The sequence below is a fragment of the Ornithorhynchus anatinus genome, chromosome 8, assembly GCF_004115215.2.
Source record: "Ornithorhynchus anatinus isolate Pmale09 chromosome 8, mOrnAna1.pri.v4, whole genome shotgun sequence".
Lineage (NCBI taxonomy): Eukaryota > Metazoa > Chordata > Mammalia > Monotremata > Ornithorhynchidae > Ornithorhynchus > Ornithorhynchus anatinus.
In genome coordinates, this window is record NC_041735.1 from 39,929,679 (window position 1) to 40,043,458 (window position 113,780).

A 113,780-nucleotide genomic window follows, 5' to 3' on the forward strand; every position below is an offset into this window, starting at 1 on the left:
CAGAGCCTACAGGGCAAGGAATGTGTCCTACCCACCACTCTGTCATATTACCTCTCTCAAGCACTTCGCACAGTGCTCTGCACGCAGTGAGCGCTTAATAAATACAAGTGCAGTTAAAACATTAAGACATGATTTGAAACCTGTAAAGCACCCGAGCTTGGTCCTAAGGAGGTGAGGTTTAAGAGATGTTAAGATCTAATAATCTGATTCGGCAAGAAGGCAAAAAGAACATGCATACATTCTTAATACAACTCATTGGAAATGTTGGCCCAACAGTTAAAACCGCCTTTCGGAAGGAACTCGACAGCAGTGCTGTTAAAGATGTGAGATTTGACATCTTCCAGGCACGCTTCGAACGTCAGTGGTCCTGGGCTCCAAATCCTGCGCGGTCTCAGCCCGACCCCGTATCAGATAGTCAGCGTGTACTAAGAAAAGAAGGCCATTTACACTTACTAAGAAAAGCAAACATTTACTTCAAATTGCAGCAATAGGCTTTTCAATCACAAAAAGAAAGAAAAGAAAACATTGATCCGACAGTGGTCACATCCTGTGCAGAGAACTTAGGATACAAAAAATGGCAGCACAAGGTACTTGAGCTGTTTTACATTGCAGGACAAAGCAGAAGTCTGGCACTCTTGTGATCATTTCTAAACCAAATGGAATGCCTTTGAAATGATTATTTTTTGTATTAGTAACAAAGCCCCACCACCATAAAGTAATAGAATACTGAAAAATAAAAACCAACTAAAATATTTATATCAGTATAAGATAGATACTGTATTTATACAGTCAGACCTCTTAAGTGCAGAAAACAGACTGGGCTTTGACAAGTTTCTTCATTTTTTGTTGTTGCTGTTGTTTTTCAGTTAAGCTTTTACCCACCATAAAGGTCCACTGAATTGCAGAAGCCAATTCTTCCCAGGAAAATGCTATCAAAGTTGCATAATTTCATTTGTGACTCCCAGAAGGATAAAGTTTCCATTCTTCCACTGCCTTTATGCGGAGGTTCACATTTAGCTACTGAAATATGGAGACAACCAAAAGCCCTCAGAGCTTCCTTTATCCTCTGAATTTTGCCCTTCCATCCCAACCTCAGACTGCAATTCCTAGTTTGCAAAATAAAGAATGCAATATGCATCATACATCAAGAAAAGATGATGAGCTGCCGTGCTTCTGGATCTTTTCCCTGCTCCTCTCAACCTTCTTTATAACTTCGGCCACTATGCAGACTGAGGACGTGAGGCCCAGGAGAAACAGCAAATCTGAAAGGAGAATTAATTTGGTTTTAAATTCTCTTCCCAAGCAAGTATTTTAGGACACCGTGTGGGAGGAGTGGTGTCCTCAGTTGGCAGCTGGTATTTTGAAAAGCTCTAGGGACAGGAGTTTTCAGGTTCTATGCTTAGCTAACACCATTCCTCCTGCAACTCTGGGACATTTGACTGAAGAGGATTAATCAGCAGTGTTTGGAATGTTTCCATGTTCCAATCCATTTCAAAGCCAAACTATTCATTCCTCTTCTAATACCTCTCTTTGAAAAGCAACCAGGCTGCTCTTTATTCCTACCGACTATCTCGGAGAGCTGCCGTCAGGGTCTTGAGGAAAAAAAAACACCCAAAAACAAAAACAAGCTTTAAAAGAAAAAGACATTGCAAGCGAAAGTACAAAATGAAATTAAAAGTAGTTCATGTCTAGGGAGAACTTCAAAGCCGAATCGTTGCAGGGAAAATTTAATCTTTGAAACGGCCTCGATCTCTCGTCTTGACTTGTACCAAAATATTAAAACACCTCCCTCAATCATATTAAAGAGACACTAGGGTGTTCTAGTCCATTGCAGGTCCCCTTGACGCTGTTTATTGCCATTGTTCTTGTCTGTCCGTCTCCCCCGATTAGACTGTAAGTCCGTCAAACGGCAGGGACTGTCTCTATCTGTTGCCAACTTGTTCATCCCAAGCGCTTAGTACAGTGCTCTGCACATAGTAAGCGCTCAATAAATACTATTGAATGAATGAAAGGTCACCGAGGAGAGAGAGAACCCAGCTTGGTTTAACAAATTACACAGCATTATCACCACCACAATACAGGATTTTCAGGGCATAAGCTTCCTTCTTCCCCTACCCTTCAGGATAACCATGAAATAAGAGTGAGGGGAGGTCTGGGTCCCATTTTCTGATCCTGCGGAGGCAGTCAAGGGTTCTAAAGCATCCCCTTCCCCACTGCAGTTCTGGTCTCAACTGGAGGCAAAGCAAAAACAGCTGCCACCTCGCTGAGGGACAAGCATCAAAAACCAGGATCCACCTCCCATGCCACTCCACACGCATGAGTGGAAGCAGGTTAACTCGAGGCCCTGGCGTCCATTCTTCCTCTGCAGCCCCGACCTGGGCGTGAAGAGAATGAGAAGTAATCCTTGCCAGCTCTGAAAATGGGACCTAAGGGGATGAAGGGGTAGTCTGGATCCCTTTGTGGTCCTGCACCCCACTCCGGGAAATGAAAATAGATGCCAGCGTATAATATTTATCATCTTGGTATTTACTGTTTTCTGTGTGCCATACACTTGGGTAGATAAAAATATGAACACGTTGAACACGTTCCCTGTCCCACACAAGTCTCCCAATCTAGGAGGTAGGGAAAGCGGCTGTTTCATCCCCATTTTGCATATGAAGGAAATGGAGGCCCCAAGAGGCTGCGATGTGCCAGCAGTTCCATCGCAGGCCAGTGGCAGAGCCTGGATCTCTCTACTTCCAGTCTCATGCTCTCTCACGTAAGTTCTCTGGTGGAATTAGTGCTATTCGGGGTCAGATGATCGATGGCCACCCAGCCTGGCATTCCATCACTAAGGAAGCAATGGGATGTTCGCCCTCCTTGACATCTATTCTCAGTGCTAGGGAACTAGGATCTCTAACTTTGCTCTAGGATTTATGGATTACACAGTCCATTAATCCTTCTTAATCCACGCCTGAATTTAACTGAAATGTTTCCCCTCTAAAAACATATTACGGGCCTATCTTCTAGGATTTTAAACAAACCTTTGTGAATTTAACAACATGTTCTACTTCCACAGCTTTCAATGGTCACAGATATCACTTGCTTGTGTAGGAAGTGTTTCTTTTTGTCAGATTTTAACATTTCACCTTCAAGCTTCAATGGGTGCTCTCTGGTCCTGTGGGATGCGGTAAAACATAGCTCCAAGTTTACCCCCATCTGCCCCTTAAAGGCTTTGGAAGCTGTTTCCATCCTTCTGGGTGGAAGTGCCCGTATTTTTTTCAGTCTAGCCTCACATGGAAACGGCTCCATCTCCCTTATCCGTTTAGCTTAATACGGTTTACATGTGTTTACTTTAAGCCTTAACTTAAGCACCAAATACTGTGGAAATGAGTTCAAGTCATGGAAGATGACTGACTGATCCATGAACTGCGATTAGCATTCTTTGATTTTAATAGAGTGAGATTAGTAGATTTTATGAAAATTGATAGAGCAAACATGAGAAAATGAGCATCAGTGAGGTACAAACATGTAAGGGCATCCTAAAATGGAATTTCCAACAAACACAGCTGCACCAAATTCAGTCTAAAATATGCACAATTCCATTTTGGGATTAAACTATTTTTCCTCCAAGGGCACACAGGGCCATATAACAAGTTATGAACTCATTTATTTCAGGAAGATTTGATTTGTAGCACTTAAGAATTCGCAACATGAACTATTAAGTCTGTCTTAAAAGCTTTGAAGACATCAATGAGTTAGAAGCCTGCTTCTATTGTACTTTTCTCAGAAGAAGAATTTAATGGCACATTTTAAAACCCAGGTAGGCCACTCATATTTCATTCCTATTAAACAAAAAAAACCCTGCCTTTTGGATCCTGCAAAGCACTTAATTTGAGCACACCAGCACAGTTTATAAAAACTAGCCACAAGAACAAGCTTTTCTTACCTAGAATGCTCAGGCTCTCAGTCTGAAAAACCTTCTGAAGTGGAGGGAAGTAAATCACTAGTAACTGTCCCATGATGGATCCCAGAACCGCATAACAAAACATTTTGTTACTGCAGAGTCCAATCTCAAACACTGACTTAGTCTAAAAACAGGGCAGACAACACAGTAATTACCTTAGGGATCGATGATAACTAATTCTGCTGATGATTTCAAAGAACTGTTTACCAGAAATCCAGTACAGAGTTATTTCTTTTGCCTTTCTACTTGTTTTCACAAGCCAAGTGGCCTCTATAACATACAATAATACCATGCCAGAGCCTGTTTTTCCTATTAATTTACCACAGACTACTTTATGTAGAGATTGTTGATATTTACTGCATAAATACGAAAATATCAAATACAATGATACGTAGGAGTTTTCGAGAGCTTGCTACTAACACCACTTTGGTATGAGGAGAAATTTGTTTAATGTCTAAATGGCCGAGGGTTAATGCTTCGTGCACGTTTAAATGTCCAACGGTGATATGGTTTGTGGTTAGCCGAAATCCAGTCCAGCCCCAAATAATTTATAGGAACTACTCCCTCCCTCTTCCAGGTGAGGCTACTTGGTTCTAAGTCCTGTTGTAGCTGTACTGGAGCCTCTTTAAAAGCTACAATCCTTTCGTGTCCATCTCAACTAGACTCCAAAAAGGAGCCGAAGAAATGCAGATTTCCTTGTTTGGGCTCACAGCACGTTTCTTATTTGTAGGTTTGCACACGTTCACTCTATACTTCATGACCCTGTCCTAAAATCGAACCACCAATGGTACTTGAGTTCTTACCGTGTGCACAGCACTGTCCTAAGCACTTGGGAGAGTACGATAAAACAGAGTTGAGAGGAACATATGAGGAAACAAACCCTATTCCTCACGGCCTTCCCGTCTCCCCTCTGCTCTCACATTCAACAAGAGGAGGCCTCAAGAGTTCTGAACTAGATCCAATTAGTAAGTTCAGGCCAGGCTGCCATAGGGATGTGTCTTCATTCACTGTCCAACAAGCCCAGCTACCATCAAAACGAACCGCTTAGTACGGTGCTCTGCACACAGTAAGCGCTCAAATACGACTGAATGAATGAAAACCATCCTCTCTCCTCCCCCAGATAGTTTAAAGACTACAAAGCAGTTTGGACTATCCTGGGGGACATGAAGTCACCTTGCCCCCTCCTACCTCACCTCCCTTCTCTTCTCCTCCAGCCCAGCCCACACACTCCGCTCCTCTGCCACCGCTCACCTCCTCACCGGGCCTCGTACTCGCCTGTCCCGTCGTCGACCCCTGGCCCACGTCCTCCCTCTGGTCTGGAACGCCCTCCCTCCTCACATCCGCCCAACTACCTCTCTTCCCCCCTTCAAAGCCCTGAGAGCTCACCTCCTCCAGGAGGCCTTCCCAGACTGAGCCCCCCTTTCCCTCTGCTCCTCCTCCCCATCGCCCCAGCTCCCTCCCTCTGCTCTACCCCCTTCCCCACAGCACTTGGGTATATTTGTACATATTCTATTTATTGATGTGTATATATCTATAATTCTGTTCATTTTAAAGCTATGGATGCCTACTTATTTTTGTCTTTTTATTGTCTGTCTCCCCGTTCTAGACTGTGAGCCCGTTGTTGGGTAAGGATTCTCTCTGTTGCCGAATTTTATTTTCCAAGCCCTTAGTACAGGGCTCTGCACACAGTAAGCGCTCAATAAATATGACTGAATGAATGAATAACCAGGTGGGACCAAGCAGGCTCCCATCTTCAAGCTGCCTATGCAGTACCAGAAAGGAGGTGGAGGTGGCGGGGGGAGATTGCATCCAGGAAAACAACTGCATCAATTAAGAGAAAAAGGCAGCAGTGCAGGGTGGAGGAGGAGGGCACAGCTGCTGGCTACGAAGGGGGCTTCAAGAAGCTTGGCTACGTTGCCAAAAGCACTGAGGTGGATACGAGATCATCAGGTTGGACACAGTCCATGTCCCACGAGGGGCTCACAGCTTCCATCCCCATTTTACAGATGAGGTACCTGAGGCAGAGAGAAGTTAACTGAATTGCCCAAGGTCACTCAGCGGACACGTGGCAGAGCCGGGATCAGAATCCAGGGCCTCTGATTCCCAGGCCCAGGCTCTTTCCACGAGGCCACGCTGCTTGGTCATGCAACAGCTGATGCAGGGGTTTAACTGCACCTTCTTAAGATAGGTCAGAGTTATTTACGTATCAAATGCGCAGAGAATATTTTTCCCTATTAACTGATTTGAGGATCTGGGAATTACCTCCTACTTTTCTGCATGGAATTTTAGGCATATATTAATCTAAGGTTTTAAAGCAATTAGTGATGTCATACGGGTGCTAAAGATAATGGATTTGTTTATGCAAGAAGAATTCACTAGCCTCAGCACCAAAACTAAAAGCAAATGAGGCCAAGTCTCTATTCAAAAACTTCCTTGCCTATAGAATAGATACACAGCATACTTATCTCCACTCCTCTTGCCCTTTCTACTTTTTCTTAAACTCTATTGTACTTTATTTTACATATCATGTGCCAAGCACTGTTCTAAGCACTGGGTTAGAAACAAGATAATCAGGTCTCAAATGGGGCTTACAGTCTAAGTAGGAGGGAGAACAGGTATTGAACCCCCTTTTACGTAGATGAGGGAACAGAATCACAGATAAATTGACTTGTCACAAAGCAGACACATGTCAGAGCTGAGACTAGAACCCAGGTCCTCTGACACCCAGGCCCATGTTCTTTCCACTGCTTTTCTACAGACAATTCCTGCCATCTTTAAGTACTGGTTTCCCATCTTAACAGTTATTGTTCATTTATAACTTTTAAGATCCAAGCTGTTGCTTTGGTAAGAGTCACTGGGCTAATCCAGATCTACTGCATTTCAAGTATATAAAGCACTTCAGCTGGTAAAGAAAAAAAAATTCTCAACATGTGTGTAAATTCGAGAAAATAGCAAGAATTAAATATAGCCACCTAGCCTACCTGTGATCTGGAACTCAGAGCATTAAACATGTCAAAAAATACAAAGCAGGTGAAGGTCATCGTTGTATCTCGAGGTGTTATCACATTGTCCCGTAACTGCCCAAGAGAAAAATTAAACGACTTTAGGGTCTGCATCTCATGAACCACACAACTCTTAAAAGTTAACATTTTCTTTTAAGACCATAGAGTTTCACTACCCAGGAAGTTTTTTGGTTACAGCAAGCTGCTTAATGAGACTCTGTACAATCACACAGTGAGCAAATCAGGAAGTACTGTCATGTACTATACTGGATTTTAAATGAACTGTTTTTTAATGAAAATGAAGCAGCTGTATTACAGAATCTTTCAGGAACATTAAATTGTTAGGGCTCCTAACTTTGAGTGAATTGTAATTCCCTATTCTACTTCCCCATCTCTTACTATAGTGCAATATATTCAGTAGGTGTCTAATAAATATCATAGAATAATAATTATGGTATTTGTTAAAGCACTTACTATGTGTCGAGCACTGTTTTAAGTGCTTGGATAGATTCAAGGATAGAAGGTAAGTCAAATTTCTCTCCTCATTTAGTCCATTCATTTGTTGTCTGTCTCCCCCTTTTAGACTGTAAACCAGACTGTAAGCCCGTCAAATGGCACGGACTGTCTCTATCTGTTGCCGACTTGTTCATTCCAAGTGCCTAGTACAGTGCTCTGCACATAGTAAGCGCTCAATACTATTGAATGAATGAATGAATGTTGCCAAACTGTACATTCCAAGCGCTTAATACACTGATCTGCACACTGTAAGCGCTCAATAAATACAATTGAATGAGTACACAGTCCCTGTCCCACATAGGGTTCACAGTCTCAGTCCCCATTATACAGATGAGGTAACTGAGGCACAGAGAAGTGACTTGCTCAAGGTCACAAAGCCAACAAGTGTATCATAAGTCAATAGTATTTACTGAGTGCTTACTGTACAGAGTCCTGTACTAAGTGCTTGGGAGAGTACACCCGAACAATCTAGCAGACATAATCCCTGCCCACAGTGATCTTACAGTCATTACTATTACCACTTTGATTCTTCCAAAGAGGATATTTATATCTTGAAGAGAAAGAAAGAAGGGATGGACTTCAGAGAGGAATAGAAATGTTAGCTTTAGCTTGTTTTGAAAAACTGAATTTGAAGTACAAGGGTCCCTTTCAGCCTCGCTCCCACCAAGGCCAGGGCACTACCAACAGCAGCATCCAATGGCCTAGTTCATCATTTCAAGCCAGGCTCAGAACGCTACCACTCAGAGACACCAATTTCTCATACCTCTCGCCAGAAGACAAACAGAGTTCCACACACAATGATTACTGATGAAACCAATATTTTAATAATTAAGTTTTTGGTCAAAATGCTGTCTTTCCAATTCCGTGGAGGTTTCCGAATGACATCTTTATCCACAGGTTCTACTCCAAGGCTTGAAATCAAAAGAGAGAAACATGAATTTTATGAATTTTAGGAGTCCGATTTACAACATACAAGCACAATTTTTTCAGAGTAGCGTTCCAGAAAGAAACCTTCCTACTATTTACAGGTTGCACCGAGAAAACTCTATTATCACTGCTGACCTTACAGGAGTAAGATCACAAATTTCTAATGACAGACTCTCCATTTAAGAGAGAAGCAGCGTGGCTTAGTGGAAGGAGCACGGGCTTGGGAGACAGAGGTCGTGGGGTCTGATCCCAGCTCTGGTCAGCTGTGTGCCTTTGGGCAAGTCACCTAACTTCTCTGTGCCTCAGGTATCTCATCCGTAAAATGGGGATTAAGACTGTGAGCCCCACGGGGGACAATCTAATGACCCTGTATCTACCCCAGTGCTTACAACAGTGCTTGGCACATAGTAAGTGCTTAACAAATACTATCATCATTAGTATTATTTAAAAGGGTATGCCCAGAGCAGGCTTTAACCCTCAAGGGCTTCACGTCACTGCGGGGGGCAATCTTGGCCTGGGAGAATTTATACTAGTTCCCCCCTCAGCCTCAAGTCCAGGCCCTACTGTTTCCAACCTCTCCTGTCCCTGGCTCCTTGCTTTCCATCATCAGATCAGAAAGCTCCACATCTAGCTTCAACACCCTACAGCTCAGTGGCCTGCTCCCCTCTGGCCTTTGCCCTGAAGGAGGAAGGAGCCCTGAAAAGCTAGCCATGGCAGTCCATCTTCAACTTTTCTGTGAAGTAGGCATGGAGAAAAAATTTTAGACTTATTTTACAGATGGAGAAACAGGAACATCCTCCCCCGCCCCCAGTTTACCACTCTGCAGGTGTCTCTCCCGAGTGTTTAAACCCAGGGTCTGTTCAGACCGACAGCCATGGCAAGAAGCAGGCTGTTCTCTGTCTCTTTTGTCAGTTTAAGACATGGTCCCGAAGTAGGATAGTGGTATGCGGCTACAAAAATATTAGCTTTGCCTGCCCAGCATGCTCTCCACCAACGTTAGGTCAGTCCTGACCAGATATGGATCCAGGAGGCCATTTAAAATCCTTGAATGAACTATGTATTACCTCTGAGCTGGAGGTCCATCCATGATAATATTTATCCATAAAATCTGCATGGCATTCAGAGGATTAGGAAAATTCATTAATGTTGCCAGTGAGATTAAAGTCAGTGCAGCTATACTCCTGTTGAAAGAAAAGGTTTTAAAAAAGTCAGCATGATTATTTTTTGCAGGTTACGAAGATTATTTCTTAAAATAAGATTACCATAATACTAATTTTAAGGCAAGACCGTACAAGTGTGAGAGCCTTTGAAGCCGTCACCTAAAACTGACACACAATATAGATCTGATAAAATGATAGGAAACAATTCAGGTTGTGGCAAAAACAGTGGTCCAAAGTTTCCATTTTATTCTAGAATACCAGGGGCCAAATTTCCACCTTCTTCAAGAAAAGCAATACTGATCTATATCCACAGAATTAAGATTCTTTAAACATGATTATGAAAACATTACATTCTTTTTGGTGAAGTGAGCATTTTTAATTAAAAGAGAGAACTGCTTACTATGCCAATTTATTTTTAATGAATAGGCATTCTATTAGGTTAGAAAGAAGAGTAAAATTAACAGAATCATCAAGAAACAACTTCTAAATTGTCTCCTGAAAAATCAAAGAGGCTACTTATTAAGACCCAAATGGACATAACCCTGAGAAAATACATCAAAACCATCATGAACTCTGCAGTGTAATGACATCAACAAAGGCAGTGACTACACAAACTTACGTGCTCAGTTGGAATCTAACGAAGTTTTTGATGTTGTTATAAATCCCTTTACCCTCTTCAATTGCTGACCTACAATATGAAGAATAAATGCAAAGTGAAAAATAGAATTTCACTAAGGGAAAGGCATGCTGAGAATTAATGGATTTGCATCCAGATCTGAAGGCTTACAGGTACCACTGAAAAAGAACTTCTAACAGCTCTCTTCTTCACTTGGGCAATTTGTGCAGGTTCAGCCAGGCTTGCTTGCTCAGCTCCACCGATTACACATTATTAATTACACAATATTTCAAATCTCTCTCACTATCAAGACTAATCAGACTTACAAAATGAAAATACACTTTACCTGAAAGTCAGATACTCTGCTCTCCCAAAAAAGACTTAATTTACAACCTTTAAGTGACAATCTCCTTTGATCCCTTAGAATGAGGGGCTAGTTGTTGTTTTTTTCTGGCTACTGAAGACCTAAATCAAATCCCTCCCTTTAGGACTAAGTCCAGAATAAGGGGGGCTATCGATGTGTTTGCATTCAGGGGGTTTAAAATTAAAGAATGAGCTATGTCTTATTAAATGGTGATTGGTTTTGCAGATTTATTCTTCACAATTCATGAATTTGCATGCCATATTCCTCCACTCCTAATCTTTCTTTTTTTCAGTAAGTTAATAGACAGTCATAAAACGGGAACAGGAACGGCATCAGCTGGCCTACAAATCATTTTCTCCAAGTATTTGGAGAGGAAAAGAAATTACATCATAGTATAGGAGTGAGCTTACAACTGCTTATATTTCACACAGATTTAGGGAAATATTAAGTTTCAAAGTGACTTAGTCTTAAGTCTCTCAAAAGCAGTCTAAGTACGCTTATATGGGTACAGTGCAAAGCAACCAAGGCCATATAACATAACCATTTATTGGTAATCACGGTGAACTGATTATGCATCTGTCCGCTGAAAAGTGCATGGCCTAGTGAAAAGATCAAGGGCTTAAGAGTCAGAGGACCTGGGTTCTAAACCCAACTCAGCCACTTCTCAGCTGTGTTATCTTGGACAAGTCACAACTTCTCTGTGCCTCAGTTACCTCCATCGGTAAATGGGGATTAAATCCTCCTCCCTCTGATTTAGACTGTGAGCCTCATGTGGGACAAGAACCGTGTCCAATGTCCAACCTGATTATCCTGTATCTACCTATTTTGATTAATGATATTATATATATATAAATCAAAGCTATTTTGATTACTGATAAAGACTCCAGCTATTATATAACAAGTTCTTCCTGATCTAGTAGAGTGAAAATCACTTTAAAACCTGGATTTCTTTAGGTAGAACATAAAATAGCAACTCACACTTTTACGCATTAGAATTCACTTGCTATATATATATATATATATATATATATATATATATATATATATATATTTACACCTACATTGTTCAAACAGCTTACATTATTGTTTGAAAGTCATCATCCACGAGGATCATATCGGCTGCCTCCTTACAAACATCTGTCCCGGTCTGTCCCATTGCTACTCCGATATCTGCAGCCTTCAGTGCAACAGCATCATTTACTCCATCTCCTGTCATAGCTACAACTGAACCATTATTTTGTAGAGACTAAAACAGAACAAACACAAAATCAAGAAACAAGGGAACAAAAAAACTGGCAAAAGCATTCTTACAAAGGTAACATTTTCCAAGGTTTTTCTCGCTACACTGAAGATTGCAAAATTCAGGTGATGTCTGTCACGCCATGAAAACAATTACTTTAAAGTAGAACACACTATTTTAAGTACTCAAGGATCTTTCGATTTTGTAGCTTTCCCCTACGTTAGTTCATTTTAGGGCAAGGATATGGTCCATGAACTCTTGTACTTTCCCAAAACACTTAGTGCACTGTATAGCACAGAATAAATGCTCAATGAATATGATCAATTGATGCAGTATAATTTATACAGTTTCCTACAGGCTGAAAAGTAATATAAAGAATACCCGATTCCAGGAGGATTGCTGGGGATTCCTTCATTATCTTTTCATTTCTGCCTTCCCGACTGCACCTCATCCTTCTTCAGAGCTTGGTGGCACATGGCATTTCATTTGCCGCTTTGAGGCACAGGAAGTTGTGTCAAACTTCTAGTTCTCAAATCTGATTTCATCTGTCCACTTTCTACACTTTTAATTTGAACTTAGCTTTGAAAATGTGGCAATGGAAAGGAATTTAAACGAATACTTGAGTTTCCATTCTGGAACATAAGGCAAGAGGATGACAAAGTGCTACAAGTTTCAGGCAGAGTAAGAGGTTGGCGAGAAGCAGCAGCTCCAAATGGGGAATGGGATTTCCCTCAATTGGTATCCCTTTCCCCCGCTCCAACCTTCATCTACTACTATCCGGCTACTTCCCAATCACAGAGACAGCTAGAGTGTCATCACCCCAAATCAGTGATTGCATGTGAAACAACAGGATTAGCAATTTCTGACCAATTCTTCTCCCCTTGAAATGCCCACCTTGATAATCTTCAATTTATGCCTCGGGCTGGCTCTATAAAAAACCGCGACCTAAGGAGAAAGGTAGAAAATGCTAAAAATGCATATGTGAAAAGAAAGCAGTAAAACATCACATAAAATGAAGCTTTAAACATTCAAGTCCACCCACCCAACAGAGTTAGTCTTTTATGAGCTACAGAAATAAACACATCAGTCTTTAGTTAATTCTGAATTGGAGCAGTTAATCAAGAATAGATACTTTTCTAAGACATCCACTGTCGCATGGACCTCTTTGTCCGGGAATCATATGGTTAGAAAGTCATCTAGACCAGGGTCATTTATCATTTAGGTTGGGAGGTAAAGGGTGTGCACTGGGAACAGAGGTGATGGGCCAGAGCCAGGACAGAGAAGAGGGGACATCTGCATTGACTTTCACTTCCAGAAGCTTGTAAGATATATTTTTTAAGTGTGGAAGCTGACATCATCAAACCTGTTCAAAAACTAAATAAAATGGGGGCGGAAACTCTTTGGAAAACAGTCATCTGCGGAACCAGGGGCCCGCAAACATAGAGAAGTGGTGGGGAGGGTTCATAAACTGTCCCTAATTCATGTTCACAGAAAGGAATTGTGGGCCAAGGAAAGTGACCTAAACAGCTGCAGTATCTAGCCCATTCTCTGGTTTCTAAGTAGGGCAGCACTTAAAACCGCTGCAGACAGATAGTTACCTATCTTGTACTGGTAGTTCTCCAGGAACGGGGAAGCCACAACCACCCTCGGTAACATAATTCAATAAAACTAACCCTTATGTCTGCTGAAATTTAAAGCCATTTCTTCTTGTTCTGCCTTCAGGCTAGATGGAGAGTAGCTGCCCGTTGTTCTCTGAATAATATTCTTTCCTGTACTTGAAGACAATTATTAATTCCCTACTCATTTTACTCTTCTCAGGTTGTCCAATTCCCCTTTGCTCACTTCTGACTTCCCCAACCCTCTAATTCAACTTTTCTCTCTTCAGCCCTTATCAGAACTCTGTATTCAATTTACTGGAGAACTCTGTGAAGAGACAACTATGACAACAGATTATCTAACATTAATCGGAGATGCCAAAAAAATGCAACACTAATTATTCCTCCACTGTACTACAAAAACATCTGAATGAAGTGTTTTACCTTTGAAAAGCTCAGTATAATCAGCTCAGACTCACAAACCCCGTCTCCAGGGATTCTAGCTCACCAGACCGTAATACATTGGGAGGATGAGTCAATAACCCCACTGTAATTCCATCCTTAAAATACCAAAACATAATTTTACTTGGGAATTCAGTTTTTGAAGGGGGGGAAGTTGCTTTTATTTCAATTCAGGAGGTTTTGAACCACTGCAAAAATTCATTCACAGAAACTGGTTATTACCAGCCATGACAGTGGTGTGAATGCTCAGCTACCCTTCTGTCATTTGAATGCACCTTCCCTTCACGAAATACCAAATTAACTGGCATATCTCCATTTCGTCTTTCATTTGAGGTAAGATTTTTCGCATTTCAAAGCTTTTGATGGTAGTTCAGAAAAAGCTTTGGCTTTCAGGACTGAACATCTTTCCAACAAGATGCAGAAGCAGCGTGGCTCAGTGGAAAGAGCACGGGCTTTGGAGTCAGAGGTCATGAGTTCAAATCCCAGCTCTGCCACTTGTCAGCTGTGTGACTGTGGGCAAGTCACAACTTCTCTGTGCCTCAGTTCCCTCATCTGTAAAATGGGGATGAAGACTGTGAGCCCCACGTGGGACGACCTGATTTCCCTGTGTCTACCCCAGCGCTTAGAACAGTGCTCTGCACATAGTAAGCGCTTAACAAATACCAACATTATTATTATTATTATTATTATTATCAACAAAAGATTTCCTGTCTGCCATCCTTAAAAACAATTCAAAAATGTTTAAATGTTTGACATGACTAGCAGTCTGATGAAACATACAAAATACGGCACGGATTAAAGTTTCCAAAGCCTAACACCAGAGGTTGATTAAAAAATAACAACTTACGGGTCATTATCCAAACTAGAAATTCAAGGGCCCAAAAACCACAGGCTTGAAAAATTTACCCAGAAAATGTTCATTCAGAAGCCACAACAGATTAATAAACACTGACAAAGCCTGCCTACAGCATTGATAGTGTACTATTTACGAATTGATTCCACTGAGTTAGAGAGTGGCCTTGGCAAGTCGCTTTTTATCTTTGAACTTCAACTCCTCATTTGAAAAATAGGGGTAAGGAGGAGATGTGGACTCATGAACAAAAGCCCAAATGGCTCCTGCCTATCAGGAACAGAATCTGACTGCAGCACCTGTGGAAAATATTGCAGGGAAAAGGAGGAAACTGGAATATGAAGTGGGTACCAAACCACAGCTGAATTTCAGCTTGGAGAAACAGCAGTTACAGCATTTAAAAAAGCAGGTAATGGAAACCTGGTGACATCCAGTCACAGAAATGGAGGAGAGGAAAAAGAGGAATGGAAGGATTTGGGAGTTGGAGGAGTAACAGAGAAAAGAGGAAGGAAGAAAGTACTACTACAGAAGTGACCAACAGAAGAGGTACCCAGAATGAAAGGATTCCCATCGGGTATCGGGAGAAGAGGAGGAAAAGATAATAATAATAATAATGTTGGTATTTGTTAAGCGCTTACTATTTGCCGAGCACTGTTCTAAGCACTGGGGTAGACACAGGGGAATCAGGTTGTCCCACGTGGGACTCACAGTCTTAATCCCCATTTTACAGATGAGGTAACTGAGGCACTGAGAAGTTAAGTGACTTGCCCAAAGTCACACAGCTGACAAGTGGCCGAGCCGGGATTCGAACCCATGACCTCTGACTCCAAAGCCCGTGCTCTTTCCACTGAGCCACGTTGCTTCTCTGATAACCTTCTGCTTCTAAGATAACCTAGAGAGAGACTGAGGAGAGGACTACCCAACCATTTTAAAAGGACAACTCAAATCAGCAGACATTTCAAAGAAGTCAGCAAGTGCCCTATAGGAATTTTATTATGGGAAATCAGACTAGAGCAAGATATTTTTTGCAGCCATTTGGATGCCAGGTATTGTAGCTCTAGAATTATTATTCTAGGAATGGACAAATTCATTTTTTTGGAAGAATTATCTGCATAAAAAAATGAAGTGTTGACTGGAGTGATACAATTAAGTCAGGCAAGGTCAATGGCAGGTCGCATTTTAGAAATGAAACAGCTGCCAGAATATATAGCTATATTTCAGATCTGATGAATGTATTACTGATAAGATTTTATAATAATAATAACGGTATTTGTTAAGCGCTTACTATGTGCCAAGCACTGTTCTAAGTGCTGGGGTAGATACAAGGTCATCAGGTTGTCCCACAGGGGACTCACAGTCTTAATTCCCATTTTACTGATGAGGGAATTGAGGCACAGAAAAGTTAGTGACTTGCCCGATTCCTCTCCAGTTCATACTTCACCCCGCTGCCCAGACCATTTTTCTAAAAAACAAAGTTCAGTCCATATCTTGCCACTCCTCAAACACTTCCAATGCTTGCTCATTCACCTCCGCATCAAACAGAAGCACCTTATCAGGCAGTGAGCTCTCTCCCTATCTTACCTTGCAACTGCAACCTCGCCCTCACACTTCACTCCTCTAACGCCAACTCACTGTACCTCCATTTCATCCATCTTGCCACTGACCCCTAGCCCACATCCTCCCTCTGGCCTGCGACTCCCTCCCCCTATACAACCAACAGATCACCACACTCCTCACCTTCAAAGTCCTCCGAAAAACACATCATCTCCAAAATGCCTTCTCTAAGCCTACATTTCCCCATCTCACTCTCCTTTCTGTATCACCTATGTATTTGGATCTGTATCCCCTCAACACTTGATATTTCCCCCCCAACCCTCTAAGCACATGATACTCCCCCCTAACTGCCTCAGCCCCACAGCACTAACGTATGAAGTCGTCTCCCCTATACGTAATGGATTTTAATATCTGCCTCCCCTTCTGTACTGAAAGTTCCTTGTGGACAGAGATTGTATCCACCAACTCTACAGAGAACTGAGTACTGTGCTCTGTAATCAACAACATTTAAGTGCTTACTGTGTGCAGAGCACTGTACTAAGCACTTGGGAGAATACAGGTGCTTAGAACAGTGCTTGTTACCCAATAAGTGCTTAAATACCATCATTATTATTAGTGCACAGTAAGCTCTTAACACCACTGATTAACCACCATGATCCATTTCTGCAACTACTGAGGGGCACCGATGTAGAGATTACACAGATTAAGTGCCAGTAGGAGAGAGAGGGAATCACAGGAGAAGGAACTGGAATAAACAAAAGGAGGGGCAAGAGGAGCAAAGAAAGAAAACTAGAGAGGTGTGACAAAGGGAACTGGAAGAATTAAGGAGAGGTGTCAAAATGGGTGCAAAAATTGTTAAAAAAAAATTAGATTACTTTAATTTTGCCTCATGGTAATGAGAAAGCTTGGTCAGTTAGACAAGTAGTCTTCTGATAATAAATGGAACTTAAGTGCGTAATCAATCTATTCTTGCTAGTTCACAGAAAACAGCCAAAAGGTAAATAGAATGGAAAAATGATTTTAGGCATATTCACAAACTACACAGTGAGAGGTTTGCAACAAAAGCAATCGAACATCGAGATTCTAGGTAGCTTAACTGGATCATTGGTCTTGAATAGTGTTTAATTATTTCGTTGTGTGCAGTGTGTCAAATACGGATGGGGAAGTCATCATTCTTGGACATCCGCTGTAAGAACTATAGGACCCCTCTCACCTCAGTACATTGACAACTTGGGGACTTGCATAAAGGTACTCTGTGGCCTAATCCCTGTAGCATTTATTTGGAGAAGCAGCATGGCCTAGTAGATGGAGCACGGGCCTGGAAGTCCGTAGGACCTGGGCTCTCATCCCTTTTCTCTGTGCCTCAGCTCCCTCGTTTGCATTATAGAGATTCAATACCTGCTCACCCTCCTAGACTGTGAGCTTCATGTGGGATCTAATTAACTATCTATCCCAGCACATAGTACAGTGCTCGGCATATGGTGTCTTAAATACCACAGTTACTACTACATTTAGGTCCTACTGTAAACAAAACTTAATAAAACAAACACGATGTGCAATCATGGCAATAACATCTTTGGGTGACTGGAGTCGTGAGTCATTAGCCAGGTTAGTTTCGGGAAAGTTACCTAAGTCTCCCTCTCCCTGAGGATTCTGCAGTCTAAAAGAAGACTATGATCTTTGAAGGTAGGGATCACATCAACTAACTCTACTGTACTCTCCCAGGTGGCTCTGCAGTACATGAGCACTCAGATACAACTGAAGACCAAAAGACATGATCATTTATTAATGAAGGAGTTTGCAAGCAGTTAAAAAACAAGGCAGTAGGCGAGTGCTGAGGACTGGGAGAGTAGAGTAATTAATCACAGAATTCCTTACAGAAAAGGTGTTTAATAGAGCGCTGAAGAAGGGAGGGGGAGAGAGAGAGAGACAAAATCTAGTGAAGGCTAGGGGATGGGGTACTCCTCCAGGGTAGGGAAACAGCATTCGCAAGGAGTCAGCAACAACACAAGTGAGGGGGATAGGCAGAAGGCTTGTTTGGGCAGAGGGAAAAAGCCCAACGTGGGAGAAGAAGGCCCAGCTGATAGAGAGCCTTAAAACCTGTTGTTTTTGATTTAAACATGGAGCAACTAAAAGTTAAAGGGTGTGTGAATGGGGGGGAGGGGGAAAGGGCAGCAGTGATGAGGTATGCCATTTGGCATTTTCAAAGAGAATTTGGCAGTTGTACACAAAAAGAGACTGAAGACTGGAGAGGTTGGAAATCGAGAGACAAAGTAAAAAGGCAGTTATTAACCCAGTTGGGAGGTGCCTCAAATTTCTACCAGGAAGTAGCTGTGAAGTACAGCTGCAAGGAATTATTAAGGAACAGGAGAATTTAGAGGCAGAGAAGAGTCGACTCCAGAAATTGTCAACTCACAGGACCTAATGAGGGCAAAGATGAAACAAGGAGGTTTACTAAGGAAGGAGACATTAATTGAATTTGTTTAATCTATTTAAACAGTGACTTTTTTTTAAATAAATGCCACTTGTTACGTTCAAAGATTTTTGTTAACCCTACCTTTGGTGCTATTTGTGAAAGCTGCTGAACATCCATTGAATCTACTTCTTCTCCTGAGACTGACTGGGAATTTTTGGAATACAACCCCAGGCGACTGGCTGCAGAGAAAATAAAATAACCAAAAAGACCACCTTAGATTTCTTAAATGGAACATGGAATATCAGCTTTCTTTAAAAAAAAAAACACACACACCAAAAAAATCACTTCACTCTCACCACTGCTTTTTAAAATTCACTTATACTCTTTAAAAAGGCTTCCTGTCATGAAAAGTAATTTTGAGACTTTGAAAAGAAGAGCAATTAACAAACTACATAAAGAAAATTAGATTTTAGATCATACGACTGCCAAATGGTTCACAATCATTTTGTTTTTAATAATAATAATAATGTTGGTATTTGTTAAGCGCTTACTACGTGCAGAGCACTGTTCTAAGCGCTGGGGTAGATACAGGGTAATCAGGTGGTCCCAAGTGAGGCTCACATATAATCCCCATTTACAGAGGTGGTAACTGAGGCACAGAGAAGTGAAGTGACTTGCCCTCAGTCACACAGCTGACAAGTGGCAGATCCGGAATTCGAACCCATGACCTCTGACTCCCAAGCCCGGGCTCCTGCCACTGAGCCATGCTGTATATAATTCTTTTTTCAATCTACTTTAACTTTAAAAAACTCTATACAAGACTGAGTCCAAAAAACCTCCAGAAACCTTTAACTACACCCAATATTGTAGAAATAGAGTTTAAGCTTTTTTTAAATGCTCGGAAATTATTGGGTACCAATGGCAACTGCAGTCTCTTGTGAATCTCCAGTAATCATTTTTATTGATACTCCCGAGGCAATCAATGTAGTTACAGCTTCTTTCACACCAGTTCTTGGAGGATCAATGATTCCCACCAGGCCCAGAAAGGTCAGCTGTCCAAGTTCAGGTCCAGAAGCCAAAGCAAGAACTTGATGACAAATGACAACACCCGACAAAAACAGGAAAAAAAGAATCAAATATGAGATGCATGTATTAAGCAGTTAGAAACATTCATCAAAATTTAAAAATACAGTTTAATGAAACTGGATGTTACATTACCCCTCTAATCCTCAAAAGACAAAATCACAATACACATTGAATATTATAGTATACGTTGAGTTTTTAGTTGAACAGACCTTGGAAATTGGCTGCTCAATACAAAAAGAAAATAGGAAGACTGTATAAGAATTGTGCAAGAAAAAAAGAGTACATAAAGTCATCTTTATACATCCACATGGTATAAATAAGCAGATCTCTTCATTAATTCTCTATGGAAAGAAGAGAAGCATGCTGCTTACTGGACGAGAGAAGACAACTTAAATTGGTTTTTAACAACAAAGGATGGATACCAAGAAAAGCAACATGGCCTAGTGGAAAGAACAAAGGCTTGGGCAACAGAGCACCTGACTCCACCACTTGCCTGCTGGGTGACTGTGGGCAAGTCCCCTGATTTCTCTGTGCCTCAGTTCCCTCAACCGCAAAATGGGGATTCAATGCCTGTCCTCTCCTACTTCGATTGGGAGCCCCAAGTGGGAACTGATTATCTAGAATCTATCCCAGTGCCTAGTATAGTGTTCACCACAGAGTAGGTGCTTAACAAACACCACTGTTGTTACTATTACAATATCTTGAGATAAATGCTCTTTGAAAACTTTAACCTAGGCCTACTGGAAGTTGGCTTTAGTTCTGCCTCGGGACCGAAGATACAGATCCGGCTACGAGGCACTTCGGGATCTACCGATGGTCTGGTATGGGACCAACCTAGGCAAAGTGAACCTTGGGTTCACTTCTTAGTGGGCTGAGGGGTGTGCAGCTGAGCCCACAGTAGCCATCCAGTGGTGGTTTAGAAACTCTAGCTCCAACAGAAGCTGAGGATGTTTGGGGACCAGGCCAAACCCCTCAAAGTGGATATCTGGGGTTGGGACGAGGCACTTTATTCTTTTCGACAGAGGTGCGTATGAGTCAGAGATGTTTGGATCTGCCGGGCAGGTCTGCTGAAAAGCAGTCCCAAGGACCTCCGACATAGCAGTTCCTGACATTTTCTAGCTCCAAGTTTCCAGGGATTGAAAGATTATCTAGCTTGGAAATCACCTTTGGGGGAAAAAAACCCCACCAAAACACTAATCCTTTACTCCTTTGCAACAAGTTACTTTCTAATAGTGATAATAGTAGTCATAATAGTATTTATTAAACACTCGCTGGGGGCAAAGTGCACTGGGAAACTCACATGAGACAGATGTGGCCTCTGGTCCCCCAAAGGGCTCACATTTTAAAGAGCAGAGGATGAGGGAAGGTAGGAGGAAGTTGGTGATGTATGCAAAAGGAAAGATAAAACAAAAATATAAAAGACAAAGATGATTATTTTGACAAACAGCAGGATTTGAGAGTCCTTGCAGCACAGATCTACAGTGATGTAAGTCAGGCACAACAGTGGCCTTCCCAGAGTTCTAAAAGCATATAAGGTTCTATAGTTATGGAGATAGAATGGCTCCACTTTAATTTGCCAGGGTAAAAGAATTACTCACTGACTTTTAGAGAGACTATTCTAGAACAGCTGAAGACAGCAGATAGCTTTGGCAGAGGAATTTCCAAGGCATCACTCTTAAAACCCTCCCCATGAGATCACATTCCATTCCTTTCCTACTAGATTTAAAGCCCCGATCTGTTTTTTTCTTTTAAAAATGAGAAAACCAATTCTGTCTTGGGAGGGAATAGAAAAAACGTGAGCTTCCACAAAAGATGTGGACCCGAGTGAAAGGAAAGAAAATGGCTCACCAATGAGTATGATGCTGTGATGATTCTACCAAATAGCTGTGACAGGCAATTCTACCAATAATTGACAGCCTCATAAAAGTTCCCTCTGCATTCATCTCCATTAATTAAGGCATCAGAGAATAATCCCCATTATTCTCAATGCATTTACAATCACAGTATTACAAGTTTTAAATCAGCAATTCACACACTGAAAGTTGTACAAAGTATGGAGTCAGAATCCCAGGCAACAGGGCCCCAGACAAAGATTTAAGACTATAACCCTACACCATTAATGGAGACAAAGAACGGGGAGAACTGTGAATGGAAGAAGCCATAAAACTTTAGGTAGTCTGGAAGAATAGTGAGGGGACAACACACAAAGGGAACTGCAGCCAACCAGCTACAACTGCCAGGTGGAGTTCATTTGGCTTTCAGACTCAGTTTCTCCCTAATAAGACCACCAAGGTATAAGCAGCCTCTTAAGAGCAGGGATCACGCTGTATCGTACTCTCTCAATTGCTTAGTACAGTGCTCTGTACACAGAAATCACTCGTGTGCAGAGCACTATACTAAGTGTTTGGGAGAATACAATATAACAGAACAACAGACATATTCTCTGCTCACATCATTAGAGCAATGATTTCTCGAATGGTTCATTGAGCTCACTGATGTATTTATGCTGTGATTGCTGAGATTTTATTTTGGGTCTTGGAGGGAAGCAGGTCATAATTCCAAGCATTTCTAGTTTTTCACTACACTTAATAGATTCATCAGCAACTTCAGACGTGCACCTAAAACCTAAAAGGTATCCTTAATGTGTAGCTGGAAGAATGTCCTTCTCAGCTGGGCCTGACAAGCAGAAAATAACCTCACATTCTAGAAACAGGCAAAGCAAGCTGATGCAAATACACACACTAGCACTGGCTTGAATGATGGATGAGCTCTGACCAGCCACAAAGACTCTGGGGCTGGGAATCTGTGCAAAGGAACCGATTAATAGTGTTAGTGGTTTGTGAAGCACCACTTACATTCTCTCGCCCCCGCCGGGACGCTGGGTGCATCAAAGTAGGTGGGCAGAGGGATGGCAAACCGAGTGCATGCCACAATTTTACAGAACATAAAAGCTGCTCTGATTAAAGGGTACCTACTTGTGCCACCCTGCCATGGGGAGCCGGAGAGATTAACTACTTTCTGATCTGAGAATATATAAGTGGGGAGTGGACCCTACCTCACCCTACATCCATCCTCTCATCCTAAAAGAGGCGCCCTACCGGTCTATAAATTCTCCTACTCAGAGACGTTTTCTGTTGTTATCTCAAAATACACGGAGTCACCAGAAAGAAATAGTGCAGGAAGATGAGTTAAAGGCAACAGATCAACCACATCAGTTCTACCGACCCCTCCCATCGCCCCTCGTCTTAGAATTCCGAGCAAAAACTTCCTTTCAGTAGATGTTTTGGCACCAACTGCATTCCACTTATGGGGACAAACGAGAGGGCACGAAAGAGTTGTGGGCTCTGTGAAGCACTCTGTGATTTATGTTTTATTATAAATCTTTTCACTGCGGTGCCAGTTTCCTAGCTAAGAAAAAATCAAGCTTCCTGTTTAGATTTCTGAGAAGCGTTTCTACTGAACAACTCCGGCAGTGAATTTAGCACTCCCTCTCTATGGGGAAAAGCACGCTCTTCAGCACTCTAAGTAAGGGCACTTCACTGAAGTGGCATTACCTCTGAGTCCTGCAGAGCCCATGCAGGCCTTCTCTTGTTGATACAGATCTCTCTGCTGTTGAGTAAGTGCCACGGTCTGGCCTTTGCTGCTGAAGGTGGTACAGTATCTAATCACTTGTTCGTAAGCCCCCTTCATGAAACAGATTTCGGGTTTGTCCTGAGAATGAAAAAAGCATCACAAATCAAAGTTGCATTGCAGCCAGAATGCCAGAGGGCAACGCAGGTGAGGCACAAGTTTTTGCATCAGAAGGTGGGTGGAGGGCTAATTCTCTGCTATGACCTGGTCATTTGAGTTTGTCTAATCCAAATGGCAAGGTATTCAGGCACTCCATCTGTCTCCACTGAAATGGAGGCACTCGACTACTCCAGTGAAAAGTAATTCCAGTCAAAGGCCTAAAATCATAAATGCTCTAGCGACCTGAAAATCCGAGACCTCATAGAGCTCTTTGGATTGCGTTGGAAAGAGACTAGAAGTACTTACTGCAGGTTCCAACCTTTAATCTCAGCAGCATTTAAAATGGGCTGAAATTACTTGGCTTCTTGTAAATCTACAGTCACACATCCCTTGTAAGAAAGGATATATTAGAAGGCGGGGGTGGGGGGGAGAGATTAACAAAAAAGTTCTGCCTCACAGAGCCAAACATTCTTCCTTTCTATAGCAACAGGAAGAACTGGAGAAAGGCTGAAGAAATAGAATGTAAAAAAAAAAAATCATGTGACATTTTCCCATTATTCTAAATCACTGGGTGGTGCTTTTTAAAATACCACAGTGAAAACAGGCTTTCCATTAAGGTCAGATATGTCTACATCTTGTTCAACAATCGGGTCAAGGGAAGTCAGCTGAAAATTACAAAAGTTTGATGAGATTTCTGAAAGTACACCTGAAAAGCACTAACTTCACAGAGCAGATTTTAAGGTAACAGGCATTTTTCAGTTTTTGTTTTAGCTTCCCAGGAGTTTATAATATTCCTTTGAAACCTGACAATGAAGCCAATTTCTTGCTCAACAAAAAGTTGAGGTTTTTCAAAAATTCTGTTTTCCTGCTGCCTTTTTTTCCCCCCTGTTAAAAATGGAGGGGATGTTTAGAATTTGGAGGGGTTGCAGGATAAAGGAAGGGGGAGCAGGAAATAGTATTAATTTTCCAATGTGTGGATCAGAGAAAGAACTGGAAAAAATGTGATCAAGAGATATGTTCTCCCTACCTCACGGAGATGCTGAAGGACAAAATGAGAACTGATCTGGAAGTATATCGGAAAGACAAAATAATGCTATATAAATTCAAGTTATTTGTTCCTCCCCCCAACCCCCACACACTCTCTCCAGAGTACCTATCAGTTTGCAACATGGGAGAGGGCACGGGAGCAAGAATTACTGGCGATTTTATTGGGATGACAGTAAATCAACCAACGGTATATACTGATTGTGCACAGTACTGTTTTGAGCACTCTGGGGAGTACAACAGAATCAGCAAACCCATTCCCGACCCCTAATGAGCTCACAATCTAGAGGGGGAGGCATAGATTAATGTGAGTAACTGAAAGATATGTAAGTCAGGGCTGTGGAGTTGGGGCAAGTATCAAATGTGTCCAAAGGTCACAGATCCATGTGCATAGAGGGCACAGAAGGAAAAGATAGCCAGAGAAAAGAGGGTTTAATCGGGGAAGGCCTCGTGGAAAAGCAATCGCCGCTCACTTCCCTTTAGACCCTCACAAACACACGACAAAGGTGCAGTACGGGAGCAGGGATGCCAACTTCTCATTTGGGCAAGGAACTGATCTACCAACCCCATTACACTGAACTCTCCCAAGTGCTTAGAACAGTGCTCTGAACATAATGAGCACCCAATTATGACTGATTGACCACGGGGGCAAGAGTGGAGTGGCTCTCCCAGGGGTGCAGAGAAGGGCTCAAGGGATACATATGGTGATCAGGATTTGGCAAAGAGTCTGTTCACTCCTTGAAGTTGGGGCCGGGAGGACCCCTGAACTTCCTTTCCTGCTGAGCCTGGGAATGGAAGACAGCCATAGTTCAGAGACTTAACATGGCTTCACTTTCCAGCTGGGTTCTTCCTAATTAAGAGGGGTGGGACCAGCAGTCCAGAAAGATAACAGTCCCAATCTTGTGGGGAACGGTGACCTCTCACTGATCCTCCCCCGGCCCCGCCTGGCCCCATCCCCACAGTTGTAACTCCTATTTGGGAGATATATTCTCGAAGTGGTCTCAGACCAGCCACCATCCCTGTAATCTAATATAGAATGTTAGCTCTAATTTAGGATGTTAGCAGGTGGTAGCTCTGTGGAGAGAAGAAGCAGGAAGGAAGGGATAGGGAGAAGCATATTGCAGGACTTCCATGGAACTGTGCGTGAGTGTGTGCGGTGTCAGGGGGGAGGTAGAATCTGATTCATTAAAAATTACTCATTAAAAGGTTTAAAAATATGCTGTTTAGCATTAAAGCTGGAAACCAGGAGAAGACACCAGAAGATGACCTGACCGACAAAATGGAAAAATACTCTACTCCAGACACAAGATTCACAAAATAAAATTTACCTGCTGTGTTCTATGTACACACTTTACGGCCATCCATTTTTGCTCTGAGCTAAAGGGATATTCTGCTTTTCTTATATAATCCTGCTGAATTCCATCGAGACCCATCTATAAAATATACAACAGGCATGAGGTTTAAATCTCATTAAGATGTTCCCCCCCCATTAAGAGACTGATCACAAACCTTCAACTAAAATGCCCACTTCATTGCGTTTGTCTTAAAAGTATATATTAATAATAATAATTTAAGGGCATGAAACACATGCTTGATACTTCTCTACAATGCTTGGAATTGGTAAAAATAAATTGGTGACAGTCCTTGAAAAGCAAAATTTCCAACAACATTTAAACTTTGTTCCTTTGGAAGAATCATTCAAATCAGTAACTTACTATTGGTGGCCCATATAAAATACCCCTTAAAACCACTTATTAATAAAGGAAATATTTTTAAACCAATTGTCCACACTCCCTTCCCTCCACACTTCAAATCTATAAAACCACTTATCACCCCAGTTGCAAAGCTATCCAAGAAAGACACCTTGCCCAAGAGGCATTTCTCCACTCCCCACATCCCAAGAACCATCACTGATATGCTGGTTGTTTTGTTAATTTTATTTTTGATAGGTTGTTACTACCCAGTAGCATGTTTTCCTTCATGCTTTCACTGAACGCACACTCTGTACATGTCTCCTCTACTTGACTGCAGGCTCAAGAGCAGTGCTCCCAATGCTTAACGCAGTGGTCTGGCACTCCGTAAGGGGCTCAATAAATACTGATGACGACTGCAGTGCCTTATAAACTTAGTTCAACTTAAAGCCACAAATTACAGGTTGGTCAATCATGCAGACGAATGAACATAAGATTGGGTGAGGGGTAATGGAAAGGGAGAAAGTCTTGCCAGGCGCAGGTGCCCAGGACAAGAGCCAGGCCTAAAGTTTGGAGGCTTTCCTGAAACTTTGCTCTTGGTAACAGTCGCCTGGTCCAAGACGCCCATGACCTTGGCACTTCTCAGTTTTATAAGAGTCATTCATGGCAGTTTAGCTCAGCTTTTTTTTTGATGTTTAAAAACACATCTATCTCCCAATCTGATCTAGAACGCAGGGAAAGGAAAGTAAGAGAACTTACTGGGGGTGGACAACACAGCTCTAAAAGATTTCCCAATGCTGTCCTAGCAGTGCCTATAATATTTCCATAAAGCTACCATCAGAAATTTTTCAGTCTGCATAATCAACTCTTCAATAAACCCAACTGAGTTGTTAAATATTACCCATCACAAGAACAGATGTCACAAAGATGTCTTGAATTTTTCACTTGACTTCACCCTGTTTCTAAATAACAATGATTTTTTGGTAAGTGCTTACTGTGTGTCAAGCACTGTTCTAAGCACTTGTGTAGACATAAGTTAATGAGGTTGGATACACTCCCTGTTCCCTATGAGGCTAAGAGTCTACGTGACAATCTAAAGCAAGAGATTACACTGTGAGTTAAATATATTCACAGTATAGCCTCAGGAAGAATAAAAACCAGTTGCTACAATCTGCTGTTGAAGCAGATCAACTCTGATCAAAAGATGGTGAGATTCCTCCGGTAAATATATAAATGGCACTATAGAAGTCACTCGCCATATATTTTCTCCAAGGGCAGACAAAACAATGAAGAGAAATTAAATACAGTTACATACCTTCATAGCGAGAGCAATTAGGGCTCCTTCTGTTGGCTTCCCCATTAATGTGCTGTTTCTAATTACAGCATCATTGCACACACAGCCCGCCTATGAGAAATACACATAAACAGTGAAACCACGACTTTATCCTAAATTTCATTCAAGTCCCTTTCTTCTCTGAGCACTCACCTCAACAACTCTACTAACGGCTGGGTTGTAGAAACCATGAACAACATCTCCGTCAACAGTCACTTCCCCAAACTGATTGTAGCCTACTCCAGTAACCTAAAAGAACACAAACCGGCATCAAAATTACCGACCTGAAAAATACTCATGAGATGCAAGACAACAAGAACGGGTATGATCATTCTACAAAAGAAAACAAGAATGTTTTGGTGCATTCTTAAAAAAGCTTAAGGGTTGAGGGATCAGAGAGTGAGGGATCTCCCAAAGAAAAAGAATATGTTCCTGGTGTGAATTAAAAAGCTTTTCTTCCCAAACCCTGTCCTTCCCATTGCTATACACAGCACCACCGTCCTTCCTGTCTAACAAGCCCATAACCTGGGTGTTATCCTTGACTCTCCTCTTTCATTCAGCCCATCACTAAATCCTGTCAGTCTGACCTTCACCAGATGGCTAAAATCTGCCCTTTCCTTTCCAAGCAAACTGTTACCATGTCAATCCAAGGATTTACCCTATACCACCTTGATTACTGTATCAGTCTCCTTGTTGCCCTCCTTTCCTCCTGTCTCTCCCCGTTCCAGTCCATACTTTGTTTCGATGCCCAAATCATTTTTCTACAAAAATGTTCAGGCCATGTTTCCCCACTTCTCAAGAACTTCCAGTGGTTGCCCATCTACTTCTGCATTTTACACCTTACCAACTCATTTTACCAACTTTGCTCTTGGTAACAATCGTCTGGTCCAAGACGCTCATGATCTTGGCACTTCTCAGTTTTGTAAGAGTCACTTATGGCAGCTGAGTTCAGCTGTTTTTTTGATGTTTAAAAACAAATCTATCTCCCAATCTGATCTAGAAAGCAGGGAAAGGAAAGTAAGAGAACTTATTGGGGGTGGACAACCCAGCTCTAAAAAATTTCCCAATGCTGTCCTAGCAGTGCCTATAATATTTCCTTAAAGCTACCATCAGAAATCGGCTTTAAAACAGTCCATCACCTTGCCCCCTTTCCTCTCTCACCTCGCTACTCTCCTACTATAAAAGAGCCCACACACTTTGCTCCTCTGATGCTATTCTTCTCACTTCACTTCGATCTCGTCTATCTTGACACCGACCACTAGGCCCCATCCTGCCTCCGGTCTGGAACATCCTCCCTCTTCATATCCAACGGACAATTACTCTCCCCCTCCTTCAAGCCTTACTGAAGGCACAGCTTCTCCAAGAGACCTTCTCTAATTCTTCTTTTCCTTCTCTTCCACTCCCTTCTGTGTCACTCCCTGCCCAGCCCCACAGCACTTATGTACCTGTATTTTTATTTGCTTATATTAATTTCTGTTTCCCCCTCTAAACAATAAGCTCGATGTGGGCAGGGAATATGTCTGCTACCATGTACTCTCCCAAGTGCTTAGTACAGTGATCTGCACACAGTATGTGCTCAATAAATATGATTGACTGAGTGCCCTGATAAATATCATCAGCTACCTCATCCCTAATGCTTATTTGCCAAATGAGGGAAAGATGAAAAATTTTTTTTACTAAATAAGAACTACGTCTATCAATGGTCACCTAAACTATAAACACACACATACCTTCTTAAGATACTTGGGAAAAGCTCAGCCTTCTGGAATGACAGCGTGACTACCCAATATTTCTTCAGATAAAAGTTAACAACAGGCTAAACAGAAACTGAACTAACCCAGTATACTTTTGCATACAAAGTCTCTCACTTTCTTCTAGCCTCTAAATTTCTCCAAGGCTAAATAAACTATCGCAATCACTACATTTAAAAAAAAAAGCCTCTTGAGCTTCTCTTCTGAATAAAATAGACAACTGTCAGAAAAAAATAAAAAGGATAAAAGGATGTGTTGTGTGTCTGTGACAAAAACTGTGAAAAGAAAAAAAAGAATTCTGGGGTTTTACACTTAAGTTAAAACCAGCCATGTAATCTTACGAATACCATCAGCATCAATGAGGCATCAACAATAACAGCAAGGATTAATTCCTTTAAGGCGGGAAAAGTCTTGCTTATTAATTTGCTACACTAAGAATAAACTTCAGCAACAGAGGCAAGTGCTGGAAATGTGTTTAATGCTCAATTCCAAAATGTATTTTGTTGCAACTAGATTTCCAATAGAGTCAATACACAGGGTACTGATTACCATTCTGACAGTCATGCAAAACCAAAAATGGACTTGGGAAGTACTCTACCAGAGGTATGTTCTCCAATTATAAACTACAAACACAAGTATGGAGAAAGCCTGCAGGACTGCTTGACTAGCCTACATCACGATTCACCCATCTCTATTCCCATTTGCTCAAGTTAAAACACAGGAACACACTTTAACTACAACACACGCACACACAAAAAAATTTCCGCAGAGTACCTCAGCACGAAGTCCATCCGAAGTAAAGATGTGAGTAACAGTCATTTCGTTTTTGGTCAAAGTACCAGTTTTATCAGAACAAATTACATTGCAGCAACCTAAAAAAATAAATTAAGAGATCATCAGAAAGAGAAAAGGTGGAATATACTGAAGAAGGCCCACGATAATAACCACCAAAAGAATTTGGCAGCCTGCCTACTCCTCAAAGCTCTAGATCGTATCTCTAAAACACACAAGTACTTTTGACAATTACACAGGGTCTCCACTCAATTTTACTTTCACAATGCTTGCTTCATTTTCTTGATACATTTACGTACTCCAGAGCTCACTGATCACACTAGCTTTTTATCTTCAGTGTGATACAAAATTGTTCTTCATAGCAGCTCTGTGAGGTTTACTGAGACCTTCCTTGGAGGTCACTCGATAAAAACACGGGATTTAAATCCATCCAGAAGTGTTTAAAGCACTGCATGTGAGTGTATGCTATGGATGTATATTCTTCAAGAGCGCTTCCGGTTTTTCCACGACACTTTAAAAAGGGTTCAGAGAACTAGAAAAGGGCTCGGGTTCTGCCTGGAAAAATTCCCTAGAGTTAGCAAGCACGAACAGTGAATATGGAAACCCACTCTCTCATTTTTACTCCGAGTTTGTTGCCACTCATGGTGAGGGTTGTGCAGGTTGCCTTTCACCAAGCACATTTGTCAGGGATCTGAATCACACACCAGGGAATACTACCATGTTTCCATCCCTAAAAATCTTTTTTTTTTTTTTTTTAAAAAAAAAAAAAGGGAAAAAGCGCCCAGCTTTTATTGACCTGTCTGAAAACAGGGGGCTGGACCCAGCTAAGCTTTTGCAATCCCTTCCAGCTCTGACTCTACAGAGAACTGTTTAAAATTAAGTTTGGATTTACCCAGATATTGCTGCATCTTGCTATAATTCAAATGGAACCTATGTGGTAACCATATTTAGGATTATATATAAGAATTTAGAAGCAGAATGCAGAGCAACTCTACTTTGGACCTATTACACAAATCAAATGTCAGTGGACATCACTTTCAACTTAAGGTTCAACCAGGGGGCCAGACCTCTATATGCTTTGGGAACAATACTTAACTGCTTCTCTTGCTCATCCATAGGATCAAAGAGTTGGTCACAACTGAGCCGCTTAACTTAAAGTGCATTTATTATGGTAGAGGACAATACACTATCGACTGCTAAATCCACGGGGGTTTATTCATGACTTTTTTAATCATCCTCACTTCAAGTCAACATTCTCTCTGACACGGGCTTACCTAGAGTTTCAACAATAGGCAGTTTTTTCACAATAGCCCTTTTCTTTACCATTCTCATCACACCAAGTGCCAGAGTCACCGTTACTACGATTGGAAGCCCTTCAGGAATTGCCGCAACAGCCAAACTGTAACAGACATTATAATTAAAAATATTTAAAAGCAATCCAGCAATTTTGTAGACCATCACACAAATACTTCAACTGGAAGGTCATTAAACGCCGGATTGATGCCGTCTCTCTGCCCTCAAGGTATACTACTCTCCGTATTATCTCACTCAGACCTGCCGGACAAAATCAGTCTTAATCCTTGCCTGAAATTCAACCTAATTATATACTTTTACATTATGTTATTTAGGATACACTACATGCCCAAGGACTGAGCTGATCATACCACTCCTGCTCGACACAGGTCTCGCAAGCTAAGAGGTGGCAAGAGTGGGTATAACACCCCCACCCCCATTTTATAAAGGAGAAAACTGAGAGACAGAGCAGTGATGTCAAGGTCACAGCAGGTCAGCAATATGGTTGGGGTTTAACTACGAGATGTCAGACCAGAAGCTCCTTGGGGATGGGATTGTGTCTGCCAGTTTCACTGTAAAACTCCTTAGCCTTAAGGCAGTAGTCTGCAAATAGGCAGCACTCAATATGTACCACTGATTGAATAACAAACTCAGGTCTCCCAACTCCCAGGTCGATGCTGCCTTCTCCTTATCTTTCTCTTCTCTTTATCTGCCTTTATCTTCATCATCTGTTGAGCACTGTGTAGAGCGCTCTCTCCTAAGTGCTTGGGAGAGTGCAATACAAGTTTTGGGGTTTTTAATGGTATTTATTATTTATTGTTATTATTATTATTGTGGTATTTGTTAAGCACTTATGCGCCAGGCACTCTCCTAAGGGCTAGGGCGGATACAAGCGAATCAGGCTGTCCCATCTGGGGCTCACAGTCTCAATCCCCATTTTACAGATGAGGGAAATGAGATCCAGAGAAGTGAATTGACTTGCCCAAGGTCACAAAGCAGACAAGTGGCAGAGCCGGGATTCGAGCGCATGACCTTCTGACTCCCAGGCCCGTGTTCTATCCACTATGTCATGCTGCTTCTCAGCATAGTATTTGTTAAGCACTTACTATGTGCCAGGCACTGTTCTAAGCACTGGGGTAGATACAAGTTAATCGGGTTGGACAAAGTTGCTGACCCTCATGGGGCTCAGGTTCTTAATACCCATTTTACAGATGAGATAACAGAGGTCCAGAGAAGTGAAGTGACTTGCCCAGAGTCGACCAGAAGACAAATGGCGGAGCCGGGATTAGGACCCGGGACCTTCTGCCTCCCAGGCCCATGCACTAGCCACTAAGCCATGCTGCTTCTGGTACTCACGATCCCTGCCTACAGCAAGCTTGCCATCTAAAGGAGGTATTACCATATAAAGGAGATATTAACATAAAAAATGTATAATATATAATTTCAAGGTAAACTGTGGGCTTGAGAGTGGGGAAATCCAAGTGCATAGGAGCAGAAGGGAGAGGGACCCAGGGAAAAAAGGGGGGCTTAATTGGAAAGGACCTTTGGAGGAGATATGATCTTAATAAGGCATATGCATGGAAGGGAGAGAGTTCCAGGCTAGGGGGAGGATGTGGGGAAGGGGCTCGGGGCAAGCTAGACAAGACTGGGGAACAACAACAATAATAATAATGAAGATGAAAATTGTAGAATTTAAGCTGTTACTATGCGCTGGGGTAGATATATGCAAATTGGGTTAGACACGGTCCTTGTCCCATATAGATCTCAGTCTTAATCCCCACTGTACAGATGACGTAACTGAGCCCCAGAGGAGTTAATAGACTTGCCCAAGGTCACAGAGCAGACAAGTGAAGGAGCTGGGATTAGAACCCAGTTCCTTCTCACACTGAGGCCTGTACTCTATCCACTACACCAGGCTGCTTCTCTCAGTGAGTAAGCCGACACTAGAGAAACGAAGGTGTGCGAGCTGGGCCGTAACAGAGAATCAGTAAGGTAAGGTAGGAGGGAGCAAGCTGATTGAATGCTTTAAGTAATAATAATTATGGTATTTGTTAAGCTCTTACTATGTGCTGAGCAATAAAGCCTCGGTCCTCATTTAATCAAGGACCAGAAGCTGCACATTAAGAACTATTCAAAATGCCAAGCTCTAGAAAAATAGTTCTTATAACTACAGTGTGGCGCAGAGTTAAGCCCTTATATAATCAAATTTGTGAGCACCTACTGTGTGTGCAAAGCACTGCATTAAGTACTTGGGAAGTGTCTGTCTACAACAGGGTCAGTAGACACACTTCCTGCCCATAAGGAGCATACAATCTAGAGGGATAAATTCCACAATTATCAGCATGATTAGGAGAACTTAAAACAAGGCTTTTGTGATGTATTATTTCTAAACTGTATTTCCATTCTTAGATTAAATAGGAGTCAGGGCAGAGGTTTGTCTTCCTGAAACCCCACAATGGATCTCAACTTCTCAGTGTCACAAAGAAATGCTCCTTTCTCACAAGACCAAAAATCAGTACTTCAATATTGAGACAAACATTTCTCTATTTTAAAGGCCTCACCTTACACCGATTGTAAACATATCCAAGATATGCTTTCCTTGTAGCCAGCCCACCAGCATAATTATCCCTGAAACAGAATCAAATCAGTAATAATAATAATGGTATTTAAGTGCTTACTCTACTCCAAGCACTGTTCTAAGCACTGGGGTAGATACAACTAATTCAGGTTAGATACAACTAATTCAGGTTGGACACAATTCCTGTCCCACACTGTGCTCACATTTGTCCCAATTTTACATATGAGGTAACAGGCACAGAAGTTAAGTAGCCCAAAGAGCCACACAGCTGACATAAGTCAGAACCGGGATTAGAACCCAGATCCTTCTAACTCCCAGGCTCATGCTCTATCCACTGCAACAAACTATGGAGGGAACGTAAGCAAGACTACAGATAAATCATATTAAAATGCAGATGTGATAGTATTATACAGCACTTAAACTGTGCAACACACTGGCCTATAAAATCTGTAATGCATCCAAATTGCCTTTGTAATGACTACCAAAGCTCAGGACTATTTCAAAAGAGTCAAGGTGTTCCCTTTAGGGGTATTTAAATGCAGGATGTGATGGTTTGCCATTTCACTTATCTGCAGAAGCTGAAACCATCGAGCTACATTTTATGAGTTCAACCCTTATTACTTCAAATTAAAATCAAAAGCTTCATCATCCTCCTGTTTCCCCTTTTCTCTCTCACTTCAAGCCTGACTAGAGGGTGATACTTGCCAATTATATATGAAAACTAATTACAACTGTTAGGGATAGATTTTTAAATGGCTACTTTGATGACATTATAGAAGTCTGTAATACCTAGTGGCAGCAAGAAAAATTGTGTTGAACTGGAGCACTAAACACTAAAAAGTAACTAGTTAAAAACAAAAACCCACAATTTGGAGGGAGGCCACAAACCAACCGACAAAGAGGTTCATACAATTTCTTGATCCAAACCTGACAGTGTCAGCCATAAATACTTTAAATGGGAACAAGCCAGGAAGAAATAGGGTGGAAAAAAAAATTCACATACATTAAGGCCTCAAGTGAAGTTGCCAGTTTCAGGCATGTCAATCAATCAATTCAACAATGCCTGCCACTGTGTCACCAAAACAGGAATGCTTAGGTAGCAGTTAAGACACTCTCCTCTTACCTATTATTCCAAAAGAGTAAAAGGAAAGCTGTTTTCCTAAAAGATCCATGCTCTTCTGCAAAGGTGTCTTTGGAGCCTTTGTGAAATGGAAGAATAGAGGGAGCGCCATGATTAAATTGCTCAAATACTCTAACTCAGGTATTTACTTTTTTAAAAATTCGTAGCATGACTGTGCGGTCCAGTCCATTGTGCTTGGCCCAAATTCAGTCTTCCACACGCTAAGTTATATCACTAATCCATTCTATACCCAAAGTAAACCACTGTGTTCCAAGGTCCAAAAAAAATTCCCATAGTACTCAAGGCACTCAAAAACCATTTACCAGTTGAAAACCTAAAACTAGCTTGATGGTCCAAGAGGTATTGAAAATGTTATTGGTAAAGTAATAACAGCATTAACTAAAAACACATGAACATGTTTACAGAAATCAAACTAGGAAAATATGCACAAAAATCAATGGCATTTATTGAGCGCAGATGAAATCAGTGTAAGTGTGTGAAATTAGTGGCCCTGAAACTACAGTTTTCATACAGTCCAGTCATGGCAGAGACTAAAGAATTCTAAAAATGACAATAATAATAATAATAATAATAATGGAGTGCAGTTTCCTTTATTTTCCATTCCTAAGAAAAATTTTCCTAAATTAAAATTGATAGGGATGGGCCACATGCTAATTTTTAGCCTAGTGTCTGATAGATATACATCACCTTTGATCAACTAGAGTGTACTGTTACAGGTGCCTATAAAGAGAATTATATTTCACTACTGTGATTGTTACTATTACGATAGTTCTTAGGCACCTAACACATGCTAAATGCAAAAGTGGATAGAAGGTTAATCTGACCGATACAGTCCCTTTCCCACATGAGGCTCACATTTTCAGAGTTGGGGGAAGATAGTTATCGTCTCATTTCATAGACAAGGAAACCGGGGCCTAGAGAGGTCAAATAATTTGCCCAGTAACGGCCAGTGGCAGATTTGGGACTGGATTTCTTCCCACTAGGCTGGGCTGCCTCCAAAAATTAAAGGAATATTGATGACGTGATAACAAAGATTGATAGTGCATTGAAAACTAATAAAAGTCCTTTTGTTTCTTTAACACTAGCAGCATGGCCTGCTGGCCAGGACACCGGACTTGCAATTAGAATTTGGTGCCTATCTCAGCATTCTCTTACTGATTATTTCACAAAGTTTGTCTCTTCTGCTTTGTCAATTCAGGCATCATACTTAATGTCCATCTAATGAAGAGGATGGAAATTGTGCTAAGTTCACTTTGAACAAAGCTTTCTGAAGTACTCCAAATACTTTAATTAAAAGTCTCTGCAGGGAAATATTGATAACACATAATCAATAATAATATAATCAGACATATATGTAATCACATATATGCACTATTTTCTGATATATATGTATATATATACTCAGATATATACATATATTTATATTTAAAGGCCAAATACACTGGACAGTTGGTAATTTGCTGAAGTGAGAAATTGAGATTTTCATCTTTTGTAGCCCTTTGTTCCACTGCTGATTAATTTTCCCAAATTAGGAAGCAAATTGATGACATCGTAATCTCCAGAGATTAAGTTCTGGGTTCAATCAATTTTAACATCCTTTACCACTTGAACCACTAGAATACTGATGTTTTCAGATCAATTTTCTTCAGAACCTTTGTAATAGATATGCTCAAAAATAAGCTCTAGACAGTATGGGTGCTGTGAGTTAGCTGTCATGAGAATGAAAATGGCAATTTAATTCCTCAAGAGAAATAAATGCATCTACAGATTATCAGTCCCAAAACTTCAAAAATGAACCTACATAAATATCAGACTCTTATTTGAACGTAAAGAATAGTTTTAATTCTGAATGACTTCTTATATTTACTTTGGCCCTTCCAATTACAGTTTTCCTGATTATAGAGCCAGAGATAAAGGAGGGGAGAAGATACAGATGACCAAGGCCAAAAATAAAATAAAATATTAATTTACTAAAAAAAGAGCATCTCCTACCAAAAGTGCCTTGCTTCCTTAGAGTTAAGAATTTCAGTTATGAAATCATGTCAATTTTAAATATTCTTGTAAATTCTGGTACTCACTTCTTCTGCTTGCATCATTTTAAAAACTTCTCCAAATTCCGAGTTCTCTCCTGTTCCAATAACAATGCCCTGGGGAAAAACACAACATAAAGAATGGATTCCGCTCCCATTTCAATCCACCCCAACTCCTCAACAGGTTTTTCAGTAACAGTCATAAAAGACTTGTCTAAAGTAGAAGTCTGGGCTACACTACTGCAGTTTGCTATATTAAACTATTCTAGAGAGTTTTAAAAATTTTAGAGAATTTTATTTGTGAATCTGAAAACATTTGAAATGGTTTTAATTTTTAGCAGATCATAGATATTTAACCTATTAAAGAGCATGCCCGATGATGAATTAAAATAGATCTAGCAAAACAAATGATCTGACTGCTAGAACAGCAAGAGTGTAGTGTCAGATGCCATATATCTAAAATATACAGTAAGCATTTTGCACAGTGAATCACATATAAATGGGCTTCATTAAAAAGCACAGTTTTAAAAGGTGATGATGATGATGGTAGTCGTTAAGCGCTTACTATGTGTGACGCACTGTTCTAAGCACTAGGGTGGATACAAGGTCATCAGGCTGTCCCACGTGGGGCTCACAGTCTTAATCCCCATTTTACAGCTGAGGTAACCGGCACAGAGAAATAAAGTGATTGGCCCAAAATCACACAGCTGACAAGTGACAGAGGTGGGATAAGAACCCACAACCTCTGATTCCCAAGCCTGGGCTCTTGCTGCTAAGTCACGCTGCTTCTTTTTTGGTGAGAACTTGGTTCGGTATAATAGAACTGTGTCAATTTCCCCATTAATTTGGCCGGGGGACCTCAGGCAAACCAGTTAAGCTTCTTCCAACTCAGTTTCTCAGGATATTTCTTCAGAGTGATGAGCTTTCTTGACTTCTTTGGAAGGAAGGAGCTGATTGAAACTGCTGCAGGAGAAAACTACCTCCTTTACCAGAAAATTTTTTTTACCTTTGCTTTCCCACATCTAACCAATGTTCCCATGAAAGCGATATTGCTTCTTGAAGTGAGATCGCCATTAGTAGCAGCTGGTTGAGGTGTAGTCAGTTTGGAGCAAGGAGTCGTCTCGCCTGTCAGACTGGATTCATCAATAGAAAGATCCACTGCCTTCAGGGGGAGCGGAGGGGAGGGAGAGAGAGAGAAAGAGAAAAGTTACATTGGGTTATAGAGTTGATGTATTACCCTGAGTATTTATGAAATCATCTAAAGCTCTGGAGACTTGATATCATCAAGTCTTCTTCAGTTTGTCCTTCATCTTCAATATTATTAGATTCATAGGATATATATATATATATATATAAAGTCTATGAATCTAATTAAATATATATATATATTTTGAACCAATGTTTAAGGCAAGAACTGAGACCACTAATATAGGCAGGGAATTTTGAAGATGCTTAATTACATCCAGAAGTTTACGTTCTTTTATAACACTGCAGAACAGGTGGGAAAAAACGGCAACTCTAAAGGCACTTTCACAAGCATTTCATGGGGAGCAGGCTGTCAGAGTTTCACTCCCACAATGAGGGAAGAAAGCGTAAAATGGATCAAAGACATTGATTCTCAATAGTCAATTGTAAAAACAAACAACATGTTTTCTAGGCCCTGGTTTAACCTGTAATTGATTGGTCCTAAGAGGAAGCAGATTAATGCTGAAGATTAGGCAGAAAGATAATGGAGGAAATATCTGTGACAAAGATGATGAGGGTCAAAGGTGGAATCCAATCTCTTAGAGAATCTGAAAAACAAATGCCTTGGGAGGTCTGCATAAATCTACTTCCATGTCGGTGGATAGTGCTACAAGAAACCCCAGTCGCAAAGCTCTTGCTTTTCTCCACCAAGAACATTAAAACGATTTCCGTAACTATCTCAACTATATCAAACCTGCATTATCTTTCAAAGATCGGCTCTGATGAAGGAATTATGAAAATTCCTTTTTGCAAACATTCAAAAACTGAAGAAATCCTAGTAGTTACAGCAAGAGATGTGCAAATGATTTGGAAGACAGTGAAGTTAAGATGTGGTTTCTTCCATTTCTTGGGCAAAATACTGACAAACATTGCTGGGTAGTACACAGAAAATGTTGAGACTAGCGTAGAGACTGACTGGAAAAATAAAAAATGTGCCAAGGATTAAATCTGAGGCTCAGGGATCTATACTTCCCTAGTTATGCTGTTTTCAAAATGATTTGATCTTTGATCAAAATTTGATCACATGAGAAAATAAGCAATATTACTACTACTAGTACAACTGAGGAAAATCAACGTTCTATACGAGCCTTTGCTCATTAGATAATAATGTTGGTATTTGTTAAGCGCTTACTATGTGCAGAGCACTGTTCTAAGCGCTGGGGTAGACACAGGGGAATCAGGTTGTCCCACGTGGGGCTGACAGTCTTCATCCCCATTTTACAGATGAGGTAACTGAGGCACCGAGAAGTGAAGTGACTTGCCCACAGTCACACAGCTGGCAAGTGGCCAAGCCGGGATTTGAACCCATGACCTCTGACTCCAAAGCCCGTGCTCTTTCCACTGAGCCACGTGGCTCACTGCGGGTAGAAAACTTAATAGTATTCTCTAAGCACTTACTATGTGCCAGGCGCTGTACTAAGTGTTGGGGTGGATATAAGCAAAATTGGGCTGGACACAGTCCCTGTCCCATGTGGGGTTCTCAACTTCAATCTTCATTTTAGAGAAGAGGTAAGTGAGGCCCAGGGAAGTGAAGTGACTTGCTCAAGGTCATACAGCAGAAAAGTGGTGAAACCGGAATTGGCCTGTGCTCTATCTACTACACTGTGCTGCTTCTGTTGTCCCTGATAAGCATTTAGTACAATTTGATGCATTCTGGAGGGGCTCAATAAATATGATTACTACTTCTGCATCAAGCTACTGGGAGACTGACAGTTGAGTAACTAGAGGATATCGGGTTTCACACCAAATTCAAAATCTAGAAAACTGTGCAGGTCCTAACTTTCTACATGGTTGAGACACCTGGATTTCCAGATTGCTTCACAAGGTCTCCAGCAAGGCCCTGGAAATGGCTCACCAGCATTGAGGCAAAGTTCACCTTTGCTGGATGGAAAAAATGAAAAGATAGCAGGCTTCCCCAGCAGCCACTCAAATAGCCAGTGCAAGCACAGAGGGCGGAAAAAGTGATCTGAAGACACCTAAGGTCCACTCTCCAATGATGTTATAGAGCAGTCCCTTACTTTCTAAGCCCCACGTGGGACAGGAACGGTATCTGGACTGATGATACTGCATCTATCCCAGTGCTTGGCATACAGTTAGTGCTTGAAAAATACAACTATTCCTTTTATTCCTGTTGGGAGATGACCGCAACTGACAACCCAGCCTGTTGCTCTCCTTGAGCAAGGCAGTCCCCAAAACAAGACCGCCCTGTGGAGGAAAGCACATCCATTCAGCAAGGAACTATTTTATGTGCTCACAATGTGGAACAGATTGTTAAACACGACCTTTTCAGCCACATCTGCACATGCACACACGCCTTATACATATGTTCGCTGTCAGTAGCAGCAGCTGCAAAACTAAAGCAAAAGACAGATTTGTGTACCCGACTGCAGGAAACAGTCAGGTCTAGTGAAAAGAGAACGGGACAGAGTCAGGAGACTTGGGGTTGCTGGGGGCAAATCAATATAACTCTCCGTACATCTATTTCCTCAATGGCGAGTGGGAATTGTTCCCTGCCTTAAAATACCATAAGAATAAATAAGATCATAAATGTGCAAAAGTACTCAAAAAAAAAAAGTCCTATACAGTTAAAGTTTGACTATTTTTAGATAGAATCCCACTTGGAATTTCACTTCTTCTTCTTTACCTAGCCACTCTCAGGTAGAGTGTGAGAAGGAAGAATGACACACAGTTTCTTTCTTCTGCTACCTGCAATCTATCTAGTTTGTGAATTATAAAGAATTGTCAAAAGTTAACCGTATTTACAATATCATCATTTCCAGTAGTAGTACTAGATGCAAAGTAAACAAAAACAGGAAAAATGAATATATATCAGAGAACAAAAATAGAGTCTTACTTAGAAATTGAACTTAAAGTTAAATTACGTTACCAAACTTACGAAAAATTTTGGACCGATACCTGTCCTTGTGAAAAGCAAACAACACAAGTCCACTCAAGAAGTTAATTAAAAGGCAAATTTCTGGAAAAATTCATTAACTCAAAATATTTAATTGCCACCTCATTTAATCATACTCGCTTCTGCTTTTTAAAACTGAAGTTCTACATGCTGATCCCTAGGATTTCAGGAACTTTCAATGAAATGACTGGTGTCCACTACATAATAATCAGAACAACAAAAATCGTGGTATTTGTTAAGGGTTTACTATGTACTAAGCGCTACGAGATAATCAGGTCCCACATGGGGCTCACCATCTAAGTAGGAAGAACAGGTATGAGCATTTGATATTCTCCCCACCCTCAACCTCACAGTCTTTATGTACCTGTCTTTAAACTATATATGTCGTTTATTTATATTAATGTCTGTATCCCCCTCTAAACTGTAGGCTCACTGTGGTTACGGAACACACCTGCCACTCTAGCATTGTACTCTCCCAATTGTGTAATACTCTACCCACCCTAAGTGCCCAATAAATCCCACTGATAAGGATACTGTCCTCTCCCAAGCTCTGTGTGCTCCACTGATAAGGATAGTGTCCTCTCCTCTAAGGAGGAGGAAGCGGAGGCCCAGAGAAGTTAAGTGCTAGCACAAGGTGCCACAGCAGGTAAGTACAAGAGTCGGGATTAGGACCAAGTCCTCTGACTCCCAGATCCATGCTCTTTCCCCTAAGCCATGCTGCTTCCCTGAATACGCTGAATATAACCGATTCAACCTGATTAGTCTGACGATAATCAAATTGCAACTGTTCAGTCTGCATGCTTTTCAAGATGAACTGGAGGCCAAGAATTTTCAAATTTGAGCAGTCAACACTTTGGCTTATATCCACACCTCATTGTTATCGTGAAGCCCCCCTCACCCCACTTCTCTTCCCTAACCCCTTGGCTCTCCCTAAAAAGCCTCCGGCTTACCTCAAACAGGCGTAAGTCAGCAGGAACTCTGTCACCCACTGACAGACACACTGTATCTCCCGGAACCAAGTCCCGTGCAAGTGTATGCTCCAACCTCCCCTCGCGCACACTGTAACGAGAGATAAGATTAACCAAAAACACCCCACACATTTCAGTGATCTCTTTCTAGTTATTTTGCCCGTGGAAATACATACTATATTACCAGTGCTTCGATTATTAGAATGAAAGGTAAGGAGTGTTTCTTTAATTCTGGCCATCGAAATAGCTCATACAACAGGAAACATGGGCTGAGCCATCTGTTCAGATAATACAGTGGAAGACTGAGATATTTTAAGTCATCTGCACAGGACAAATTGTACTTAAACTATGGACGCATCCTGAGGCTTCCTAAATCAGGATCAATTTTTAAATTGCGAGATTCCAAGATTCAAATGGACATATTGTCTTGGTACAAACCAGGCATACTTATGAGGCATCACTGGCTTCTATTGGATTTGATAAGCATCGGACTCTCATATTTCTATGTGGCCACTTCGAACATTCATTCTACATCAGACAAAAGCAAAGATCATACCAGTGACATTCTGGTGGTACCAGTTTACTCAGCTCCTCAAGAGATTTTTCTGAGCGATACTCCTATAACAAGAAAGTCAAAAGGAAAGGAAATGCTTGAATGTAACTTTAATTACGAGCATAATGATTAGCGTTTGTTTTCTTTTATGCATAATCAAAATTGTACCCAAAATTCTGCCACATATTCTTGGTGATTGGGCAAATTCAGAGGATGCCAAAATGTCCTGCTCCTCCACTGCCTGGCTAAACATCACAGATCTACGGCTGGATGCAGCGTCTCCACTGGGCCCTGCCTTGTCCAGAGGAGCTCCAAGTGAGAGGTTCTCAGCTCATGGGGGATTCCTGGAGTCTTCAGGGTGTGAGGTTACAGGAGAATACTAGGCCTCTTTACATAGAAGATTCTATGCTTGGATTTCAACAGAGACAAAGATCCGAAGCTTTAGTCACCGTGAAGGCGAGAAGCAGTGTGGCTTAGTGGAAAGAGCCCGGGCGTGGGAGTCAGACGTCGTGGATTCTAATCCCCGCTCCATACTTGTCAGCTGTGTGACTTTGGGCCAGTCACTTCACTTCTCTGTGCCTCAGTTACCTCATCTGGAAAATGGGGATTAAGACAGTGAGCCCCACGTGGGGCAACCTGATTACCTTGTATCTTCCCCAGTGCTTAGAACAGTGTTTGGCACACTGTGAGCACTTAAATACCATTATTATTATTACTTATTCAAGAGGACTCACTTGGAATTTCCTAAATTTATACAAGTAAATATTTCAGACTGCTCTGCTTTAACTGACAATTAAACAACTTTGTCTGAAACCTGTAACAACAACAAAACCTTCCCCTATCCCACAAGACTATTGCTCCAAATTCTGTCTCTTGCATCAACCGGAGCTACCCAAGTGAAAAAAATCAACCTTTTTTGAATGTTATATTACACGAACAAGCTGTGATCCTTGCCTTCTAAGACATGATTACATTTTAGAAGCAAGAAAACCTACCAAACATACTTCCAACTCCACTGTCATAATAATGGTGCTTTACTGTTAGATGCTTTTTGCTGTGTGTTTTCAAAAGGGTAATCCACTACATGTTGTATACCTTTCATTCATTCAATAGTATTTATTGAGCGCTTACTATGTGCAGAGCACTGTACTAAGCGCTTGGGATGAACAAGTCGGCAACAGATAGAGACAGTCCCTGCCGTTTGACGGGCTTACAGTCTAATCGGGGGAGACGGACAGACAAGAACAATGGCACTAAACAGCGTCAAGGGGAAGAACATCTCATAAAAACAATGGCAACTAAATAGAATCAAGGCGATGTACAATTCATTAACAAAATAAATAGGGTAATGAAAGTATATACAGTTGAGCGGACGGGTACAGTGCTGTGGGGATGGGAAGGGAGAGGTGGAGGAGCAGAGGGAAAAGGGGAAAATGAGGCTTTAGCTGCGGAGAGGTAAAGGGGGGATGGCAGAGGGAGTAGAGGGGGAAGAGGAGCTCAGTCTGGGAAGGCCTCTTGGAGGAGGTGATTTTTAAGTAAGGTTTTGAAGAGGGAAAGAGAATCAGTTTGGCGGAGGTGAGGAGGGAGGGCGTTCCAGGACCGCGGGAGGACGTGACCCAGGGGTCGACGGCGGGATAGGCGAGACCGAGGGACGGCGAGGAGGTGGGCGGCGGAGGAGCGGAGCGTGCGGGGTGGGCGGTAGAAAGAGAGAAGGGAGGAGAGGTAGGAAGGGGCAAGGTGATGGAGAGCCTTGAAGCCTAGAGTGAGGAGTTTTTGTTTGGAGCGGAGGTCGATAGGCAACCACTGGAGTTGTTTAAGAAGGGGAGTGACATGCCCAGATCGTTTCTGTGGGAAGATGAGCCGGGCGGCGGAGTGAAGAATAGACCGGAGCGGGGCGAGAGAGGAGGAAGGGAGGTCAGAGAGAAGGCTGACACAGTAGTCTAGCCGGGATATAACGAGAGCCCGTAATAGTAAGGTAGCCGTTTGGGTGGAGAGGAAAGGGCGGATCTTGGCGATATTGTAGAGGTGAAACCGGCAGGTCTTGGTAACGGATAGGATGTGTGGGGTGAACGAGAGGGACGAGTCAAGGATGACACCGAGATTGCGGGCCTGCGGGACGGGAAGGATGGTCGTGCCATCCACGGTGATGGAGAAGTCTGGGAGCGGACCGGGCTTGGGAGGGAAGATGAGGAGCTCAGTCTTGCTCATGTTGAGTTTTAGGTGGCGGGCCGACATCCAGGTGGAGACGTCCCGGAGGCAGGAGGAGATGCGAGCCTGAAGGGAGGGGGAGAGGACAGGGGCGGAGATGTAGATCTGCGTGTCATCTGCGTAGAGATGGTAGTCAAAGCCGTGAGAGCGGATGAGTTCACCGAGGGAGTGAGTGTAAATGGAGAACAGAAGAGGGCCGAGAACTGACCCTTGAGGAACTCCAACAGTTAAAGGATGGGAGGGGGAGGAGGCTCCAGCGTAGGAGACCGAGAATGATCGGCCAGAGAGGTAAGAGGAGAACCAGGAGAGGACAGAGTCCGTGAAGCCAAGGTGAGATAAGGTATGGAGGAGGAGGGGATGGTCGACAGTGTCAAAGGCAGCAGAGAGGTCAAGAAGGATCAGAATGGAGTAGGAGCCATTGGATTTGGTAAGAAGGAGGTCATGGGTGACCTTAGAGAGAGCAGTCTCGGTAGAGTGGAGGGGACGGAAGCCAGATTGGAGGGGGTCTAGGAGAGAATGGGAGTTAAGGAATTTCTGCATCATAGGGGGATATTTTGAGGATTAATGGGCCAAATTTTACATGGGCTTTTGATGAAAGGTATCATATAAGTATACAGAATTAAAAACACATGCTAGTCCATGTTTCCGTTACTGTGGGAACGGTCACTGGATTTCTTGTATTTTAATTATTTTGTATTACTATAGCTCCTTTAATTCTGTGTGGTTTTTGCATTTATTACTTCTACACCCTAGGGTGGCTTTAATGTGTCTGTAACAGGTAAATTCAGTTTCTGGCAAGTTAACAGTGGAAAGCTCAAAATCAGGCAAGGTTCCAATAATCTGATTTTGATTGCTTTTTCCACTGCATTGCTAGGAAAGAGAAAACTGGGTACTAAATACACAATCAGTACATTCAGCTAACAGAACGAAATCCTCTAGAGGAAAAGATTGGTTTTATGACAAATTTTAATCCATGCAAGACCAAAGACCACTGAAATCCATAAAGTGGAGCAAATTTTAGGATCGTCATATATGAGCTATACGATTAATCATACCAGGCTGATAGGCTCCCATCAGTCCAAGTGCTATGCTGCACTTTCTGAAATTACAATAGGTCTTCAAAATGGCTTTTCAGACCTTTTCTTTTACAATCTATTTTAGCTTATTTACAACTACTCAGTATCCTGCAATCATTCATTCTCCCCGCATAACCTGACCATAGAATCGAAATGTAACGAGACTTGCTTCCAAGCAGGTAACTGCATTTCTGGACCGTGTTGTTGGTGACCAAGCCTTCCTATCTCATATGAATTGTATTTATCACAGCTTAACAGCCAGACCAGAAAGGTATTCACATTACTATGGCTTCTACAGAATGCCAAATGCTGGATTAACTGTGTTTGGTGAGACAACCAACCCTCTACAGTGACATCCAGGAGGCTCAGCACTACACTGGAGAATGAAGACACCTGCAGGGAAACACCTGCAGGGAACTTTATTGTAAGAGTCCCACCATACCCATTTACTGTTCACATTGGTAATCATCACCTAAATGACAGGCTCTACCTGGCAGCCTTAATTCAGACAAACGGAATATGCTCGATCTCTAAGTTCCTCAGAGCTCCTTGGAGGTGAGCAATGTATTGTCAAAGAAGTTTGGACAGGGGTGTCTATTTAAGCATGCAAAACAAGTGACAGGCAAGACAAAATAGTGGCTTAACCCACCTGGAGAGACCCGAGCCTAGATCAGACCAATAATGCCACACCAGGGATTTGAGGTCCTGGACCTATAAAACACTTCCAAAGCAGCAATGCCTGGTAGTGAATTTTCTGTAGCAACCAGATAAATGATATTTAAAAAAACATTTTTCACCTTAGAAAATGAGGTAAATAAATGGGAGAATACAGAAGTGGCCAACAAGCGACACCTCTGGCTTCTTTAAGAAGTCAGAATGAAGGCGATTGGAGACAGGAAGAATGGGAAATCTGTGAGACGTGAACACAGAAAGGGAGGTATTTTCTACTTTGACAACTTTACGAGCAAAAAAATCTACATGATTTTGGACTTCACATTCCAGAAGAAAGGTGAGAATTCCTAGAGTCATTTTAATGACACCATCTCTCAGCTCTTGAGCTGGTATGGTCCTAGCTGGAGATTTTCTGATGTGGTTACTCAAGGCTATTTAAAATACGTTCCCAGAGTCACAAAGTGGCTTTCATATATTGGAGCTCAGGGAACATCAAGCCTTCTACATTACAGACCTTACGAAACATTTGATAGTAGTCCAAGTTCTGAAAGCTACAAAAGTATTTTGCGAGTTCTGAGGAAATGTATCAAAATTTCACATCTATGTCATAATCTCAGGTGCTTTATTTAACCAATTACCCTTCAACATAAGGAGTACTCTTAGTCAAACTACTGCCAACAGCCATTTTTGAGAATGGAGTTAGAGTCATGGAAGCTAGTTTTATACTTCCTAGCCTCCAGGAAAGTCAATGGCCTATTGGAATCATCAAAAATAAATATCTGTATCAGACAGGAACTATGCTCAAGACTCTGAACTAGGAGAACACCTGCAAACCTGAGATACTGGGAAGCAGCGTGGCTCAGTGGAAAGAGCACGGGCTTGGGAGTCAGAGGTCATGGGTTCTAATCCCAGCTCTGACGACTGTCAGTTGTGTGACTTTGGGCAAGTCACTTCACTTCTCTGTGCCTCAGTTACCTCATCTGTAAAATGGGGATTAAGACTGTGAGCCCCACGTGGGACAACCTGATTACCTTGTATCCCCCTCTACAGATCAGAATAGTGCTTTGCACATAGTAAGTGCTTAATATATGCCATCATTATTATGAGCTTCTATGCAGACAGAGAAAATTGTCATGAACCAGCCGAAAGCAGATCAATGTTATGAAATAACCTGTAAATGAAAAGGACCTACACATAGCCAAATATATATTTTTTTCCTCCCCCAGTTGGAATGTTGTCACGAAATACAGCTAAAGCATCCCACACTCAGAATGATTCACAGAAAGCTAAGTCCAGGACTGAAAAGAATATCCTTTGACAGACTACGTGGCACCACGATTCAATTTCAGCTGAAGATGTACGGCTATTTCACTGTAATTTCTATACACTTGCAGGACCTGGACCTACCAGATATCATTAAGCACCAACTTGATCAGTTCCAACAAGGGAACCTATTCATCCTATCTATCAAAAAGCAAGATAGGTTGCACATCACAGAATCCTGGAAGGCAGTAAATCCACCAGTATCATAGCACTGTTTGCCTCAGACAGCTGCAAGGGGGAGGATATGTGAGGAGAGGGGGAGAGTGCAAAAGATCCAAGTAGTTGCTCTGTGATGAGCTGAAGGCAGGCACCTAGGGAATAGATAACCAAACGAGATGGCCTCTCTGTGGAAAACCTGGAGACAATTTTGATAAGCATACCAAGCCTGGAATATAACAATCAGAAATGAGGGCAGGGGTTTTACAAAGATTTGGAATCCAAGAGCAGAATAAAATAAAAAAAAGCATTAGGCACTACAAACAACAAGTGCACTAACTTGGAAAAGGACAATCCTTGTATGTCCACAATGAGAAGGAATGGTCAGTAATGCAATCTTTTCAGCCACATCCACCCCTGAGTAAAATTTCACCATTAAAATTATCTTCCAATTTGAACAGATGTGCATACGCATAAATGTTCTAAATTCTGAAAGCACTTATTGAATTCTAAAATATAAACTGAATTCTATTCAGCCCCATGTGGGATACAGACTGTCCTGATTATCCTTTATCTATCCCAGTGTTTAGTAGTGCTTGGCACTGGAGTGATTTTTACACCAGAGTTATTACTGTGAGTCTTTCAAAGTCTTTAAATCTAAGTTTGCATCACTGTGTGTACCCTCAGCTTTTCCATAGAATTGGAAAGTTATGACTATGTTGTTGGATAAAACTAATTTTTAGAGCACCAATTCTGTTATCAAGCCATAAACCACTCAAAGACCAGGGACCACTACTGCTTAATTAACACACTCAGCCTAAATACAGGAGAATTAAATGGAGAGTTCTGGTTATATATTTACCTCTTTTTTTTAATGGTACTAGTTAAGCACTCACTAGGTACTGAGTTCGATACAAGCTAATCACGTTAGACACAGTCCATGACCCACATACGGCTCACAGTTTAAGTTGGAGGGGGGAAGATTTCATCCCCATTTTACAGGTGAGGTTACTCAGGCACAGAGAAGTTAAGCAACTTGCCCAAAGTCACACAGCAGACCAGTCAAGGAGCTGTGATTAGAATCCAGGTCCTGATGCCCAGTCCTGCACTCTTTCCACTAGACCACACCGCTGTACATTAGTCCTTTATTCAACACAGATGTTTGGAGCTTTCTCCAACTGGATGCCTTATAAGTGTTCAGTTAATTGCTTTACCTTAGAACAGACAATTTTACCACAAACTGCAGAGGAACTGGGCCGTTACAGCAAAGGAGCTGACTGGGTAGCTATGGAGAATACCTTTATAACCAAGAGCAACCAAAGACTGCTGGCTTCAGAAAATAAGTTCAAAATTTTAAACAAGCCAGAAAGACTTCACCAGAATACAATGTCTAACATATGACCCATCTCTACGGTTAGCATCACTGTACCACCACCTGTAAAACTCTATTTTAGTTTAAATCCACACCCCCACCACCCTAACCTATTCATGTCGGTATTTTGATGAATCTGGGACTACTTTTAACCTTCCAACAGAAAACTTCAGAAATTCAAGGCTGATTTTTTTTTTTTAACCACAGGGTCATAGGCATAAATAATCTGAGTGGCTTATAGCTTTATTTTAAACCAACCGTAGAAGCAATTTTAAATTGAGATATTTTACGACAAGCCACTAAACATCCTACTATGAAGCCAAAGCCTCATTCTCCCTCTTTGCCCTTCTCAATGGTTAGGATTATATTTGAAGCTGAAATTTGCAAAATGGCAAAATAGACTCCTTACCTGAACAAAGGCAACAGTAACAACAATAAGTATTGCCTACAAACACAAAGACAAACAATTAGTTTTTTCAAAATTAAAGCTGCCTCAAAAAGAGTAACTGAGTTTCATATTTGAGGGCAGACCCCTAGCTCACCGATACAGGGGCAATATTTGTTTAGAGTAGTTTTGCCAACTCAAAATGCTAAGTAAGATACCACATTCAAAAACTACTATTCCTATGGGCACATAGAGGTTTTTAGCCCAGACTTTAAAATGGGCTATTTGACTTTAAAGTTTGGTTATCTGTCTGCCTTTTGTCTGGCATTAACTGACACAAAAGAGAAATTTAATTCTTAAAGCTAGTCTAATCACCTCCTTTATTCTTCGGGTATTTTCTTCACTTATTTTTACAGTGCTTTTGGAGATCTTGAATAAAATTATCTCCACGTTGCTCATCAATAACCCGATATTATTTAAAAACTCTTAAAAGGACACACACTGCCATAGCTGTATTTACTACAAATTGAACTAATGAGACATGTTAAGGAAATGTTATAAACAATATTTTAACTGGAGGAAGTCATTCTAATCACTGAAAATCTGGTGTATATTCACAACCAATAGAAGATAGAGGGGTGAGCAACAATAAAACAAAACCCGAGTCCTCATGAATTTCAAGGAGATATAACTGGCTGAGTCAAACGTCCTATTTTCAATTTAGAGTTTAACATTTCTCAATTCTCACACACATTCTCCCTAGTCAAAATAAAAACATTTTATATGGACCAACAAGCTTTAGGTGTGTGTTTATTTTTAAAATTAATGACCAATATTTTAATCAACTTTTGGCACTTATTTTGAAAATGATCAGGGTATAAAAGGTATATCTCTCTTCCAATTTAAGAGAACATTTTATATAAGATGAAAAGTTGAGCCATAATGAAAAAAAATTATGTAAACTATAGGAATGTAGATTATTCATTCATCAGCATTTTAAATAAGTAAAGCCCATTTTACTCAAGTAAAACTTCAGAAATAAAGTTTCAGATACTTACCACAGTGATACTGACGGCATCATCAAACTGATGCATTAAAACACTGATGACTGCAGAAGCCAGAAGCAGCATAATAAGGGGATTTTTAAACTGCAAGTAGAATATAAAAAATTCAGCATTGTTCTGAAAATGGGACTACTGCCCTCTAACACCGTTTAGCCTTAAAACATGCATTCTAATCAACTGCATTTACTGAGTGCAGAGCACTAAACACTTGGAAGAGTCCAATATAAACAGATTTGGTAGACACATTCCCTGTTCATAAGAGTTTATAGACTAGAGAAGTGAAATGACTTGCCCAAGGTGGCTTAGTGGACAGGACACGGGCCTGGCAGTCAGAAGAACCTGGGTTCTTATCCCAGCTCTGCCACGTGTCTGCTATGACAGCTCAGGTGAGTCACATCTCTGTGCCTCAGTTCCCTCATCTGTAAAATGGGGATTAAGATTGTGAGCCTGTGGGATAGGGACTGTGCCAATCTGACCACCTTGAATCTACTCCAGCCCTCCAAACAGTGCTTGGCACACAGTAAGCACTTAAATACCATTAAAAAAATTGGTTCACACAGCAGACAGGAGGCAGAGATAGGATTGAAACCCAAGACCTTCTGACTTTCAGGCCCCTGCACTATCCACTGGGCCATACTGCTCCAATCCTGGACCAGAACCATTGGGTTCTTTGGTTGTCAGGGACTAATTTTAGTGATGAAAACTAAAGCCATACGGATTATAGCTTTTTAATATAAAAATAAAGAATTGGATAACTTCAGATGTATGCCAAAACTAAATACATGTCAGCTCAATAGTGAGCAGCTCGGTAAAATCCTACTTTTTGGAGAACTGTAAGAATAAGGAGAATGGCTTTGGAGTGCTAAAGTCAAGAAACAGGTCTAATGACTTCCAAGTTTTATTGATTAGAAAATCTCTCATCTGGGCACTGCCATCTCAGAGCTCACCACCCCAAAGCAGGTGCTGCATGTATGCATTCATGAATCAATCAATGAATGCTATTTACTGAGCACCTATTCAGTCCTAAACACTTGCAGGAGTAAAATACAATAAGTAGACACAATCCCTCCTTTTAGTAAGGTTTCCGTCTAGTGGCAGATGTGGGGAAAATAAAGAAAGAGAGGCCCCAAAGTTCTGGACACATAAGAAAACCCTGCAAGTGACAGTGCTGGGCTATATGCTAGATTATCTCTTAAAGACTCTTCAGGCATTCTCAGGTGTTAAAAAAAAAAGTCAGTATTTTACTAATAGAATGTAAAGAGTTTAAAATGTAGAATTTGTGAGCCTTGACTTATTCTATGGCTAAATAAGTAAATGTCTACTGTAAATAGGTCATTGTACGGATGCCTGAAGTGTTCATTATCATCAACAGTATTAAGTGAAAAACTACTGTACTAGGGGCAGAGGGGACTTACAAAAAATATAGTTATTACCCTCAAGGACTTAGAATTCAAGATAAAAGCATCCTTGTTTGCTTTTTAACAAAGGGTCACTGACAGTCAGAGTTCGCATTTTATACTTTTACCACAAATTATTTCCCAAATAAGCAAATACCTTGGCCAGCTGAATTTGCCTCATATTACCTAGCAAGATACCTTATGTTACATTTTAGTAGTAGTAATCGCAAGAAATACTTCTCATTCAAGAACATGAACAGCAATTTAACATCTTATTCATCATATGTGCTGCTTATGACAGTCGTAGAAGAGATGACCCTCAGTACTCTAAGCTTTATATGGATGAGAAATGGAACTGTCAGTTGTACCTCAGGGTGGGTTTGTGCTTACAGAATTATTGACCAATGGGTTAAAAAAAAAAAGTTAACTTGGCTATCTCACTGAGTCACTCACTGAATGACACCTCAAGCACAAAAGATCAAACCACCAACTTGCTTGTCTGAAGTCATTACATTTACCACTCCAACAGCTCTAAATTAAATCGAGGATTTGAAGAGTTCATCTACTTGCTTCATCTAGAAAAAGTTCCCCAAAATAATGAATGGCAAATTATGAATGAAGGAGAGAAGAAGGAAAAGAAGTTTCACCTGGGAAATATATTTTTTCCATAATGGTTCATCTTCACTGATATCAAACTCATTCCATCCATGGAATGCTCGCCTGTGACAAACTTCACATTTTTTTAGGCCATTCTGAAGATCAGCCTGTTGGATTAGGCAGAACAGTCGAGTTATTATGAATTTTAAAACATGGAGAGGTGAAGTTTCACAAGTTAGTCAAAAGAAATCCAAAATTGATGCTAATTTGACCTTATTTACTGTAACTGCTCCCTTTAAACTCACTGGTTCATTAATTCCATATTCAGATTTTCACACCTAAAAGCCCCAATAAAAAACAGAACTAAAGAATATGAGATTTGCCCAACCAAATGCAATTCAGAGGATTCACGGGATTAGAGAAACAAATATCACGGGTAGAAAATGGGCAAAAAATATGATACAAAAGAAAAAGGGATAAATGGCTACTTTTCAAGACGGAGATAAACAGTGCCGCCCCCCCCCCCCCCAAGGATTTCTGCTTGGACCAGTTTTAACAAACTTCATAAATGTCCTAGAAGAGGAAATAAGCATTGAATTCTCAAAGCTTGGAGACAACAACAAGCTCTTCGATGTCATCAAACACCAAGAAGACACCAAGAAGATGGGGATAAACCGCAAGCAGTTCTTATGGAGCCAAGGGGATGGGTTGGAAAATAGCTGATGAATCTCAGGGTGAGCCAGTGCAAAACAATGCACCTGCGGGAAAATTATCTCTATCTGGCCTTCACTTATGAAGAGAACACTACTGCGGCTGTGGACAGGATCATCCAGGTGAATGTGCTTGAAAAGAGCTGGACACAGTATAGAAAAGGGCAAAATCAGGGGAATGAAAGAGATGTCACAAAATAGGGTAGATTGAAAACATTAGAACTCTTCACTCTGGAAAGATGGATGTCAAGAAATGCAACCATCATCCAGGTCTTCCAAGCATTCAGTTGCCATCAAGATAAAACCCTGGGCTGGGAAAAAACCATAGGTATGAAGAAATTATGGCATTCTTTTGTAATCAAAACACTAAATTCTGCTCCTAGATGAAACACATTAGCAGTGCCTAACAATGGATGTCTCCTGGATCAATAAAGTTAATTTCTAGTACTTAGACAGCAATAACCATATGAAATGGAGACCTGAGTAATTAATGGGTTTATTTGCTCCATACAAACCATTTAAAGTGATCATTTATGCCAAAAAGCTCTACTCTGGGTTATGAATCACCTGACTCTGATATTCACTCTTCCATTTCTCTTGGACAATGCAAATTCAGTATCGTAGGCCCCAAAACACAACTCCGTCATTGGCCCTCTTGATTCAATGTCAGATCTTTCAAGAAAGAACTGCAAAACTTATTTTGGAACTTTCCCATACAGAATCACAAAACAGGAAAAATAACACTGCCAGTGTAAGTGATTTAGAATTGGTGGGCAGATAATGACCACTTCCTTAAACCCTTCTCACCATCTCAGCTGGGATGGGCGAAGGGATGCTGCGAAGTGGATATGGGGAGGAAAATCAAATTCTAAATTTCTCTATACTCTTAGAACCACAGACCATGGTACATTTAGAGGACTAAAAGATAGTTCATCTTTTCTTTAAAAGACTGGTGGGGGCGGGGGGCAGTTCACACATTGAAAAAAAGATTCTCCCTGCCTTTTTAAATTGACCAACTATATAAAATCCTGGTTATTTTACATTTTTTTTTTTTTAACAATTCTTCAGCATGGTCTATTTTCTCTCAAAATACTGCAGAACTTTAATCTAAAACACAATAGTTGGCCCTGCAGGAGTGTTTTGATTTTTTTTTGGGGGGGGGGGGGACATTGGCCAGAACTTGAATGAGGTTTGACTTTCTAAATTTATCCTTAAACAACTCTACATTAATATAGGATACTAACACAGGATAGGGGCTAATAAGTGAGGATTTATAAATCCCTTGTTCACTTACTTGAAGAATACTTGCAACCTCATTGACTGGTAGTTCACTTGCTTTTTTTGAAGTCAATACAGGAATCATTTTCTCATTTTCACCATTAGGTATATGCTCAAAACGTGCAACCTAGGAAGCAAAAAGTACAAGTCAGAAAGGGGACCATTAAGCAAAGCAGAAATTGGGTAACAAGTATCTGAATTTCCACATTATTTTCTCCAACTGTTAGGACAGCATTAATATTTTCAGACTGCAAAATCATTCATGTGGAAGAAACACCATTTTTACATTAAGATTTTTACTAACATCCAGAAAATATATTTGCAATACTGAACCTACCACAGCAGTGTCAAGAAGATGGCAATTACTGAAAAGAAAGGGAGAAAATGAAACACACCCACTAGAAGAACTGAATGAGGGCAGGATGGCAAAGTATTTAAATATCTCAATACACAATTGCAAGGAAAGTGTTGGCACCTTTGAAACTACTGCAGTGTTTAACAGTCCTATAAATGAATGTAATGAAAACTTCCTAATTCACAAAGCTCAGGCTCTCTGGAGAGGGGGGAAAAAAAACCAACTCCTAAATTCTCCATTTGAGATGTGCCACACCCTCCATCAAGGCCCCAGGAAATATATTACAGCTAAACAGATGAAAAGGTCTAATAGCCATTTAATCATCAAATGGAACTTCACAACTTACTTGTTCTGGGCTAAAGTTTGTTGGCTACCTAGCCATCTGGGATAAATCTCAAATGAGAAGCGGTGTGGCCTAATGGATGGAAAATGGGCCTGGGAGTCAGAAGGATCGAGGTTCTAACTTGACTCTGCCACCTTTCTGCTGTGTAATCTTGGGCACGTCATTTAACTTGTGTGTCTAAATTACCTCATCTATAAAATGGGGATTAAGACTGTGAGCTCCGTGTGGGACTGTGGCTTATCTTGAATCTACCACATTGCTTGGCACTGTGCCAGACACACAGTAAGTGCATAGTATCGCAATTATTATTACCAAAAGATTAAGAAAGCTTCTTCTTCCATAAGTTTTGTTATAAATGCAGAGACAATGGTAAAGAAAAACACTGCTTTCAGCAAAGCTGTGGGCAGGGACTGTATCTATCAACTCTGTTATATTGTATCCTCCAAAGCGCTTAGTAGAGTGCTCTGCACATGGTAAGCATTCAATAAATAGTTGATTGATTGGTAACTGAACAGTATAATTGAATGTTCATCAGGAATCTTAGGAGTGAGATCTAGAGTAGGTCTATCATCATTCTTTAGGTGCAGACACGCAAAAAATTAACTTTTTCAACTACAAGTTATTTGGCTATTTTTCCTTCTCTTCCTTCCTCCAATTTTACCATTGTTTCCTCTTCCCTCAACACCATCCCCAAAGTCACCAAAAAAGAAAAACGCCTATGAAATACTTTGGTCAGGATGAATCTGACAACCATGAAGCAATTGGAAAAAAAATTCCTTCTATTTTTAAAGGGAGACTGGAAAATTGATTCCAACTTTTCAAAACAACCGCAGGGATGCCAATCTAGACATTTTCAATATAGTGAGTCAATTTTCCCAGTGCCCAAGTTTTACACCTTGGTTGCAACTTAAGCTCCTTCAAAAGCTACATGAATTTTTTTCACAACAATAGGGTACTGACTTCAGAATGAGATATCGCAAACTTATTTATCTTTACTCAGTACAACACTGGCTAAGAAATGTTTAATGCATCTGGATCACTCTTGGCCTCTAGTCTTAGTTAACCCCTCCACGAAACCATGAAGGGAGACAGAGAGAAGAAAGGAAGAGAGGGAAAGGAGGGAGAGAAAAAAAGAGGGAAAGGAGGGGGAAAAAAAGAAAGAGGGAGAGGGAGAGAAAGAGAGGGAAAGCAGGGAGAGAAAAAAGAGGGAAAGGATAGAGAGCAAGAAAGAGGGAAAGGAGGGAGGGAAAAAAAGAAAGAGGGAGAAAGGAGGGAGAGAAACAGAGGGAAAGGAGGGACCGAAAGGGAGAGAGGGAATGGAGGAAGACAGAAAGGGAGGGAAATAGAGAGGGAGGGAAGGATCATTAAGAGAGAACATATAAAACTTGGACCTTGTAAAAGAAAGGATGAGGAGGAATGTGCCTGGAATACAGGGGCTTGAGAGAACATGTGAACCCACAAATAGAAGACAGAGTAGGGAAGGCCAGAGGGTAGGGAGGAAGAGTGAAGAATACCAGATTAGCCGGATGTGATATACTTCAAATCCCTCATTAGGGGCAAACCCATAAACTGCTCTGGGAGGAAAAGGAATGAGTGAGTCATCAAGTACCAAAGCAAAATGAGTAGCTGCTGAGGTCTGTGGTGTACCATGGCAGTATCATTGCAGAAGCAAGGCAAATCTGTCTTTGAGACGCCTTAACTGCCAACCCCATTTTGGGAATCCTATTTTAGTATTTCTCAAATTTAAAGAAACTCCTGGGATCGACAGGAAAAGTATATGCAGGCATGAGAAACACTCTTGTAAAAAGGCACCCTGAAGTCTAAATTTGAAACCATGCAATATTGAGGAAAATACAGAGCAATCAGCTCAAGCAGATAGATCGCACCGGTTGGCTCCAATTAGACAGAACTGCTCAATTTAAATTGTAATAGCCTATTGACAAAAAGGCAAAGAGTGAGCAGCATTAAGTTAACAACTCCTGAGAGCAGCAGCTGCAACTACTCAGTAGAGCCAGCCAGTAGAGGATTACTTAAGTGTCTGTCTTCAGGTAATATCTGTGCCCATTTAGAAATGTCACACTTAACTCCATCGATGGAAATAAAGCTATACAAGCACATTCAGCTTACAAACACCTCATAAACCTTCCAGGTCATGGCACCACAACACAGGCACTTGGGCGGTAAATGGATTTTGCATATTAAAAAACACATACACACAAAAAACCTTCCACCCACGCTCTGCATTGTGCCTAGCTACTCGTTCCACTGCATGCCTCAATGGGAACACAACTAGCAGGAAAGAGAGAGTGAGTAGCATTGCACAGGCCAGGAGCACAATGATCATCAATTCCTTTCTGTCGCATGCAATGCTCCATCATCTTCGTGGTGTAACTTTACAGTATGGGCATTAAAAGCATTTGTATTTTTCCCAGTCCTCACCTGTAATATCAAATGTGTACCCCATGTTATAGTCACATTTACCACTTGACCCTCTTCATGGGAGGTATGCCTTTGGTTGTCAAAATTCCTATTTGGCACCAAAGCTAAGGAGGACTATCCACCCAGCGTTGACCAGTGCAATTCTTGACCCTTTTTTTTAAATTTCAGTACTGGTGGTCTGAAGGCCAGATTCAAAAAAGTGATTTGCTCCTGGGCATCAAAAGTCAGCATAAGTCCCCAAAATAACGTTTTCCTGAAACATCTCGGAAAAGTTTCCCCTACTAAAATAAACAAAACGCAATAATTCAAAATGTAAGGTTGACTAGTTAGCCTACCCAGAAGAGTCCATTCCAATGAGGCTCCACTTTTTCCTACTTTTCCAGCTTTGCCGAGTAAAGCAAAGGATGAAATGACTCATATTTAAGTCAGTGGCTACAGTCACATACAGTAATGTTTTTAAGGCCAAAACACTGAGGTTTAGATAAGCTGTTAATACTTTGACAACTGGTCTAGAGGAAATGAAATTGTGCAATGATCCAGAAGACAGAGCCTTCCTGGGATTGTAAAGTCTTGCCCAAGCGGGAGAAAGGAAGTTATTTGTAAAGGTTTCAAGCCAGTTCTCCAATTTAAACGTAGTGAGATTATTACAGAAACAGGTGAACCAGACAGTTGAAAAGTCCCAGCCACTGGAAGAGGCCATACTTTCTGAGAGGAATATGATAGCTCTGATGTAGCAAGGACAGCAAGTGTCCTGGAATGCTGTATTGTGCTAGGTTACAGAGAAGAACCCCAATTTGAAAGCATTTCAAAATTAGTGCATATGGGAAGAGTCATATGCCAATTTAACAAGGAGGAGTTTTGGAGGGGCAGTCACCGTAGATGGAACAAATAATTTCTCCCATCTATAACCATAAACCCTAAAAAAAACCAAAACACTTTTATCTTTAAAATCTTATACAACTCGCCCAGCAGAGATATGGCTAGTTACGACTCAGATTGAAGCTGAGGTTGATCAAATTGCATCCCACTTTTTGGAGTTCTCAGTCTTGTGAAAATTTTTCTTAATGCCTCATGCCATTTGTTCAGTGGACATGTAGTGAGCTAAACTCAATGTAGACTATTTATAGGTTAAACAAAATTATCTCATAATGACGTAAGTGTGTGTTATAATTGTAGTCAAAAGCTCAGTATCTGGAACCCAGTAATGTGTAGATGTTAACTGTCCTCCTAAACAGTTTAATGTAGTCTCTTTCTCCCAACTAAATAATTATGTTCAACAATTGAGGACTCCTAGTTTTTAAAGATATAGTAACCGATTGATCTGTTCAATTTTTGACATGTGGAGAACACATACCCAAATTATGTGGACACTTTACAATCCAAATATTTTGATATACTATATTTACCAAGGGAAATAACGGTATATGGTGGTCATTCACAAAAAAGGCCTTCGAACAGATACAAAACCAACTGGTTTACTCAGCCCTTGTCTAATGCACGTTTTCCATTCAACTAGAACATTTAGTAGTCACGGAAGATGACTCAAGCAGGGAAAATAAGCCTCAGAAAGCAGGCAGGCAGGTAGAGGATAGTACTTGTAGGAGGAAAGGGAGCATTTTATGGATTTGCTCTCAGTTAAAATGCTCCATTTATCTTTTGGTTTTGACCTTTTCATTCTTAGCTCCCTCTCTGTTCCCTTCATTGAAGCAATCAGGCTTCCTTCATTTCCTAAAAACAGCAAATGGAAGCAATGCCGATTATTTTTCATTAAAAGTGTCTGGGGATCACACTTAAGTACTTCAGAGTTAAGTGTTACTTAATATAACCTGAACAAGCTAGTGCAGTGACCCTCATTTCTAATCTGTCCTTTAAATGTTCTTTTCTAATCAGGTTTACTCTGTGTGCATAACAGTTCACAATGTCTTCCAGCTTTGCTCTTGAATGACCTTGACAGACACAAGGACATGTTCTGAAAGATCAAGTTCCTAATCAGGAAGGGCAGTTTAATGGGCATTTAGAAAAAACAATCCCAGTGATAGAAGACAGTAGGAAACTCAATACCGCTTTCAGACATCACCAACAAAGGGATACCAGGAGCATGATGGAGCTAAAAATTACATTTAGAATCTAAAACTCCTCAACAAACCTGTCTGGAACCTCGCTTCACTAGTCATTTGTCTTGACAGCAAAATTTGTGTCAAAATCAAAGTTGAAACTACAGTAATTTACAAAATGTCTTTGGAAAACTCAATTTTAACTGGAAACTAGACAATCATTTTTTCACTGAATATTCAACAAGTTACTGCTTTCAAAAGGTTTCAGTGAATTTAGCTGGGGTAGATACAAGCTTATTGGGGTGGACACAGTCCCTGTCCCACATGGGGCTCAGAGTCTAAGCAGGAAGGAGTAGGATTTAACCTCCATTTTACAGTTGAGGGAACTGAGGCACAGAGAAGTTGTGACTTGCCCAAGGTCATACAGCAAGAAACAGGCAGAGCTGGATTATAATCCAGGTCCTCTGTCTCCCAGGCCCTCACACTTTCCATTAGGCCATGCTGCTTCTCGTGATCTTTGATTTGGGGCTACAGCAACCATCCACTGCAAAAGTTGTCTTTAAGTGGTGTTCGTTAAACACTTACATGCCAAGCACTGTATTAAGCTCTGGGGAGAGACAAGGTAATAGGTTTGAACAGGCCAAGTTGCAAACGGGGCTCCCAGTCTTAATACCCATTTTGCAGATGAGGTAACTGAGGCACAGAAAAGCCAAGTAACTTGCCCAAGGGCACACAGCAGACACGTGGCAGAGCTGGAATTTTAGCACCCAGGAATTTCTGACTCCCAGACCCATGTTCTATCCACTACACCGCGCTACTTTTTCATTTTGTCTTGCATTGGTGTTCGCCTCAAATACAGTCACACAATTTTCATCCTCTTGCTTGAGTTGCAACATTTCACCATTTCACTAAAATTGCCTAAGCAACTGATTGCAGCTGTTTAGTGAAACCTTTGCATTTCTAGATACTTTCTGAAGTTGGCTACTATGACCAGGCTTTATTGCACTAAAATAATAGCCCTGGCATTACTACATACACCAAGGATGCTGAGTTTAAAAATAAGTGACCAGTCCAGATTGGTTTTCTACCTACTGGTAGTAGTGACATTGCTTTGACATTGTTTTTTAATATCAATGAAATATTTATCTTGGCAACAAATAATTTTAGCAAAAGTCATACTTGCTAATTAATACTTTTTTATCCCTATAGGAAGCAAAAAAAAATAATCAAGGAAATAGTGAGTAACATAAAAGTGAGTTGCTGGCCTTGTTTAAATCCCATCTTTTAAAATTATACAGTCAGTTCTATTATAGTGCAAGGGTTATCTTCTTGGAAAATCCCATGTTAAACTAAAATTGTGTCAGGATACTAACTGGCACCACACCCTGACACAACTGTAGTTATCTGAAATCTGTAATGAAAATATGTTGAGACCTGACAATGTTCCATTCTGATGCCTCTTTTCTTGCAATCAATTTAGTCAATCTGATACAGCAATCATGGCATAATTGAATTAAGTTCCTCATCAAATGCTGAAACCAGTTGTCTGTTGCTGCTTGCCCTCAAACCATTTCCATATTGAGTCTGCCTTTCTTCAAGCCAAAGGTAGATACCATATTTTTTTTTAATAAATATACTTTTCCTCATTAAGGTTTATCACTAGTTCCCAGAATTCTGACTTCAACAATGAAGACTTGAAGACTATTACTGTCATATTTCCACTAGATATATGTCAAAGTCCCAGTTTGCAGAAAATAACAGCATTTATCATTATCTCAACAATAGGCTAGCCGCTACAGAAGTAAGATACTTTACCCAACCACAAATATACTCGTGAATGGACTTTCACCAAACATTTTACATCACCTAGCACACCTAAGGTTTGGTGTGTAATAAAACACTGAATGGGAAAGTTATATACAACTCATAAGCACCGTGGCATGAATCTGTAGGATCACTGTAGTTTAGAATTTATTATGCTTTATTCTGATCCAAGCAGTACTCTGCAGGTTCAACCTGGGAGAGTTTAGTCAGCCAACGATATTTTCTAAGATTGAATACTTACTGAGTTATTTTTAGTTTAGCATGTCATTTTAAATTAAATGGTATTAAGAGTTATTGAAAACCCACATATGCAATAGCAAAGTTTCTATAATTACATTCATTAGCACTGGCCAGTTTACATATTTTTTATTTTGAATTTAAGTGAAAAAATCTAGGTTTTTATCCTACTAAAACTTTGTTTAGATGACATAAAAAGAATGTTAAGTTATTAATATCTGGATGTTAATATCCATGTTTAGATCCCTGTTCAATGAGTTGGCAAGTTCTACATGGTGTGCCAAGCAGTTGTTTCAGAAAAATGCCAACAATTCCTAAAAGACTCAAAGTGAGTTGTTTTGGAACATTATATTTATTTCCACAGAAGCTGGAAATATCACTGTATAAGACAGGTCCCAGAAAGATAATATTCAGACACTTCTCTCCATAGCACAGCTAACAAGTGTCAGAAACTAAATGTTAATTAGTAAAATATTAATTCCCTCTAATCAGCTAGATCATTTTAAATAAAAAATGTGAGGGTTGTCAAGATTTAAAATTGGGCTGTCACTGAATTATATGCTCTCTTTGGCAATCCATGGGATTTTTACTTTATAAATTTAACTATGTAGTTTTATCAGTAATTGAGAAATTCACTTGAAGAGACTCTTTCAACTAATATGGAAAAAAAGTAGGAAAAAAACCACCACACTGTCAAAAGACCATTGTCTACGTCCACTTTCCTCAACAGAAATGAATATCATCTCTGGACTTTGAAGATTACTATATTTATATCAGGGGGAGCATGCTTCTCCTAGACAGATTAAGCTGCACGCTCCCGGGTTTGGTAGACAAAATTCTCAAGTTTTACTCCACCCAAACTCCTCACCCCACTTCGCCCTAGCCCAAGGTTGATCTATACAAGGTTCAATCGTAGCATAGAAGTCACAACCATTTAAGAAGGCACAGAGTACTAGGCCTGCCGCCTAGCCTACTCCAGGATGTTTGCGGGCTAGATTTTCCAACCTCAACTCGCTCCACCCTGCGTGCAGAGCTTCAGGCCACCTGCTTCCCATTTCATCCCAGGCTGGGTCAACAACAAGGCGGGGAGACCAAGAAGGTAAAGGATACTGCTACGTGTATTCTGTGACATCGTGTATGTTCAGTATTCAGTATTTTCAGAGAAGCAGCGTGGCTCAGTGGAAAGAGCCCAGGCTTGGGAGTCAGAGGTCATGGGTTCGAATCCTGGACCTGCCACTTGTCAGCTGTGTGACAGTGGGCAAGCCACTTAACTTCTCTGTGCCTCAGTTCCCTCATCTGTAAAATGGGGTTTAACTGTGAGCTTCACGTGGGACAACCTGATTACCCTGTATCTCCGCCAGCGCTTAGAACAGTGCTCTGCACAGAGTAAGCGCTTAACAAATACCAACATTATTATTATTATTCTACTAGGCAGAATTCTGGGGAAAGCTAATCACAGCAGTCATATCCAACAGCCTTTCCCCACCTTCAAAACCCTCCTAAAAAAAATCACACCTCCAAGAGGCCTTCTCAGACCAAGCCCTTTATTTCCCTTACCCACCCCCCCTCCGTCTTGCCTTCGAACTTGGCCATGTACCCCTTAAACACTTTGATACTCACCCCAACCCTACTTATTCTTATTCCTTACTATTTACCTTATTCCTGATCTATTTTAATGTCTTTCCCTGTAGACTGTAAGCCCCTTTGGGGCAAGGATTTCAAATCTACCAACTCTGTGCTGCTGTATTTTCCCCAGTGCTTAGTAGAGTGTTCTACACACAGTAAGTGCTCAGATACCATTGATTGGTCAATGTCTGAAGCCTTTCACATGTGTCAATTCACCGAATGCATCCAAGAAAGCCCAATTTGGAGACTGGGCCTTCCACCAAAACAGGAGAGCACAAGAGGGTTGGGGAAAATAAAAGTGTACATCCCTAAGGCAGATAAACCCACCTGAGCTAATCGCAGTTGGGGAAAAGAATGATCAGTCACACCAAGGGCCCACTTATCTGCCTAGTCTGGCCTCCCCCCAGGAACATCGCTATCAACATTTAGAACTGGAACAGCTCTGTAAAACTGACGGGATAAATCCAATGGAGAAAATGTCGACCTTTGTTTCCTACTGGTATTTCAAGGTGAAGCCCATACAGTTCTATGGAATAAAAGTGCTGAAGACATTTCCAGAAAAGGAATACAAGTCTTGATTGCCCTAGGAAACTGTCTTAAGGTTAGACTGCCTACAAAATCCTTCCCATAAATTTCACCAGGCCTTGCTTGCACACTCAGTTTATAATTCAAGGAGAACATAATGATACATAGATTTTTTTAATAAGGGATCAGCAAAAACAGTCAAACAAATCCTGCAGTACCCCCACACTCCTACCAGAGAGTAAATCCTAATTTGTTGCCTGCACTGGCTTCTACAGAGCAAGACTGATCAGAGTTGAGGTTTCCTCAGGCCACTCAGCTAGTGGACGTTGCTGATCCCTTTTTGTCCATTCAGCCTCCTCAAACCTCAGGAAACAGAAGAAAAGAATGTCTCTGTAAAATAATTTCTTAAGCGCTGACAAGGACAAACAAGCAGGCCAATTGAGCACTGTTCAGCTACAGGGAATTTTCCGCCCTTTGAGGCCTGGGATCAATCACTTTATATCCTTGCCTGCTTTAGCTGATTCTTTTACTTTTAAAATAACACTTTCCCCACAACTCTGTATTTTCAAACCATAGACACTCAAAGATAACTAGATGACTCTGGGGGAGGGAGAACGGGAGCCAGACACACACATAATTTGAGGGTATAAATTCAAAAATTACCTGGTCATGGCATCCTATTAGCCCCCATTAGCACTACATTATATACTGGCTATTTATTTCATTTGTTGCATTCTCCCATTTCTGCCAGTTGTTTCTACGCTTTGACTCCTGTTCTTACTGAATTAATACAATCTGTGCCTGACCGTCCCCGCCCCCACCCCAAGAGTGGCCTTCTCAAGGGCCGAGACCATATATTTTACTTTTGTTATTTGCTTCCAAGCACCCAGAATAGATGAATACGATTACTATATGTTCTTGTCTGTCTGTCTCCCCCGATTAGACTGTAAGTCCGTCAAACGGCAGGGACTGTCCCTATCTGTTGCCGACTTGTTCATTCCAAGCGCTTAGTACAGTGCTCTGCACATAGTAAGCGCTCAATAAATACTATTGAATGAATGAATGAATACTATAGGGCTTCAAAATCGAGACACTCCTGGATTTAAGAGTACCCCTTAAAACTTCAAGCTTCAAAATGGAAAAATTCATACTTCAATTCATTTTTACCCCCTCACAATTGTGCAGGCCTGTCTTGTCCCTTCTGCTGCTGTCACCCCTTGTTTTGGCTTGTTTGCCAGTCAAGAATGGAGGCAAAAGTTTCAGGTAAGGTGCAGATAAAGGACAGGAGATTGGAGGTTTCAAAGACATCATGGAGTTTTGAGACATCATAGTTTTGGAGAGGGGTGGGGGGGGGAAGGTCCCGGGAAAAATAGAACATAAAGGATGAGAAGGGAAAATTAATATTAGAAACAAAGAAACACAAAAGAATAACAGCGTGACTGTGAGAAGCAAATAAGAACAGATGCTCCTAGATGGGCTTTTATGAATTTTAGAACTATTTACTAACCCACTACTTCACTGATTTTCAACCTCTACCTCTAGGAAAACCAATCTAAGGTCCTGACAAGGAATTCCTAGGTATTTTCCTTCTCTAGGGAATCCTATCTAGTGGCCTGACAAGGAATTCCTAGGTTTTTTCCTGAAAAGGAAGTCATATAGGTAGGCTCCTGGGCACTTCTGATATAGAAGGGCAGGGTTAACCTAGCACCTGTTTCAGCATCAATCAGCCAGTGGGAAATAAGGAAGTAAGGTTTCTCAGGTTTTCTCTCTCATTCAGATGGGAGGAACCTAACCCTTTATTTCCTACTGTTCAGGAACAGTTCAACGCCCCTTTGCCCAGAGTAAGTGCTAAATACTACTACTGCTGACGCTCAGTGATATACAAGGCAGACTGGCCCAGCACCAGGACCAAGTGAACTGGTGTGAACCAACAACCAGCCAGATGGGGACTCACTTTTGTCAGGAGGGCTTGTACACGGGTATACATAGTTTCTTGTTTGGGAATGTGCAGTTGCCCCGTGGGGGTGGGGAACGTCACAGTACCCAACATACATGTACCGTAAGCCCAGCAATGCCAGAACCCGTGTCATCGTTCCCATACTCTCCATAGGGCATCCTGCTCCAATCTGAACCTGGTCGATTTCCCCCGGCCAAGACGAGCCAGATGGATCAAGTCCATAAAAAGGGTTCTATAAGATTGTCTAGGAACTAATTATGCTAAATGTGGTTCTGTGGTTATTAAATATTTAAATGAAATGGCAGTTCACTCCCACAGCCACAATGTTACTTATGTGTACACTGTTCCCTTTTCCAGCAGCTTCATCCTAATTCTTGCTCCTCCTTTCACTCTAAATTTGTCTGCTTCCCCCATTACACTGCAAGTTCCTTGAGAGTTGGGAATGTGGGCATTATTACCCTTGACTCTCCACCCTTGCAGAGACCAATGCCTAACAGAGTTAAAAATATGTCACTGACTGAAAAATAACATATTTAACATCTCAGATCAACATAGGTATCAATAATTACATCGAGATAAAGGTCTTGCTTTTAAGGGTGTTCTTGCAGGACACCAATGAGAACCACAATTTAGTGGGGTGGAAAGACAGGGGAAAGATAAGGCCATGAATGTCCGATCATATTAGGTGGTATAAATTAATCCATGGTACTTATTGAGTGCTTAGTGTGTTCAGAACATGGTACAAAGCATTTGAGAGGACAATGGAGTTGGTAGACATCTGCTGTCCACATGAGCTGATAGTATAGTAATAAATATGGTATGCTTTTGAACAAAGTTCATATTTACAGTCAATACAACTAGTAAACATGGAGTAAAATGTTCCACCTTTTTTTGCCAACTCTAATTTGTGCTGAGGCGAGAAAGCAAAAAATGTAGTGCCAAATGAAAGCTACTTGAGTTTTTAACCATTCTTGAATCGATGTTAAAGGTTTCCTGAGAAGATACTTTCAGAAGCTAAGGTCAAGAGGGGACAGATAGGAAGGACCCAGGTGTGAAAGCAGTATACCAGAGAAAGCAAGGTAGACAGTGAGAGGTAGAGAATTCTCAGAGCAGAGCTGTGCCAGCCCTTCCCATTTATAGCTTATTAAGTAATTACTGTACAAGTGATCTGACCTGCTGCCCTAAACCTCCAGTTTATTGGGGCTGTTTCTGGTTAACTTCCAGCAGGGTACATGTAAATAAGGCTGCGCTACACTATTCTGAAAAGAAGCCAACTAGCTGATAGCCCCCTTAATCAACCACATTTGAGTGTTTAGTAGGCAGACATTCCCTGCCCACAACGAGTTTACAGTCTAGAGGATGAGCTTACCCATTCTTTTCCCTTACATATTTTAAGTAGTCTTAGGACCCCATCAAATGACAGGACTCGGTAACACTGGACTGGACAGGACTCGACGAGAGAGAGCCAGTCAGAGGAAAGACAGGAGGGCTGATGAGGTGCTTCCAGAGATAGCCAGGCTGTGTGGGTCTCGCCAGACTGAGCCCCTATTGAGGCAAAGTGGGCACCTGCCACTGGCCAAGTATCTTTTCCTACCCTCCTTACTGCCACTTCCAGCATCACCAAGATTCCCATTAACAATCCAATATGGCTTTATCATCCGAAACCCTAGTCTAGGGTGTACTGTTCAAGATCTTAACCAGCTTTTCCACCAATTACAACATGGAATAAGCTATTTCAAATCACAACTTTCTGGGTCGTTACGAAAAAGGAGGGAATCACTATTGTATTCTATCATATTTATTGAGCTCTTACTGTGTGCAGAGTCTTACTGTGGCAGAGTCTGGTTGAACAATTCTGGCCTCTTCCAAGCTGTGGCGTATCAAAGTTGAACTAGGGAGAAGTCAGTTTTTCAGAATAGCAAACAGTAATCCTAAACCAGTTTGCTACACACCTGAACATGTGAAACTAGTCAACTGAGCACATATGCAAATAAAGCAATAAGGATGTGGTTGTTATATTAGTTCTGACACTGGCTCTTTTAAAGGGAAAGTTCTGGTAAGAATTGTGTGAGTTCTAATGTTTTCCTGCATGCAGGTTGTCTGCCTAAGGGACCTAAATTTATGTTGTAACAGCAAGTCCCAACAGTACTTGGCATTACAATTCTGTCCTGAGATATAACTGCCTGGAAGCACAAATGGAACTCACTACTGTTACCATAAATTTATCCTGAGTAAAGATTTACATGTGCTTGATATGACCTTGAATGGAAGGTGAAACCACAGGAGGATATGAGTTTAGAAGTGGGGCAGATAAACATCCACATGTACTCATTTCTAGACCACAAGTTTCCAATAATAATAATAATAATAGCGATGGCATTTGTTAAGTGCTTACTATGTGCAAAGCACTGTTCTAAGCACGGGGGGATACAAGGTGATCAGGTTGTCCCACGTGGGGCTCACAGTCTTCATCTCCATTTTACAGATGGGGGAACTGAGGCTCAGAGAAGTTAAGTGACTTGCCCAAAGTCACACAGCTGACAAGTGGTGGAGCCGGGATTAGAACCCATGACCTGACTCCCAAGCCTATGCTCTTTCCACTGAGCCGTGCTGCTTCTCTGTGCAGGGATCATGTCTATCAACTCTTCTGTAGCATACTCTCCCAAGTGCTTAGTACAGTGATCTGCACAGAGAAAGTGCTCAATAAACATTGTTGATGAATTGACTGGTACTCTCCTGATCTCACTGTGACTTTAAATCAGCATAAACCAAAAGTAGGCCCATTGATGGGTAGGGATTGTCTCTGTTGCCCAACTGTACTTTGAGTGCTTAGTACAGTACTCTGCACACAGTAAGCACTCAGTAAATACGACTATGAATAAAAAAAGAGGTCTCAGTTCTGGCCTCCATGCAAAGTGCGGCAGCCCGAATCTCTTATTCTTAGTGTTCCAAAAGAGCACTGCAGCCTTTCCTGATTTTTACAGGTTAATATTTCCATAAAAGAAGCTCTTAAAACAACTGGAGGAAGTTGTCCAGGCACCAGCATTGAGCTGCATTTTCCAGGTCCAACTTAAAGGTGTTTGCAAAGATTAGTTCCTCATCAAATTATTCTTCAGCATAAATACAATTAGATCATGGCTATTCTAGAAAGCATAGCCTAGTAGTTTAAGGGGGAAAACGTCAGACCAGAATAAATAAAACCGAGATCTTAAATATTTCCAAATCAATTTGCCCATAAGGGTTCCCTAAACACAAGATATCTACACTTGTGTCTTTATACTTCACAAACTCTCTTACCCCAGACTGAAATGAGAAAAATTGTAACTGCCAAGAAATTATGGAGATGACAATGTGTTTACTATCCTCCCAGAGTGGGATATCTATAAGGGCAATTTCACAGTCGTGGACAACTCCAATTGAGCAATATTCCAGCAACGATGGGGCCTAGTGAGGATGAAACCCAGGATGAAATAGTCCATGTACAGGCAAATTAAAAAGGCAGGTTTTACAGGATCCAAAAAAAAAGTGAGCCACAGCTTACAGCTTATTTCTTTCCCTGGAGGGTTTAGTAGGATCAAATTTGAAATTTTATTGCAACACCTAACTTTCCCGTATATTAGGTTTGCTCGGTCCCACAAAGGTTTCTACAAAAGAACTGTTTCAAAACATAACAGGTTTAGCTTCAGAATTACACAACCCTTTTTAATCGTCTCATGTTCTTGTTCATATTTCACCACTGACAATCTCTTAAAATGCATTCCTGGAATATTTGTTCTAAGTGATATAAACACTAGATTAAAAAACTGCAGATGTTGAAGTGTAAGCACATGCACATATTGGGTATACCGACTAAAAATGCTTTTCTTTCCTGCTAATATTGAGCTTGCTCTCACCTATACTACACTGTTCGGTATTTCCAAAATCGTTTAAATGTAAATTGGCAGAAAACACCTTCCTTTCAACCACCAAAAAGACAGACCCTTTAGCCAACATACTACAGGGGAAATGAAAACCTAGAGTGGAGAAGAAATATACAGTACACACAGTAAATGTAAACTATATAAATTCACTCGACTATTACACATTTAGAGTGAGGACATGGTCTTTAAAATTCTTGTGCGGCAATTCCTTCCTGTACGGCAATTCCTTCCTGTACTAAATTATAGCATTAACCTCAGAGCTCACGGAACAGGTTTCTGCTCTACTGCTCTTTAAGTAATACCCTTCTGTGCCAGAAGTCTTGGGATAATCCACCTTGTCTGCTATTAATCCTTAGGAACAAGAGACCGACAAGAAATATTCTTAAAGGAGAACGGGAGAAAACGTTTCAGGATTTCCTGACATCTATCCAGCAGGAAAATAAATCAGATATAAAATTCAATGTTCATGCATCCCTCATCAAGTGCTTTTCTTACCATATCCACAGTACAAAAATAAAGATTCTTTCTTTTAACTTGGTATGACTGCAACAGTAAAATAAAGGCTAACTACGGTCCCAAATGAAGGTCAACTGCAACACCCATGATAGGTTGCCCCTCACAGATGTTTTGTTTTTTAATCCATATTACTATTTAGTTCCCTGGTTATTCCACTCTGCTATTAAATGAATGGCAAATACGAGTAAACAACTCTCGTTGAGTGGTTACCTCTGTGGTCTGTCTTACTGTTTTCCCTATTTCTTCTGGGAAACAATAAGAAAAATTAATATTTTAGTACCATTATTTTGTTGTTTTCCAAACAGCATGCCTATGGTTAAAAAATACTTTTTACAGCCTAGCTCACATTTCTAATAAACCGGGACACAGTGAAAGAGGTGTACTACCACCCTCATTGTATATTCCACTTTAGTAGACTATGCATAGTAATTGCAGTGTTAATACATCTTGAAGGTTAACAGATTTTTCAGGCAGAGGGTTAAAAAAAATTGTTTATAAATCTAAAATTCCATTGAGACTTAAGAGCTTCAAAGACGGCTGTTCTTTTAGCTTCTCCCAGCATATTCTTTTACTGTATCGTCTAAAACCCACATCTACATTTCCAGATTGTATGGTTCTTGTGGGCAGGGAACTTATCTACCGACTCCGCTCTATTGTACTCTCCTGAGTATTCAGTACCGTGCTCTGCACACGGTAAACAGTCAAAAACCAGCGATTGTGGTAGATTAAATTGCTTTTCATCAGCACTACAATGTCCTGTCTCTTTATGAGAAAAATTGAGTTGATTCAGTTTGAAGATATTCCAGCTTCGAACACACACGTATTTTCCTTCGCATCTAAAGATGGTGCCAGTGATGGAAACTTCCTTTTCATGTATAAGTGGGAATGAGGAGTCATTTTTGCATGGTACAACATGTAAAAGGTAACAGGGTACCTGTTCTGGCCCTTTCCCAATTGAAGTGAGCACTGCGATACTGAACAGTGCTCTTCCCACACAAAAGGGTCTGCCATAAGATTGCTACCTCTTCAGCAACCAAGACGCATAATCTGAGCTACCCACTTAGGTCAGGGGGTTAGTAGCAGCAGTAGATAGTCACGGACTTTACTGAGTGCCTAATAAATACAACGCACTGCGTAAAGTGCTCGGGAAATACAACCAGAGTCCCTGTACGCAGTCCTCAGGGAGTTTACAGTCTAATGGAGGAGGACGGAGAAGTATCAAAGATGCACATACACACGTAAGTGCTGAGGACATCAACCTACGCACTGTGCCTCGATCTTGTCTATAGCCGCTGACCCCTTTGCCCACGTCCTGCCTCTGCCCTGGAACTCCCTTCCACTTCATAGCCAACAGTCGATCACTCTCCCCACATTGAAAAAAGCTTAACATCACCTCTCCCTCAAGAGGCCATCACCGACTCATTTTCCCTACTCCCTCTCCCATCTGGCATTTGGATTTGTACACCTTTCTCACCCCACCTTCAGCATTAATGTCTGCTTCGCCCTCTAGACTGCAAGCTCCTTTTGGGCGGGGAACCTGTCTACCAAATCTGTTGATTGGTACTGAATACAATTGATGGGTATAAATGAATAAATACGGGAAGCAGTGTGGCCTAACAGAAAAGAGCACAGGGCTGGGGGGCGGTCAGAGAATTTGGGTCCTAATCCCAGCTCTGCCACTTACCCACTGTGTGACCTTGGGCAAATCACTTCACTTCTCTTTTTGTTTTCTCATTCATCAAATGGGGGGTTCAACACCATGAGAAGCAGCGTGGCTTAGTGGAAAGAACATGGGCTTGAGGGTCAGAGGTCGTGGGTTCTAATCCCAGCTCCGCGACTTGTCAGCTGTGACTTTGGGCAAGTCACTCAACTTCTCTGGGCCTCAGTGACCTCATCTGTAAAAGTGGGATTACAACTGTGAGCCCCATGTGGGACAACCTGATGACCTTGTATCTACCCCAGCGCTTAGTACAGTGCTTGGCACATAGTAAGCGCTTAAATACAGACATTACTAACACCTGTCCTCCTTCCTATTTAGCCCGTGAACCTCATGTTGGACAGGGACTGTGTCCAACCTGATTAACTTGTATCTAGCTCAACACTTAGAACAGTGCTAGACAACACAGTGTTTAAACACCATTAAAAAAAGGAAAAAAAAAACCATCAGTAACGCATTAAATGGATGTATTAAAGCATCACTTTCTCACTCAGCCAGATGTTGCGATTACAGATGGCTGCACCAGTCATGGGAAGAAGCACTGAAGATACAATATCCAAAATAGTCAATGAGCGTGGGGAAGAGTCCCATTGAGTTACAGTGACCTGTCAGTGTGGATGAGTCCCATATTTCACATCTACAGTATCGAAAATGAAAAAATTATCACTGGCTTCCAGCTGTCAGACACACTCAAGATACACTTCAGCCGTTGGGCAAACCAAGACTAAAATTACCTCGGCTCTCTGTTTCAGAGTTTCCAGCTAGTCCTGAGAGAACCATGAGGGAGAGGGTATTTTAAAGACCCCCTATGAGCAACTGAAAGAGAATCCAACTCTTTTCCTCATTTCTAACACTAATGCGCTGCTGCTATCCCCTTAAATGCTTATATGCCCCAACTCCTAAGACTTCTTCACTTTTGGCTGAAAAGGTTCAGTCAGTGAGGAGGAAGAAGTCAGACGGCTAATAGGAAGGGAGGAGAGGCTGGACTGCTTTGTGAACCTGTCGACTAAGCATATGAGAAGTGAATTGAAATGAGGTTCTTTGTTTAGATGTCATAAACAGGCGACAACCACTGCTTCTCCTCTTCAGTACACGAGATACTGAAAATGAGCCAAACTAATTTTACATACTACTGTATTTACACATACAAATTATCCATGCTAGTACACGGTCTTTGACATACTATTTTTTTAAAAAATAGACTATTTTAAAAACAATATCAAAGGCCAAAAATCATTTCACGCTTGAAGGCAAATTGTACATTTTCACAGCTTGGAAAAAACAAGGCAGCATTTAACTCTCCCGCAGTTCAACACTGAATATTTGAGAGAACTTGACCCCCAAAATTATCATTCATAACATCTTTAAGGTAATTTGATCATATCACATTTCGCACATATAAGCTACACACCCCAACTGTTTTGAAGAGACTCCTATTTAAAACAAATTCATTCATATTTACTGAGTGCTGACTGTGTGCAGAGCATTGTCCTAAGTGCTTGGGAGAGTACAACACAGCAACCGACATATTCCCAGCCCACCAAGAGCTTACAATCACATTCTATAAGTCACTGAATGGAAAATGAATGAGAAAGGAGCTAACGTTCACCTGCAACTCCACAACAAAAGCAACAGCAAGGCCACCACTGATGTATAAATCCCAATTTACATGACAGTCACTAACATGATTCACAAAGTGCCGTCCATTTGTGAGACAAAGCCGATCGCAGATAGGGGCCAGTTTTGTTTTTGTTATTTTAAAATGAACTACACTGTAAAGAGAAGCAGCGTGGCTTAGTGGAAAGAGCAGGGGCTTGGGAGTCAGAGGTCGTGGGTTCTAATCCCGGCTCTGCCGCTTGTCAGCTGTGTGACTTTGGACAAGTCATTTCACTTCTCTGGGCCTCAGTGACCTCATCTGTAAAATGGGGAAGAAGACTGTGAGCCCCACATGGGACAATCTGATGACTATGCATCTACCCCCATGCTTAGAACAGTGTTTGGCACAAAGTAAGCTCTTTACAAATACCAACGTTATTATTATTATTATTAATGCTGCAATTATCAATGTGTACATGAGCCCCACGTGGGACAACCTGATCACCTTGTATCCCCCAGCACTTAGAACAGTGCTCTGCACATAGTAAGCGCTTAACGAATACCATAAGAAGTGAATCCAATCCTAAATGACAAGTCACCACAACATACGTCCACAATACGATCTGAATATCAAAGAGCTAAGATCCAAATACACTTCTTTTTAATCTCCCCCACGCCTGGACTCGGCAAGCAGCATATACTCAATGCGACTGAAAAACATCATTCCACCTAATTAACTTCAAAATACGGGTGAAACGTCAAGCCAACATCTCACCTCTCCGTACCAAGAGATCGTGTTCTTTGTTGTTCAAGAACCGGGGGTAAAAAGCATTTATAAGCTGCACCGTCTCGCCCCACTTAAGGCCGCAGTAAATTGGAGAGAACAAATGTATTGCTGGGTACGGGCAATTTTCTGCTGAATTCATTCTAGGGCAGTTTTCTGCTGCATTCTAAGTACCTTGAGGTTCGGACCATAAAAGGGTAGCTTCATAAAAGCTCTTCTAAAATCGGAGGCTTCAAATAAAACTCCAACACCTAGGATTTTCGGACCTCATTAAATGGCCAGGCAGACACCACCTCCAGAGATATATACGAAATTATGGAACATTAGATACCTCCGACACCCTCCCATCCTGGTCATTCATTCATTCCTTCAATTGTATTTCATTCATTCAATCGTATTTGTTGAGTGCTTACTGTATGCAAAGCACTGTACTAAGCGCTTGGAATGCACAATTCGGCAACAGAGAGAGACAATCACTGCCCCACAACAGGCACGCTGTCTAGAAGGGGGAGACAGACAACAAAACAAAACAAGTAGCCAGGCATCAATGCCAACAAAACAGAATCAGGTATTTATTGAGCACTTTACGGTGTGCAGAGCACTGTAGTAAGCACTTGGGAAGTACAATTGGGAACGTACTGACTGGGGCGCCACGGTTTTTTCCCCATTTCACACTACCTGGATTGCATTCATTCATTCAATGGTATTTATTGAGTGCTTACTGTGTGCACAGTCCTGTACTAAGCGCTTGGAATGGACAATTCGGCAACAGATAGAGACAATCCCTGCCCCACAACGGGCTCACTGTCTAGAAGAGGGCAACAGACAACAGAACAAAACAAGTAGCCAGGCATCAATGCCAACAGATAAACAGAATCAGATAGTATTTATTGAGCGCTTACTGTGTGCACAGCACTGTAGTAAGCACAACTGGGAACGTACTGACCGGAGCACTATGGTTTTTCCCCGATTCCACGTTACCTGGATTACATTCATTCATTCAATCGCATTTATTGAGTGCTTACTGTGTGCACAGCCCTGTACTAAGCGCTTGGAATGGACAATTCGGCAACAGAGAGACACTATCCCTGCCCCACAACGGGCTCATAGTCTTAAAAGGGGGAGACGGACAACACAACAAAACAAGCAGTCAGGCATCATCACCATCACGACAGATAAAGAGAATCATAAGACCGTATTTATTGGACGCTCACGGTGTGCAGAGCCCTGTACTAAGCGCTAGGGAAGTACAATTCTGCAACAGATAGAGACCATCCTTACCCCACAACGGACCCATCTTTGGTTTATGCTGACATGGAAGTCACAGTGGGACTTTTTCATTCATTCCATCGTATTTACTGAGCGCTTACTGTGTGCAGAGCACTGTACTAAGCGCTTGGACAGGGCAATTCGGCCACAGAGAGAGACCACCCCGGCCCCACGACGGGCCTGCCTTCGGTTTATGCTGCCTTGGACGGCACAGTGGGATTTTTCCATTCTTTCAATGGTATTTACTGGGCGTTTCCTGTGCGCAGAGCACTGTACTAAACGCCTGGAAGGTACCATCCGGCAACAGAGAGGATCCACCCCGCTTCCCCTCCTTCCCTGTTGCCTCTGAGTCTCTTTGCCCATTGCATTCGCCCACCCGCACCCTGTCCAGCCCCCGGGGGCCGGCCTGGACCCCCGTACCTGAGAACGACACACCTGGGGAGGGCAGAAAGGGTTAACACTAATGATAATGTTGGTATTTGTTAGGCGCTTCCTAGGTGCCAACCACTGTGCTAAGCGCTGGGGGAGATACAAGATCATCAGGCTGTCCCAAGTGGAATGATACTAATAATAATGGGGGTATTTGTTAAATGCTTCCTAGGTGCCAAGCACTGTTCTAAGCGCTGGGGGAGATAGGTCATCAGGTTGTCCCACGTGGAATTATAATAATAGCGGTATTTAAGCGCTTCCTAGGTGCCAAGTACTGTTCTAAGCGCTGGGGGAGATTGATGGGCAGGGATTGTCGCTAATCCGTTGCCAAACTGTGGACTCCAAGCGCTTAGCCCAGTGCTCTGCACATAGTAGGCGCTCAATAAATACTACTGAATGAACTGTAAGCCCGTCAAACGGCAGGGACTGTATCTGTTGCCAACTTGTTCATCCCAAGCGCTTAGTACAGTGCTCTGCACATAGTAAGCGCTCAATAAATACTATTGAATGAATCAATACGTATGACTGAATTGAATGAATGAATCTGGTTGGACCACGTAGAATAATAATAATGGTGGCAGTTGTTAAGCACTTCCCAGGTGCCAAGCACTGTTCCAAGCGCTGGGGGAGATAGATCAGCTTGCCCCACGTGAAATAATAATAATTGTGGTATTTGTAAAGCGCTTCCTAGGTGCCAAGCACTGTTCTAAGCGCTGGGGGAGATAGATCAGCTTGCCCCACGTGAAATAAAAATAATCGTGGTATTTGTAAAGCGCTTTCTAGGAGCCAAGCACTGTTCTAAGCGCTGGGGGAGATAGATCAGCTTGCCTCACGTGAAATAAAAATAATCGTGGTATTTGTAAAGCGCTTCCTAGGTGCCAAGCACTGTTCTAAGCCATGGGGGAGATAGAAGATCAGCTTGTCCCACGTGGAATAACAATGATAATGGTGGTATTTGTTAAGCGCTTCCCAGGTGCCAAGCATTATTCTCAGCGCTGGGGGAGATCCAAGATCAGCTTGTTCCACGTGGAACAACAACAATACCAATGGTGGCATTCGTTAAGCGCTTCCTAGGTGCCCAGCACTGTCCTAAGCGCTGGGGGGGGAGATGGGGGTGATGGGGTGGGGGCTCCTATTGTATAGAGGAGGGATGGCTTTACCTTCATTTTCCATCGAAAAGGCGGGTGGGTCGGCGGTCGACGGAGCCTCCGGGGTCACGGCCAAGGCGGCGGCGGGGAGCAGGAGGAGGAGCAGGAGGAAGGAGGAGCAGGAGGAAGGAGGAGGAGGAGGAGGAGGAGAGGGGTGTCTGTGTCCGTCCCCCCCCGCCCCTCCCCGGGCCCCCGGGCTGCTGCCGCCACCACCACCACCCCCTGCAGCGAAGGCAGCATCTGCAAGACAAACGGGGAGAGGCGGCGCTGGCCACGGCCAGTCCTTCCTGCCTTTCCTCTCCTTCCCCTCCCTCCGTCCCTCCCTCCCTCCCGCGCCATGACACCCTCCCCCATCCGGGCGCCGCCCGGGGCCCCTCCCGCTCCTTCTTTCCTTCCTTCCTCGACATTTACGGGGCCCCGACGGGCCGCCCGACCCTCTCCTAAGCGCTCGGCGGGGGACGGCCCGGCCTTCCTTCCTCCCCTGCCTTCGGGCCTCGCCGCGGCCTACATCCGGGCCACCGCCGCTCCCGCGCGCACACCCGCCCCCCCCCCCACCACGGCGCGCGCGCCCCCTCCCCACCCCGGGCGCGCGCCAGCGCCCCCCCCCCCGGGGTGGGGGAGGAAAGGGGGAGGGAGGTGCCCCGCGCCACTCACCCGTGGACGGCACCAGGGGAAGGACAGAGAAAGACGGAGAGGCAGGAGGCGGGGGAGGGGGAGGAGGGGGCGCGCCCCGCACGCGGCCCGGGCGCGTGCACCGCCCCTCCCCCGCGCGCGCGCCCCGCCACGCCCTCGGCTCCTCTCCCCGCGCGCGCGCCCCCCCCCCTCCCGCCCACTTCCGCCGAGGGACAAGGGCGGGCGGAGGGACCGGAAGTGACGTCCGAAGCGCGGGCTCCCTGAGGCCCGCCTGGCCCTCAATGGCGGCGGGGAGGGCGAGGGAGGGGTGGGGGTCTTCGAGGCTCCGGCCCGCGCCTCGTGTGAGGGCCCTCGACGCTGCCGTGGGGCAGCGATCCCCCTCTGACCCCCGAGGGGGCCGGCCGGTCGGGGCACACACCAACTAAGTCTCCCCTCCAAGTCACCTCAGAGGGCAACGTGGCCGACCGAGGGGGCGAGTCCTGCCCACCCCTCGCCCGCCACTGGGAAGAAAGCATTTCTATCCATGTCTGACCTCCACCGACCGATTCACACCTCTGTCCCCCTAGGGCTGATCAGTCAGGACACAAAGCGCCAGCCACTCTCCTCATTGCCACCTCAGAGGGCAACGTGGCCAAGGGGGCAAGTCCTGCCCACCCATCACCCGCCACTGGGAAGAAAGCGTTTCCATGTTTAGCCTCCACCGACCGATTCACACCTCTGTCCCCCCTAGGGCTGGTCAGTCGGGGCACACACCAACTGCCGCTCCCCTCATTGCCAACTCGGAGGGCAACATGGCCACTGAAGGGGCGAGTCCTGCCCACCCCGCGCCTGCCATTGGGAAGAAAGTGTTTCTATCCATGTTTAGCCTCCACCGACCGATTCACACCTCTGTCCCCCTAGGGCTAGTCAGTCAGGACACAAAGCGTCAGCCACTCCCCGTATCGCCACCTCAGAGGGCAACGTGGCCGACCGAAGGGGCGAGCCTTGCCTGGCCCTCACCTACCATAGGGAAGAAAACATTTCTATCCGTGTTTAGCCTCCACCGACCGACTCACACCTCTCTCCTCCTAGGGCTGGTCAGTCAGGACACAAAGCGCCAGTCACTCCCCTCATCGCCACCTTAGAGGGCAACATGGCCGACCGAAGGGGCGAGCCCCGCCCGGCCCTCGCCTGCCATTGGGAAGAAAGCATTTCTATCCATGTCTGACCACCAACCAATTCACACCTCTCTCCCCCTAGGGCTGGTCAGTCAGGACACACACCAACTGCTGCTCCCCTCATCATCACCTCAGAGAGCAACGTGACCAACTGAAGGGTCGAGCCCTGCCCGGCCCTCGCCTGCCCCTGAGAAGAAAGCATTTCTATCCATGTCTGACCTCCACCGACCGATTCACACCTCTCTCCCCCCAAGGACTGGTCAGTCGGGACACACACCAACTGCCGCTCCCCTCATTGCCACCTCAGAGGGCAACATGGCCAACTGAAGGGGTGAGCCCTGTCCAGCCCTCGCCGACCTTGGGAAGAAAACTTTTCTATCCATGTCTAGCCTCCACCGACCAATTCACACCTCTCTCCCCCTAGGGCTGGTCAGTCGGGACACATACCACCAGCCGCTCCCCTCATTGCCACCACAGAGGGCAACCTGGACAACTGAGGGGGCGAGCCCTGCCCGGCTCTCACCTACCATTGGGAGGAAAGCGTTTCTATAATAATAATAATAATAATGTTGGCATTTGTTAAGCGCTTACTATGTGTGATGCACTGTTCTAAGTGCTGGGGGGAATACAAAGTAATTAGGTTGTCCCACCTGGGGCTCACAGTCTTAATCCCCATTTTCCAGATGAGGTCACTGAGGGCCAGAGAAGTAAAGTGACTTGCCCAGAGTCACACAGCTGACAAGTGGCAGAGCAGGGATTAGAACCCATGACCTCTGACTCCCAAGCCCGGGCTCTTTCCACTCAGCCGCGCTGCTTCTCGCTGTTTCTCTCCATGTCTAGCCTCCACCGACCAATTCCCACCTCTCTCCCCTGCTCTCCGACCATCAGTCCCAAGCGTGAATGGTCACCTTATATTTGAGGGCCCAATTGGATTTTAACTAGAGTCCATTCCCTTCTGCGGTGGACAGGCCGCTTCAGGATATCTTCCGTCACAACTTGGCACCTCACTACCTGTTTCCAGAAGTGGGCCATAAGCGTCGGGGCAGCTAGCTGCATAACAACTGTACTAATGCCCTCGCTTGCAAGGCTGCTCAAGTGCCCCCCGGAGAACAAAAGGTGGGAAAAAAAAATCACCAATTTGATGCTGACCAGCGAGGAACAGATATGGACAAAAGACGTACAACTCGGTCTGTTGAAAAGAGATAGAGAGTGAGGGGAGGAAAGCATAAACCTCACACCCTGAAATAAACGCAGGAGGGCCAGGGTTACCGTTGGCTAGCAAAACCGATATATGTTTGAGAGAGCCTGCCAACTTCTAATGGAATTGAATTCGAAGTTTTTCCATTCTCTGGACACGGGACGAGGCCCAACTGTACCGAGAAAGTCCACGAACTCATCCACATATGCTTGCGGAGTGCATCTCCAATTCTAGAAAAAGAAATGCAGCAAGAGCCAGGGCTTGGACCTGAACCCTGCGTGGAGAACGACACCTGCACAGCCCTCCTGGTCCCCAGGAGAAGGGCTCGACAGGAAGGGCTAAAAATCTTGGCACCCAACAAGCCAGGAAAGCAGCAGATCTCTCTTTAGTCTTGAAATCATGAAAGCCCAAAGGCACCCAGCGACATGCAGAGGCACTGGGTAACAACCCGCCTCTCTTCCTCTCACCTACTTACCCCCAGGCACGGGAATGGGCCTCCACCCTCATTTCCATTAGCCCTGGTTTGCACACTGGGTCATCTAAGTCTCAATTTCAATCTGGGCAAGATCTTGCACCCTCCCACCCTCAGTGCTTTTAACGTGGGGGCGGGGGAGGGAGGGAAACCACATTTGGAAACTGTTTGGACGATGTGCCAAACAATCGAGAATGTATTTCCCCCACAGAAATGCCTGTTCTCTCACATATCCACAAAAAAAGGGCCTATACCCATCACTTTCTTTAAACTAGAGGATCAAGAGAGACACAATGTTTTGGTATTAAGATTGGAACAAAATAAAATCCTCAGCACTCCTCTGAGTTCATCTTGAAACATTTCACTAGGGAAACATGTAGTATCACTAGTTTTGTGTTTATTTTCATCTGAGACTAGAACCTCTCCATTTTTCATCTAAGTTAGAGTCCACTACGCTTCTTCCTCATAGCATGAAGGGCTTCTTCTGCAGGATGACCTCAGTGCTTTAGTTCTGGGCAACATGTTGAATCGACTACATTGTGAAGAATGAAAACATGGAGCTCATCCTCCATTCCACAATAATAATAATAATGATAATGTTGGTATTTAAGCACTTACTATGTGTAGAGCACTGTTCTAAGTGCTGGGGTAGATACAGCGTAATCAGGTTGTCCTGCGTGAGGCTCACAGTCTTAATCCCCATTCTGTAGATGAGGTAACTGAGGCACAGAGAAATGAAGTGACTTGCCCCCAGTCACACAGCTGATAAGTAGCAGAGCCAGGATTAGAACCTATGACTTCTGACTCCCAAGCCCGGGCTCTTTCCACTGAGCCACGCTGCTTCTATAGTACCATTGATGGATTTCATAGCACATAAAGCAGTGCAGACAGGAGCAAAAGGATTTCTAGTCAAATTGTTAAATCCACATTAATAGCCCAGACCCTTTGGCTTGCCAGTGCACTTCATATTTGAAGGCACCCTCTATAGAACAAAATATCTGATGAAAATGTAAGATAAATTAGGATGAAACTGTCTTGAAAAGGGTTTGTGCTAGTGAAGTACCAACAATACTTATAACAAAGAGTGACACTTACGCAAACAGTAATTGACACATATTGTAGTGGAGTAACTGGGTATATGTTACCAGGTAATTCTATTAGTATTTTCTTTTAAGAAGCTGAATTCGAATTAGTCTCAGATTTTAAAACCCCCCACTAATGTGTAGCTAAAGAACTTGCCTTAAGATATAAAAGGATAACACCACTCATGTGACTAAACCTAAAATTGATTTCTAGGGGAATTTTGCGATCTAGTTGAATATTCTCCTGACTGAAAAATCCATTGCTTCTGTTGCCAAGAAACCCATTAGTTACTGTTTATGAAAGCAGTCATTTTCCACTCTGTTTCTGCCTTTTCGCATGAGCTACACTGACATGGAGGCTGCAGAGAGCGGAGCTCTGCCCCCTCCCAGACTGTACGGTGAAACAAATGATAGAGTAAGAAACGTTACCAAGTTGCCGACATCAAGCTTTGTTTCTGAGAGAACACAAAAAGTTACCCTATCCTCTCGGGTGAAACGTGCACAAGATAAGCTTCATTGTAACTGGCTTGATAGCTGTCTTAATGAGTTAGGAGTGCCTCATCAACCTCCTATTAATAATAATAATTATGGTATTTGTTAAGCACTTACTATGCGCCAAGCACTGTTCTAAAAGCAGGGCTAGATCAAAGGTAATCAGGTTGTTCCACTTGGGGCTCACAGTCTTAATCCCCATTGTATAGATGAGGTAACTGAGGCACAGAGAATAATAATAATAATAATAATGTTGGTATTTGTTAAGTGCTTACTATGTGCCAAGCACTGTTCTAAGCACTGGGGTAGATACTAGGTAATCGGGTTGTCTCAGACACAATCCCCATTTTACAGATGACGGAACTGAGGCACAGAAAAGGTAAGTGACTTGACCAAAGTCACACAGCTGACTTGTTAGGGAGCCAGGATCAGAACCCATGACCTCTGACTCCCAATCCCAGGCTCTTTCCACTAAGCCACGCTGCTTCTCAGCATCCCCTCTACTCCCAGCAACCTGGAAGAATTCATCTGAAAAACCCTCAGGAACAGAATTCATTTCACAGGTTGGGTTTTTCCAGGTAAGTGGTAGCTTATTTTTTGTTGAAAAATGAGCTAGAGGAGGAAGGAGGGTGCTGGCACTGTCAAAGTAATATCATGGCTGTGGGCATCGCAGGGTGGCCTGATCAAGACAGCATGACATCACTCTGCCTCCACCTCCTCCACTTGGCACCACTGTTACAGGAAGGGGCACCATGAGGACAAAGAACCTCAGTCATATTTGCAATGGTCTTAATATTCACATATTCCACTCGCGGCAACTTATTTTTGAAGCCTAAACAATAAGGTCTTTTAAGGACAACTTAAGAGGCCGAGCCATTACAGGGTCAGACTGGTATTCTGTCTTTGATGGTGTCAGCGGGATTCTTGGGGAAAAAAAGTCAGGTGATGGTTGCCTTCTCTGAAAACCATCTTAATGGTTAGGGGTGGGTCATCACCATCATCATCACATCATCCTCTAACATACCTAGCTTGCTAGTAACCTCTCCTGGATCCCTCATCCATTAATTTATTCCAACCCCTCTATAACCTTACCTACTTGTATTGTGTATCAGCACCATCTTCCCAGAGCAATAAACCTCATATAATTACCACATTCTGTCCGCCTGCCTCCAGTGTTTCCTGTTTTACCACCCTCCGCAGTCAGTGGGTGTCCCTTTATCCTGGGGTTGAGAGATTTGTGAACAATAACTCACCCTGTCCACACCTTTCCATCTCACAAGGATCTGTAAACTTCAATCATGTCCCCTGTCCTTTTTAAAGCTATTCTGGTGAAAATCCAGTTTTAGTGCCAAACCAGTTAAAAAACAAAAAAAAAACCTCTTGGAAAAGTGAGAAAGCTTGTGGTTTTATGAACCACAAGCTAATGTTAGATCCTTTTGGGAATAGTTTAATAAGATTTTAGCAAAATGTTGATTTGAATCTTAGAGAGATACAGAAGTTGAATTTATTCTCTTTAGAAGCTAACTCTGTGCAAAATTACAACTAGGGCATTTTCTCATAAAGAGGGCAAGTTGCAGGTCATTCTTTTAAAAAATATATTATTAACCGGGAAAAGCAGATGAAGCCAGTGTCTAGTAACTTGCAGCTAGAATTGCTCTAAATCCGCTTGGTTTCCAGTTTCAAAAGGGCGGCAAGAGTCAAAAAACCTAAGCAGGTATGGAAATCCGAACAGACGGTCATGAGGAAGCAGCAGGTGGTTTATTTTTATAGCATTTTGGGAGGCCTACCTGAGTGTTTTACAGCTCCAAAAAAAGAAAACTGCTTAAATACCAAACCACCACGCAAGTATTCTCTTCCCGAAGCCATAATTATGTAAATGAATATGCCATCGTCATCTAAGCATTGAGTCACCCAGTACTGCCCTAGCGTGTCATCGGAGTGGCCAGAGTGGCTGTTCAACCAGTTCGTTGGAACTTGTCTCCACCTCGCAAGAGGCTCCACACCACTCCCCGTGAAATAACAATGGACAACGTTTGGGCGGGCACCAGCATCTTGGCAGCCCCGGGCAAATTGGCTTTCTGCGACTCTACATGGGGTATCCAAGGGCAAGGGGCAAAATGGCTAAGTGTGAAATGACTTGCTGCCTCATGGAAAGTGGGAGAGGTGAGGCAGGAGAAAGGTCAAGAAAGTAGGATAAGGGGTATGGGGGGGCGGGGAACATCTAGAGCAAAATGACTATGATAGTTAAGGGCAAGGGAAGAAAGGAATCGGTTGAAAAAGTGAGATGAGGGATTGGGAATAACTCATCTTTTGGAATCCCGGGGCAGAAAAAAGGGAGTTCTCTTCTCCTTACGCCCTCTCCTCTCCAGTCAGAGATGGGGTGGTTTAAGAGAATTTGCTCTTTAATGTTCATTAAACCACCCCCTCCCTGCACAGAACTTTAGTATGGGATCCTGGAGTCAATGTGTTACGGGTTCATATGAGTAGGGGGCAAGGTAAGATTTCCATCTTCCTTCCAGTGCAAAAATTCCCTCTTTCCCCAATACCCCTGCAAAAATTGTATTTATCTATGATTCTAATGTGAAATGAAAGGAGGAGGTACAAGAAAAATTGCAGGCATAAGATGGTTGCATTAACATTCAGTGGTAAATATTTGAGCCCATAACCAAAAAGTAACCTGGGAGTTATCAACTTTTCTTGCTTCCTGCTGATGGGCTGGAAATTCCAGACCTTCTGGAAGATGACAAGTTCTTGCTAAATGGGAGCAGTGTAATAAAAGTAGCTAGGACAGAGTGAGAGGAGTTTGATTTGGAGCACAAGGTCCCAAGGATCTTTGACCCTTATTTTTTTTTACTCATGTGAAGGTATAAGTATATGGCAGAGATACCAAGCAGTATGACCAGTGTTTTAGCTTAAACTATTGAAATTCTATTAACTTAGTTTAATATTACTACTGGGTCATGCAATTATATGCCAAGAGTTACCTTAACCGAAAACATGGCCAAGGGCCCTGATTGGTCTTGAGACGTAAAAAGGAGCAAAATATTTGGGGTGTGTTGAAGAATATGCATTTTACAATTCCAGTTCCTTAAAAATGAAAAAAGAGAGGAATTCTCTGCCTTGGCCCAAGACTGTTTGGGAGCTGATCACAAGAATTCTCTCCACCAGCATTATTTAATCTACACCTCTCTAGTCTGTCTTGCCTTGAATCCTTCCAGAGAGCAGGATGTAGCAATAAGCCTTTTGCTAAGGAGATGTCTCCCTCAACAATAGCCCAAGTTTTCACTAGGAACCCTAAAGCTTGACTAGGGAAAGGATAAGCTATACTTCTCACTGGAAACATCAGAATTTGTTTAAATGGCCACGCAGGGAAGGTAGACCTTATCAATTTTGCTGTTTGGGAGAGAGTAAGGTGACCTCATGTGTTTAACAATCTTAAGGGAAAGATCCATCAAAATTTTTACAGAAATGCAACGCAGAAAATAGTTTTTAAAGTTATTCCTAAAATTTGTTTTGCTCACATTTCAAAAACCCACTCATTACCCAGTCCATTATTTTTCTTTACTCTCTCTTCTAACTCTATAAATGCAGCTCTTTAACCCTTCATCCCCACAGCTCCCTGTTGGCCTCCTCCCCAACACCTGTAGGCTCTCCTCCTTACTGCAGTTGTGTGTGTGTGTGTTTCTTTTTCAAAAAAAACAAACAAAAAAAACCCCTCCTGTCCCCCCACCATACTTTTCTCTTATAGCTGCACTTCCTGGGATCCCCAAAGCTGCAAGCATGGGACCAAAGTCAGCCATCAGGCTCTTCCCAGACTGACCATCACTTCCCTCCAGTCCCAGTCCCTTGCCCTGTCTCGTTGGGTGTCCCGGTAGCATGAGGGGAAGAGGCAGAAGTTACAGAGTTTTTAGTTTTATAGAAAAATATGGGACAGTTTGCTCCATGTTGATTTCATATAGAGCAAAAAACCTTGGGGAAAATGCTTTAAAACACACACTGCATGGAGCAGGGTAACGTTAATTCAGCTGCAACAGTGCTAAACCCTCTTTTTCCCCTTTTCCCTCTGCTCCTCCACCTCTCCCTTCCCATCCCCACAGCACTGTACTCGTCCGCTCAACTGTGTATATTTCCATTACCCTATTTATTTTGTTAATGAATTGTACATCGCCTTGATTCTATTTAGTTGCCATTGTTTTTACGAGATGTTCTTCCCCTTGACTCTATTTATTGCCATTGTTCTTGTCTGTCTGTCTCCCCCGATTAGACTGTAAGCCCGTCAAACGGCAGGGACTGTCTCTATCTGTTGCCGACTTGTTCATCCCAAGCGCTTAGTACAGTGCTCTGCACATAGTAAGCGCTCAATAAATACTATTGAATGAATGAACATCAGGACATGGGCTCAACCTAGGAGATGAATCATGGGAAGAATTTTTAACCAGAAAAATTCCAGTGGACCAGTGACCATATTAGGCTGGACTTTGAACAACATCTTGCCTACTTACTCTGAGCACGCATGGAGTTAGTCACTGTGACAGAGACAATAGTGACATCCTGTTTCTCCCCTTCATGCCAGAATTTCCCACTTATGATTTCTAAGCCAATATGATGACCCTCCTTAGAGTGCAAGACATCCTGGCTTTGAAGTAGAAACTTGAGGTTTCCCATTGCTGTGAACCTTTATAAGTATGTTTACAAGTGCAATTGGAGTATGAGCAGAGATGGAAATGAGAAACAGAGTATGCTTTGAACACCCTGTTTATATTGCTTTGACACCTTTTGATTCCCGTTAATATTAGGCTGCCTTCATTAAGCAATTAAACAATTACTCAGTTGTTCGTTACCAGTTTAGTCAGCAAACTGAAAAGGAGAAACAAAAGGTAAAAATGCTTTCACTGCTTTTATGATATTTGCAGGGCACTTACTCTAGGCCAGGCAGTGTCCTAAGCACTAGGGTAATAATAATAATAATAATGTTGGTATTTGTTAAGCGCTTACTATGTGCAGAGCACTGTTCTAAGCGCTGGGGTAGACACAGGGGAATCAGGATGTCCCACGTGGGGCTCACAGTCTTCATCCCCATTTTACAGATGAGGTAACTGAGGCCCAGAGAAGTGAAGTGACTTGCCCAGAGTCACACAGCTGACCAGTGGCAGAGCTGGGATTCGAACTCATGACCTCTGACTCCAAAGCCCGTGCTCTTTCCACTGAGCCAAGTAATCAGGATGGACACAGTCCACGTCCCCATGGGCTCACGGTCTTAATCCCCATTTTACAGATGAGGTAACTGAGGCCCAGAAACGTTAAGTGGCCCACGGTCACACAGCACAAGTGGTAGAGCCCGGATTAAAACCCAGGTCCCTCTGATGCCCAGGCTCATGATCTATCCATTAGGTCATGCCGATTCTCTTAAAAAAATAAACTTAAAAAAATTAAAAATTCCCAGAATCCTTAAGCATTTAGTTATGCTGCATCCAAAGTTGCTTGGAGAGCCAAGTTGAAAACTTTTTTCACCAGGTTTGCTTTATTAGACAAATTTAAGGTGGTCTAAAGACAGCATCTCCGATCTTGGCTTTGATTTTTTCTATCTTGACAGAGATTCTGTTATTTGGTTTGTAGTTTTTCAGTTGAAATCAAACGTTTATGCTCACACTGAGCAATTGGGAGAATGCAACATAACAGAGTTGGTAGCCACATTCCTTTCCTAGTAACCAGATCAGCCATGATCCTCAAAATGTGAGCAAACAGCAGGAGACAGGAAATCTTAGTTTTAAAAATATTTACATCTTGCCAATTAGCAGAGAGAGCTCGATCCAAGAGACCAGAAAGGGAAGTTCTCATATGAGGTACAAGTGTTCCAAACCTAGAAAAATAATTTTCAACTTCCATTTAGTCCCCAAACCTTGAAGAGGCATCAACATCATCCATCATTTTCTTGCTATAATACTAGTCCTTCCAAACCACTAAGGGAAAGGGAATCGTTTCCAACATGAGTGGCATTTTCCCCTTCTAAAACCATTAGTAGAGCTTACATTTGCCGATGTTACAGACAGCCGATTACTTGCTCACCCTTTTGTGCCAAATAAGGCAATAAATGGGGAATCGGAGCTCCGGTTGGGGTCCCAGCTACGAAAGCCATTCCAGGATCTCGGAAACAGTGCTTCTTGGAACAGGTGATATGGAGCAATTAGCTTCGCCATTTAGATGCAAGAATTGTTAATGCGTAATGCAGATAATACCATTCCCTCTATCCCCTTATCTGTTCTAACCTGCCTAGGTTTTTGGTGAAACGTTACCCTTTACCCATTTTTAAGTTGTTCAATATTTCAGAGCCTGGAAAAGAGTGTGCACAAACAATGTGGAAAACGTGTTCTAAAGGTTCAGAGTCTACAAGCCTTTGGTGAAAGGTTTTAAAATGATGGGTCCATTTTGCGAAAACAATGTGTTAGGAAACTACCTATTATACATATACACTTTCTATTCTGACAGAATGCTATTAAAAAAATTGTTTTTCATTTTAGATAAGCTTATAAAATAACATTGGTGATGGAGGAATTGGGGGCAACTGCCCTTCCACTCTTCCCTAGGAGAGTCTGAAGTAGTGACAGCTGGTGCTGAGTTCTCCCTCACCTTTTACCCAATCGCTTCATCATTGGTAGTTATGGATCATATACTGTGTGGTGAGCAGTCAGTGCTCAAGAGAGTTCAAGAGAGAGAAGCAGGGTAGTCTAGTAGAAAGAGCACGGGTCTCGGTGACAGAGGATCTGGGTTCTAATTCCAGCTCTGCCACTTGTCCGCTTTTTGACCTTGGGCAAAAGTCACTTCGCTTTTCTGTGCCTCCATTTCCTCATGTAAAACAGGGATTAAAAGTATGAGCCCCATGTGGGGCATGGACTGTACCCAACTTGATTATCTTCCATCTACCCCAGTGCTTAGAAGAGTGCTTGACACATGGTAAGTGCTTAAATACCCCTAAGAGTGTGAGTGATCCTTGCCTTCAAGAAGTTTACACTTGGGAGAGGAAATCACCTGCAAATAGGAGGAAGAAGGAAAAGCGGATATGTAAGAAAGTTAGTGCTTAAGTAATAGGATAAGTAAGAGGTGTACAGAAGGGCTATGGGAGACTGAGCACCCACAAGTGAAATCCTGAAGTGGCAGCTGGCGGAGATATAAACTGGGAGGATTAGAAATTGGGGAAGTCGGGGAAGGCTCAAAAACCTTACTCAGTGTTTCATCTATGGGTGATTATAAATGAACGTAAAGACCACTGCAGAACCCACCATCCCCGCTCCACGGTGCCCCTACAAAGGCTGACTTTTTGGGGGCTGAGGTCACGTTTGTCATTTGCCAACTGTTAGGCTTTTCACTTCTGCCTCATCTCACTATCCCTATCAAGCTTCTGCTTGAACGCAGCCACTCCTTTCTTGATTGCAAGAAAGGACCCACTGCAATCGTCTCTAAGGTGGCCGATGCGCCTCAACGTCCAGTATTCTCAAATGCCCGGTGAAGTTACGGGGGGCAAACGTTGGCCACAAGGCATGATGTCATTAAAGCCTCATCTGCCATTTTGTGCAAGTTTGCCAAGGCTAGAAAATTTATGCAGGGCCTGAATCCCAGCTTGCTCCAAAACCTTGAACTGTATTGCTATGTCTTAGTTCTGCTCCCTGCTGTGCCCCAGCGTGGTCTGATGCTGCATCGTGATTCCAGGAATTCAGTTAACGATATTTATTCTTCACCAGCTGGTCCGGGACAAAAGGGCTTAGTACAGTGCTCTGCACACAGTAAGCGCTCAATAAATACGATCAAATGAATGAATGACTTTGACAAGGATCGTGCTGGCAGTAATGAGCAATGAACTCCCTTGAGAGTTACCACAGTCTGATATTTCACCTTCCTTCTTGATGATGATGGCATCTCTTCGATATTTAATATTTTGAGGAAGAGCTTGCGTTTGGGGTTAAATGGGGTGGCCCCCTCCACGCTTGTAGGTCTCAAGGGGCATGCCATTAGATTCAGGAGCTTGACTTCCTCAGCCTTTCACTAATGTTTTTCCTCCTGGAACTACTCTGTACCCTGCTACGGGGCAGTGGGCTACAGTTTTCTCAAAATCAATCCATCAGTGGCACTTGCTGAGCACTCACTATGTATATTGAGTGCTTGGGAAAGTACGCTGGAGTAGAGTTGGCAAACACAGTCAGATCTGTTTTTAACTTTCATGTAGATTGTAAAATGCTAGCTTTGGGGCCAATATTCTCACAATTATACCTTTCTTAATAAAGCAAATTAAGTCAAAATTAACCTGTTCCATCCAACCCCATTCCTCTGCTTTTGCCTGCATTATCAGAGTTTAGCTTTCCTCTTTGTATTGCCATTCAGCGAAATGTCAGTTACGCAGATTGTCCAATAACTGTCTCTCCCGATTAGACTGTGTCTCCCCCGATTAGACTGTAAGCCTGTCAAAGGGCAGGGACTGTCTCTATCTGTTACCAATTTGTACACTCCAAGCGCTTAGTACAGTGCTCTGCACATAGTAAGCGCTTGATAAATACTATTGAATGAAAGAATAACTGCAAGGAGACAGTCAGCTCCCCTTTTGGAGAGACAGCAAATACATCTCTCAAAGTCACTTACTACCTTATTGAGTTTGTTTGCACCCTAGCATCTTACGTTTTTGAAAGGTCCCATGCAAAACAGGAAGACAGTTTGATTGTTTCGTCATTAGTAGGCTGTGGTTTTGAAGTCCTCATGACCGAGTGTCATTCTTTCCTCAAGTATAGAAAGCAATTTTGTAATAATTGTGGTATTTGTTAAGTGCTCACAATGTGCCAAGCACTGTTCTAAGCGCCGGGGTAGATACAAGGTCATCAGGTTGTCCCACGTGGGGCTCGCAGTCTTAAATCCCCATTTGACAGATGAGGGAACTGAGGCACAGAGAAGTGAAGTGACTTGCCCAAGCCACTTTTTAAGAGTTTACTATGTGCTCACACTGTACTAAGCGCTGGGATGGATACAAGCAAATCAGGTTGGACACAATCCCTTGTCCCTTGTGGGACTCACAGTCTCAATCCCCATTTTACAGAAGAGGCAACTGAGGCCCAGAGAAATGAAGTGACTCGCCCAAGGTCACACAGCAGACAAGTGGTGGAGTCAGGATTAGAACCCATGTCCTCTGAATCCCAAGCCTGTGCTCTTTCCATTAAGCCACACTGCTTCTATAATTGAATGAATGTAGAGTTAGCAATATCAGTGTTTCTACAAAGTTCCAGAGGACTAACAATAATAATAATGGTGGTATTGTTAAGTGCTTACTATGTGCTATGCACTGTTGTAAGTGCTGGGGGGGATACAAGGTATCATTGTCCCACGTGGGGCTCACAATTTTTAATCCCCATTTTCCAGATGAGGTAACTGAGGCCCAAAGAAGTAAAATGACTGTCCCAAAGTCACATAGCTGGCAAGCGTCAGAGGGGGGATTAGAACCCATGACCTCTGACTCCCAAACCCGGGCTCTTGCCACTGAGCCATGCTGAAACTCTTCTTTCCCTGAAAGATAAGGTGAATTGAATCTCCTTCTCTCCATACCTATTCCAAACCCCAAACAATGGTCTAATATAGACCCTCCAATAAATTCGCTCTCTCTTCTTGCCGGATTCTTAAATATACCTACTTCTATTTGTAGAGGTAACATTTGTTGAGCACCAACTTGGTAAGATGTACTGTACTAGGCACTTGAGAAGCAGCAAGGCCTAGTGGATAGAGCACAAGTCTGGGAGTCAGAGGACCTGGTTTTTAATCCCAACTTCCCTGCTTGTTTACTGTATGACCTTGGGCAAGTCACTGAACTTCTCTATGCCTCAGTAGCATAGAGAAGTTGTAAAATGGGGATTAAGATTGGGAGCCTTATGCGGGACAGGGAGAAGCAGCATCGTGAAGTGGATAGAGCACGGGCCTGGGAATCAGAAGGTTATGTGTTCTAATCCCAGCTCCGCCACTTGTCTGCTGTGTGACCTTGCGCAAGTCACTTCATTTCTCTGGGCCTCAGTTGCCTCTTCTGTAAAATGGGGATTGAGACTGTGAGCCAAACATGGGACAAGGAATTGTGTCCAACCTGATGTGCTTGTATCCATTCCAGTACAGTGCAAGCACATAGTGTCCAATCCTATTATCTTGTAATTACCCTAACCATTAGTACATAGTACAGAATAATGAACTATGTCCCCTGTCCATAAGGACCCTTCACTTTAACCAGGAAAACAAGTACCAAAATATTTGCACCTAGAGAGGTCAAAAATAAAGTACTAGAGTCGACAAAGGATGATACGGCTCCTGGTGCTGGAAATTAATTAGGAAAACCCCCCTGGAGGAAGTGGGATTTAAGCAAGTTAGCAGAATGAGGGAAGGGCTGTGGTCTGTCTGGGGAGGAAGGAAATCCCAAGCCAGCAGAAGGATGTGAGAAAAGGAATGGAGGTAGGACAGTAGAAAGCATGGATTAGCTAGTAGGTTGATTTAGGAGGAATAAAGACGGCAGTTTGGGAAGGTGAAGAGGGCGGATAGGTAAGGTTGGGGCAGACGGAGAGCCCTGCGGCAGATTGTGAGGAGTTTGTGTTTGATATGAAGAGGCACTGGGAGCTGGAGAAGCATCATGGCATAGTGGATAGAGCACAGGCCTGGGAATCAGAAGGTCATGGGTTCCAACCTCAGCTCTGCCACTTGTCTCGCTGTGTGACCTTGGGCAAGTCATTTCACTTCTCTGTGCCTCAGTTCCCTCCTCTGTCAAATGGGGATTAAGACTGTGAGTCCTATGTGGGACCACCTGATGACCTTGTATCTACCCCAGCCCTTAGAACAGTGCTTGGCACATAGCAAGCGCTTAATACCATTATTATTATTCAATCATATTTACTGAGCGCTTACTGTGTTCAGAGCACTGTATTAAGCATTTGGAAAGGACAGTTCAGCAAGAGAGACAATCCTTGCCCACACCGGGCTTAATAATATAACCTTTCTATTTAGACTATTAAGTTGGTTTTTTATTTAGACAGAGTCCATTTTGAAGCCACAAGCACCTCCAGTTCAATTTGTGGCTTGGAGTCAGTTTGCCCATCTGTAACGTTTGTAAAAATCAGCACTTAGAACAGTGCCAATACCATAAAAAAAAGACTAGCATAGTGCTTTAACCTAAGGCCTCGGGGATGAGAAGAGATGCTGAAAACTAGATCACGCTGGTAAAGCAGCTTAACTTTAAAAAAAAAAAAGTGTTCCTAAAAATAAACCAATACTTAGTTAAAACAGGTTGTATTGCTTGATGATTTGTAAAGAATGGTGTGAGGTGAAAAAGTTACAGGGAAGTAAAATTACTAACACGGACCAATATCCCATCATCCCTACCTGCCCGGAGTCTTTTAGCATTTAAAGCCAAGCATGCTAGAAGAGGCATGAACAGAGCAATAATGCTAACCAGATTTAAAACATTGATAGCCTAATGTTGCTTCGTCCCATCCTCAGAACTTCATTACAATCAGACCCTTAGAAAGAAGTTTTATGAGAAAGGTGTTGTAGGTTTACACATCACCACATCTGTAATCTCTTGGTAGACTGAACATTTGAGATTAACCAAAACACGTAGGCCGGGCCACTGAGGGATAATAGAGGAATCATCCAACCGCACGATTCTCTCTGATTCTAAACCACGGTGGCACATTCTTGCCAACCACCCTCAACCTCTGTGCGCTGACCTTGCTACATAATGAATGAGGCCTACTGAAGCATAAATATATATTCTGACAATCCCCAAAGCAGAAGGAGTTCACCGTGCCCAAGGTTTTCTTTTGTTTTTAAATCACCAAGATCGGAAGGTTTCTTGGTGTTTGCAACACTCTGTATCAGGAGGTAGATGAACCTCACCCGTGTTGCATTAGTATGGATTTTTAATTTTTCACCTATTCTAAGTGCATTAAAAGGAGTGGGATAATAGCATCCTCCTCCTAAACAAAATTATTTTTCTCTTCCAAATTACAGCACCAGCAGTTTTGCTTCATCTCATTTTAGGGATATATTTTCTATCTGCTGACCTTTCATTTACTTGGTGTATTTTGTTAAGTTAGCACAAATGTGTTGGAAAAAAACCCAAAAAAACTCTCCCCTCTGCTCCCCCCCTTCAAAAAAAAAACCCTAAAAGAGCATTGGAAATCAAAATGGTGGAGGTTTTAAGCTATTTTTATGGGCATTAAAGACTTTGATAGAGAACAAATAGGGAAAAAAAAAACCCTGGAGTCATCTTGGCAGACTTTCGAATCTCTCCTCCTTTCACCCCACTGCCTCACCCCCAATCCGTAATTATACCTCCTAAATTAGTCACATACTTTGTCATTAAAATAGATCAGGTACTATCATTTTAATAATTCGGTATGACTAAAAATAGTCTATTTAAAAGCTCTTCTATACTTCAAGTGTTCAAATTTAGATACACCCTCAGTACTGTAAAAATTATTTTGAAGTGAGAAATGACCAATCACATCCATAACAATTATAAAAAAGCTAGACACAATCTAGGGTACTATAAAGCTAGAACCTACTGTTTAAAATTATGTTTACATTGGGTAACGGGTAGTTTTACAAGAAGTCCAACCCAAAATTTCACCAGATTCCTGCTTTGTTTGGCTTCCAAGTGATCACTGTGACCCTGGGAAGGCCTGTCATTCACACATGGTGGTGAAACCAGGCAAAAAGAAGATCACCTCCACTTGTACCTCCGAAATTTTTACACTTGCATTCACATGCACACGCACACTTCTGAAAATTTCAAAACAGATGTCCAGATGAATAGATTCACTATATTAAGCTGTCTTAAAGGCCTTCAGATGAAAGTAGAAATTAGTCAAGAAACCAGCCTAAAATAGAACAAAAGCATTTGTTGCCTAAGTGAAAAATGACTCCAGAATGTTCGCCTAATTTCAAACTCAAATGTACAGTGAGTTTTACTGACTTCCCTTTAACAGAAACTTTCACCTGAAAAGGACAGTTTGTCAAATAGAAGTCATACCGCTCCTACAAGACAAGGAAGACAGTTATATTTGTAGACAGCCAGAATAGCAAGCGCTTACCCATAACATTCCATTTCACATACAAATAAACCAATTTGTTTTTGAAGCAATTTGAAAAATTACCTTTTCTTCAGTTCGCTGATCTCTTAACATTGATAAGTGTTTCCTGATTGCATACGGAGGAAGCTTCACGCGATAGAAGTTAGTCTGATGCATTAGGTTTTCCATAATGAAGGAAGACAATTCTCATTAATTCAAGGCCTTTATAGTCTTGTTTTGCCTGCTGTTTCAAGAGCACACAAGTTCCCCAAACTCAAGCTCAGCTCCTGAATGGTACATTTCAAAATTCCTTCCTCACGAACACTGCTGTGTCCTCTTCGGCTGTATGACTGGTGAAACCAGAAGATCAAGTATAGGGTCTTGAAGTAACCAGGGTTGAATTGCCACGAGGACAACATGAGCTGGAAGGAATTTAGGGGTATAAAGCAAGCCATCCAGCTGACAGTAATTTGACAAGCCTATTTGTAGCAAGAGTATTCTGCTGCAAGCTATATTAACGTTAGATACCTGATGACTTTCTACACCCACAGAAAGCTTTTTTAGTTCTGGAGAGGGGATAAGGAACATGTGATCTTTCCTCTCTTCTTACTCTCACGTGAACACAATGCACACACAGTGACTGCCTCCCCCTCATCCCCCAGCTCTACTGGTTACTTTTACCAGCTCTAAACTGTTAGTCTTGTGGAGAGGAACTTTAGTTGAGTTGAAGAGATTAACAAGTCACTGTATTCCCTTCTCAGTAACCTACTGGTTCATTCCACTGAAAGTTAGCTTACACTCGTTGTTACATATTAGGCTGCTTGGACAGTAACTGGGGACTTTAATTGAAGAAGAGGTGTGAAAAGATTTTCCCTCAAGTTACACAGCTCATCTTTTCATCACAAATCCATGAATTGAATCCAAGAATATTGGATTTCCTTTGGCTTTCTGCTGAGAAGAGTAGTGAAAGACACTTCTCTCTTTACCTGCTATTTTTTTTTTAAGTCCTTTGCTCTTGAAAGGTCATGAGGCTTGTATTAAGGCAGGGAACCATCAATAAAACTCTAATTTTTGTATTTTAGTGTCTTTCTCCTCTAAGCTGTGAACTCCTTCTGGACTGGGAATATATCTACCAACTTTTATCAGTCATTTGAGTGCTTACTGTGTGCACAGCATTGTACTAAGCTCTAGGGAGAGGACAATCCAACAGATTTAGTAGAAACATTTCCTGCCCAAAAGCTCACAGTTTAGAGTCTTCTCCTCTGCCAAGTACAGTCACTGGGATGCGGTAAGTGCTCAATAAATGCCACTGTTTGATTGACATGCAATCCATACCCCAGTCTTGGGATGTGTTTGGAGGGCTTGTGAACACAATATCACAGAACTGGTTTCCTTATCCTTACTGCTTCAATTTGGCAGAAATTGATTCATTTGGTAGAGACATTGAGTCATTTCTAAGAAAGTTTGACAGATATGTAGAAACACACCAGCCTAAAATAATCAGGCATTAAAAATTGGTTTTTAACATGGAGGCAGAAATCTATTCTTTCTCCCATCAAATTAAATAGTGCCTAGAGGAATAGATCCCGCATTTCAGGCCGAGTGGCTCAATGCAGACAGCCATTCTGGCATTCCTGGCTCAAATCCCTGCATTCAGCAAATACGTTTGTTGTACTTAAATGAGTTCTGGGCTACAAGTGCTCCAGCCCGTCTGTCAAGATGGCACCGGGCCCAATCGCAAGGTGATCTTCTAGTTCCACTCGCTAGGGCCCAGCTGCCAATCCCAAGTAGTAATGCATAGCATTGCCAATGACATCTCCTCAGGAGGTGCTTCTCTCTTTCTCTCACTAACACAGCTCACTCCAAGAGGGCTCCATCTCTCGTTCCCTCCATGCTAAAGGCCGGACACTTGAACAGTAGACATTCATGACCAACCCAGAATTCTCAGTGTCAGCTGCTTTGGGATGTCTTTTCCATATATCTGTTAGCACATGACCTAGCAGAACAAGACTTGGAGAAGCAGCCTGGCATTGTGGATAAAATGCAGGCCTGGGAGTCAGAAGGACCTGGGTTCTTATCTTGGCTCCACCACTTGCTGCTGTGTGATCTTGGACAAGTCACTTCACTTCTCTGTGCCTGTTACCTCATTTGTAAAGTGGGAATTAATAACTGTGAGCTCCATGTGGGACAGGAACTGTGTCCAACCTGAATAGGTTTGTCTCCACCCCAACACTTAGTACAGTGCCTGGCACATAAGTGTTTAATACCATTATTTTTAAAAAATAAAATGAGAGACATTGTGTTCGTAAACACTCTGGGCAAATGTGAGCCTCCGGAAACAAGAGGCTAATCAAATTTAGAAGAGTCAGAGTAAATGAATAACTTTCATGAATTGTTTCCTTAAAGAATCAACCGCAAAAATAGGGGCTTATATATTCTTCTGACCCCACCCAGCTAAACCACTCAGTCATTTGTTAGATGCCTCATACCCTTTCCAATGGAAAGCGACAAACCTGACTTCCGACAGAATGGTTCTGGTATCATCATGTCTCTTGGTTAAAACAGAACAGGACTCATGAGGTCCCTAAATTTCCCACAGAGCAGGACTTTAATAGGAACCTTTCATCTGTACTTTTCAGCAAAATCAATCATTTGAGCAATGGTAACGTGAAAGAAAGATGCAGTAGTTCAGAGGGGCATTTTGTAAAGGTCAAATGCTTTTTCCCATATTAGCGAGTACTGAAATGATAGTTCTGGGAAAAAATGGTCTACTTTGAAATGGTGCACCTGCATGTATTCCAGTTCAGATCTGGGGATCATTTAGAAACAAAGTCCTGCCTAACTTTACAAAATACCTGGGAAAAATTTCCCTTGAATAAAAACTACCATGTCTTAGCAGTCTATGTGCAGGCTATTAGCATAAATAGAAAATGAGAAGTGCCCTTGCAGACCCTCTTGTTAGGGGAAAAGTTCTAGTAATTGAGTCAATAGGATTTGATGGACTAGGGAAACGGTCAAAGAGGTCACCGAGATTTATATTCATCTATGTAAATTCCTATATTTCCTCACAAGCAGAATGTTTTATATGCTTGCTACTCAATGCTCCGTTTCTGTGTTCTGTATGGTAAAGTTGCAAACATGCAAAGTACTATATGGTACACTACACTGCCTGGAAAGAACAGCAGCATCATGCCTTAACTGAAATCACACGTACGCACTGTTGTGCTTTCCTACACAAAACACTTGAGCCAACTTGTAGGCTGTCTTATTCTACAAGAAATTTGGGTTGTGAGAAACACCATCCCTAATTCTTCCATTGTGTTGCATCCACATGTTCTGACGACATCTATTAAGCATCACTGACTGCTTATCAGTTGGGATTGAAATCTGTTAGGTTAGCGTTAGTAACTGGAATCCACTTCTGGACCCCCATCCCTAAAATAATAATGTTGGTATTTGTTAAGCGCTTACTATGTGCAGAACACTGTTCTAAGCGCTGGGGTAGATACAGGGTAATCAGTTTGTCCCACGTGAGGCTCACAGTCTTCATCCCCATTTTACAGATGAGGTAACTGAGGCACAGAGAAGTTAAGTGACTTGCCCACAGTCACACAGCTGATAAGTGGCAGAGCCGAGATTCGAACCCATGACTTCTGACTCCCAAGCCCGGGCTCTTTCCACTGAGCCACGCTGCTTCTCAGACTCCACTCCCCTCTTGCCAGAAATTTAGGAGATATAGTCTATGTAGTTTTTTTTTTTAACCATTCTTGCCAAGTATAGAAAGGTAATTGGTGGATTGCTATCCTATGTAGCATCTTGTAATCACAAGTCTTTTTCTTAAAATTTTAAAGCGCTGTAGGAATGTGCATACAGTAGTCTCTTTATGGAGACAAAATGGCCATTGTCGAGGCATTAGAACTCAGTCCTCTAACCATAGAAACAGAAGACCAGAACCTTGTGTATGTTTTCCAAAATGCCCCAAGTGTGTATCCTTGGATAAATCAATATCTTCAACACCCAGATATTACTATCCAGGGCAAAGAGTCAACAGAAACAGCATCCTGGGTTTCTAATCATGGGGATGTATTTAACAAGACGAACTTTTAAATACAGAAGATGGCAAAGCGATTGGACTATTATTATAGTTAAATTAGTCTCAAATATGTACCATTTTGTATTCTCTCGAGATCCTATGATCTTAGATTTAAAAAACCACTGTGTTCTGATTTACATCCTCTGTATCTTAACTTATTGACTTATAGTCAACTTGCCTAACACCTCAATCATCTCCTTTCTGTAAATACATTTGTACATAACATTTTGAAGTGCTCAGTGGCTCTTAAAGAAGGAACACCACCCAAATTAGGTTATGCTGGCATCTCTTTCAAGAACAAAATGCACCTATAGTCAATGTTTCTGTCAAGTGGCTCAAAGGCGGCGGGGGCGGGAAGGTCCCTTTTAGCCTTAGAACATTCCTTTGAAAATGTTAGCTCTTGTGGCAATATCGCATTTACTTTAGGTGTCATTTAAAATGTATTAAACACTTTTTTTTTTTGCCAGGTGCCATATATAATATTTGGAAGAGCAAGGACCTGCTCTCAAGGAGCTTATTTTATAAGAGACAGAGGACGGGAATCCCCATAGGAGTTTCATTTTACCAGGAGTGAAGTGAGTAAATCTTTCATTATTTGTGTCTTTCTGGGTGGGAAGAGGTGGCAGGCATGGTGTACAGAAGAGGAAGAAAGGAGAGAGCTAGGGAGGCCGTGTAGGGGAAATAACGTAATCAGGTCAGAAGAGGAAGATGCTCATTCCTGGACAAAAAAATAAAAAGACCAGAGGACTTTCCCGCAAAAGGCAAAAGCACCAACTTAACTCCTGTCGTAAGGGAACCTTTGGAGGTAATTCCAGTTGCCTGGGTGTGTCTGTCGGGTGGGCAGAGAGGGGTTTGGGTTTGGAGAAGGGAGGAAGCAAGTAATCAGGTAAGGTGACTAAAAGTACTGTATACATTTTTCTTCTTTTACTTATTGCTATGCTAGCCTGCTGTTTTTCACTCTTCCATTTCTGCTGCTGCTGGCCTTATAAAGCTGCTACTGATGCCTTTAAATGCCGTAAAGGAGAAATCAGGAGGGAGGGGAGGGGAGTGAGACTAGCTGTGTTTAGAGCAGCTGAACACAAGGCTCTTCTAACCCAACTGTGAGCCCCATGTGCACCAGGGACGAAGTCCAACTTGATTACCTTGTATCTACCACAGTGCTTAGAACAGTGCCTGGCACAGAGTGAGCACTTAGCAAATATCATTAAAGAAAGAATACCTATATAGTGTACCACTGAAGAAACCAAAGGCATCACGTGAAATTTGGCCCTCGAAACCAGACATTGTAGTTACCCATCCACTTCTGCAAACAAAAACTCATTATCACCAGCTTTAAAGCACTCAATCACCTTTCCCCCTCCTACCTCACATCCCTACTCTACTACAACCCAGCCCTCACACTTCGCTCCTCTAATGCCAACCTTCTAACTGTATCTCCATCTCGTCTATCTCGCTGAGGACCTCTCACCCCTCATCCTGCCTCTGGCCTGAAACACCCACCCTCCCCTTATCTGACGCACAATTACACTCCCCAACTTCAAAGCCCTTCTGAAGGCATACCACCTCCAAAAGGCCTTCCCTGACTAAGCCCTTCGTTCCTCTTCTCCCACTCCCTTCTATGTCACCTTGACTTGCTCCCTTTTTTCATCCCCTCCACCCAGCTCCACAGCGCTTGTGTATATATCTGTAAATTTATATTAGCATCTGTCTCCCCCTCTAGACTATAAGCTCACTGGGAGCAGGGAATGTATCTGTTATAGTGTACTCTCCACAGCACTTAGTACAGTGTTCTGCACACAGTAAGCACTCAATACCACTGACTGACTACAGAAAACCAGAATCCAGAGGCCACACATTAGCTATTTATAGCCTCAAACCAGCCATCCTGTTGTTTTTAATTGCTCTGTGGGCAAAGAGCTACTGATAGACCGTGTCCCGGTTTCTAGAGTTGGATAACCAGCTGCTTTTCTTTGTTCTGCATTTCATGGCTGAAAAGCTCAAGCACTTGCTGGGAGGGACAGGATTGAGTAAGCAGCTTCTCTGCCTACGGCAGGCATACCAAGCTCTCATGAAGTAAAAAGGAGTGAGCTTGGATTTTTAGGGGGAAACCTCTCTCACCCAGAGAGCAAGATTTCCACCTCAACAGTTATGAAGCTTATCCATCTTTCCTTGGGATGGCTGCCAGGTCTGTCTTCCCCTGGTCATTACTGTGAATTGCTATCAGATTGGTATTGAGCTGACCCTCCGTTCCTCTCATCAAGCTGCCATTTCACTATCACTGCCTGCCTCTTAGACAATCGCAGCCCACTTTTGCATTCAGGTACCTGCATTTGCGTCAGATCACGTTTATAGTTTCTCAGCTCTTAGCAATTCCAGCTGGCACTGAACTGGGAAGACCCACAGAGAATCAATACCCCAGGTCAGTCTAAGGCTTTGGTGGACAAGTTGGCCCTCTTCCTACCTCCAAAAATTGGCAAGACAATTTTCAGATAGGATAGATTGTAGCACCATGGAGTTGAGAACAGGGTGGGGAAAGAGTAGAGGCTAGTTAGTTAGCTACTCACTTTGCTCCCTCTCAATTCGCCACTCTCTTACTAGAACCCAGCCCACACCCTTTGCTCCTGCGACGCTTGCCTTCTCTCTGTAGCATGATCTTGTCCATCTTGCCCCCGACCTCTCGACCACATCCTGCCTCTGGCTTGGAACACCCTCCCTCTTCATATTCCACAGAGGATTCCTCTCCCCACTTTCAAAGCCTTATTGAAGGCATATCTCCTTATAAATCCCTCTTTTCCTTTTCTTCAAATCCCTTCTACATCACCCTGCCTTGCTCCCTTTATTCATCCCCACAACACTTAAATAAGATTCCCGATATGTACATAAGTCGTCTCTCCCTCTAGACAGTAAGGTCGTCGTGGGCAGGGAATCTGTCTTATATTGTGTTTAGTACAGTGCTCTGCACAGCATATGTGCTAAATATATATGATCGACTGACACTACAGAAGGCACCTTGATGCTTCCACTGGGGGCTCTTGGGACCGAGATACCCCTTTGGAAACCATGAGGAGCAATTATATGCCTATGACTAGAGTAGCCCTAGCCAGCCAAGAGATCTTGGAGGCCATTACACAGTTGCTCCCTATCAATTCCTCCTCCCCCAAACTAGAACCTTTACCCACAACTTTACACATTCACCAGTCATTGCAACCAGTACCACATTGTTAGGTCTGAGGAGGTCAAGAAATAAGACCACTAACTGCTCACCAATTTATCCAACAAGATCCAGCAGTCAAAAATACTTTACTGAGCAATGAGTTAGGGTCTTCCATGCATTAAATATGGATTTAAAAAAAAGAAAATGAGGCCCCTGCATTCAGGCCTTAGAGGTGCTCCTCTAACAGCCCAGATAACATGGGAAGGCTGTTAGTAAATAGATTCATCACCTTTCATTTCCTTTCTTGCCCCATTTTGAAGAGTGACAGTGAGTCGACTCAATGGCGCACATGTAAAGCCTACAGGTTTACCTCCCCTCAATCATTTTCATTACAGAATATCCAGCATCGCAGGATGAATTTAAACAACAGAGGAACACCAACAGGTCCAGCTGCTATTGTAGGAATTCAGAGAATGAAGCTTTAATCATAAACAAAATCCAGCAAACTTACTTCTTCTGGCAGCTTTCCCTGTTGATTCATGGCACTCCCTTTCCTCCTCCTCAGGAGCCAACTCTCCTCCGGTCCCTCCGCAAGAGCCATGATTTTCCTCTGCCAAGAAGAGCTAGCTATGACTCAACCCCCTTTTCCTCTATACAGAGCAAGAGGAACATGATAACATTAATGAGGGGGAAAAAAAGATAGCTAACTCAAAGAATTGTTCTACCCTACGTTGCTTCCTTTCGCTTGTCTATGTAGGAACCAAAACCCTAACTGAAGAAATCTATAGTGTGTGGGGTTGAGGGGTGGGCTTCTAGTGATTGGCCTTATGCAAAGTGTGTGTGTGTGAGTGTAGGTGGTTGGGGGTGGTAATTGAAAGCAGATGTTCAATTGGGCCAAGGCCAACTCCACAGGTAATCCAAATTCCTAGGTAAATGAGATACCCCCAACTTCACACCCACCTCTCCTCTTGACAATAATAAATACTGCTTTTGAAGGATTCCAAAAGAGAGAGCTACAGTTTGAGAGACTTTCCTAAAACGGCTGCTACGGTATTTAGTCAGTGCTGGGAGAAAATGCACAGGTGGGAATTAAACACAGTTGCCATCCCAGAAGAATCAGATTCACCCTCAAGTGGGTTGGGGAAGAACTGCTGGTCACACAGTCTTTTTCAGCCATATTCATCATTAATTCACTCAATCATCTTTACTGAGTGCTTACTGTGTGCAGAGCACTATACTGAGCACTTACCCAGCTCCCAAAGAGCACTGATGACCTCATTACTTTTAATCCAAAGATATGGATGTTAAATATGGAAATTGGGGTGTTTTTCAACCCCAAGGAGCATTGATACCAGTGTGCTGTAATCTTAGATGTACCCAGTTACTTGGGAAATTCTCATATCAAAAAATAATAATAATTTTTGCCTTAATTTGCTAGAGACAGAAGTTCTGAGTTAACCAAGTATTTCCTATAGCTCCACCTCACTTTATACTATGGAGAAGCAGCGTGGCTCAGTGGAAAGAGCGTGGGCTTCGGAGTCAGAGGTCATGAGTTCGACTCCCAGCTCTGCCACTTGTCAGCTGTGTGACTGTGGGCAAGTCACTTAACTTCTCTGTGCCTCAGTTCTCTCATCTGTAAAATGGGGATTAAAAGTGTGTGAGCCCCACGTGGGACAACCTGAGTACCCTGTATCTCCCCCAGCGCTTAGAACAGTGCTTGGCACCTAGTAAGCACTTAACAAATACCAACATTATTAACATTATTATTACTAAGCAGTGAGCCAGAGTAGGTGACATATCTAAATTAGAATCAAAGTGTTTTCCTGCAGGCTATAGATCAGCTAAGTCTTCTCCTCATCATCTCCCTTGACAGTTAAGATTCCTTAATGACCTCTGGCTGAAGGTTTTCAGGGTTGAAATGGGAATGGGGCAGTCTAAGGGGAGGGTCCATTGTTTGGCGGTTCATTTTTCCTGTTGGGCAAGGTGAGCAAGGACATAATTGATTTTAAAGGCAAAGAGTTGCAGGATGCATTATCTGGCATAGACACAAGAGAATGAAAAAGTACTTTATACCCTGGTTGCAAACGTCGTTGTTCACAGTGCTCCCCAATGGCAGGATTTGACTATTTTTTCATGCTCGGGTAGCAGTCTCTAAAATTCAGAATCGGCATCGCACAAACTGGAGAAGGCTCCCTGTTTAATTCCCAGAATGTGTTCTTTCTACTGCTGCCATTTCCCAGTTATTACTGTCTATATAATATAGCCCTAGCCTCTGTTGATAGATTCACTGTGAGAGGAGTTGGTGTGATTGGGGTATCATGGCACCTGCACAGGTTTCAGACAATCTGTCACCCTAAGGTAGGCCATATGTTCCACCCGACTCCATCGTGTCATGTTTTGAGTGCACACATCATCACAGAACTATGCCATAGATAACATTTTGCCGATGACCTCACAGCCGGCCCTCAACTGAGCACCCCAGAAACTCAGGTCCGAGTCCCTGGCGCCCCACTAGTGGATGACCTCCTTCCTTCCCACCGTCATCTTGGGTAAGGGCACCAGCGACACCATCTTTGAGCAGGGCCAGGCGACCGTCACCTTCAAAAGTTCTCAAACATCATCCCCGCCTCTTCGCGGCTCCCTGAGGCAACTGCTTACCGCTCTTACCATCTGAAGTTGGCCCTGTATTGCACCTTAGAAGGGACAGTCCTAGAGCAAATTAGAGCAGTGGTTGCTTTTCAACCTGTCTTATTTGAGAATACTCCACCGATGATATTTGACACCCACCTATCTTGAACCTCTGGACTGCTGGGGCACTATTTCATGAAAGCACAACTGAAGAGATCACCTTCATCCACCCTTACCAAAACAAAGTCTAAAGTAATTTGCCTATTGCGCTTGAATTGTGTCCCGAGGCAGACTGAATGACTAGTCATGCTGGTTGGAAAGGACTGTTCTAAATGTCGTGTGGGCTTTTTCACCACCAGGCACGTTAATCATTATAGCCATTCTAATTCTCTATTTTCCTTTTGAACTAGCTCAAACAATGGTTTTCTTTCATATTTACACATTTTAGGCTCTTGCAGTTATAGATATGAAGGCTTTGCTTATGTAGAATTTTTTAAAATTTCTATTTCTGTCAAATTCTGTGGCTACACTACCGGAGCGATTGCTGATGGAGGTGGGGTGTTCTGGAGAGAGATGTGTCCGTGGAGTCACTATGGGTCGGAGACGGCTCGATGGCATAAGACAAGACATAATTCTTTTTGGCTCTTTTTATCTCATCCTTGTGGAATCAGGGTACTGAAAACAGTATTTTAACCGTGGCCTTGCTTTTAACAGAGGAGGGGAGAAAATATGACTACAAAAGCTTAAAAAAGAGATAGAGACACTTTTATTTTGTTTCTCTGTGGAATGTGAAGAGGAGTGCAATATTTTTTGTCCCTTCTTTATTTCACAGTAAATTCAAAATATAACTTGGCATTGAAAATCACTGTTGGACTGTTTCAAAAGTTCTGCTTTCCAAGAATCTTTTACATCCTGTATATTCACGTGTTTGAAAACAAACCTGTGTTATTGTGCATGCCAAACTCTCAAACTTTGTCTGCTTTGTGTATTGAACCACCTTCCTTACCGGGAGCTCGTTATCTTTTTTTCTCTTTTCAGAAAGGGCGAAGCTATAAACCTGTAGCCACACTGCAACCAACACCCACAGGGCTGGTTCTGTCTTTGCAAAGCACTGTGGTGTAGCTTGCAACTGCTCGAAGCAGATGGCCACGTGAAGAATGTTCTCAATAATGTATCAGATGTCCTTGGATATTTTGGATCCACATTTAATTTTAATCCCTTACTCATTCAAAAAATGTAAGAATGGAGTTTCTTTTTTAAAAGATTTTTTTAGAATATTAGCTCTTCAGTTACTGATGGAATGGTGCTCTGAGTACCTCGCTCTCGAAACTTCTCCTTATGAAATGAAACGTGATGATGACCGCCCTGTTTTTACCGCCATCCTGAGCCAGAATATGAGTAGCATCATGGGGCACTTCTGAGCAAATCTCACGTGGCCTAACGGTTCCTGGGAGACACAATTCTCTGTCTGACACTTTAAGAGCTAAAAGAATAAAGGGTATCTCAGCTAATGCATAAGAGCGATCCTGGGCAGAAGAAAAAAGTCACCTACGTGCAGTCATCCAAACAGAGAAAAATGGTCAAGGGATCTTCCTGATTTACGTGCAATTCATTTGCTAAAATCCATCAAGCAGTCAATCGATGGTATTTCATTGTATGCTAATACTGTGCAGAGCACCGTATTAGATGCTTGGGAAAGTATAATACAGTAGTGTTGGTTTGTTAAAGACTTACTGTGTGCCAGGCACTGTTCGAAGCACTGGGGTGGATACAAGCAAATGGGATTGGACACAGTCCCTGTCCCATGTGGGGCTCACAGTGTCAATCGCCATTTTACATATGAGGTGACTGAGGCACAGAAGAATGAAGTGACCTGCCCAAGGTCACGCAACAGACAAGTGGCAGAGCTGGGATTAGAACCCATGACTTTCTGATTCCCAGGCCCATGCTCTACCCACCATGCTATGCTGCCTCATATGACCCTCCAGAAGCTTTCAGTCAATGAGTGGTCACCCAGGTGTATACTCTGCATCCTGACTCCTTGTCCATGCCTGAATCCTTGTCCATGTTTTCCCCCATTTTATCTAACATTTTAGTGTCGGGTTTTTTTCTATTAGCAGTACAAGTACATAAGAACAGCAGTGAAATGACCCTAATGCATAATTCGGGTACAAGCAGGAGCCCTTAGGACTGCTTAGAACAGTGCTCTGCACATAGTAAGCGCTTAACAAATACCGACGTTATTAATATTATTATTAGATTCCTATTAAACTTCATAAGCTTCTAAGCCATTCCTTAGTTCACTATTTTTTTGTTCATGTTGGGTGCTGTTTTTTAGGCATTTGTTAGGTGCTTATCACGTGCAGGTACCATATTTAACTCTGGGGTAGATACAAGCTTATCTTGTTGCACACGCTCTCTGTCCCACAAGGGGCTCACTGTCTTAATCTCCATTTTATAGAGGAGATAACAGAGAAGTGAAGCGACTAGTCCAAGGTCACACAGCAGACAAGAGGCAGAGGTGGGATTAGAAGTCAGGTCCTTCTGACTCCCAGACGCATGTTCTATCCACTAAGTCACGCTGCTCCTCCTATTATTATAGAAAGTTATTCCATTTTTCTCTGCCTGTTGAGAGAAGAGGCATCATTCGCCTGCTTGCATTCAAGGAACTGGAAAGAATGATTTTGAGGTCTCTTTTAACTCTATAATAATAACAATAATAATGGTATTTGTTTAGCACTTACTAAGAGAAGCAGCATGGCTCAGTGGAAAGAACATGTGCTTAAGAGTCAGAGGTCATGGGTTTGAATCCCGGCTCCACCATCTGTCAGCTGTGTGACTTGGGGAAAGTCACTTAACTTCTCGGTGCCTCAGTTACCTCATCTGTAAAATGGGGATTAATACTGTGAGCCTCACATGGGACAACCTGATGACCTCGAATCTACCCCAGCGCTTAGAACAGTGCTCGGCACATAGTAAGCGCTTAACAAATACCAACTTTATTATTATGTGCAAAACACTGTTCTAAGCACTGAGGGGGATACAAGGTGATCAGATTGTCCCAGGTGGCGCTCATAGTCTTAATCCCCATTTTACAGATGAGGTAACTGAGACAAAGGCAAGTGAAGTGACTTGCCCCAAGTCACACAGCTGACAAGTGGCGGAGCCCGGATTAGAACCCATGACCTCTGACTCCCAAGCCCGGGCTCTTGCCACTGAGCCATGCTGCTTCTCAGCATAGAACTCTACGACACTTCACTTGATTCAGTGGGATTTTAGTCTAAGTAATGGATGCAGTAGCAGGCTCACTCTGTATACATGGTGTGTTGTCTTCCATGTACATCCAGGATGGATCAACTGGTACACCTAGGTGTGCACCCCGGAGGGGAATAGGGTGTGAGTGTCCCAAGGTTTTCTGAGTTGCACTCCCAGATTTGCTCATCCCAGGACTCTGACTGGGCCCGAGAGTTTCCACCCCCCAAAAACAAATGGTGACTTTCTGACCTATTTGCTCTTTGAAGCCTGATTCTGCACCCCCCCCCGAAGTCTTCATTCCCCTTAAAATCCCTGATCCTTTGTAGCACTCTGTAACCAACACTGATATACTAACTGCAAGACCTCACCAAGTAACCGAGTAACTCACCAAAGGGGTTAGGTTCCTGGAGGAAAATGACGGGTTGAAATATTCACTTCTCAAAAGGATCAAGACACCTTGGACAGGCCAAATATGGACATCTTTCTTTGATAAAGAGGGGATGTTTCTGGGGAAATTAGGCAGGATTACAAACCCCTGACATATGCAGGTTGTGGAATTCTCTGTCACTGGAGAGGAGACTTTGCCCCGGGCTTGACCCCGGGGTTTATGCAGACAACATCTCACAGCCACTGCACAGTGGGGTCCAAGGCGGAGCCCACTCCCCATTCCCCCTCTCCACAGGACCAAGGAGGACATTGCCGGCAGAGAGGACTTTGGCCCAAAATTCTCAGGGCTGTGTTACTTGCCCTATGCCAGACTGGAAACTTCTGCAAGGCAACTTCTCCCGATCGGAATGGATCAATCAATCAGTGGTATTTATTGAGGGCTAACCACATGCATAACCCTGTACTGAGCGCTTGGGAAATGACATGACACAATTAGCAGACACGTCCCCCGCCCACAACAAACTGATCTGGAGAAAAGGAAAACACTCAGATTGCTTCACCTTGGCAATCCCATCCCATATAACTCCGTCTAATGCTCCCCAGCTACTCCGGCTAAAGACTCTGCGGACACATTTTCTCCAGAATGTCCTACTTTTGCCCTTCTAGTCGTTGGGGTATGTACAGCTATAGAGTTTTCTTGGGAAAAATTAGAAGGGGTTTACTACCGCTTTCTTCCGAGCAACAGAATCAGGCAATAGAAACTTTAAAACAAAATCCTGGCTTAAGTTTATTGTGGGCAGGGAACATTTCTACCAACTTTCTATTATTGAATTCTCCCAAGTGCTTAGTGTAATGCTCTGCACAGAGTAAGAGCTCAATAAATATGATTTATTGAATGATTGATTGATTTCACCACAGACTAACCCTAGTCAGGTAATGGCCTTTAACTTAGTCTGGGTAACCTTAAAAATTTAGCAACATCCATTTTTCTTGTGTCTATCTTTGGCCCCTGTCTCCAGTACCTCTGCAATTTTGAAGCAGAAAGACAAGTGTGAGAGAGATTGGTCCCATGTCTCCTTTATTTTACCTTTTTCTTCTTACTTCTCCTGACCTCTCTGATCTCTCCAGCTATGAGTTGCTGTCTCTGACCTCTTCTTGTCCCCATCCTCCCCTGGAATTGGCTAGCCTCAAGTTTATGTCACGAGGCCAATCTGCCTCATGTCAGAAAAGCAGCCTCCCCTGCTGCCAGATATGGTCCATGTTTGGGCTGGCCTCGAATGGTTTATCCCATGGTTATCCCTGCAAGTGGCTCAGATGATAATCTAGAGATGGGGTTCGGATCAGGCATGGAGTATACAAGCCAGGAAGCTGAAACTTTGCCCGTCCCTGCTAGCACCAATCTGTGGCCAGACTGGGAATTGTAATGATGGGTCAAGAACTCTCTTCTGATGCCTTGGTTAGCTCAGTTATTTTCTTAAGTTGAGGAAGTGGGTAAAGAGCTTGCCATCCTTCTGGTTATTTGGCCTCATCCATTTATGAGGTAAAGTGGATAAATTCAGTCCTGATCATGAAGGCCTACACACCAGATCCAATCAGAAGGTCCTGGGCTCTAATCCTGTTGTGGGCAGGGATTGTCTCTATTGCTGAATTGGACCTTCCAAGCATTTAGTACAGTGCTCTGCATTCAGTAAGCACTCACTAGATACTGATTGAATGAATGAATGAATAATCCTGGCTCTTGTCTGCTGTTTGACCTTGGCCAAGTCAGTTAACTTCTCTGTGACTCAGTTACCTTGTCTGTAAAATATGGATTAAGATTGTGAGCCCCATATTAGACATGGACTATGTCCAATCTGATTCGCCTGTATCCATCCCAGCACTTAGTACAGTACCTGCCGCATAGTAAGCGCTTGACAAATGCCATAAAAAAATATTTCTTTACACCCTAAAGGGATTAGCATCATCCATATTTTCACAAGTTGTCTACTCATTCAGACTGCTCCTCTAAGTGACTATTGATAAGAGGGGATTACGTTGGGAATATTTTTCTTCAGAACTTCCTTGTGGGGCCTTCTCCCCAAAAAGTCCCAGGCTGCCCTGAATTTTGACCTGAACCATTCCCAGAATACTTCTACATTAATACACCACATTAAATAAGGCCAGTCTTAAAGGTTTTGGCTCCAGGATGGACCATTATAAAGGCTGGATTTTGTTTTCATTTCCATAATATTGCATTATTTAGTATTACAACTTTGTCTAGCCCTGTCATCAATACTTTGGAGAAAAATGAGGAGAAAAGAGCATGACTTAGGTAGAAATATTCATGGAAATATCAAATATGTTCAAGAAGCAGAAGATTCACCTCTCCATAAATTCAACCTGGCAAGAAGAAGACAATAAATGTTTTCTGTATTTCTATTTCATTCCAAATTCTTCTCTTGGCCATTCTCCTCCTTTTGGTCTTTAGATCACAATTTGAATGTGTTACAGTAAAACCGCATGTACAATTCACATGGATGAATCTCAAGGGTCAGATTCTAACTGGTGCTTAGAAATGAGCCTAATGCCATCCTCCAAATGGCTTGCTCGATTGCCACCATGGCAGAAGTTGAACACGTGTTCCCATTCTGAGCGGGACCAAAGTTTCCCAAGTTGCGTCGTGCGTCCCTTGCTCAGATCCCATTTCCTTAGAACCTCCCAACTCACACGTGTACAGACTCGTGTACGTCTCTTTAGAGACGTCGAGCTGAGTACCTGGAAATTGGTCCTCGATGCCGGTGGAGCATCACAGCCTTCTAAAGTCTGCCACCTGAAGATCTCCGGGCACTTTAGAAGTAATAAATTCTCATAGGACTGCCATCAAGGGGATGGTGCTCCTGTTAATTTGCAATCGCCTGTAGAACCAGAGGGACTGAGCAGGCATGGATAATGCAAAATGATGGGCGAGTCTCAGTCCCCCCACTCCCAATGTGTTGTAAAGTGAGTGAAGGCTGAGGCATGAGGGGCACTCACAGCTCCGACCTGTGTGACCGCAACGCTTAGTGCTGTGTGTTCCGCAGACCTTGATACTGCCTTTTCCCTAGCATATCCCTCCTACGCCTCAGCGAAGCATTTTCCTCAAAGACTCGAATCAGCCCGGTGACAGATCTGACGCCAAGGGGCCCCCATCTCTGGCCGTGAAGTCCCAAGCGGAGGTATAATAATGTTGGTATTTGTATTTGTTAAGCACTTACTATGTGCAGAGCACTGTTCTAAGCGCTGGGGTAGATACAGGGTAATCGGGTTGTCCCATGTGAGGCTCACATTTAATCCCCATTTTACAGATGAAGTAACTGAGGCACAGAGAAGTGAAGTGACTTGCCCACAGTTATACAGCTGACAAGTGGCAGGGTCGGCATTCGAACCCATGACCTCTGACTCCCAAGCCCGGGCTCTTTCCACTGAGCCACACTGCTTCTCTGACTGGTACGACTGGAGCACGTCCCGAGAGTGGTTTCAGTACTGCCGCTCTTCCTTTACCTCCGGCCACCTCCGGAGGCTGCTCCTATTCTGAGCACTCCGTAAAAGATCATCCTTTTGTCATCGTTTTGCATTCGATGACCGTCATCACCGTCGTCTCCTTGGCTGTGATCCCACAATATTTCAGGACCTCAGTGCTCAGGATAAAAGCTTGCTCTCTGCCTCAGACAGAGCAGATGGAACCGATCTAGTTGATTTATGACTGTGCGGCGCGGTCACCATACTGATATACGCAGTCGGTATGGTGTCCGTGCTGCACAGCCATATGACCATGTTGTGAAGACAACAACAACCCAGTAGGCTTACTCTCCTTTCTTTCTAGAGCCAATTTTCCAGCTTTTCATTCATTTAATCATATTTATTGAGCACTTACTGTGTGCAGAGCACCGTACCAGAGCTTTTCAAATGCTGTCCTGGCCATGTCAATGCATCTTAGGATGCCATCATTAATAGCAGCATTTTGCAAAAGCCCACTGTCCATATAGGTGAATTATCTGATAACCTTAAGCAGCCCATCATCGACGGACACCACTGTAGCAGGGTTTTGGTTGGAACATAATTTTAGCCCTTTTCAGACTATCGTCCCAAAGCATTTTGTAGCTTACACAAGACAAAAAGTAGTGCCAGAGCGTCTCCAAATTCCCTCATTTCACCGCCTTCTCCCTGACCCCTGTATTTTGTGGTAATAGGGTAGTGCCTTCACTTTTTCCAGGTTGCTCCTTTGCGGGATAGTTTTGGATTAGCCATGAATTAATTTGCACTATTTCAGTGCCTAGAAGCACGAACAAATTATAAAAGCCAGAAAAATACTGCAAAACTCAAAACTCGATCACGACACCTTGTCACTCTCTCTGGCTA

General features: G+C 42.6%; 1 protein-coding gene across 2 annotated transcripts; it reads right to left on the reverse strand.

The window, feature by feature from the left end:
- Positions 1–442: 442 nt before the first annotated feature.
- ATP2C1 (ATPase secretory pathway Ca2+ transporting 1) lies at positions 443–103,881 on the reverse strand. Of its 2 annotated transcripts, none has more exons than XM_007666169.4 (27): positions 103,645–103,881; positions 55,051–55,161; positions 53,097–53,213; positions 51,047–51,136; positions 50,013–50,048; positions 42,800–42,861; positions 42,226–42,334; positions 38,123–38,278; positions 37,165–37,233; positions 35,069–35,144; positions 33,929–33,995; positions 31,349–31,473; positions 30,057–30,154; positions 27,685–27,780; positions 27,514–27,603; positions 25,836–25,940; positions 23,289–23,445; positions 19,565–19,735; positions 18,790–18,887; positions 12,666–12,716; positions 11,611–11,777; positions 10,171–10,239; positions 9,456–9,572; positions 8,228–8,375; positions 6,928–7,023; positions 3,929–4,070; positions 443–1,262 (listed from the first exon to the last, which is right to left on the reverse strand). In XM_007666169.4, exons 1-27 carry the CDS (start codon positions 103,732–103,734, stop codon positions 1,138–1,140), a joined length of 2,838 nt encoding a protein of 945 aa, XP_007664359.1. In that variant the 5' UTR covers positions 103,735–103,881; the 3' UTR covers positions 443–1,137. The 2 variants fall into 2 exon arrangements, with proteins under 2 accessions (XP_007664359.1, XP_028926285.1); XM_029070452.2 differs by lacking the exon at positions 103,645–103,881 and adding an exon at positions 77,786–77,923.
- Positions 103,882–113,780: the final 9,899 nt, after the last annotated feature.

What these genes read in the sequence shown, in the direction of transcription:
- ATP2C1 (XM_007666169.4), bottom strand. Translation starts at nt 103,734, where the DNA reads ATGGCTCTTGCGGAGGGACCGGAGGAGAGTTGGCTCCTGAGGAGGAGG. An exon ending in CGGATGGACTTCGTGCTGAG is followed by an intron (nt 27,781 to 30,056) that starts GTACTCTGCGGA and finishes GTGTTCTTTTAG; the next exon opens with GTTACTGGAGTAGGCTACAA. An exon ending in AGAGACTGCAGTTGCCATTG is followed by an intron (nt 18,888 to 19,564) that starts GTACCCAATAAT and finishes TTTTCTCTGCAG; the next exon opens with CCAGTCGCCTGGGGTTGTAT.